The sequence below is a fragment of the Leucopleurus acutus genome, assembly GCF_964270905.1.
Source record: "Leucopleurus acutus genome assembly, chromosome: 5".
In the NCBI taxonomy this organism is placed as follows: Eukaryota; Metazoa; Chordata; class Mammalia; order Artiodactyla; family Delphinidae; genus Leucopleurus; species Leucopleurus acutus.
In genome coordinates, this window is record NC_139147.1 from 82026261 (window position 1) to 82170439 (window position 144179).

Below are 144179 nucleotides of genomic sequence, written 5' to 3' on the forward strand. Positions count from 1 at the left end.
CGCGGGCTTTCTCTAGTTTTGGCGAGCAGGGGCTACTCTTCGCTGGCGGTGCGCGGGCTTCTCACTGCAGTGGCTTCTCTTGTTGCGGAGCATGGGTTCTAGGCGTGTGGGCTTCAGTAGTTGTGGCACGCAGGCTCAGTAGTTGTGGCTTACAGGCTTATTTGCTCCGCGGCATGTGGGATCTTCCCGGACCAGGGCTCGAACCCATGTCCCCTGCATTGGCAGGTGGATTCCTAACTACTGTGCCACCAGGGAAGCCCTGTTGTTCGTATTTATTAAGGAAAGTAATTTATAAGTTACATTTCTAGTTTTCTGTTACTGAATCACTAAAAATGGTTTGGTTGACTTTCACCAAATTTGGGAGGTTTGTTTGGAGTAAGTCTGACTTAAAATATGTGGCAATGCTAAAATTTACTTTGGATGGCCCTAGGGAGAACCTCAAAAAGAGAGACAGGTATCTCTGGGAGCAGCTGAAAGTGAGGTGCAGGCAGAAGAGGAGGAAGCCACCTGGTAAGAAATACTCTCTTAATTTAGACAGCGTGAGCCCCTCAAATGGTTCACAATGGTTCCAAATGGATACCCAAGCCATAAGTCACAAGGATAGACCTTCCAAATGCCAGGAGTAGACTTTTCCATAGAGTTTTGCACAGAGAACTCTGTGTGCATGCTCCAGGGAATAACTGTCCAATGAAGGTGCAGGATTCTCAAGACGAATGCTTGGGAAGCCAGCTAAATAAAAGTAAAAACCAAAAAAAAAAAAAAAAAGTAAAAACCAGACTCTAATATCAGTATTTTAAAAAAACAGTTTAAGGTCCAAGTAAATCTAAAAAACATGGTACCAATGGACTTTAAGTATTGAACATTCCCCTGAAATTTTTGTTGATCTTTTTTTTTTTAATGAAATTTTAGTAAGTAAAAAGCATTTTGCCTCTTTCTTGCCATTGTGCAAGGCCTTGCTAGAGCAGTCTCTCTTTGAAATGTTCTGAGCAGCACTCCAAAAACAAGCGGTTACTGAGAGCAGTGGACTTGCACTGATTTTGTTCAATACATTGTTTGTAAGGAAGTCACGCTTTCTAAAACAAAGTAGCTCTATTCAATGAAAAATACTTCTTAGGCCAGAAAAGTAGTATGTAGACATTTTCTTTCTTTTTTTGTAATGAACTACCAAAAAAATTATTCACATAATAATGTTAGTAAGTTAGCATAAATATATTATTTTATATTTATATTATTTATTACATTTATTATATATGATCATATAATATTTATATTTGTATTATTAAGTAATAGTAATACATTAACATATAAAGAGGTGAACAAGAAAAAAATCTAGTTCCCATTGTCTTGAAGATAAAAAGCCAATATCCTAAGCATGACATAAAGTTCTTCACAACCTGTCTTCAAATTACTTTATCATTTCCTATTCATACACACCGAACTCTCAATCCACACGTCTTTTATGCCTCCAAGTTCATTCCCTCTGCCTGGAATGCCTTGCTTCCTCCTTCTTCACCTCGTAAACTGCTGCCTAGTCTTTGAAACCCAGCTCAATATATACACTACCAAGTGTAAGGTGGATAGCTAGCGGGAAGCAGCCGCATAGCACAGGGAGATCAGCTCGGTGCTTTGTGACCGCCTGGAGGGGTGGGATAGGGAGGGTGGGAGGGAGGGAGACGCAAGAGGGAAGAGATATGGGAACATATGTATATGTATAACTGATTCACTTTGTTATAAAGCAGAAACTAACACACCATTGTAAAGCAATTATACCCCAATAAAGATGTTAAAAAAAAAAAAAAAAGACTCTTCCTGTGTGAAACTTTTCCAATGGCTCCTCCCTGGGATTCCTAGCACCTCACTGCTTTCTCCTCAGTTCCCCTATGGAATGTGTACCCAAATCTCTATATTATATTGCATTGTAGTAGTGGTAGCAGCAGCAGCAGCAGTAGTAGTAATAGCAGTAGAAGTAGTAGTAGTGGTAGTGCTGTGTCTGCCTCCTTGAGGGAAGGAGCCATCTCCCACTTTTTCCTTATTATATTTTTAATGGAAGCTCAAGAAATGTTCAATAAATGAAGGAATGAAGAAATGAAACAGGGACTTCCCTGGTGGTCCAGCGTTTAAGACTCCATGCTCTCAATGCAGGGGGCCCAGGTTTGATCCCTGGTCAGGGAACTAGATCCCACATCCACAACGAAAATCCTGCATGCTGCAACTAAGACTCAGTGCAGCCAAATAAATAAGCAAATAAATATATTTTTTTAATGAAATTAAATACATAGATTTGGAGAAAGTTACCCTGATCTCCTTATAGAATATGACTCAAGGAAACAGACTTATCTTTCCTAACCTGGACCTCAAGTGAGAAACTGCAGGGCCACTGATGCAGCTGAAAAGACAAAAGGACATTATAGTGAGTCATATACCAGCTTGGAGCCCTAGACCAGGGCGGGAGGGGACACAGTTCAACTTTTCTAACTGTTGAAGTCAAGGAGAGTTATAAAACCACCTCCCCTCTGTTCCATTACACTTCCATACCTGTTTTTCCTGTCCCTCCATTTGGAAGCTTACCTGCCTCTTTCTACGGTGCTCTCTGTAGCAAGTGATTTCTAGGTTAAAAAAAAAAAAAGCCAGTACATAATACTAAACTGGAAATGAGGAAAATTCTAATGTTCCTGAGTTGTCATTTATCAGGGTCAGAGTACTGAGAAAACTGACCATTATTCATTCTTATCTAGCTGATGAGAAATGAAGAAATGGTTTTCCTTAGAATACCTTTGAATAAATGTTATCATTCAAATGGTTAGGAGTTGGCAGATCATTTGGAATTTTTTTTTTTTTTTTGGATTTTTTTTTTTTTTTTTTTGGAATTTTTAAAACCTTTTATTTGGAAATAATTATCGGTTCATAGGAAGTTGAAAAATAGTACAGGCATGTCCCTTGTATACTCACCCAGTTTCCCACAATTGTAACATCTTATATAAGAAATTACAAAACCAAAAAATCAAACTATCAAAAAACTATCAGAAATTGCACTATCAAAGCCAGAAAATCGACTTTGATACAATTCATAGACCTTACTTAGATTTTACCGCTTTTATATGCACTCATTTGTGTGTGTGTATTGGGGGGGAGGGGTTCTAAGCAACCTTATCACATGTGTAGATTCCTGTAATCACCACTACAATCAAGGGAAGGAAGTAATCCACCTCTCAAAGACTCCTTGTGCTAACCCTTTATCACCCATTTTCTGTTCAGCCCTTCCTCACTCCTCCCCCAATCCTTCAGAATGTTTTATGTTTTTTTATATTTGATATTTTTCACTACCCAAAAAAGAGGGGATGACTTCTCCCACTGATTCTTGTGCTGTCCTGAATGCTGGAAGTAGAAGGGAGCACACAGCTAGGAAGTTAGGGGACTTTCTGTGCCCCCAGCAGGACAATCATTAATAGTAACACAAAGAGGCCTCCCAACGGAAATGATTCTTATTCCTATAATTGGCTAGTTTCCAGAAAAATGTACATTGGCTCTGTCTAGATAAACATTTGGCATGGTACTAAAACTGATAGGAATTCAACAAATTTTATCAGGCAAGTACACTGAGCCAACAGGGGCAATGCATTCCATAACACGTTCCTAACAGAATGTGAAACAATTCTCCATTTGTTCCAGAGGGCAGCTGTTTTCAAATTAGTAAAGCTTACTGCAAATGGAGAAAAAGAAAAACTAACAGGCCACCTATTTGGTTTTCTTATTTACGTATCCTTAATTTATTTCTCCAAGCAGGAGACAAAATACCAAAACAGACAAGTGGTGGCTAAAATTATTCACCTGAAACATCACTGCTAAAAGGTCCTCTTCATTCCTACATTCCCACAAAGCTTGTCCACCTAATCCTTCTTAGAACTGTGTGGCCTTCTGAGGGGAGGGAAAGGTGACTGTGTGACCAGTTAGGTAATAACAATAGTTACCAAGTGGTGAGTGCACTTACCCTTGGTAGTAGGCACAGTGCCAAGAACTTGACTTACAATATCTCATTTAATCCATAAAACAACCTGGTGAGATGTGTAGTTTTATCATCTTCATTCTACAGTGGAGAAAACGAAGAGTTAGAGAACTTAAATGTTTTGGTTAAGGCCACTCAACTAGTGAGTAGAAGACATGGGCTTTGAACACAGGTCAGTGGACCACTGGTAGGGAGTCTTGGCATTCATTAGGTCTGAGGTGTGACACAGAAATCCATATACAATACTTTTAAAAGTTCCCCCAGTGATTCTGATGTACTGATTACTTGGAGAGCATTGCTAGAATCCACTTCCTGCAAGGAATGGGGTGCAGGCGCAGAGAATTATATGAGTATAATTTCTCATACAATTTCTCAAACTTATATGAGAAAACTGATAAACTTATATGAGAGATGCTGTCACTTCATAAACAATGCTAAATGACTAGTGAATTTTGCCTATGCTTTTTGCCTATGTTTTGCCTATGAAAATGTATTCTTAAGTTGTTTCTGTGTTTATTCATCTATTTTTCAGTTCTTCGGACCACCATCACAAGCCTGAGTTAGTGTTGCAAGTACTTCTACCAGAGAGAGAATTAAATTACCTTGTAGCTATGGAGCACAAATTCATTTACTTCCAAATTTGAGGTGGATGGATTCAGGCCTAGTTCTCTATTTAAAGCTTTTTCATCTATTTTTCCTTGAAGAAGAAGGAGAAGAAGGAGAAGAAGAAGGGGAGGAGGAAGAAGGGAGGGGAGGGGGAGGGGCAGGGGAGGGGAGGGGAAGGAGGGGGAGGGGAGGGGTTGGGGAGGGGAGAAAGGGGAGAGGGAGAAAGGGGAGGGGGAGGAGGAAGAAGAAGGAAGAAGAACTAAGAGAGAGATGGGAAAAAATAAAAATAAAGATATATAGTACCATTTTAAAAGTTGCCTTTAGGGCTTCCCTGGTGGCACAGTGGTTGAGAGTCCGCCTGCCGATGCAGGGAATGAGGGTTCGTGCCCCGGTCCAGGAGAATCCCACATGCCGTGGAGTGGCTGGGCCCGTGAGCCACCGCTGGGTCTGCACGTCCGGAGCCTGTGCTCCGCAGCGCGAGAGGCCACAGCAGTGAGAGGCCCGCGTACCGCAAAAAAAAAAAAAAAAAAAAAGTAAAAAAAAAAAAGTTAGAAAAAAAAGTTGCCTTTAATCTAAAGCATATTTTTACAAATATAGGTACTTGATTAGACTTAAAATGTTCTTAATAAAATCTGAAGACTGCCCTCTGAGAAATAAGTGTGTAAATAAACACAAAAAGAAGTTTTGTATACACAGGTCAACAGAAGACTAACTGGATTTGTTTCATTCACAAAAACAAGAGGGGAAAATGTCTCAAATCACACTTGATTTCAACACACCAAGCCAAATGCCCACAAAGAATGAAACTATTTTGAACTCATCATTCTGCACATACATAATATCAAGATATGCATAAAATTGTGTAAGCAGAAATGTACCTGACCTTTTATTGAAAAGGGGAGGAGTCACATATCCTGAAAGGGTTGGGACCTGCCTGCAGTCTCTTGGGAGCTTCCTGTTGTCACCACACCTCTGGGTTAGTTATCTGAGCTCTCTCTGAGGGGAAAGTCTAAGACTGGGAAGGAAATCATTCTTCTTGCGAATGCGACACACACTGTCTCCAGTTTCCATATGCTGAGATTATACTTCCTCATCAGTTTGATGTGCTTGGTGAGATCAGGTTGGTCATATATTGAATGGTTTTCTTAATTATTTAAAAAATATTTAGTATAACTGTCATTTTATCATCCCAGTTCCTTCACTGGACTTTTTAAGTTTCACACAGTGATTTTTCAGGAAAGAAGATATGGATTAAGTGAAGTTTTGAATTCTGAAAAAACTTTGTTTTTCCTCAGTAGTAAAAGAAACGATTATTCCTTTGAATTAGCTTGTTCTTCTGATGTACAAAACTTAAATATGCTGAAAAATCTAGTATTTTTTCTTTCATAGTTCATTTTTCTGTGCCTTTCCACTTCTATGAAATAAGATCATTTATTTTCTGAGAATTTTAAATTTTATTTTACTATAATATCTAATACAGAGAGGACAGGTTTTTACAGCTTTCATGCATCGTGTTTACTTAAATTATTTTTATTTAAAAAAACATGATTTTATATGTGTAAACCTCTTGGAATGGTGCCTGGCATATTGATTACTTAAAATTGTTAATCATAATGGAGAAATAAAAATTAAAACAGTAATGTACACAGCAAGGTAATAAAAATAAAGTGAAATGCTTTTTTTTTTTTTAAAGAAAAGCTCAACACTTCTCAGCTTTTTAGGAATCCAGTACTTTTTCACATAGTTTATTGTAATGAAGACTGGTACAATTTTTCTGAAGGGAAGTATGTTATATATTAGGACCCATAAAAATGTTCATGCCCTTTGAAACTAGTAAAACCATTGCTGGGAATTTGTTCTAAAGAAATATCTTGTAAAAGAAAAACAAAGAACCTATATACAAAGAATGATTCTAACTCTGTTATTTATAATAAGTTAAAACTAGATACAGCAGAAATGTTCCTACATACAGGAATGGATAAAGTACAGTGTAACAACTTTTAAAAATATGTAGCCATTAAAATAATACTGAAGCTATGCAGAAATGTGCACACATGTTTATAACATAATGCAAAGTCAAAAAAGCAGAACTCAATTTTGTAGATAAACTAAGATTACAACTATGCAAAAATCATATGTGTATGCCTGTAAATAAAGTTTAGAAGGGAAATGGAAAATTAATATAGTTGTATTAGGATTTCAGGCTTATAAATAACTTTTTCTTAATTTGTGCTTTTGAAGTTGATTTAATAGTAAGTTAAAATTAAACTAGTGATGATATTTTAAATTGAGAATTCAACGTTTTAAAGTTTGTGTGTATTATCACTTAAAAAAAAATTTTTTTTGTTCGCAAGGCATGGGGGATCCCCGGCCCCTGAGGGGACCAGGGATAGAACGCTTGTCCCCTGCAGTGGAAGCACGGAGTCTTAACTACTGGACTGCCAGGGAAGTCCCTAAAATTTTAAAAAATAAAATAAATTTAGAGATAGCTTAAGGGGAGTGGGAACTAACCCTAACACAAAAACCTGATGGTAATTTGTGAGTACTTTCTTCCAGTCTCCCATTACATATCTCAGTTTAAAAAGCTGGAAATTAATTTTTTGTGACCCATCTTTTTTAAAAAATGTATTTTTAAATTAATTTTAAAATTTGAAGTATAGTTGATTTACAATGATTCAGGTGTACAGCAAAGTGATTCAGTTCATATATATATATACATATATATATGTATATATATATATTCTTTTTCAGATTCTTTTCTATTGTAGGTTATTACAAGATACTGAATATAGTTCCCTGTGCTATAAAATAGGTCTTTGTTTATCTATTTTATATATAGTAGTGTGTATCAGTTAATCTCAAATTCCCAATTTATCCCTCCCCAACCTTTCCCCTGGTAACCATTGACCTGCCTTTTTACTTAATGTTATCTCACTAGTAAAGTCTTGTTTTAAGTCATTCCATAAGACCCACTGCTGCATGATAGAATCTAAGCAGATAGATATACATCACAGTAAACTTCCATAGCTAGAAAGAAAAAATATAAAAAACATAATTATAGCTGTAAGCTAAATCCGTACTTCTCAGTATCTGCAAAACCGTGAACTGAGAACTTTCTTGGGGGAGGGTGTTGAATAATATGCAGAAAGTATTGATCACAAATACATTGACTTTTTGTTTTTCCCTTCCTTGGCTTGCAGTCCAAAAATTAGCAAGTGATTAAGATGTGACTCTGAAATCCCAAGAATACAGGTCACTTACTTTCAGAGATTTTTATTTTGTTGTTCTAACCTTTGTGAAATCATGATAGGAATGTTTGCCGTACTCTTACTAGCATACAAAGCAATGGCTAGCAAACTCTAGTGTGCACTGGAATCATTTGGGGAATTTGGTAAAAAATGCAGAGACTATCTCCAGAGATCCAAACTCTGGGTCTGGGGTGAGGTCCTGGAATCTGCATTTCAAACAAACTCGCAAGGTTTTTCAGTTTGTAGGTGGTTCAAGGAACACAGGCTGATAAGTATTCTTCTAAATTAAGGCTGCTTGTCATAAGTATTTTACTTATTTATTTAAAATTTATTTATTTAGGGCTGCGTTGGGTCTTCCTTGTTGCGTGCGGGCTTTCTCTAGTTGCAGCAAGCGGGGGCTATTCTTCGTTGCAGTGTGTGGGCTTCTCATTGCGGTGGCTTCTCTTGTTGAGGAGCACGGGCTCTAGGCGTGCGCGGGCTCAGTAGCTGTGGCTTGTGGGCTCTAGAGCGCAGGCTCAATAGTTGTGGTGCACGGCCTTAGTTGCTCTGAGGCTTGAACCGGTGTCCTCTGCATTGGCAGGCGAATTCTTAACCACTGCGTCACCAGAGTAGTCCCTGTCGTAAGAATTTTTAAAAGTTACTCTGCCATCGATATTTTGTCCTGTGGCAACTTGTGTAAAACTAGGTAGATATTTTCCTAGAGAAAATAGCTCAGGGCCAAAATTAGAGAGAGAATTGTTTCCTCGGGTATTGGAAGCTCTCTTCAGATTGATTTATAACTCTGTGTGTGTGTGACTCATCCTTCTCCAACACAGAGGAGACAAAGGTGAGTGAGGGGGTGGAGTGTGAATGTGCATATTTATGCACATGATTAAGAGATGAGAGTGAGGAAATCAGGCATCTCATTTGTTTTCTGGCTTATATCCTAAAGAAATCCAAGCTGGTGGTTAAAAGCAAAGATGTCCTTCCAACCAAGAGGGTATTTGGCCTGTACGCTTCTTGCCTGTCTCTGCCTTGGGTAAAAGAGAAACAAAGATATTCCAGCAGTTTTGGCTCTGGCCAACTGTGAACCCGTCACAATCTGGCTCAGGATGGATTTTTAGTGCCAAATTCAGTGTGGTTCTCTGCATAAAAAAAAATAAACATTTCAGATAAAAAAAAATCAATAGAATTTCATTGTAGGGACATGTCACCTCCCTCTTCTCCTTCTCTCTTCAAAGTAGGAGTCCAGCTCATTTTCTAATCTCTCCAAGTCAAAGTTTCTGGGCTAAAGAGGTGTTTATTTCTGAGACTTTGGGAAGTTCCTGCAGAACAGTGTTTTCAGGCAAGCCTAAGAGTGTGCTCAGACGTGGGTTTCTGGAAAGCTCCTAACTCCATCAGTTAACGTGTGGTGAGCTGTGTGTCCTGGGCAGTGACCGGCATCCACCACCGGCAGGCAAAATACTCAACAGTGTATCCCTTAATCTAGGTCTGAATCTCAGTAAATATTTTCAGGCTGCATGGAGTCAATATACCTGTCTGTGGACCTCTGCTCTAAAGAAGTTTTTCATACACATTTGCGTCATGTTTGGAGGTGGGGAGAATGAGAGCTTGAGCCCACCTCACAGCCCAAAACTTGACATGAAAGAAGTGTGAGTCAGGGCCCTGCCTGTTGTACTTCCTGACTGGATATGAGGCAGCAAGGTGAAATTAGGTGGAATTTCACCGCTGTCACTGGGGGTTGGAGATTAGTAGACTAAACTTCACCAACCATGGGTCTGAGAGAAACTGATACTTTCATGTTTAATAAACTGACTCGGCCATATTGAGAGGTTTTGCACATTGACTCTCATAGAATCTCAAAACCATCTCTCTTTTCACCCACTCACAATTGCTTCATTGGTGGCTTATTCCTATCTACAATTCTATCTTCTCTCTTCACAGACACCTCTTTGGATATGAATGAGGAGTTTCCTCTTTCTGCAGGAGTTTTCCCCCAATCAGAGTTGTGGGAGCTGAAATCAGTTCCTCCAAAGGCAGGTAGAAGCTAAAAAGTCAGAACTGAGCATGACTCTGAGATAGCATGGGCAGCTTCATTTAGCTGCAGGGCAGTGTGTCTTGCGAATACAGAGTCAAAGGATCCCTTGGAAGTTTCATCAGAAAGGAAGCGAGGTTGTCAGTGATCAGTCTGAGGGCATCACACTTTTCTATCCAACTGGGACTCATATAAAATAAGTCAATCTAGAGAAACAAATGTCTCCCTGTTTTCTTGGCTGTAGCCTAAAGAAACATAGCTGGTGGATAAAAGCTAGGGATAATCTTTCCAACCAAGAGGGCATTTTGTCTAACCAATCCAATTTTATGTGGTAAAGGTAAAACAGAATAACAGCTGTATTAATCCCTAAGTCTGAGAATAAGAGTGATTTGTTTTGCACAGGAACAGCTACAATCCCTCCCTCACAGCCAACGGACTGACCAGAGTGGGTGGTGGAGGGGCAGGGGTGCCTTATTTAGCCTGCAGTGGTAGAAAATGAAGGTCTATCAACCTCAGTTTCCAAGGGGAAAGAAAACAAATTGGAAAACTGGGAGCCTGATTTGATTGCGACAGAAAAAGGGAAACTTCTGCCCAGTCACTTCCAAAAGACTTTTCGTCTTTTTTTTTTTCACTCTTTCCATGAAAGCATGAAATTACAGGAGCCATTTTTTAAGAAACAGTTTTATTGAGCTATAAAACACATACCATACAATTCACCCACTTAAAGTGTTTTTTTAAATACTCACATATATGTGCAACTGTCACCAGTCAATTTTAGAACACTTTCATGACTCCAAAAAGGAACCCAGTACCCTTTAACTATGGCACCCCATCTCTCCATCCCCTCCCATCCCCCAGCCCTAAGCAACCACTAATCTACTTTCTGTCTCTAGAGATTTCCCTATTCTGGACATTTCATATGAATAGAGTCATATAATATGTGGTCTTTTGTGACTGGCATCTTTCATTTATTGTATTGTTTTCAAGACTCATCCTTATTGTAGCATGTGGAACTATGTTTGTTAACTAACAGGTATTTAATAGCAAAAACACCCTGCTTGATATAAAGGTGAGAAAACACCTATCTAACCAACATTCTAATTACAAGAGTAAAGTATGGTTATTTTCAGGTCTTTTAATTAAAATTTAAGAAAAAGGAAATTTCTTGATATATTAATTTTTTTAGATTAGGGTTATCTTTTGTTCGTAAGAAAGTCCTGGAAATTTCTTTTCTTAAGTAGATGCAAGAGGCATCCTTTCAAATAAGTTAGTTTGCAGATCTTAGAATTTCATTTCTAAAAGGAATGCTAGAGTTAGCTAAATGGCTAAGGAATGAGGAATCAACACCTCATTTTAATATGAGAAAACTGATGACCCAAATAGGTTGTTTGTTTACCTTGTTAATGACACAGCCAGAAACAAACACAGTTCTTTGGCCAGGGAGAAGCACTGTCACCTGTATACTGGCTAATAAAGCTTCCCTTTTCCAAATCCTTGGTTGGATTAAGGAAACTAAAATGATGGAAGGGGGACTTCCCTGGTGGCACAGCGGTTAAGAATCCACCTGCCAATGCAGGGAACATGGGTTCGGGCCCTGGTCCGGGAAGATCCCACATGCCGCAGAGCAATTAAGCCCGTGTGCCACAACTATTGAGCCTGCGCTCTAGAGCCCATGAGCCACAACTACTGAAGCCCATGCGCCTAGAGCCCATGCTTCGCAACAAGAGAAGCCACCACAATGAGAAGCCCGTGCACCGCAGCAAAGAGTAACCCACTGCTCTCTGCAAATAGAGAAAGCCCGCGCACAGCAACCAAGACCCAGCACAGCCAAAAAAAAAAAAAAATGATGGAAGGAAGGATTATTGAGCACTTATTTTATATCATATCCCACACTGTGATTTACTTATTTTATTTAGTCTTCATAACAACCCTAAAAGATCAATACTATTAACCAAACTTATCATCAACATCATCATCAATTACTAGTTTTTTGGCATCTATTATGTATCATGTAATGCTTTAGATACTTCATAGGCATTTTCTCTCATTCTCACATCAGTCCTGATGGCAGGGCTGGGATTACAGTGAGGCAAGTGAGGCACTCACGAGGTGCAAAATTTAAGGGTGGAAGGGACACCAAAATAGTCATCAAGATCAGTCATATTTATGACTTTTTAGTGCAATAAAAATATTTTATTTTTGTGATATTTTAATGCAACATTTAAGTGATATTTTAATATATATATAAATAACATTTTACTACCATTTAATGTTTAATGCAAACAATAATCTGCATATCATTAATAATGCAGATTATAATGCATAGATGATATTTTAATGCAATATTTTTTAAAGATCAAAAATCATTGCGAATATATGATGAACAAAATGTCAAAAATTTTAATAAGATATACTATTGATTGTTTTACAAGTCTGTGTTATTGTACAACAGGAAAAATCATCTCTACTTGGCTGGAATTCCTGAGTCCATGACAACTCACTTCGTTGCTAGGCGGTTTATAAGGGTTGACAATGGTGTATGAACAGATTAAATAATGAAGGTCTATTTTTCACTTGTTTCAAAATATGGGAGGATATTTTGATAAATATATATTTATATAAATATGTATATTTATATGGTGTGGTTTTTCTTTTGCCTTGGGCTCAATATGGCTCTGCAAAGCACCGCCTGACAGATTGGCACTATTATGATCATTTTATACATGCAAAACTGAGACCTAGAGAAGTTGGGTAATTAATTACCAGAGGTCACATAGCTAGTAGGCAATGGAATTGAACCACAAACCTAGGTTTGTCTCCAAAACCCAAGCTCTTTCCAAAATTGTGTTGTGTTTTTAAGACATTAGACCAGGGTTGGCAAACTTCTTCTGTAGAGAGCCATATAGTAAATATTTTCAGCTTTGTGGGCCAGTGGTCACTGTTAAACTACTCATCTTTGCCTTATAGCAGGAAAACAGCTATAGGCAGTACGCTAATGAGCATGGCTGGATTTGGCCCGTGGGCAGTCATGCACTGGATTATAAGAAAATATCTCAGGCACAAATACGTTATATCTGAAGATGCTATAGCCAGATTTCCCTGACATCCTACTTGAATATGTTTCTTTTAATTTAACAGAGGGAAGACAGTAAATGATAATCAGGCCTGCCCTACATAGGGGTCTGAATTCATCACTGGATGGCAGACATCACCCAGCCAATTGTAATTTTCCAGTTGTCAGCAGGAAACAGCATTTCAGAGGGATTGAATTTCAAAGTAGTCTGAAGAAGAAAGGCAGAGTTTCTCCTGTTTCAAATAGACTCTAGTAGGAGGTTAAGGTTTAGAAACCAGTTTAACACGTTTCTGCAGTTCTTGATTGGGCTGTTAATACTACCTCTAAGCAAACTTGACTTTGTAACAAAACAGCAAAATAACCAACAAGAGGTGTGCTTTCTGAAGGCATACATAGTAGTTAATCATTTTAGTAATACCAACATAAAGTAAAATGTAAAGAACTATATTTATGAGGGTGAATCAATTTAACAAATTTGCTATTCACATATATCTAGTCCTTGCATGTTCTCCAAATTGCCTGAGAATTTCAGGCCCAAAGACAAGTTCCTGAGCTTGGTGCTGGGGACGCAATACTAAACTAAAAACAATACAGTGCCTGCCCTCAGAGGAGCTTAAACTAATTTGTAACATGGTCCAAAATAAGATGTGTAATGTTTTCTTTTTAAAATGTTATTAATTCTGAGAGGAAAAGCGTTAATAACCTGAGGCAATTTTAAACAAAGAACATTGGAAGTGGAGTGTATGACCCATTGTTGTTTGCATATGATTTTCCAGGCCTGTTACCTGCAGATATATTTTTACATAGTTTCAATCATAATGCATGTGCCATTTCATACTTCATTTATTTTATAAACATTACATCATACACTCCTTATAGCATTTATATGGCTCATTCTGAATGGCTGAATAATGTGTTAACAGGTTGATATTCATTTATTCAGGAAACATTTATTGAAGCCAACTCCAAGCCAGGTGCTGTTCTTGGCACTGGGAACATAAGAATGGATAAATGGACAAATAGATCAGTCATCTTGGAGCTTCTGTGCTAGTGGGGGAAGTTATTTCAGAAAAGGAAAGAATGCTTCAAGTTTGTGGTAGGAAAAAGACAAGTAACATTTAAGGGGAAAAGTTCTCTGGAGTGGAATTCAACACAAGAAGGAAGTAGAAAAGCATATTATTTAAAGCCAGGGCATCATTTAGGCCAAGGAATTCATTTACAGATATGAATAAACTTAGGAACTATATTACCCACTAGCCACTTTTTTTTTTAATTGGAAAAAAAAGAGTCAACTTTAACCAAACTGCATCCAGGAATGTCTCCAAACAGTCGAACAAAGCAAAATGATAAAATTGTCCTATTGAAGAAACCAAGAGTTTCTACCAGCCCCAGAGCCTCTGAGGGTTAAGCAAAGAGCAGCTCATTCCTGAGGCTGGTTCTGTCCCCCACTCAAGTTTCTCATCCCATGAGCAGAGTTGGGGATGGGTGAAGGACCATCCACTAGCCCATCTTGAAAAGACAGCAAGAGCCAGTCACCCAGGGGTGAATGGAGAAGGCTAGGAAAAGGACTCACTGTGAGCAATAGTCTCGTATATTATAGAACTAAAACTACATAGCCAGGGAAATATGGTCCCAGAAGATAATTTTTATATACACTTCATCTTTATTCACAGTAGTTCATGTTCTGTAAAGGCACTACAAGCACTGAAGTAGCAGTTACTGAACCACTGCTTTTAGAGGGAATATAAGGTTAGGTTCCTGTGAGCCTCTGCTTATGACATTTTAGTTGACTGATCAATACATAATCTTATTTTATGTGTGTTTCTGTTGAAAGACACCTTATTTAATATATATTGTTTTTTAAATATTTATTTATTTATTTATCTACTTAATTCATTTATTTTGGCTGTTCCGCGTCTTAGTTGCGGCTCACAGGATCTTCGCTGCAGCATGTGGGCCCTTAGTTGTGGCATGCGAACTCTTAGTTGCGGCATGCATGCGGGATCTCGTTCCCCGACCAGGGATCAAACCAGGGCCTCCGGCATTGGGAGTGTGGAGTCTTACCCACTGGACTACCAGGAAAGTCCCAATATATAGTGTTGATTTGCTAACATTGAACTAACTCATGGCCAGCACTATAACTCACACCTGAACAAAGCTTATCTCACACTCACATTTTCTCTGTAAGGTACATCACAGCCTTCATGAGTTTAGAAATGCCAGCCAGCACTTTAGGACTATGTCTGGGGGATTTTAAACAGTGAAATCACCAAGAAAAGGCACAAGAAGCAAAAAACATGGCAGTAAGAGGCCAGGTAAAGGACATTTGCTATGAGAGCTGAAACAAGAAGGCAGAGTGTTGCCGTGTTTGACCTCAGCTGAGAGTGATGTGTGGGGCAACTCAGATTTTTTGCCACTCAGCACCTAGCCGTGAATAACTGGAAAAGCCCCTCAAGTATTGATTTTGGGGGTTACAAATACATTTGGGTTTTATTTTAGTTCTTAGAGTGTTTATTGCTGTGCTTTATCACAGATATTCTGCATTCTTCTTTTAATGTATTAAATATTATATAATTTTTTTATTTATTAAAACTAAGAAAGGTTTGGCCCTCAAGGACTCCCAGTCTGCTGCTGAGGTCTGAGTGGCAATCACACTCCTCTTCCGTCTGGGTTTCAACCAATTGAGAACTTGACCCAGGGCTAAAAGTATCAGCTTTATTGTTGGCATAGCTGGATTTGAGAAAAGTGGAGGTCAAATCGTTTTCTCCTCCTAATGCAAACCAGAGGTCCCCTGCTGACCTCTCCCCAAGTGGCAGGGTGTACCTGCCACCAGAGAGGAAGAGGAGGGAGAGAAACCACTTAAGGGAAAAGGAGAGAGGGGGCAGCCCTCCTTCCTGGGGAGTGGAGTGGGTGTCCCTTGGATGAGGCACACCCAAACTACCGGGATGCCGAGCAGGGGTGACAAATTCTGGTTTTGGGGTGTTACAAATAAATTTCAACACGTAGGTGAATTCACAAGTATGAAATTCACGAATAAAGAGGATTGACTGTATTTTGACAGTGTTTGTGTGAGTGTGTGTGTATGTGTGTGTTCTGGAGAAGAGGTCAAGGAGGTTATACAATACAGGAGGCAATACAAGTGCAGTGACTTTCTTATCTTTCTTGGTAGGGAATGAGGAGCTAGAATAGATACAGTAAATAGAATAGAAGCTCTCTGTGATTGATACACTAGGAAATAGAGGCTTAAATTTTATTTTTAAACTAAAAAAGGAATCACCAGATGAACTAAAAGTAATTTTATAACTAATAAAAATCAGGAGGTAGAGGGGAGAAGTATTGAGTGTGCTAATGCCCTCATCATTTATAACAGAGGGTCATTAGATACTGTCTCGAGTTACTAAAGCAAGGACTAGAGCAGAATAAGGAAAGATAACTGTTCTGACAAAGGTCAGCAGCAGGACACATGGCAGAAGTTAAAAATATGCCCTACAACAGTCTGAAATACAGTTTCCAGGTGCCCAAATCTCCTTGCCAGGAGTTCACGTTGGAGGATAAATAAATCTGAATAAATATTGCTAAGTCTGGAGGAGTTCTGCATGTAGTCTATTTCTGACCTACAGGCTACACATTGACATCCCATGAAATAGAGATTTAAGTGTTTCATATAAAGTTATAAAGGTCAATGCCAGAAAAAATTAAAGCGGGCTATAAACATCCCAGTATGAGAAAGAAAATATAAACGGAATAAAACAAAGAAAAGAGAGACAGGGGAATCCGCATAGCAAAAGCAATGGCCTTTTCCAGAGCACAATGCTGTTGTAAAAATAACTAAGACATTTAAAAATACTTGAAGTCACAGTGGTTCTATCAAATGAAAAATAAAAATCCATTTGTTCTGCCCTTCTTGCTTTTCTGTAACTGTCAGTTTTAAAGGCTTCTAGTAAGGACTCAGCAAGCCAAAAAGATTGGTTGAACCATTCCATAGTCATTAAAGTTGGCAGTTTCTGCTGAAAAATAGCTCTGGCCCCAAACTTCAGGATGCATCTCTGAGCCTTCCAAGTTCTCAGACACACGGTTTATGACACATTGACATAATATCGCTCAATTGGCTCAAAATGAACAAACCCTAGTAATTAAGCAGTCCCCTTCTTTGGAAAGGGATCTCTATCTTTTCCAGTATGACTTCATTCACAATTAATCTCCGCCGCATAAGTTTCTTGGGCAGGTAGGTAGCAAGTGAAAGATGACATAATTTCCCCAGGCCACCTGGTGAGTCAGTCACACAACCAGGAACAAAACCCAGTTTTACTGATGGCTAAGACCTAGAAGCTCAGCCCTACCCTGTGACTCTTCCTGTCCAATAAAATGACCAATTGAACAGTCAATTATTTACTCTGCGACTTGCTCTACAAGCACCAGATAAGTTTCAGTCCGTGTTCACCTGGGGCAAGTGATCTACAGGAAGAGAAAAATGAAAGGGGCCAACAGATGGAGAAAATATTTACATAGCTGAATAAGTCCTGGGCATCTAATGCACAGCATGGTGACTATAGTTAACAATACTGTATTGTATATTTGAAATTTGCTAAGGCAGTAGATCTTAAATGTTCTCCTCTCACACACATAGACACACATACACACACACGCACACACACAAGTTAACTACGTGAGGTGAATGTGTTAACTAACCTTATTGTTGTAATCGTTTCTTAATATATATATTAAATCATCACATTGTACCCCTTAAACTTACACAATTTATTTGTCAATTATATACTCAATAAAGCTGGGGAAAAAAAGACAGTATTTACATTGTGAGCATACTTTACTGCACCATCTACTGGATAGTACAGAGTAAAAGGAGGAATATATGACTTTGGGGCTCAAGTTTTAGCCACATCTTTTCTAGGGTGAGGCATTTCAAAGCCTCCTTAATTTCTAACCTTCTATTTGAGCTTCTTTTGCTCATTCTATTTTGGAAGTTCACTCACCCCTAAGTACCAGAGCCTTTGCAAGAAGTTTCACGTAAAAGTATCCATGAATGGACCCAGGTTGTGAAGGAAAGGTACAGCCCCCAGGATGAAGGCCACTCTGAGGCTCAGAATAAGGGAGGAGCAATTCCTGGGTGTGCAAGTGCAGATTCACTGAGAATAGGGGCCCAGGGCAAATGGTTCCTAAATTCTTATTGGAAGAAGTCAGAACAGATGTTTCCCAAGGCACACTTGTCTTTTTTTGGGTCAGTTGCAAGTCAACTGTCTGCCCAGTCTGTTCCCTCTCCTGAAGAATGGTCATGGTTAGGGTCACAATAATAGTAATAATAATAAATAATAATTATTATTATAATTTAAAAAATAATCCTCTCAATCATCATCATATTATTATTATTTTTTTTTTTGGTACGTGGGCCTCTCACCGTTGCGGCCTCTCCCATTGCAGAGCACAGGCTCCAGACGCGCAGGCCCAGCGGCCATGGCTCACGGGCCCAGCCGCTCCATGCCATGTGGGATCTTCCCGGACCGGGGCACGAACCCGTGTCCCCTGCATCGGCAGGCGGACTCTCAACCACTGCGCCACCAGGGAAGCCCCATCATATTATTGTGTCTGGATACCAATGTCAATCAGAGGTTTACTTTTTTTTTTTTTCCATTTATTTTTAGCTGCATTGGGTCTTCGTTGCTGCATGCAGACTTTCTCTAGTTGTGGTGAGCGGAAGCCATTCTTTGTTGTGGTGCACGGGCTTCTCACTGCAGTGGCTTCTCTTGTTGCGGAGCACGGGCTCTAGGCGTGCGGGCTTCCGTGGTTGCAGCGTGCGGGCTCTAGAGTGCAGGTTCAGTAGTTGTGGCTCGCGGGCTTAGCTGCTCTGCGGCATGTGGGATCTTCCTGGACCAGGGCTCGAACCCGTGTCCCTTGCAGTGGCAGGCGGATTCTTAACCACTGCACCACCAAGGAAGCCTTAGTCTCCTTTAATGTAGAACGTTTCCTGTCTTTCTTTGTCATTTATGACATTGACTTTTTTTTAAGAATACAGGTTCTTTTTTAAAAAAATAGAATATTCCTCATTTTATGTTTGTCTGATTTTTCCCTCATGGTTAGATTCCAGCTATGCATTCCCTACTAGAACACTTCACAGGTGAAGCTGTGTCCTTCCCAGTGCATTACAGTTATAGGCACATGATATCCATCTGCTCCTCATTGGTGATGTCAAGTTTGATAACCTCGTCAAGGTATTGTTCACTTTCTCAATCTTACAGTTAATGTTTCTTCCCTAATCTCTAATGAGCAATCTGTGGGAGACACTTTATTTTTTTTTTAATATTTATTTATTTTGGTCTTGCTGGGTCTTAGTTGCAGCATGTGGGATCTTTAGTTGTGGCGTGTGGACTTCCTAGTTGTGGTATGCACGTGGGATCTAGTTCCCCAACAAGGGACTGAACCTGGGCCCCCTGCATTGGGAGCACGGAGTCTTACCCACTGGACCACCAGGGAAGTCCCTGTGGGAGACACTGTAAAACCGTACAAATATCATGTTTCTCCTCAAGATCTACATCCCCACCCCAACCTCAGTTTAGCATCCATTGATGATTCTTGCCTAACCAATCTTTGTTATGATGGTTGCAAAATGATGAATTTCAACTCCAGCATGCATTCCACATTTATCAGTTTGCGTTCAGCATTATATTGTAAGAGTCCTCCTCTCTTCTCCATGTAGGTATTGTTTCTTTGTTTATTTATGTATTTATTTGCTATGGAATCATGGATTCCTGGTTTTCAAAGGCCTATCATTTATTACTCTCCTTAATTACTTTGTCCTCAAGTTATCCCAGATCTGGCCAGCAGAAGCCTCTTCAAGCTGGTTCCTGTGTCCCTATAACATGTTTTTAAGCACTCTCTTACTTTCTGCCATAAAACATTCTCTTACTTACAGCTCATCTTAAGCTGTTCCCATTACATCCCCAGCCTTTCCATTCTTAGAGCCTGGTCAGCAGGACATATGCTTAAAGGTGGTGCTTGAGCAAAGAAGGAGAGAGAGAGCCCAAGAAAGGCCACCATGGTTAGCAGTTTCAGATGCTTCTGAAAGGTGCAGGGCAAGGCACATCATGTTCTCTACCACTGTCCCAGGTGGGTGCTATAGACAAGGAAAGAGATGCTTGGACTCCACAGATTCTGTTATTGAGTCCTCTACCACGTGCTGGGCACTGTGAGGGATACACAAGATTACAAGACACCATTTCAAGGAGACTGGTCTAGTGGGATAGACACATATGTACAGAAATACCCATAATACATCCCTGAAAATGTCTTCATTGTGCGGTCAAGGTGGCACATAGAGGGGTTTGGGGAGTTCTGGGTTGAAGGACAGACAGTAATTATGGCTGGGAGAGTCGGAGAAGGCTTCGTTGAGGTGACTTTTGGGTTAGACCTTGAAAGAGGGAAGGATTTGGAAAAATGGTTTTATCAGTGAAAAAGAAGTTACTACTTATTTACTCCGAATCAGGTCTGACTTTGCAACTTCATTCAACTAGATCCAGCCTCTTGCTAGGTGCCGTGAGGCACATAGAAAGAACTCCAAAGGGTGTAGGACGGCACTTTTGCTTGATGCCCAACTAAGGAAAGAACCGTCACAATGCCATATAATTTTTATTTTCAGACACAGATGAAACATGTCCTTCATTTACCAAACTGAGCTTTCACAGTGCAGTGGTTGGAACGGGACTAAATGTGAAGTTGATGCTCTACACAAGGAGAAACCCGACCTGTGCACAAGCCATCAACTCCACAGTTTTGGGGAACTTGAACGTGACCAAGAAAACCATCTTCACTGTCCATGGATTCAGACCGACAGGCTCTCCTCCAGTTTGGATGGAGGACTTAGTAGAGGGTTTACTCTCTGTAGATGACATGAACGTGGTTGTTGTTGATTGGAATCAAGGAGCTACAACTGTAATATACAACCATGCCTCTGGAAAGACCAGAAAAGTAGCAATAGTCTTGAAGGAATTTATCGACCAAATGCTGGTAAGCGAGAATTCTCTTAGATGATTCAGGGTCAAGTTGAAACTGGCTCAATATCTGGATATTTAAAGCCAAGAGATAACTACAGTGACCAGAAGGACTATTTTTGCAATGTTTTGCAAATCTGAATAAGCCCCAGGGAAGGTGAAGGGAAGGGCCCGAGGCAACGCCCATGCGTATGGTTGTGCAGGTTTTGCACTGCACAGGGCACCCATCTAAGACAGCACCATTGTCATTGTAGACATTGTAGATTTATATGTCTATTATGATAATTTTCTAGTGAGTGACAGCAAAGTGTCCTGAGGAAGGGGCAGCTTTTTCTAACTCACATAAAGGTGTCTAATGGGTATGAGAGGTTCTGTCTAGGGGTTTCCTGGCTTCAATGCCTAGAGTTTCCTCAACTTCTATAGCTCTTCCTTTTCTTAGAAATGCCAAAAGTTTAGTGACCAGATTATCTAAAACCAAAACTGATACACATGGTTGATGAACGATTTGTGTGTATGATTTATGTTTTCAGAAGACTTACAAAGATGAAATAAATCTTTAATTTAATTTAATTTAATCTATCTCATGAACTGTCCTTTTTATGAAAAAAAAGAAGTGACTTGACACCAGGACTACTTCAGAGAGTCACACCTGGTGGCCACTGTGGCCAGGGTGACATAAATTTTACATGAACTTCCTACTTAAGCCACAGACTTCAGGAAAGTGAATATTAAAATGACTCATGAATGGCCGGCCCAGGACTATGGTCAGTGTACCCCGCCCCTTTCTTTCCTTCCTTCCCTCTCCATGGTGACTTCATTAACTGAGCCAGCATGGACATAAAGGAGTTCATTAAATGTTTGGTTGCCCTTCTCAGTTGGGAAGGTTTTAAGGATGTCTCAGCTTGGCTTCTAGCAGAAGCATGAATGGAGACACCACGGCATAAAGGTGAAGGCATAAGTGTGGAGTTGGACAGACGGGTTTGAATTCTGCCCTGTGCCCTCCCTGCCTGACCTTGGACAGATGACTTCAACCCTGGGCTCAGTCTCCTCATCTTTATAATCAAAGGAATAGCATTTAGTTTGTCGGGGTGTTGTGACATTTCAATAAGATAATGGATATAAGGTGCCTAGAAATGTTTCTCCAAAGTCAACAGTTAGGAAATTTCTCCAGATGTTGTCAACTCCTTGGCCCCTCACAATTTATAATGATGGACCTCTTGAAATTGCAGGCAGAAGGAGCTTCTCTGGATGACATTTACATGATTGGAGTAAGTCTAGGAGCCCACGTAGCTGGGTTTGTTGGAAAGATGTACAATGGCCAGCTGGGAAGAATTACAGGTAAGGCTTCCTGTGAATGGGCACAGGGTAACCAGACTGCCCAGGGTGTTCCCTGGGGGAGCATGATGCAGGCAATCCTAGTCCTTGGGTTCAAAGCCAGCTCTTCCAATTACTTAACCTCTGAGCAAATGTCTTCTGTGCAAAGGGAAGACCATAGTAGTAATTGATCTTAGCAATATTAAATTTATTATTTAATAAAATAGGTGCAAAGCACTTTGTAAATTGTATATGCCATAGAAAAGATTGGTGGTGACTTTATTTCTCTTATGGCTAGAAAAACAGCTAGATCCCATGGGGATTTTGCCCCAAGCAGATAGCCTTCTTCCTTTCATTTAATTCAAGATAGTTTGAACTATATACCTAATATATCCCCAGGCATAGCTGGAGCCTCATGATAGGAAAATGAGATGGGAATTATGTTGTCTGGAGCTTACTCTGTGAATATCGGTTTTCAGGCCAAAGCTGAATAAAAACCCTCAGAAACAACAGCAGGTGAAACTCCAAAGATTCCCTTGCTGGGTTCATTTGCCTAGTGTTTTGTAACTTTCCATAGCTACAGATGAAGGTCTGAGGGAGGCTTTCTCTTTCAGAGACTCAAGCCTTCCATACCTTTCCCAGAATCGATGCTTACATTGAGATAGCCATTCCAAATCTAGGAAATCTGGAAGGTAGATGTGAACAGAGGGAGAGAGGGGAGAGGTAAATGATTCAAACCAACGACATTGGGAGGTAACCTTTTAGAGCCACAGGTCTGAATGTGCTACTTAATTTGACATGTGGCCCTGGGCATGTCCCCACCACCACCCCCTGCCCTAAATCTCTCTGTCCCTCTCACATACACACACACACCCGCACATTGGCCGGTGTCTCTTCTAACTCTGGTACTTGAGGTCACATTCTTTTTCCTGGCTATTTTTTTCTCACTTTCACCCCAAAGGCCAAGGTTGCCCTTATCTTCTTTACTTGCTTTCCTAGGGAAGCAAAGCTCTTTTTCAATTTTTTAAAATTATTACTATAATGTTTTAGAAAGCAGTATGTCTTTACTTTTTAAAAATTCATTTTCCCTTATGGGTACAAAGGACAGATGGCTCAAATGTGCTTGTTTTCCTTGTCTATTGGGAGCCTCTCCTCTGGGAGCTGGGACTTTTCCCAGTGGTGTGTTTAGGAGCTGATCAGCTCTCAAAAAAAAAAAAAAGAAAGAAAAAAAAGATTTATAGCATTTGCTGATTTCCATGATGTAAATACTCCCACTGTGGCTGGTTTCAAGCTACTGACCTGACATCACTGACCACACAGTTTGGGAAGAGATAAGCAAACTGCTCTCCAGTGCTGGTGCTGGGGGGCTCTAGCCCACCACTGTCTTATTCTATCTACCCCCTAATTTTGCTCCTCAGCCGCCCAGTGAACCTGTTCCCACGACTACTTTGGATGGGAATGCAGTGTAACCTGGCCTCTGACCATGGAAATTCCCTGAGCCAACCTCCCTTCCACCGTGGGCCCACGTGGTCCTGCTCTGTGACCTGGACTCAGTCAATGGTCTGCAGCTCAATTTTCTGTCTCCTCTGAGGGACCCATGTTCTCCCAACTCCTCATCCTCTCTGACCCCCAAGGTCAATCTCACCTGTTACTAGAGCTATTTCAGGGGAAAAGCATTTCCCTTCTCCACTCACCTTCCACTGCCCTGCCAGAATGGGATCACTGGACTGAGGGGCGGGAATTTAGCCTGTTACCCAAGGCCATAATTCACTCCCAACTCCCAAGAACTGGGTGATTCTGCTTGTTAATTATCTAGACCAGAATGGCTGCTTCATCTCTTCCATTTCCCTTTTTTTCTTTGCTCTTGCTTCTCCTTTTGCTCTCCAGGCACATCTCCTGGTATTACTTTTCATTAATTTCTTCAACAGAAGATGGAAGAAATGAATGGATTTAAAAACATTTCAAGTACCTACATCACTTGATAATACACTAAATTTGATTCTTGCAAAAATCACCTTGGGGTGCTGGATACAATGCCGACTTGCTGAATTGGTATCTCTGGGTTTGGGGTCCAGGAGTCTGTACTTCCTTCATTTTTATTTTTTTTTGGCCATGCTGCGAGGCATGTGGGATCTTAGTTCCCCCACCAGGGATCAAACCCATGCCCCCTGCAGTAGAAGCGTGGAGTCCTAACCACTGGACCACCAGGGAATTCCCGGTGGTCTGTACTTTTAACCAGAAGATGCAGGTGGTCTGAACACCATACTTTAAGAAATGACCACAAAGCTGTGTTGTCCAATATAGGAGCCACAAGCCACAGGTGCCACTGAGCACCTGAAATGTTAATGCAAATCGAGACGTGCGGTAAATGCAAAACACACACTGGAATTTGAAGACTACGTACAAAAGAAGGGTATTAAAAAATTTCAAATTTTTTATATTGACTACATGTCGAAATAATTTTCTGCTATACTGGGTTAAATAAAATGTATTATTAAAGTCAATTTTCCTTGTTTCTTTTTACCTTTTTAAAGTGGTTGCTAGAAAATTTTAAATTATATATGTGGCTCACATTATATTTCTATTGGACAGCACTGCCTTGGAGAGTTAGTTCATGGTGACCTTGGGGATAAGAGGCCCCTGAAAACGCATGCAAAATGTTTGACGTCTGTCCTGGGGAGAGGTCCAGAGCTTTTATCAAATTCTCAGACTGGTTAATCTTGTAATCAAAGCCAGGGACTAGCTAGACACTTTTCTGGCGATCACAGAGCAACAAGAAAGAGCTCCATTTTGTCATTTTTGTTTCTATTCTATAATAATTTCAATATTCTGGATTCAGATCCCAGAGTGCTTTGGTAGGTCTTCTGAAGTAGCAATTAATTCTACCTCTATTTTGCAGATAAGGAAACTGAGGTTCAGAGAAGTAAAGTAACCTGCTTAAGATCACACAGCTGGTTAATGCTAGGTTTTGGGTTCCACGTCACATCCATCTGACTCCAATGGTCTCTGCTCACACAAAATATGCAGCTTTTTTTAGGGCAGTTTGTGATTTTTGGCTGACAGTGTAAGCTGATCATTTGCTATGACTTATCTCTAAGGACATCATATGTCCAAGTTTACTGTGACAGTCCTCATTTGTGTCTTCTGTCCTGGCATAATTATTATTATTATTATTATTTTTAAAGATTCCTGTTTTTATTTTATTTTATTTTATTTGCGGTACGCAGGCCTCTCACTGTTGTGGCCTCCCCCGTTGCGGAGCACAGGCTCTGGACACGCAGGCTCAGCGGCCATGGCTCACGGGCCCAGCCGCTCTGCGGCACGTGGGATCCTCCCAGACCAGGGCACGAACCCGTGTCCCCTGCATCGGCAGGCGGACTCTCAACCACTGCGCCACCAGGGAAGCCCTGGCATAATTATTAATAGCAGCCTTATCACTTTAAAAATTGCCCTGGTTTGGATTTTATATGGTAAGCCAATATATCTGCTGTGGATCTGGAGGTTGCTATAAACTGAGGCTCTCACTGTTCATTTTCTCAGACTGGAAATGGTGCTGTTTCATGTGAGGAGGGGGAGGCTTCCCCAGCAAGGTCTTTCCAAGGTTATGAGTTTCTCATTCTGTGCAGAGAATATCCTGTGGACTTGGGTACCTGGGTGTTGATCCTCCTCCTCCCCACATCAGTTTCAGTTGGGAGCAGACGGAAGGGGAAGAAAAGCTGGGGGGTAGGGGAGTGGGGGAAACAGGGAGATAAAATAAGGGGGCAGATAAAGACATGCCTCAAGGAAGCAAGGGTGTTGGCCAGGGAGAAATGGAGAGATTGGGGCTAGAACCAGAACTGCTGAGGCAAAGATGCTATCTCTTGGATTTTATACCATGGGGGTGGGGGCGGGGGATAGGGGATGTCATTTAAAGTGACCTTCATAGATTAAAAACTCGGAAACATCCCTTGAAACCTTTTTCACTCCAGGTAAGTTTCTAGTTAGCAAGGTCTTTGGGATCCTCTGGTGTTTTGTTTTTAGTTTGTGGTTACGTCATCATAGGAGCTGCTCTCTTGTTTTTACAGATGTTTCATAATAATGGTGAGGAATGTCCAGCTAACATTGACCACGAGCAAGAAATCAGTTCAGGCCTTTATGGGGTGGGTTAATTCTGCAGGAACTGGCACCCACCTAATTTCCCTCTTCCATATCTAGTCTAATACCTGGCCTGACCAGTGAGTCTCACACTTTCCCACTCAGTTTGCCAAACCCAGTTCAATGAAACCAAAAGCTCAACAGAGAGAGGTGGTTGCATTGTGAGGCTGTGGTTGCCTTGTGAGGCTGTGGCCCTGGCTAAGACACTTGACCTCCCTGAACCTCAGTTCATTCACCTGTAAAATGGGAATGACAATAGCTACCTTTCCTCCTTCGTGATGTGGACCAGGTGAGCCGGTAAATGTGAATAAAAATGGAAACAATAAAGGAGCTTTTTTAATAACAAGAAAGAAAAGTTGAGTGAAGTTTCTGGATTATTTAAAATGAGATAAAGATAAGTACAGTGTCTGCTTTTCATATGCACTCTTAGATGCTTTTTTCCTGAGGAACCAGTTTATTCCAGTCCCTGGTCCCCATATGTCTGTGCACTCCCTGCCGTGGAGCCCTGCACAAGGTATAGTACACCTCCAGATGGAGTCCGGATGAGTTCTCAGGGGGCACTGTGAGGGTAACCACCTTTAGTGTGGGAAAAGGCTATACAGGGCTGTGGAAAGGAGCCTGACACAGCAGGAGGGGAATGTGAGTGCTTGCCCACCCAAGGATTCCCCGAAGCCTGTGAGCCATCTTCGTGGGGAGGGATCCAAAGCCTGGCTGCAGGTGACTCACGGCGTGGGGCTGCCAAGCTGACTTTGTTTTCCTTCCAGGTCTGGACCCTGCAGGCCCTTTATTCAATGGGAGACCTCCAGAGGACAGATTAGATCCCGGTGATGCACAGTTCGTTGACGTCATCCATTCTGACATTGATGGTAACATTCCTTGTGGGTCAGTGACCACCCACACCCTCACCCCCAGACTCCCAAAGAGTCTCCCGCTAGGGGGCTTGTCATGCAGGGGTGGATCAGGTTCCTCTAGATTCCCTCTTTTCCTACCGGGCAAGTTTCCAAATCCACAAGGATACTGAAGGGAAGCTGCTTTAATGCAGGCACCCAGGATCTCCTGATGGAGTAGAGGTGCATTTCCCATTGTCTCCTGTTATTTTTAAAGTGATCATCTTGACCAGTCAAGGACAGGCTGATTTGCATACCATGTGGACAAATGTTTCCATAAGTACAACTGGGTTTGGATGCATGATTCCCTGTTTTTGTTGGTTCTTTGTCATTATTTCCTTAAGCTGAAAGATATGTTTAAGTGTTGTGTCTCTCCACACAGAGCATTTCTGAACCACCTATAGGTCTCTAGCTCTCTGTGGATCTTCCTGGCTATTTCTATCTTTTATGGCGTTGATTTCATTTCTGGGATTGGGTACATGGCTTGGGGGTTGGGCGGATGTTACAGATGGGTCTTTATACCCAGATGTTTGGGAGAAGAGCTGGGGAAGGAACTTGGGGGAGGGCTGAGGGGACAGACCATAGTGGACATTTAATAGTACATCTCCTTTGTGATACAACCACCTGAAACACCCTTGACTGCCTATCGTGGGCACTCTGGTGTGGTATTCAGCAATTGTTTGCCTTAGAAGAAGTGTCTCTGTGAAATAGCTGTGTTCTTACTATGCAGTTTGCAAAGTATTACCTTACTTAGGTGCAGTACCTCAATGTTATTTTAATGCTTGACGGCATAGAGTAATTTATTTTTTGTTCTTGGAGAGGGCAAATTTTGAAGGAAAAATGTAAGCTTTGCAGTCAAGGCAGGGGTGGACTCAAATCCCAGGTTTGGTTCTTTCTGGTGGTATCATGTTTGGTCCTAAGTCCTCCAAGCCCCAGAATCTTCATCTGTAACTTACTTCATCTGAATTTACCAATGGCTACTTTTCAGACATTGTGAAAATTAGAAGAAATCTGTGTAAAACCCCTAGTGTCACACCCACAGACACATGTAGTTTCCTGAACATATAATAGCTATTATCATTATTGCAATGATACACTATATATGTGTTTATACATATATATACATACATACATATGTATAATCTATTTTTTTTTTTTTTTTTGGCCACACTACACGGCATGTGGGATCTTAGTTCCCTGACCAGGGATTGAACCAATGCCCCCTGCAGTGGAAGCGTGGAGTCTTAACCACTGGACCACCAGGGAAGTCCCTGCATAATTTTTTTTTTTTTTTTGTGGTACGCGGGTCTTTTACTGTTGTGGCCTCTCCCATTGCGGAGCACAGGCTCCGGAAGCGCAGGCTCAGCGGCCATGGCTCACGGGCCCAGCCGCTCCGTGGCATGGGGGATCTTCCCAGACCGGGGCTCGAACCCGCGTCCCCTGCATCAGCAGGCGGACCCTCAACCACTGCGCCACCAGGGAAGCCCCCCTGTATAAACTTTTAATCAAGCATTTTACTGATTACTTTCGAGTTACAAGGTTAAAGAGAATAAGCAATTATTAAATCTATAATTTTCTAGGTCCCCATTTTCTAGAAGAGTTTCCAATCTTTTAACCATCCTAGATCCCCAAATTTTAAAGGTTTCTCCTACTAAGTAAAGGTTCATTTTTTCCTGTTTCTTATTCATTAAAGACTTACACACATGTAATTAGAGGCTCAGGAAGCACCTAGCAATGAGTGTTCCAGCCAAATATAAACATGAAACATATCATTTTATCAGCCATGTAGTGAATGAGTGACCAAACTCTCTTACATTTTCAGAAATATGGGAAGTAAATTCTGTTACCAGCTTCATAGTCTCCTACTTGGAAATCACTGCTTTCTAACTATCTGGCTAACTTTGGACAAAATATTTAAATAGGTTTAATGACAACAACAGCAGCAAAGACAAGAATGAGACAATCTCTGCCTATATCCTAAACAGGCAAATGAGCTGTGAGATGGGAAAAGTTCAAAGCAGTATAAAAGCCTAGTATATTGCCTTTTAGCACTGGGCTACAGGGAACCATTAGGAAACATAGACTTCTACCCAAACGGAGGATTGGATCAACCTGGTTGCCCCAAAACAATATTTGGAGGTAAGTGCAGATACTTTATATTTTGTAAAATAGTGGTTTAAAAAAGGCGTATTTTAAAAATCTGATATTATCCTATGTGAAATCGTTTTTAATCAAAAACAAATTTCCTGAGAAGATAGAGGTGGTATAAATATAAATTATAAATTAAACATTATTACTCAAATATACTACTTAAAAAAATAACCATATGATTAAAAGCGATTTTGAATTATCTCTCTCTCTTGAAAAGGTTGTGTCTTTGACCTAGAAATTACACATTTGGAAATCTCTCCTAGAGAAATAATGGAAAATGTAGACAAAAATCAGAGTGAAGATATTCAATATGGCATTGTTTATAATAGTTAAGGTTTTAGAAATAATCTAAATGTCCAACATAGGAGAATTATTAAATAGTATGGTGCATCCTACACAAAGGAATGTAATTCTTAAAAACCATATTGTCAGATTAATGAAAATGCTTACAATATGATGTTAAGTGAAAAATACACAAATTATACAGTATAATCCCAATTTGTTTTTTAAATGTATATTTGTACATGTGTAAGTGCAGAGAAAAACACTAAACATAAGTGCTCCAAATAATTATTAGTGGTGATCTCTGGATGTTGGATTTCTAGGTAATTTTTGCATCATAATTTGCTATTATTTTTTATTTTCTAAATGAGCATGTATTAGTTTTATAACGAGAAAAAACTCACAAAACAAAAATGGGTAGTTGGAGGGCAACATTAAAGTGTGGTGGGGGACAGAATTAAAAAAACCCACCCTGGGCTTCCCTGGTGGCACAGTGGTTAAGAATCTGCCTGCCAATGCAGGGGACACGGGTTTGAGCCCTGGTCCAGGAAGATCCCACATGCTGCGGAGCAACTAAGCCCGTGAGCCACAACTACTGAGCCCGTGTGTCATAACTACTGAGTTCGCGTGCCAAAACTGCTTAAGTCCATGCGCCTAGAGCCCGGGCTCTGCAACACGAGAAGCCACTGCAATGAGAAGCCTGCGCACCGCAACAAAGAGTAGCCCCCGCTCGCCGCAACTTGAGAAAGCCCGTGCACAGCAACAAAAACCCAACGCAGCCAAAAATTAACAAAAAACAACCCCCCCGCCAAGTGCTCTGAATCTGTATTTCACCATTGTTAGAGACAATTAAGCAATCATGGAAATAATTCTAGAAAAAGATGATCGTGTTCCAAAATGGTAGCTGTATATGGCTCCATGGGAATGATGTAGTGTTTGAAAATGATCCAGATGAAATGACATAAGTAGGGCCAATCACATTGTACCATAAATGGTGTGTATTCAAATCCTGTCCTGTGTGCTGTAATGTAACTACATCCATGAGCAGCCAAAGATAATGTGCTTTGCTTACAAAGGACATCCTCTGTAGCATTATTAACTTCATTGTTTCTGCAAGTGGAAGTTCCAGGAACAATAATTAAATGTCGACTTGTCAGATTTTACTCCAGTCCAGCTTGGCCCCATGCTTCTCCTCTGTCACCCAGTTTATTTCTTTATGTCCTCCACTGATCTCTTCTATGGGGATATGTGGACTCCGGAGAAAGAAGAAACATTGATCTGACTCCAGCTCCCAGTGCCTCTCCAAACTACTAGCTCACAATCACAACTCCTCTTTCCATGGGGTTCACTGTCTGCTATTGAGATCCTTACCTCCTTTGATTACCCATCTTTGGGACCCAGTTCCTGTTTCTGAATGACTTCATCGTCTGACCCATCAACCTTCTGATGAACCTCTCTGATGTTTTGTACTGAAGTCCTTCATCAGCTCCAACTCTTCTGATGGCCACCTCTGTGCCTCATCCGCTTCCTCTCTCACCATCACATCACATGGCACCCACCAAGAATTAACTTGAGGCTTGTGTCTCACCTCTTCTTGACCACTTACAGCTTCCAGTGCCACCTCCTATTGTTCAGCTCCTCTCACTTCACCCTTCACCTTTGGAGCAGAAATAGAGCCCCTGCCACTTGTCTGCTCTCATGAATGCCCTGTGCACTCCCAGGCCCTTAGGTCTCTGCCATGTCAGCCCCCATCTTTGCTTGGGCACATTCTGGAGAAGTCATGGAGTCTTGTTGATCAAGTACAAGGTCCAGGCAAACTTGTTAACTTCTCCATGGCCCCCAATAATGCCAGAAAAGCCTCATACGCATCTCTTGCGGACTCCCTATGGTCACTCCTCATGCTTCTATTCCAAATACCGCCCCAGCTATAAACCCTCACCTCTTAGAGCTGAGCTAGATTTGACTTTTGTACCTAGATCAAGGTCCCACCCGAAGGAGCCATTTTATCTATCCTAACCTTAGATCACAAAGTTGGTCTTTACATTCATTTCCCCATCTGACCCAAGGTAGAAGCATCGCCCCATCCTTTTTCACAACTATCTCCTCTCCTTGCCCTCATTGGGGATCTTCCTCTACAAACTGCTCCCCAATGCTGTCTTTCTCTCATGTATTTACTGGTTTAAATGTGCTTGCCTTCTGCTGAAAACCTCTGGTGGATCTCTGACTACCACTGACATTTCCTCTTCCTTTCACTGACAAAGGAAGGACAAGGTCAAGTCCTTTAACCTCTCTGAGTCTCAATGTCCTGCTAGGTAAAATGGGGGTAATCATGCCTATCTTCTTGTCTCCTGCCATTTGTCAGCATGAATCCTGATCTATTGGTTTTATAAGGATTAAATGGAATCAAGTACATTGAAGCTGTTAGCACAGTGCCTGATGTAGGGGACATGATAAATTATGTGTATAAACAATATGCGAGGCACTATTTATTACTAAATGCTACAACTGCTCTACTCTTTGATCATTCCTTTTACAACCCAGGAATGCAGTATTTTAAGTGTGACCACCAGAGGTCCGTGTACCTGTACCTTTCTTCGCTGAGAGAGAACTGCACCATCACCACGTATCCCTGTGACTCCTACCGGGATTATAGGAACGGCAAGTGTGTCAACTGTGGCATATCACAGACGGAGTCCTGCCCACTTCTGGGTAAGTCCAGCAAGCAGTTTCCCACTCTGATGAACAAAGAGCTAATTTCTGGTAGAATCCTAGCACCATTTTACCATCTAAAAATGGGCCTGAAAATCCTGTGTTTTTAAAAAACTTACTTAGTTTTTTCTAGCCAATTTGTTCTGTGAAGTACTCTGGGGTCTCCTAATAATAAAGAATGTTAGAAAGGCAATCTATATAGGATTTCATACAGAAGGTAGTGCCACCTCCCTGTATACTTTATTCTAGCAAGAAAAAGAAGGTTCCAGAAGACTTTCCAAGCTCACCCAGGCACAGTCACCTTACGTAGTCTGCTCCTGTGGGGACAGGAGCACTCTCTCCAGGCACACAACCTCTCTGCTGGGGGAGGGTTTGGCAAAGCGACTCCTCTAACAAATCGTGTCTGTAAATGCCCTCATGCCACACTCTGGTGCTGTGTGCATGGACACATACAGGGGTGGGCTGGGGTAATAGACACCGTGGAGACTGCTTGGATATTTGCTAAGCATTAGTGGAAATATTCTGGGTGGTGGAGACTTTGCAACTGGATGGTCATGAGAATTCTCTAATTGTACCCAAAGGAAAGACTCAAGTTAACATCAGGGCATGCTATAGACAAGGGGTTCTCAGACTTGACTGTGCATTTGAATCATCTACGGAGCTTTTAAAAAATACTGATGCCTGGGTTCCACTCCAGATCAGTTAAGTCAGAATGTGGAGGCCACTCCCTAGCAGTGGGGACAGAGGAGAGAGAGAGGCCCCAGGGATGGCCCTCAGCCTCATTCCTGTAGGCACGTGATGAAGGAGGACATTTCCCTGCCTGTTGACAGAGTAACACAGCAATTCCAAGTTCTCTGCACTTCAGGGGCCCAATCACAGTTCTTCAAGGAAGCACATCGCTTTCCAAAAGTGATGCTGTTCTAGGTATAAACCTGAATCTGTTTTAAATAATCTAGAAAATGAACTGCTGGAATATATCAGTGCTATTTTTAGTCTACCCAGTGTGTGTCACTCCCCACAATCCCACCCCTGCTACTGAGGACCAGGGCTGGTGATGTAATGTCAATAGATAGGGGGAAAAGCCACTGGAGGGTCCTCTGGCAAGTGGGTACGTGGGGGATTGTCTCGATGGTGGTGGCAGTCAAACCCGCTGTTCTCACTACCTCCTCCATTGCTTTTCCATTTATATAATACATGTTAATGTTACACTTTTCTGACTTATTTTATAGGCTACTATGCTGATAATTGGAAAGACTATTTAAGGGAGCGGGATCCTCCTATGACTAAAGCGTTCTTTGACACAGCTGAGGAGAAACCCTTCTGCAGTGAGTGGTGAATGTGCTTGCTTGCTGTTGCCCAACTCTTCTATTTTGGGAATGGCTGAGTCTCAGCTTCCTGGCTACTTCTTGGCAAATGAAGGCCATGGTGAAGCATGGACTTTGGAGTTGGAAGGACCTAGGTTGAACCCTGACTCTCCTACATAATAGCTGTGTGACCAAGACATTTAACTTCTCTGAGTCTCAATGTCCTGCTTGGTAAAAGGGGGATAATCATGCCTATCTTCTGAGTTATAAGGATTAAAAGCTCAACGAATCATAGTTGTTAGCTTTACTGGATGGCCATTCTAATCACTAAGATCTTCCAGAAAATTTGCTTGAGCCCCAAGAGACGTGAAATTGTGGTTAGGAAAAATCAGGTGTCAGCCACATCTATGGGCCAGTTCCAGCTCCAAAACTAAAACAATGACCTTCTAAAGACATTGAGAGTTTGGGTATTCAAGATGGGGGCTAAATGGGGCAGCAGATGATCAGATGCCCCGGGAAGCAAGTAGGAATTTTCCTGGGCAGATGTACATCTTACAATCTTATCCCCCTTTTCACTTTTCTTGGGAGCAACCCTTATAAAAGAGGTTGCACATCACCAGGTTTCCCTCCTTCTTTGGAATCATGAGTGGCAGCCCAGGGTTTGGTGTCTGCCCAATCCAAATGGGGCAAGCCCCTGAGTAATAATGGGCCATGAAATGGCAACCCCATGGCTGACCTTATTCCCTACTGGGACGGTCATTTCCCTGAGCCTCTTTCCCCTTCTCTGCAAGTCTGACCAAGAGATAGCAAATCTGACTATCATGGTGGGATCCCTGTCTTCCCAGAGCATCCTTGACCTTGGGGAGCAGAGAGTAGGGAGGAAGAATAGTTCTCTGGATACGTTACGTGCTCTCGTTTATTCAGTAGGAATTAATGGATATCCATAGGTATTACTGCTGGGATTACAAAGAGGAATAACCATCCCTTCCTAGTTACCGTTGTAGTATATTTTAGCTTTTTTAAAAACCCCATAAGACATTATACAGGCAATATTTGTACAGATGTACACATATGTTTACCACTTTTTGGTTATCATTTTTCTTACATTTTGTAAATAAAGTGTGTTAACTAATGATGAGAGAATACCAGAGCATGATAAGAGCTCTGAGAGAGACCTGACTTAGTCTGAGGGTCAGTGAAGGCCTTCCGGAGGGAGTGCATTCAGCTGGAACCTGAAGGATGAATTGGCAAAGGGGGCAAAGTAAGAGTGTCCAAGGTGGGGAAAGGCCCAGAAGCAAGAGAGAGCATGGCAGTGCAGGTGGTGTGGCATGACTGGGGAGGAGATGAGGGAGGCTGGGTAGGCTGGTGGACATGGCCCAGATTGAGGAAGACCTTGACAGCTGTGGAGGGTCTCTACATGGCCCCCTATTTGGTTTATTCTAAAATGGGCAGGGATTGAAGTGAACCATCATACTTGGCAGTAGGCCATGGGATTTCAGTCGATAAGGTGGAAACACTGATCCAAGAGTGATGCCTACACATGGCAACTGCATACCACTGAGTCCTGCCATCACTCAGGCCATCTTTACCAAAGAGAATAGAAAAAAATATTAGAAAATTCTGCCCTGGATCTTTGCAGAAAAACTAGAGGAAGAGAAAAGGAGACTCAGTTATTAGGGAGGTTGGGTTTTTACGAATTGAACCTTCAGGAAAGCAGTTGGTAATATTCTTCTCTTACCATGTTCTCTCCCTGTTTTGTAGTATATCATTACTTTGTGGATATTATAACTTGGAACAAGAACATAAGAAGAGGATCCATTACAATCAAATTGAGAGACAAAGCTGGAAACACCACAGAATCCAAAATCAATCAGTAAGTTGGGCTGGGATTCTTTGCAGCTTGCTATTTCCTTTTATGCTCAGAGAAATTAAATCCCAAACATATCTACTTTTTAATTATAGGTCTGTATGCGTCTTTGGGGATATATTGCTAAGTTACTTCTTTTTTTTTTTTGCTTAGTTACTTCTTGTGGCTCTTGATCTTTCAGGCTCTTTACAAATGGACTTGGTACAGGAATTTTTTTCCTTCTTTCTTTCCTTCCCTCCCTCCCTTCCTCCTTTCCTCCTTTCCTTCCTTCCTTCTTTCCTTCCTTCCTTCCTTCTTTCTCCCTCCCCCTCTCCCTCCTTTCTTCTCTCCTCCTTCCTTCCTTTGCATAAACATTTAATTTCAAAAGTCATCCCTGCTAGCTATAAATGATTTAAACAGTAAAGAAGTATGTAACATAAAAGCACAAACCTTGCCCCATCCCAACAATCCCATGCCCAAAGGCACCCACTCACATATACACGTTTCTATTCTTTTCTGAGCTCATAATATACATATATACATAAATATATTTCTGACACTCAGAAAATCTAATTTGCAATAGAAAATTGGAAACACCCTAAAAATCCAATGATGGGGAAATTGTTAGTTCCCATATAATAAAATAGTATTCAAACACTGAAGTTATTTATAAAACATTAAATGAAATGCTTATAATGTACTAAGTGAAAAAATGCAGGATATAAAATTATATAAAGTATAAAATTAGCTCAACACTCTAAAAATAATGAAAAAGAAACATGACAAAACATGTTAGATTGCCCCTTGGGTGGTAGGAATGTGAGTGCTTTTTAAAGTTTCTCTTTACTTTTCAATTTGCTGTGCTGTTGTATATATATAGTTTTAAAAAAATGATTAATTTTTTTCATGTTACATTTATAATCAGGAAAAAGGGAAAAAAACCCCAAACCCTTTAGTGTAAGCAAAGGAATTTGAGGCTCCTTTCATTCATTTACTTAGGAGATGTTTCCTGGGTCCTATTATCTACTAGACACTTGGGTTGTCTCTTGGCCTCATCCATAGAGTACCATGTAGATGGTCATCTGAAACTGGCAATCACCTTCTGGGCTCACTGTGTAGATAAATAGGAAGGTGTGGGTGCGGGGTTTGGAAGTGACTTTTTTTTGGCTGCACCGCATGGCTTGTGGGATCTTAGTTCACTGACCAGGGATTGATCCTGGGCCCTCAGCAGTGAAAGCGCAGAGTCCTAACCACTGGACCGCCAGGGAATTCCCTGGAAGTGACTTTTTTAAATGCATCCTTGGATCATAATAATAACAGCCTTTGTTTACTGACCCAAGCACATTACAGACATTGGTTAATGTAATTCTCACTAAAACCCTGTGAAGTGGTATTACTATCCCTATTTTTTTAAATTAATTTATTTTATTTATTTTTATTTGTGGCTGTGTTGTGTCTTCGTTGCGGTGCGTGGGCTTCTCATTGCGGTGGCTTCTCTTGTTGTGGAGCACGGGCTCTAGGCGCGTGGGCTCAGTAGTTGTGGCTCGCAGGCTTCAGTAGTTGTGGCTCTCAGCCACTAGAGCGCGGGCTCAGTAGTTGTGGTGCATGGGCTTAGTTGGTCCGCGGCACGTGGGATCTTCCTAGACTAGGGCTCGAACCCATGTCCCCTGCATTGGCAGGCGGATTCTTATCCACTGTTCTACCAGGGAAGCCCCTATCATCCCTATTTTATAAATGAGGAAACTGAGGCTCACAGAGGGCAAGCAGTTTGGCCGATATCACACTCCCTTCAGCACCGATGTCCCCAAACCCATAGTGGGGCAGCATTTTCAGGGAGGGAACCACTAAGGGGCCGCATCTTTAGAAACCAGCCTCAGGTAGTTTATAGCATCAATGAGGAAGGTGGGCAGAGACCTCATATGGAGAGTCTAAGAAACAGCAGGGGAGATTGTGCAGTTATATGAGGAACACTCACTCAGCAAAATTTGGGTATTCGTGCCAATAATTGGTTACATATTTGCTTTGCATATGTCTTAGAAATTTGAATTTCATATAGCGAATTTCTCCCAAGTAGGAATTCCTAAAGTTGGAGGCTTGTTTCTTGATTAAGATAGAGACCTTAACATCTTTATTTTAGTCATGTTTAGTCATTCCTATTTTAGTCATGTTTGTGAAAAAGTCATCACTGATCAGAGAATATATGGGAGAAAAGGAAATAGTTGTTCTATTTCATGGTAAGATTATGGATACTTTTCTCTTTTTTGCCAGGTAAACTTGAACATTTTAGTGTTTAGTATTTTTATGATTTAAGAAAATGGAAATAATAATATTAGAATATGTACCCTGAGCTTATTCAGTCTTACCAGTCTATGGGTTACAAATGAAGTCACATTCAAGGATATTATCTGCCTGTTGACTCTCCCTGTATATGTGTTTTAGATATATTTCTTTTTTTTTAACCTTAAAAAAATTGAGATAGGGCTTCCCTGATGGCGCAGTGGTTGAGAGTCCGCCTGCCAATGCAGGGGACACGGGTTCGTGCCCCGGTCTGGGAAGATCCCACATGCCGCGGAGCGGCTGGGCCCGTGAGCCATGGCCGCAGAGCCTGCGCGTCTGGAGCCTGTGCTCCACAACGGGAAAGGCCACAACAGTGAGAGGCCCGCGTAATGCAAAAAAAAAAAAAAAAAAAAAAAAATTGAGATATAATTCAACCATAAAATTCACCTTTTTAAAGTTTATAATTCAGGGGGTTTTAGTATATTTACAAAATGTGAAACCATCAGTACTATCTAATTTCAGAACATTTTCGTCATCTCAAAAAGAAACCCCATACTTGTTAGTAGTAATTCCCCATTCCTCCCTCCTGTCCAGCCCCTGCCAACCACTAATTTGCTGTCTCTATAGATGTACCTATTCTGGGCATGTCATATAAATGGAATCATACAATATGTGGTCTTTTGTGTCTGGCTTTCTTTAAAATTTTTATTTATTTTTGGCTGTGTTGGGTCTTCGTTGTTGTACGTGGGCTTTCTCTGGTTGCAGCAAGCGGGGGCTACTCTTCATTGAGATGCGCGGGCTTCTCATTGTCGTGGCTTCTCTTGTTGTGGAGCACAGGCTCTAGGCACATGGGCTTCAGTAGTTGTGGCATGTGGGCTCAGTAGTTGTGGCTCACGGGCTCTAGAGCCCAGGCTCAGTAGTTGTGGCACACAGGCTTAGTTAATCTGCGGCATGTGGGATATTCCTGGACCAGGGATCAAACCCATGTCCCCTGCATTGGCAGGTGGATTCTTAACCACTGCACCACCAGGGAAGCCCTTGTGTCTGGCTTTTTTTTGGATTTGCATGTTTTCAAGATTCATCCATGTGTAGCATTCATCAGGACTTCGTTCCTTTTTATGGCTGAACAATATTCCATCGTATGAATAGTCTACATTGTATTTTGATCCACTGACCTCTGGCCCAGATGCACCACTGTGCTCACACATACCACATTTTAAATATCCATTCACCAGTTGATGGATATTTGGGTTTTTTCCACTTTTGGCTATTATAAATAATGCTACTATAAACATATATGTACACGTTTTTGTGTGGACATATGCTTTCATTTCTCTTGGGTATATACCTAGGAATGGAATTTCTGGATCATAGAGGACTTTGTGTTTAACCTTTTTAAGGAACTCCCTGCCAAGTTGTTTTCCAAAAGGACTGCACCATTTTACATTCCCTCCAGCGATGTATGAGAGTTCCAGTTTCTTCACATCCTTGCCAACACTGTTATTGTCAGTCTTTAAAGGTTGTTTTTTCTTTTTAATCATGATAAAGAAGCATACGATAAAAAACCCCATAAAGTGTACCAACTTAATCATGTTTAAGTGTAAGTTCATTCGTAAGTATATTCACATTGTTGTGAAACAGCTCTCCAGAACCTTTTCATCTTGCAAAATCTGAAACTCTATATCTATTAAATAACAATTCCCATTTCCCCCACCCCCATCCCCTAGCAACGACTATTCTACTGTTTTTATGAATTTGACTACTTTAGATACATCATATGAGTAGAATCATACAGTATTTGTCTTTTTGTGATTGACTTATTTCACCTAGCATAATGTCCTCAAGTTTTGTCCATGTTATAGCATGTAACAGGATTTCTTTCCTTTTTAAGATTGAATAATATTCCATTGTATGTATATATCACATTTTGATTATCCATTCATACATGTCTGTCTTTTGTTACAGCCATTCTTGTGGGCATTACATGATATCTCACTGTGGTTTTGATTTGTAATTTCCTAATGATTAATGATGCTGAGTATCTTTCATATGCTTGTAGACCATTTGTAGAGCTTTTTGGAGAAATGTCTATTCAGATCCCTTAGCCATTTCTTTTCCTTTTAAACAGACTTTATTTTTTAGAGCAGTTTTAAGTTCACAGCAAAATTGAGCAGAAAGTACACAACTTTCCCACATACTCCCTGCCCCACATAGGCACAGCCTCCCTCAGTACCAAAATCTGGTACCAGAGTAGTACATTAGTTACAACTGAAGAATCTACATTGATATGTCATTATTACCCTAAGTCCATAGTTTACATTAGGGTTCACTGTTGGTGTTGTGCATTTTCTGAGTTTTGTCAAATGTATAATGACATACGTCTACCATTATAGGATCACAGAATAGTTTCACTGCCCTAAAAATCTGTGCTCTCTCCCTATTCAAATCTATTCATCCCTCCCTCCCGCCAACCTCTGGCAACCACTGATTTTTTTTTTTACTGTTTTCATAGTTTTGCCTTTTCCAGAAGGTCATGTAATTGGAATCATACAGTATGTAATCTTTTCAGATCGGCTTCTTTCACTTAGTGATATAAGCATTTACAGTTCCTCCTTTTCTTTTCTTTTTTTTTTTTTAATGGCTTGACAGCTCATTTCCTTTTGGCACTAAATTATGTTCCATTGTCTGATGTATCACAGTTTATCCATTCACCTACAAAAGACATCTTGGTTGCTTCCAAGTCTTGGCAGTTTTGAATAAAGCTGTTATAGACATCTGGGTGCAGGTTTTTGTGTGCCTTACCCATTTTTAAACTAAGCTAACTATCTTTTTATTGTCGAGCTGCCAGAGTTCTGTGTATATTCTGGATACAACTCCTTTATAGTTTTAGGTCTCACATTTAGGTCTTTCATCCATTTGGAGTTAATTTTTGCATGTGATGTGAGGTAAGGGGCTTCTACTTCATTCCTTTGCCTGTGAACAGCCAGTTGTCACAGCATCATTTATTGAAAAAATTCTTCTTTCTCCATGAATTGTCTTGAGACCCTTGTCTAAATCAATTGACTGGGAACGCCCAGGTGGTCCAGTGGTTAGGACTCTGTGCTCTCACTGCCGAGGGCCCAGGTTCAATCCCTGGTCGGGAACTAAGATCCCACAAACTGCACAGCATGGTCAAAAAAAAAATTCCATCCACCATAAATGTAAGAGGTTACTTCTGGACTCTCAATCCATTCCGGTGATTGATATATCTTATCTTTATGCAAGTACCACATTGTCTTATAGCTTACTGTAGCATTACTGTAGCTTTATAACAAAATTTGAAATCAGGAAGTATAAATCTCCCAACTTTGGTATTCTTCAGAACTGTTTTGTTATTCTGGGTCTCTTGAATTTCCATATAGATTTGAGGATCAGTTTGTCAATTTCTGTGAAAAAACAAAAGAGGCAGCTGGGACTTTGAGAGGGGTTGTCTTGAATCTGCAAATCAATTTGGGGAGTACTGCTGTATTAACAATAGTAAGTCTTCCAATCCATGAACATGGTATCTTTCATTTATTTAGGTCTTACTTAACTTCTTTCAGTGATGTTTTATAGTTTTCAGTGTACAAGTCTTGCACTTTTGTTAAATTTAATCCAAGTATTTTACTCTTTTTTATGTTACTGTAAATTGAATTCTTTCCATAATTTCATTTTAGATTATTCATTGATAGTGTACAGAATTACAACTGACTGATCTTGTATCCTGCAACCTTGCTAACTCATTAGAGGACTCAGTAAGATGTTCTATGTACAAGATCAGGTCATCTGCAAATAGAGATAGTTTTACTACTTTCTTTCCAATCTGAATGTCTTTTTTTCCCCTGCCTTTTCTTGTCTAACTGAACTGGCTAGAACTTCTTTCTAAGCTGAATAGAAGTGGCAAGAGACAGCCTTGTCTTGTTCCTCATCTTTGGGAGAAAACATTCAGTCTTTTAATATTAAGTACATATTAACTTTTTTTTTTTGTAGATGCCTTTTATCAGGTTAGGGAATTTCCTTCAATTCCTAGTTTCTTGAGTATTTTTATATTGAAGGGATATTGGATTTTCTCAAATGCTTTCTCTGCATGTATTGAGATAACCATTTGTTTTTGTCCTTAATTCTATTGATATGGTGTATTAAAATAATTGATTTTTTTGCATGTTAAATTCACTTTGCATTCTGGGATAAATCCCACTTGGTTAAGGTATATAATCATTTTTATATTTTGCTGGATTTGGTTTGCTAGTTTTATTTGACTTTTTTGAATTTATATTCATAAGACATATTGATCTTTAGTTTTCTTTTTGTGTGTGATGTCTGGTTTTGATATCAGGATAATACTGGTGTCACAGAATGAGTTGAGAAGTGTTTCCTCCTCTTCTATTTTTTTTTTTTTTGGAGGAGTTTGTGAAGAATTTGGTGTTAATTCTTCTTTAAATATTTGGTAGAGGGGCTTCCCTGGTGGCGCAGTGGTTAAGAATCCACCTGCCAATGCAAGGGACATGGGTTTGAGCCCTGGCCCCAGAAGATCCCACATGCCGCGGAGCAACTAAGCCCCTGTGCCACAACTACTGAGCCTGAGCTCTAGAGCCGGCGAGCCACAAGTACTGAGCCCATGGGCCACAACTACTGAAGCCTACGTGCCTAGAGCCCATGCTCCGCAACAAGAGAAGCCACGACAATAAGAAGCCCGCGCACCGCAAGGAAGTCCCAACACAGCCAAAAATAAATAAATAAATAAATTAAAAAGTGTTAAAAAAAATTTGGTAGAGGGGTTTCCCTGGTGGCACAGTGGTTAACAATTCGCCTGCCAATGCCGGGGACACAGGTTCGAGCCCTGGTCTGGGAAGATCCCACATGCCGCAGAGCAACTAAGCCCGCGTGCTACAACTACTGAGCCTGTACTATAGAGTTCACAAGCTACAACTACTGAAGCCCGAGTGCCTAGAGCCTGTGCTCTGCCACAAGAGAAGCCACCACAGTGAGAAGCCCGCGCACCCCAATGAAGAGTAGCCCACGCTTGTTGCAACTAGAGAAAGCCCGCGTGCAGCAACAAAGACCCAACGCAGCCAAAAATAAATAAATAAATAAATAAACAAATAAATAAATAAATAAAAATTTAAAAATATATATATTTGGTAGAATTCACCTATGAAGCCATCTTGGCCTGGGCTTTTCTTTGTAGGTTTGCTTTTTGTTTTTAATTGCTAATTCAATCTCTTTATTATAGGTCTGTTCAGATTTTCTTTTCTATTTCTTCTTTTTTAAATTTATTTATTTTATTTTTGGCTGCATTGGGTCTTCATTGCTGTGCCCGGGCTTTCCCTAGTTGTGGTGAGCAGGGGCTACTCTTTGCTGTGGTGCACGGGCTTCTCATTGCGGGGGCTTCTCTTGCTGCGGAGCATGGGCTCTAGGCGCGTGGGCTTCAGTAGTTATGGCTTGCGGGCTCTAGAGCAGAGGCTCAGTAGTTGTGGCGCATGGGCTTCGTTACTCTGCGGCATGTGGGATCTTCTCGGACCAGGTATCGAACCCATGTCCCCTGAACTGGCAGGCGGATTCTTAACCACTGCTCCACCAGGGAAGTCCCTGTCGTGTCTCTTTTTTTTTTTTTGCGGTACACGGGCCTCTCACTGTTGTGGCCTCTCCCGTTGCGGAGCACAAGCTCCGGACGCGCAGGCTCAGCAGCCATGGCTCACGGGCCCAGCCGCTCCGCGGCATGTGGGATCTTCCTGGACCGGGGCACGAACCGTGTCCCCTGCATTGGCAGGCGGAGTCTCAACCACTGCGCCACCAGGGAAGCCCTGTCGTGTTTCTTTTAAAAATCCCTTTCTTGAGAGATTTTGTTCCTGTAGTTTTTACTGGTTGTTATTCAGACAGCTGAACACAAGCCTTCAGTTTGAGAGGTCCCCTCAAGCACCAGAATGGACTTTTCCTCCTCATGACAATTTTCAATTTGAAACAGCAAAACACTCTTGGGCTGCAGCATCAGGGTGATATTCTGGCTCTTCCTGAGGACACTATGGGAAGTCAGGCTCTTCTGGCCACATGTCCCCCTTCCCTAGAACAGAAGTACTCAGTGGTGGACTTCCTTTTGTTCTCTTTCCTTTTATGGGCCATTATTTTTGGGGTTGGTGCCTTAATCTTTTCTCACACCCCTAGGCAGTTTGAAATTCCACAGTGAAACCTGAGAGTGACAGTCACCGGCAAGTGCTTGCCAGGTTGCTTGAGTGTGGTAGTCCGCGCATCACATTTTTTACATGTAAGCACACGTTTGTATGCTCTTTGAGAATTCTGAGGAGTCTTTGGTAGGTTTTAATCGTTCCAGTCTTTTGCATTTTTCCAGTTCTTTTTGCCGTTAGCAGTCTGGGTCCCATCAGGGTCTGGTGCAGCGGGGAGGCGGCTGCTTGCTCCCTGCCTGCAGAGCAGGGGTGCCCCGGGCACGCGGCTCCGCTGGGAAGGTCGTTTTGGTGGTCCCATGTCCCAGCACTCAGTCCTGCCGGCCTCCTCACTCGCACCCAGCCCGGGCAGGAGGTGCCCCTTCCCTGCAGCTGCGGCGCAGGCGCTGTGTGGAGCCGGCAGCTGCACTGCCCCACCCGCCAGGATCCGTCCTCCCGCCCGCAGCTGGCGGCCATAAAGCCTGCACCCCGCAGCTTCCCCCCACCCCCCTTACAAATGCCTTTATTATTATTATAATTATTTCACTATGTGCGGGAATTCTTTGAGGCTCTGAGGAGTAGATTTCTCCAGAAAGATTTTGCGTTTGCCTGTCAAGTTCCTGGAGATACCATCCATCTGAGACCACTTTAATTTTTAAACTTGAAGTTTCTCAGACCACAAGTAGTTTGAATTTAGCTGCTGACCCATGTGAAGGGCACTCAGCCCCCTAGCTCCTCATAGCGCTGAGATTCGAGGTGGGGACTTCCTGTCATCTGAGGTGGTGGAAGGTTGTTTACTTCAATTCATGTTTAGTTCACTCTTCCCCCAGAATTCTCCTATTCAACTCCCGACCTTGAGGGGTCCATAGACTTTGTTTCATGTCCTACTGCACTGCAAGGCCATGAAAATTGAAGCTCAAGGTTACAAAGTTTCAAAAAAGACCAACAAAAGGTGATTTCAGGATTCCTATCTATTTGGATTTCTGCTTTCACATATTTTGAGGGTTTCTCAGTATTCTTTCCTTTCTTCTTAGTTCAGTGCAATTTAAAAGGTTTTTTGTTTTGTTTTTTGTTGTTTGTATCCACTATTATGAATGCTTTCAGGGTATTTAGTGCACCATACTGCCAGAACTCACAGTTCACTGTCTCTCACTCTATTTACTCTTGTATGAACCCAACGCTTGGTTAGTGCCTCCCCATGTATTTCCAGACATCCTTCTAGGAGGAAGAGAGCATCTTACCTCTACTCATGGACAACCCTGATCAGCTCCCGATCTCCTTTTTCTTCTCCTGCCTTCCTAGTACCCCCACTGGGTTCTGCCATCTGCAGGTGGCATCACCTTCTCCTGGAGTCCCTGCCCTTTCCTGATTCCATAGCTGCCCTTGGAGAAGTGGGAAGGGATCCCTTTTTCTCTTGCTACACTCTGATCAAGAGAGGACCAGAGTGGTGCTGCTTATAAGCCTCTTTGGTTAAACCACTCCTTTCCTATTAGCTTTTTTTTTTTCCTCTTTATTGTGGAAAATTAAAGTTTACAGAAAAATTACAGTAGTACTAAGAGCCTTTTCTTTTTCTGAACCATTCTACAGTAATTTCCAACATGCTGCCTCATCAACCCTAAGTATTTTAATGTGTATTTTCTACAAACAAGGATATTCTCCTACATAACTACAATTGACCATCAAAATAAGAGAAATAATATTGATACATTACTACCGTCTGATCCTGAGACCCCATTCTAGTTTTACTGATTGTCCTGATAATGTCCTTTGTAGCAAAGGGATTCAATTCAGGATCACTGGCTGCATTTGGTTTTCCTGCTTCTTTAGTATTCACTTTGGAACAGTTCTTCCGCCTTTCCTCGACTCTTTTTTTTTTTTTTTTTTTTTTTTTGCGGTACACGCGGGCCTCTCACTGCTGTGGCCTCTCCGTTGCGGAGCACAGGCTCCGGACGCGCAGGCTCAGCGGCCATGGCTCACGGGCCCAGCCACTCCGCGGCATGTGGGATCCTCCCGGACTGGGGCACGAACCCGCGTCCCCTGCATCGGCAGGCGGACTCTCAACCACTGCGCCACCAGGGAAGCCCTCCTCGACTCTTTTGACTTTGACACTTTTTTTTTTTTTTTGACTTTGACACTTTTGAAGATTACAGGTCAATTATTTTTAGCATGTCTTCAGTTTGGGTTTGCCTGATGTTTCCTCACGATTAGGTTCAGATCATGCATCTTTGGCAAAGACACCACAAAGGTGATGTAATGTTTGTCTCAGTGCATCCTATTAGGAGGCTCACAATTTCGATTGTTTCATTAATGTGGATCAAGCAATTAAAGTGATTTCTGCCAAGTTTCTCCACTTTAAGGTTACTATTTTTCCCTTTGTAATTAGTATTTTGTGGGTAGGTACTTTGAGACCATGTAAATGGTCCATTACTCCTCAAACTTTTACCCACTGGTTTTAATGTTTTGTGGTTGAATTATTACTCTGATGGCTGCCATATGGTGATTTTTCTAATTCAACATTTAGGAAAGGCATTTTTTCTCATTTATTTATTCATTTATTTGTTTCATGTCCAAATATATCAATACAGACTCCCAGATTTTTTTTTCAGACTCCCAGACTTTTATATTTTATCAATGGGGAATTATAATCAGTTACTATCATTATTTATTTTGATATTCAAATTGTCCCAAATCTGGCCAGTGCCTTTTTTTAATGCATTTTTAATTGTGGTAATAAAAACATAAGATTTACCATTTTAATCATTTTCAAGTGTACAATTCAGTAGCGTTAAGTGTATTCACATTTTTGTGAAACAGATCTCCAGAACTTTAAAAAAAAAATTATATATTTATTTGGCTGTGCCAGGTCTTAGTTGCGGCACACGGGATCTTCTCTGTGGCATGTGGGATCTAGTTCCCTGACCAGGGATCGAACCCAGTCCCCCTGCATTGGGAGTGTGGAGTCTTAACCACTGGACCACCAGGGAAGTCCCTCCAGAACTTTTTCATCTTGCAAAACTGAAACTCTATACCCATTAAGTAACAACATACATTTCTCCCTTCCCCCACTCCCTGGCAACCACCATTCTACTTTCTATTTCTATGAATTTGACTACTTTAGCTATGTCATATAAGTGGAATCAAACAATATTTATCTTTTTGTGACTGGTTTATTTCATTTAGCATAATGTCCTCAAGGCTCATCCATGTTGTAGCACGTGATAGGATTTCCTTTCTTTTTAAGGCTGAATAATATTCCATTGTAGGTACAAATCACATTTGTTTAATCCGTTCATCCATTGATGGACATTTGGGTTGCTTTTACCTTTTGCCTATTGTAATAATGCTGCTATAAACATGGGTGTGCAAACATCTTTTGGAGACCTTGCTTTCAATTCTTTTGAGTATATACCTAGAAGTAGAATTGCTGGATTATGTGGTTCTATTTTAAATTTTCTGAGGAGCCTTCATACTGTTTACCATAGTGGCGGTACCATTTTACATTCCCACCAACAGTGTACAAGGGTTCCAATTTTTCAATATCCTTGTCAACACTTGTTTTCTGTTTTTGTTTTTTTCACAGTAGCCACCCTAATGGGTGTGATTCTATATTCTTTTGAACATCTCCATCACTCTTTGAGTGTTTCCTTACTTTTGGCACACATGTTGTTCCAGGATCACTTTGTACTTTCCCTGCCCTAGCCCTGGAATCAACCATTTCTCCAGGGAGTCCTAGTTCCATTTTGTGGAGATCGTATTTAGAAACCAAAATCTGGGCAACCTTTTGGATTAGTTTTACTTGTGGCACTTCTGCTCTGCGCAGTGAGGCTGGGGTGACAGGCACCTCCTCACCCCATCCCGACCTCCAAACTAAGGATTCATTCCTAGAGCAATCATTTCTCCACAGCCTATTCTTGCAGCTCCCCAGAGGGACAGTACCCAGGTGAATCTCCCTAGTGGATACACCTTAGGCTTAATTTGGGATTCCAATTGTAGGAAACGTCTCCACACACTTGGAAAAAAAAGTATTGGAACCTGGGTTGTAGCTGTTTTAAGGTTTCTCTTGAGGGCAGAACTGAAAAAATATATGCTTTAGCACAACTTCTAAATTAGTATCTAGGGACTTCCCTCGTGGTCCAGTGGTTAAGACTCCACGCTCCCAATGCAGGGGGCCCAGGTTCGAACCCTGGTCAGGGAACTAGATCCCACATGCTGCAACTAAGAGCCCGCATGCAGCAATGAAGATCCTGCGTGCCGCAAGTAAGATCCAGCACAGCCAAATAAGTCAATAAATATTTAAAAATAAATAAAAAAAGAACTTATAGGGCTGCTTGCATTAAAAAAAAATAAGTTAGTCTAGTCTGGCTTAAAAATATACCTGTGCATCTAGCAATGCAGTTTAATGGAAAGACCATAAATTTGAACTCAGCCAGAACTGGGTTTTAATCACTGCACTACTACAGAGAAGCCCTGTGACCTGGGTGAGCTTCAGCTTTGAAAGCATCTGTTTCCTTGTTTGTAAAATGAAGACAATAATACCTGGCAGAATTTTTCAGGGGATTGGAGAAATGTGTCAAGAGATGAGGATGCTGTCTGGCCTATAGTAGGCAGCGCATACCTTTCCAATGTCACAGCATCTCATCAGTCCTGGGGTCAGCAGCTTCACTTACGCAGTCCCTTGGAATCCAACGGACTTTGCCCATGAAAGTTGGCTAGTGCAGGCTATGGGGTCAAATGGCTACTTGCTGATGAGTGATTTTGTAGGCTTCAAAACTGTTTTCTTTCATTGGTAATTCATATCCACTTAAAAATATATTATTTCTTCCTTCCAGTGAACCCACAACATTTCAGAAATACCACCAAGTGAGTCTGCTTGCAAGATTCAATCAAGATCTGGATAAAGTGGCAGCCATTTCCTTGGTGTTCTCTACAGGATCTGTAACAGGCCCAAGGTACAAGCTCAGGATTCTCCGAATGAAGTTAAGGTCACTTGCCCATCCAGAGAGGTGAGCTGAGGCAACGTCTGACAAACCCCTGTTTTCCAAAGATGTTATTGGTTCCTGTCCAATCTGCTTGGTCTTAACGTTTTAATAGGACTTCATCAATCACAATGAAAGAAGTGAGGGGTTTTCCAAAACTAGACTTGATAAAAATAAGTTGCCCAGTAATCCAAGAAAAATTTACTGGTATGCACTTAAAGACAAACGGTCCAATAATCCAAAGAAACAATGTTGTTATATGCTTAGAGTTACACGATTCCTCCCTAATCACTCTACCCATGCTGCTTGCAAGCTGATAATTTGTTGTAGAAAAGAAACCCTCATATAATTTGGCAAACTGATAAAACACAGCCTAGCATTAAAAAAGGTACAGAAAATTTGGAATGTTTTATTCCATTGATACAGGATACAACTACTATATCAATGTTAAATTTGATAACCGCACTGAGAATGTGCTTGTTCTTAGGAAATACACACTGAAGTATTAAGGGGTAAACAACCTATCCTCAGTTGGTTCAGAAAAAATAAACTGCATGTGTGTGTGTAGAAAGAGAGAGAGAGGCAGAGACAAAGAGGGGGAGAAAGAACAAAGCTGTGATGGTATGTGTGTTTTGTGAGTAATGCCACTCCTACATATATTCCTAGTGTTCAATCTGTGGACAGAGACAGGAAATGATGTGAGCAGTTACTACTTTATGTTTATAAATTCCTTTTTCCTGAAGGTTTAGGATACCTCAAAACATTTAATAATACAAGTTTTTTTTTTCCTAAGAGGATAGTCATTACATCTTTTTTCTTTTTAATTAATTAATTTATTTATTTTTGGCTGCATTGGGTCTTTTTTTTGTGTGTGTGTGATATGATACGAGGGCCTCTCACTGTTGTGGCCTCTCCTGTTGCGGAGCACAGCCTCCGTACGCGCAGGCTCAGCGGCCGCCGCGGCATGTGGGATCTTCCCGGACCAGGGCATGAACCCGTGTCCCCTGCATCGGCAGGCGGACTCTCAACCACTGCGCCACCAGGGAAGCCCAGTTATTACATCTTAAAACTGGGACTTTTTAATACTTCTTTCCCTGATTATCAAAGGAACACATATTCATTTTATAAAATCTGGAAAGTACAGAAAGTGTTAGGAGGAAGAAGAAGAATACCACGGATAATGTCATTATTCAGAGGCAACCACTGTTAAAATTTTTGGTTATTTCTTTCTAATCTTCTACTTTTTTTTAATCATTTATTTATTTATGGCTGCATTGGGTCTTCGTTGCTGCACGCAGGCCTTGTCTAGTTGCCGTGAGCGGGGGCTACTCTTTGTTGTGGTGCACAGGCTTCTCATTGTGGTGGCTTCTCTTGTGGAGCATGGGTTCTAGGTGCACGGGCTCAGTAGTTGTGGCTTGCGGGCTCTAGAGTTCAGGCTCAGTAGTGGCGCACAGGCTTAGTTACTCTGCGGCATGTGGGATCTTCCCGGACCAGGGCTTGAACCCATGTCCCCTGCACTGGCAGGTGGATTCTTAACCACTGTGCCACCAGAGAAGTCCCTTTCTATTTGCTTTTAAACCTAGTTGAAATTACATGGTAAATAAAATTTTACACCCTGATTTTTTTGCTGTTGTTGATGTGGCTTTGCTTATTTAGCACAAGCATTTCCCTAGAACATTAAAAATAATTGCTAAATAATTTTATATCTGAAAGAGATGATATAATTTACTCTACTAGAATGGGGTATTTTTATTATTGTATTGACAAGCATATTTCATCTTATTTTCACAGGCCCCAGTTGTGTCGCTATGATCTTGTACTGATGGAAAATGTTGAAACAGTCTTCCAACCTATTCTTTGCCCAGAGTTGCAAATGTAACTGTTGTCAGGACACCCGGGTACCAGTAACATCAAGAATGCTACAACTACAGGATTTTTAAAGCTTCACCTCGCCTTCTCCTCAAGGCATAAAAAGTACGGAATAACCAGGGTTTTTGTTTTGTTTTTTTACAATCATGTCCTGCGGATGTCATATTGCAAAATATCAAGTGATCCTGGATTATGAAACAGTCCTGGGAAGGGAGCCCCTAAATAGGGCAAGTCAGAAATAGCCAGGCTCCTGACGGCGCAGCGCCTTGTTAGGCTGCGTCCTGGGGCCTCATTTGTTCCGAACTGTTGGTTCTGCTGCCTGTCACTTGGGCATTTCTGCCAATCACAGTGGCCAGGCAAGCATCTTAAGGGAAGGACTCGCTGGAGACATCACTTTGGACTCGACCCCATGTTCTCTGTGCCAGATCCCTCCGGGCTCTGCACAGAGGGGGAATGGCTTCCTGTCTTGTTTAAAGTGGGGCTAGTGCAGGAGGAGGTGGGGACAGACCAACAACCAAGAAGGCAGCTGCTGGGACTAGTGGATGAGGGAAGAAGAGCAGATGAAGCAGTGGGGCAGCCTTGCTCACAGGGACAAGGGATAGAGTGAGAGGCAGGAGAGAAAAAGCAGAGCTTGTTTTTCACTTAAGGTGAAGAAGCATCACTTTACATGCAACCCTCATCTGAAGCAATACTTAAGAAATGTTTTGTTTTGCTTTATCACCAATGTAATCTGTACTTGTTGAAGGAAATTTCAAAAATGCACAGATGCAAAATGAAAATATGCTATCCATAATCCCATCTGTTAGAGGTAATTAATGTTAACCTTTTGGAGCGATGCTAAATAACTTGTTTTGCCAACATGTGAATTCAAAGCACTAACCGGTCTGCTCTTGGCGCACCCGAAGCTCCCAGTTTGAGGAATTCTCAGGCTTCCCTAGGAAGAGGTGCGATCCATGAATCTGAAATGACAACAGCAGCCAAGTCAAGAGGCCCTCCCAAGGGCCAAGGTCAGAGAGGTCAGAACCACTTGAGGTCAGATGCCCAGGGTGGAGACAGAGCCAAAGGGGTGGACACCACCCATCCCCCAGCCGTGGCCACTGCAGGAAGGTTCCTGGGATTCCCGAGTCATAGGTTCACTAACCTCCTCCCCGTCCAAGTGACTGCTCTCCTACTGCTTTCTGTGTGGAGAGCCGTATTTTAAAGAAACAGACTCTCTGTTTCAAAAATGATGGAACTCTGTGAATGTAATCCAGCGTGGCACACTTGATTTATACCTATATAGCAAATCCAGAGTCTATTCCACTTAAGTGAGGGATGCCTGCAGCGAATGTCTGAACTCTGAAAGGTGTAAGGCTCAGCGAGGCTCCTGCCCACTTGCACATCTTTTCAGCCTTCCTCCTTCCCACGTTTCCTCAGCAGTGGTGGATACAGAGATCCCGGTGCTGATAGGTCCTGATTTCTTTTTTAGAGTTTTATTGGTCCTGTATTTTGATTAGCACAGTCACTTCTTTGTGCTCTTTGCCTTCCTTGGTAAGCAGGGGATCAAAACAACATCAAGAAAATGCCAGGAATAGCATTTCTATCAATGTATAAGCTCCTCAGGCCAGTGGGTGTCTCTGAGCTTCTCCTGCTGGCGTCTCCTAGCATGGTGCCCGGCTCTCTGGGGAGTGGGTGGGTGGGTGGGTGAACAGATAGATAAATGAAGGAGTAAAGGAAGGAAGTTTGTTGCCTGGAGTGGAGGTGAATTCAATGTGTTTCATGTAACAGTGATCAGGTGAAATGAAGGCAGTTACAGGTGTGGCCACTCTCTTCTCACAATCTTTCTCCCAAGGCCCCTGGAACTTTCCTCTCTGTCTCTTGTTACCCTTGCCTCTCTTCCCTTCCTTTTGTCAGTGTATTTGTCTAAATAACCAACCCAAGATGCAATGAAACTGCAGCCTACCCTGTTCCCTCCTGTCTTCACCAATATCTCCCACTCCATGTTTGGACCTTAGCTGGATGGTCCAGGGGAGTCTTCCTGGCCCTCATTTCTCCACAGAGCCCACTGGACCTGTCCTTCCGTAGCACTGTTCACTGTTTAAGCTGCATTTATTTACATTTATGTGTATGATTATTTGATTACTGTCTGTCTGTCTTCTCCTCTAGGCTGCTCTGCCAGGCAGAGGCCGTGTGCCTAGTGTGGCGCCTACAGTGCAGTCTGTGCTCAGGAAATACTGATTAAATGAACGCTCCCCATTATCTTGTGAGCCTTATGGAGCCATGTTCGGTTGTGAGGAAAGACCAGGACTCCACCCCCAGCCACAGCCCATTTCCCTAGAGGTGCCCACCCTTCGCTGCCTTAGACCTCTCTCCCAGGCACCTCTGTTACTCTTGTCTCTGTTATCTCTGGAGGCCCACTGCCCACTTCCCAGGCTCCCTGGGAAAAAGAGAGTTTGGCTTTTGCTTTCACTCCTCTTCACAACTTCCAGGTGGTCCCAATACCATCCTTTAGCAAGCCCACCTGTCCCGAAGCCTAGGAGATTTTGCTCTCCCCAGCTCCCATTTTTGCACCTCAGCTAAAACCCTCCAGGACCCTCAGGCATCCCTGGGTGACTCCAAGCCGGGCTTGCTCTTCCACGACTCCCTTCCACCACCCACTTTGTATGTGCTACCATCGCTGCTTGTATTAAGCCATATTGTAATAGGTTTCCACGTCTGTATCTCCTCTAAGACTGTGAGCAGCACAAGAGCAGCTGCTGCTTATTTGTCTTTGCTGCCCTGGCACCTAACACAATGCCCAGCACAAAGCAGGTGCTCAACAGATGTCTGTTGAACAGAACGGAGTGGATTTGTCCTTAGGGACTCAAGGGAGCCACCTGCATTCTGTTTTAGACATCAACACACTCATTCCCAAAACCTAAACTTAGAACCTCCCACCCTCAGGCCCCTGCCCCATGTTCTCATTCCTGACCTGGGATGCCAGCAACAGAAATCCACTCATATTTACCCGGACTTTATCAGAGAGAGGAGACTTGTGGAACCCCAGGGAGAGCTGAGCCATCAGACCTCAGGAAGGGCAGGGACGGGGATGCCCTGGACTTTCAGCAACGAGAGTCCATAGGCCTTTACTAACCCTCGTGCTCTGCCATGTAGCTCCCTGACTCAGCTCCACTCCCTCCACAGGGCAGCTGTGGACCATTGGGTCCTTGGCCACTCGCTTACTATATGGCCCAATCCCAAAGCTCAGGGAGAGGATCCAGCCCTCAGATCCTCCTCCTGGGGCAGGTGTCCATGCTGTTCCCATTGGTTGTGGTTGGAGCGGGGATGGGGAAACAAAGCCATGTGGTCTGATCAGAGCTACTCCTTTCAATTGCTCCATGTAGATCCAATTAAGCCAGGAAACGTGGTTGAGCCCCATGATAGAGACCCATGGGGAGTGGCTGGCTAATTTGCTCTCACTAGAGCCTCCTGGCTTTTCTTCCCTCCCACTCCCCTGCACCACTAGCCCCTACCTGTTCCCCAGTCCAGCATGTGTCCCTGGTGAGGGTTGCCGCTGCCCTTTACAGGCTGCCTGGTATGTGCTGCAAGTGAGTGGCCTCAGGGGAGGCTGTACAGCCTGCAGGCGGTACACCGGCTGGTTAGAGCTGGCTCTGCAGGTGCTGGGTTGGGGGTCAGGAGGGTTGGGGAGAGGCGGGCTGAGAGTGGGGAGCAGGGCCCCTTCCCCGAAACAGACAGGTTGAGCAGGAGGAATCAGAACAGGAGGCAAGGTGGGTAAGTCAGGGGCAGCAAGCAGGGGCTTGGGCAGTGAGCCTGTAGGCGATCAGGTTTGCATCTCCCAGAAGAGCTCTGTCAAAGGTCCCTTGTCACCTGGTGTTGGCCGAGTCCCACAGCCCCTCAGGTCTCCTTGTTGGATTTTCCCACGGACTCTGACACTGTGCACTGGTTCCTTTCTAACAGTCTTTCTTGGGCCCCCAGTGCACTCTTCCCCCACCACCCTATCTCTCATCCAACATCCCTGAATGAAACCTTGTTCTCTTTCACCAGTTCCACTATTTTCTTACCAGGCTTCTGATCTCCGTCTTCTCTCCGAAAAAGGCAGGTAGGATAAGTGGTTAGGCTCTGCTGTTTGCTGGGGTGTGACCTCTGTCGACTGACTTCACTCTGCCGAAGTTTCCATTCTCTGGACTGTAAAGTGGGGGCTGTTAGGAGCCCCTGCCTCATGAAGGTTGTTATATAATAAATGCATTCATGCGTGTAAAAGTCTTCCTGTGGGGTGAGCGTGCCTAGACTCAGTGAATGTCAGCTGCTGTTACGTTCCCTCTCATGGTCTCCCTAAGAGCCCTTCCCTCCTCCTATTTCAACTGTCTCCTCTAGACAGATGACCTCTAAATCTGAATGTTCAACCCGAGCTCTGGATCTTCACCTGCTTGTTGAGAGGCAGTGTGGGGCAGAGCAAAGAGCATGGGCTCGGGAGGGGCTGATGAGGGCTCAGTCCTGCTCAGCACTCACAGCTGTGGGCTTCATCAGCCCTCACCGTGACTCCATCTGAACACCTGCTCAGCCACTCATCCATAAGAGGGATGATGACACTTGCTCCTCTGGAAGCTTGGCCACGTCTGTTTCCTCTGCGGCACCAGCGTGCTCTATAATTATAACTCTCTCCATCCTCTCCCCCAACCAAAGGCAAAGTGAAGTCCTTGAGGGCAGGGGCTTTTCTTCTTGTTCTCTGCTCTGCACACTTCTAGCACAAGCTCAATATTGTTATTCATTCACTTTCTCTCCCCTGTACTCCTCTGACTTCTCAAAATCAGCACGTTCCACACCAAACAACCAACCATTTCCTCTGTAGACCCGGTCCATTAATTTTTTTTTTTTTTTTTGTGGTACGCGGGCCTCTCACTGTTGTGGCCTCTCCCGTTGCAGACCACAGGCTCCGGACGCGCAGGCTCAGCGGCCATGGCTCACGGGCCTAGCAACTCCGCGGCATGTGGGATCCTCCCGGACCGGGGCACGAACCCCTGCCCCCTGCATCGGCAGGCGGACTCTCAACCACCGCACCACCAGGGAAGCCCCCCGGTCCATTAATTTAACAAACTATTATTAAGTGCCAATAATAAGGCAAGCACAGGGCTAAGGGTTTGCATAGACATAGGATGGTGAGACCTTGTCTCATTTACAGAAGTGTTCACTGTCTCCTGAGGAGATGGATGATGACACTGGAGCACAGTATTTGCTATCACAGGAATATAGACACTCCACAGGCAGCCCCGAGCACAGAGAAGGCACAACCTTTCTGACTGTAGGAGCTGGAGAAGCCTTCTCAGAGGAGGTGACAACTGCTCCGGGTGTTGCTGAAAGAGTAGGGATTTTCAGGCAGAGAAGTTTTCCAGGGAAGAGTGTTGTCAGAGGCACAAACGAACACGGTGCATACACGGTGCATGTTTAGCTGGAATGGGAGACTTGAAGGGAGAAAATGAGACTGGAAGGCTGAGAACATTTCCCCGCATTGTAAAATGGAAAATTTTACACATACACAGAAATAGGGGAAATGGTATAAAATCCACCTCCATGTGCTTATCATCCAGCTTCAGCAATTATCACTTTAATGGCCAATCCTGTTTTATTTATATCCCTACTCACTACACTCCCATCCCATTATTTTAATGCAAATCTCAGACATTGAGTCATTTCATTCATAAATACTTCAGTATTTTGAAAAGGATATCTTTTTTCTTCTTCTTACAAATGAGTCATACTATAGTCTAACACTGCAACTTGTTTGATTTTTTTTAAAATTAATTTATTTTATTTATTTTTGGCTGCGTTGGGTCTTCACTGCTGCGCACGGGCTTTCTCTAGTTGCAGTGAGCGGGGGCTACTCTTCTTTGCGGTGTGCAGGCCACTCATTGTGGTGGCTTCTCTTGTTGCGGAGCACTGGGCTCTAGGTGTGCGGGCTTCAGTAGTTGTGGCAGGTGGGCTCAGTAGTTGTGGCTCACGGGCTCTAGAGCGCAGGCTCAATAGTTGTGGCGCACGGGCTTAGTTGCTCCACGGCATGTGGGACCTTCCGGGACCAGGGCTCGAACCCGTGTCCCCTGCATTGGCAGGCGGATTCTCAACCACTGTGCCATCAGGGAAGCCCCCAACTTGTTTGATTTTTATCCTAGCCATCTATCTGGCTACTGTACTGTATCAGGATACATAACGTTGTCTCCCTCTTTCAGGAAGCTACTTAGGGTTCCATTTGTGAATATACAATAATTAACCTCGATAGTCCCCAAATGATGGGCATTTAGGCTGTTCCCAATATCCTCACATCAAAACAAAGTTGAGAGAATACCCTTGAACATACATCTTTGTCTACCTACAGGCATATCTATGGGTTAAATTCCTGGACGTGGAATTGCTAGGACTTTGTGCACTTTGACTTCTGACAGGTGCTCTTTATTTGGCCCAGGAGGGGCTTCGAATGATACAACAAGGACGGTTTCTGTTTTCCAGGCTTGTGACATTTTGGAATCCTCTCTGTCATTCTCCATTTAATCAGCCATGTCCTACGAACTCAACTCCTCCGAGTCTGTCCACCTTCCTCCCCACTGCTGTGGTCCTGGCTCAGGCCTGATCGCTTTCTCACCAAGACAGTTGCTGCTACAAACTCAGAATGTAGTCTAATCATCTGCCAGGGCAACACATCCTAAAACGGGAACTACATCATTCTCTTGCTTAAACGCCTCTATTGGTGTCTCCCCACGTACAATATTTAAAAAAAAGAATCCAACTCCTTAGCTGCCTTTCCATGCTTTCCAGTTTGTTCCCACCTTCTCACTCATTTCTCACACACCTTTAGGCTTCAAGGAAACTGGAAGCTAGTGTCTTACTGAGGCCCCCAGCTCACCTTCTCCCTCCTGTCTCTGTTGTGGAAATCTTGCTCATCCTTTATGGTAAACTCAAACCCCACCTCTTCCATGAATCCACTCAGTGCAAGACCACTAGTTTTGAACCCAGGGTGACTTGGATTCTAATCGTGACTCTCTTGGGGAATGTCACTTAATCTTTCTGAGACTTGGATTTTTCATCTGTTAAATAAAGACAAAAATACCAACCTTGCAGAATTGTTGTGAGGATTAAGGATAATGGGCACATAGTAGGCGTTCAATAAAAGGAAATTCTCCGTATTTCCGTGGTCGCTTTGACTATCCTACCGCACTGGATTGGAGCCTCTGGTTCTACGCGGGCTGCATTTGCTTTGTGTTACACCTGGTGGTCGACAAGGCCGTCTTGACCACTAGACTGCAAGCTCGCTGTGGGCAGGGCTGGTGATTCACCCCGGACCACCTACCGCCTGGCAGAGAGCCTGCAAATAAGTGGAGAACGGGACAGATATAAACGTAGGAAAAAGATATACAGGCGGAAGGAGGGCAGACGCAAGCGCGGAGGGGCTGCAAGACAGCTTTCTGCTGGACTCTGGAGCCAACTGCAAGCGGAATCCGGGCCGGGGGTGGGGCCAGGATATGGGGGCGGGGCCTGGAGCGGACCCCCGCCCCTGTCCGTCCACTAACGCGCTCCGCTGTAGCAGTCCGCTAGCAGCGAGGTTCCTGGCGCTGCTTCCAGGCTCCTCCGCGGCGGGGTGGGTCCGGGTGCTGCTGGCGCCGAGATGCGCCCCGTGCTCGGCCTCCTCCTGGTCTTTGCCGGCTGCACCTTCGCCCTGTACTTGCTGTCGACGCGACTGCCCCGCGGGTCGACACTGGGCACAGCTAAGGAGGCTGGAGACAGGTGCGTGGCGGCGGTGACGGGGGCCGGGGTTCGGGCCAGAGGAAGGGAGCCAGGTCCGAGGATGGGGTCTGGGAATCGGATTTTCGGGTTCCTGGATCGGAGGCATCGGGGGCTGGGATTTGGGGTTCAGTTCTGGGACTGGAGATTGGGCCGCGTCTACACGGTCTTGGGCAGACCGGGTGGACGAGAGCGGGGCCTGGCCCTGTCTGGGACCTGCGTGCTGCCGGCTGCGCGGGAGTGCTGTCTGGTGCCTTTGGGGTGCTGGTTTGCGGAGGGAAACGCGGCGCCCTACCTTGGGTGGATCCTGCTGGAGCACCTCCGTTCCCGCCATTGGATCGCCTCTTCAGCGGTGTTCCCGTCGCCTTCCCAGGCCCAGCCCTGATCCCCATTTGCATCCGACCTTCGCCTCTATGTGGACCTGCAGCCCCCTTTTTTTTTAACATCTTTATTGGGGTATAATTGCTTTACAATGGTGTGTTAGTTTCTGCTTTATAACAAAGTGAATCAGTTATACATATACATATGTTCCCATATCTCTTCCCTCTTGCGTCTCCCTCCCTCCCTCCCACCCTCCCTATCCCACCCCTCCAGGTGGTCACAAAGCACCGAGCTGATCTCCCTGTGCTATGCGGCCCGCAGCCCCTTCTTAACGACTGCTCTCAGCCTCACTCCATCCACCTCCCCACTTCACTTCGCTACACTTCTGTCAGGTCTGCCCTTGGGGCTTTAAGGCATCCGGTCTTCAGGAGAAACGTTGATGGACAACTTTAAATTATTCACTAATTAATTATCTGCTGTCTTTTCTTGGCTGTCTCTGCTCTTTTCCTTTTACTCCCTGACAGGTTGAGGCAGGAGGCAGTAGAAATACCTACCGGGCTGATTTGTCGTGATAAACCATTATACTGTTTATAAAATGGAAGTGTGTCAAGGATGTTACTGATGTTTGAATATTAGGACAGCTGTTTTCAGTGACTGTATTCTTTTACTCTAGCTGGGAAGACTCTGCTGTGGGTGTCAGACATACTAAGAGAAACATTCTGATGAGAAACAGGAGGGTTTGCTTATAATTGATCATTGATGGATTCAAGAGTTGTTCAGCTGGCAGAGGCAAGGTAGCCTTTACACTGTAACCCTTGTACAGGGTTCAGAGTGCACTGAGGATCATATAGAGAGGCAGGGTGAAAAGCAGGCTCTTTGAAAGGGTTGGTTCCAAGCCTGACATATTATCAAGAAGATTATGTTTATGGTATGGACAAATATACTTTCCCAGGGAAGCTTTAATTGGCTCTTTTGTGACTGATAAAGCAGTCGTTTTACCTAGTAACTTTGGAGCACTGTGAAGTTTGAATTGTCCTTGGCCTAAAGCTTAGGGAGAGGGGGTAACTCCTAGAAAGAAAGGCAGTTTAGGACGTTTAGTACTTGCCTAGAAATTAATCCATTTGCCTCTTAAGAATAGTTCATAAAACCTGAGAGCTAAGAGGGAACTTAGTGATTATCCACCTTCAACACCTCATTTTTCCGATAAGGAAACTGAGGCTCAGGGACTAGCCTGAGATCACACAACTGGACAGTAGCAGAGTTGAGATGCTATGCCAGGTCCCTTGCTTCCAAACCAAGGCTCTTCTCCTTGCCTCTGCTGTGTTATATCAGGTCATCCATTATTCTGGCCTCCCATTAAGTGTGTGTTCCCAGCAGACCAGATGATGGTCACATTTATAAACCTACTTTGGAAAGAAGACACAACAAGTGACTTTATTAGGTATTAGGCTGATCTGGACTCTTGTTTCCATCTGCTTTTCCAAATCTCAGGTCACTGTGGTTCCCCTCGGACCTGGCCGAGCTGCGGGAACTCTCCGAGGTCCTTCAAGAGTACCGGAAGGAGCATCAGGCCTACGTGTTCCTGCTTTTCTGCAGTGCCTACCTCTACAAACAGGGCTTTGCCATCCCTGGCTCCAGCTTCCTGGTCAGTATCCTGCCCTCCTCCTGTGCCTGCCTCCCGGGAAGCCACCTTCTGTCTTTGTAGAGGGGCCCTTAGGCTGCAGATCCTACGGTCCAGAGGACAGACTACTGTGGCTATCATTTGTTGATGGCTTTCCCTGTGTCAGGCACTGTCCTAGTTGCTTTACCTGTACGACCTTATTTAATTCTCCTAAGAGCCAACAATGGGCACTTTTATCCACATTTTACAGATAAGGAAATGAATGGTGAGAAGTTAAGTAACTGTCCCAGGTGACAAGGCGAGGAGGGGGTTGGGCTGAGGTCTGAACCCACATCCGCCCAGCTCCAGAGCCTGCCTTTCCTCTCAGGTATGCTGCTTTTGTTTCTAAGGATTGGATAGGTGTGGAGCACTGTCCTTGAGACCTCTCCCCCTCCGCATGTTGGTGTTTCTTTTTTTTTTTAAATTTTTTAAATTTTTTTTTATTTTTTGTGGTACGCGGGCCTCTCACTGTTGTGGCCTCTCCCGTTGCAGAGCACAGGCTCCGGACGCGCAGGCTCAGCGGCCATGGCTCATGGGCCCAGCCGCTCCGCGGCATGTGGGATCCTCCCGGACCGGGGCACGAACCCGTGTCCCCTGCATCGGCAGGCGGACTCTGAACCACCGCGCCATCAGGGAAGCCCCTGGTGATTCTTTTAAAATCTTTTTTCTCCACTAGTCTGTGAGTTCCTTGAGGTCAGGACCTGTTCCTTATTCTCAGTCTATGTGCTTCTTTGCCTGGCCCAGGGAAGTGCCTTTATAAATGTTTGACGAACAGATGCAGGTTGTTCATGGTGATGTTAGGCTGTAGAGGATTGGGAAGTCTCCCTGTGTGGAGAGGACGAGTCATTCTGGTTGTCCGGGCGGCCCCCTGGCTCTCGGGAGCCACAGTGTTAGACCTGGGCTTGTGCTGGGGCTCTCGGATGCTTCTCATCAGTTGCCATCTCAGATGATACAGCAGAATCTGTGCTGTCCTCCCAGCAGCATTTTACGCTGGTTGGTATAAATGTATATATCTGTTATGGCTTTGGGTTTGAATCCCAGCTGTGTAACCCTGAGCAAGTCATTTAACTTCTCTAACGCTGTTTCCTCATCTGTAGAACCGGCATTCTCCTATGTAACCCCCTAGGATTGTTACATGGGAGGATTAAATGACACAGTGGGTGCAGAGGGGCTGGCACGGTGATGGTGTGCTGCCTGGCACACAGCAGCCCTCAGCACTTGTTGAATGATTGGGTGACTGAGCAGGAAGACCTGAAAGCTTCCTTCTGCCCTGCTTCTCCCTCCGGCCCCAACATTCAGCTCAGGCTGGATCCACCTAAGCAGTTTGTTAGAAACTGGAAGAAAAGCAAACACATTCTGCCAAGAGAGATGGGGGTGTGTATGGTGCTTGAGGCCAGGGACTGACTCCTGGGGCTTCCCCTGTACCTCTTTCTCTCTTGAGCTGATCCCTCTTCAGGGCGAAGAGCCAGCTGCTACCTGGAGGTGAATCCTGTCTCTGCCTCGTGTGACTCTGGGCACGATACTTAATCTTGCACCTATAGAAGGGGTGAGGATGGTATACTAAACAGGGTCGTAGTGGGGATTAAATCAGACCTGTAGTCAAGCACGTAGTAGGGGCTGAGGAGATCCCTACCTTCTCACTTCCAGGTTCCCCTTTTACTTTCTCTTTTGGATCCCATGTTTGGCAGGATGATGTCTACCAGCCAAACTGCACTTAGGAAGTATTAGTTCACTTTTCCATTTTTGTCAATCTAAGGCTTTTTTGAGTGTCAGCTAGAACTCTGGTCAACGTGGAACCCCCAGTGTTAGCATTATAGAGAAGTAATTCCTACAGGAAGGAAAGACATGAGACATTTTCTAAAGCTTATGAGGTCTTACTGAGGGAAAATTCATGGTTTGTGTTTATTTAAAGTAGCAGAAATAACTTGTGAGCTTCATTGCTGCCTCTTCCTAGGGCACCAGGGCTGGCGGGGCCTTGCACAGTCCAAGTGGCAGGCTGGGGGCTGTATACACAGATTTCCCCATTTAATTGTCTCGCCCGCTGAGGTTTTAATCTTCTTCCCAGTTTCAAAGGTGAGGAGACCGAGGCCGGGGCTGTAGTTCCCAGCTCCTTCATCACTTTTTTTCTTTTCTTTAAAAAATTTATTTATTTTTGGTTGTGTTGGGTCTTCATTGCTGCACCTGGGCTTTCTCTAGTTGCGGCGAGCGGGGGCTACTCTTCATTGCGGTGCGCGGGCTTCTCATTGTGGTGGCTTCTCTTGTTGCAGAGCACAGGCTCTAGGCGCGCAGGCTTCGGTAGTTGTGGCGCGCAGGCTTCGGTAGTTGTGGCACGCGGGTTTCAGTAGTTGTGGCTCATGGGCTCTAGAGCGCCCATGTGGGATCTTCTGGACCAGGGCTTGAACCCATGTCCCCTGCATTGGCAGGCGGATTCTTAACCACTGTGCCACCAGGGAAGCCGCTTCATCACTTTTCATTCATCTCTTTAGAGTGGGAGTTAGGTTTTCTCCAGGAAAATCACTGAAGGAGGAGGGAACCTAGGACTCTTGGGCTCCAGGACAAGATGGCTGGTAGCTGCCAGATGTTCTCATGGCAGAGGATTTGTTTTCTTTGCAGAATGTTTTAGCCGGTGCTTTGTTTGGGCCATGGCTGGGGCTTCTGCTGTGCTGTGCGCTGACCTCGGTGGGTGCCACATGCTGCTACCTGCTCTCCAGTGTTTTTGGCAAACAGCTGGTGGTCTCCTATTTTCCTGACAGAGTGGCCCTGCTGCAGAGGAAGGTAAGGCGAGGGGGTACATCTAAGTGCCGGGCCCCCAGAAAGTTACCACGTGGCCCTGAGGGGAGTAGGGGCAGAGATCTCCCACAGTGGTCCTCTGTCCTGCCTCAGGATGTCCCAGGGGTCCTGTTGATGTCTCCAGGAGACGCAGATCTGAGCTCAAATCCCAGCTCCATCACTACCAGCTCTGTGTCTTTGGGCAGGTTCCTGACTTTTCTGAGCCTGTGTCTTTGGGCAGGTTCCTGACTTTTCTGAGCCTCAGGTACCTCCACTTTAAAAATGAGGAAAAGAATCTCTGCCCTGGAATTTATAGAATATGTAAAATAAAGTATGTAGAACAGTGCCTGGCACTAACAGATTTTCAATACCTGGAGACTCTTTCTGCTTCTTAATGGCCTTGTCTTCTTTGGCTACAGGTGGAGGAGAACAGAAACAGCTTGTTTTTTTTCTTACTGTTTTTGAGACTTTTCCCCATGACGCCAAACTGGTTCTTGAACCTCTCGGCCCCAATTCTGAACATCCCCATCGTGCAGTTTTTCTTCTCTGTTCTTATCGGTAAGACGTGGTGTGTAAATTTGAGTCTCACAGTTGTCCTGGGCATGTGCCTGCCTCTGCGAGCACAGGCTCATGAAGAGCATCGAAAGGCCTTATCTAAAGTAATTGTTCCTGACTGCAGACCTACTCGGGCTTGAACATGAAAACCCATAAAAATACTTCTGGAAAAAATAGGGATTGTTCATTCTGTAACTGTATTTAATGCCTATTGTGTGCCAAGCACTGTGCCAGGCCCTGGGATTAGAAGAGTAATCTGTGTAACACACACATCTTGGCCCATAGTAAGGGCTCAGTAAAAGCAGAGTTGGAGTGAGGGGACGTGGGCAGAAGGCAAGTGGAGGCAGGGGAAGGGTCAGAGCAAGGGGCTTCCTGTTTGGCTTTGGCCCGTTTTGATTAAGATCTGCCTTAGGAAGAGCTGGTACTAGTGCGGTTCCTTCTTGCCTTTTGACAATTGTATGACCTTCAACAAGCTCCTTACCCTCATGGGCCACTTGGCCAAATGAGGGGCTAGGACTAGAGCCGTGTTTCTCTAAGTATGAGCTTTGAACCACTTCCATCTGCATGGTAAAATTGTTAACAGCCTGTAAAATCACTGACTTATTTTCTCCACACTGGAAGCAAACCACCCTCTCTAAACCTAAGGCAAGGATCTCCTCTCTTAGCCCTTCTTTAGAACATGGGAGGGAAGGCTACTCAGGGCTCTGGGTCAGACATGACAAATCTGTGGTTGAGCAGCTGCTATTAATAGGGAATTCCTGAGAGAAGTTGAGATCTTAAATTGAAGCAGAATCTACCATGGCTAATTCTGTCAGGCAGCCTTTTAGACAGCATGCCTCAGCACCTCTGTTAGCAGCCTGTAATCACCCAGGTGGCACGAGACTTGGAAAGACTCCAGGGACTGAGATTCTAGTTACCCTTCTGACAAGCTGTGTGACCTTCATGAGTCTATGATCTTGAGGCATCATCTACTAGAGGAGTGGATCAGATCATCAGGGAGTCCCAAACCAATCAGAATCTTGGGAGTGGGGGTCAGGAGAGGCTGTTAGAATGCAGGTTCCTGGGTTCTACCTCAGACCCAGGTAACCAGAATCCCTGGGGTGTTACCCGAGGATGTGGTTTTTTTTTTTTTTTTTGCGGTACGCGGGCCTCTCACTGCTGTGGCCTCTCCCGTCGCGGAGCACAGGCCCCAGACACGCAGGCTCAGCGGCCATGGCTCACGGGCCCAGCCGCTCCATGGCACGTGGGATCCTCCCGGACCGGGGCACGAACCCGCGTCTCCTGCATCGGCAGGCAGACTCTCAACCACTGCGCCACCAGGGAAGCCCTGAGGATGTGTTTTTAACAACTTCACCAGGGGTTTGTTATACAACCAGCCTCTCTAGCCACCAGTCAGACTTGTGGGATCCAGTGGATTTGATGACCTCTTACAGACAGTACAGAACATGAGTAGTACTACTGCTTCTAAGAAACCTGTTTTTATCACAGGCGTACTGTAAACCTCATAATGCTGGTGCTTCTCTTTACTTTGGCTGTTGGGCGCTCAGAACCAAATTTGGGGTCACCTCTAGCAAATGAGTGAACTTTATGCATTTTTGCTTAAGTACTAACTGTACTTTGTTTATTCTTCTCTCATTTTGTTTTATTCTCCATTCATTTTGTTTTTTCCTATTTAAAAAAATGTCTAATCTTACTGTAGTATATATATTTTGTGAACCATCTCAAGTCCTTTTGCTGAATGAGACAAATGTATGTGGGAAGTGAGGAAAGGAGGGGCAAGAGTGGAAAAGAAGGGAAAGACGTAATATGTTTAGAGGTCAGGAATTGGGCAAAAACACTACAAAACTGGAGTCACTGTTGTGAATTCCTGGTGACATTTCTGAAGGACTATTGTTCTTCATTTTCCTGCTCCCCAGTAACAGGCTCTTTCCCTTTTCTTCTTCAAGGTTTGATTCCATATAATTTCATCTGTGTGCAGACGGGCTCCATCCTGTCAACCCTGACTTCTCTGGATGCTCTTTTCTCCTGGGAAACTGCCTTTAAGCTGTTGGCCATTGCCCTGGTGGCCTTAGTTCCTGGAACCCTCATTAAAAAATTTAGTCAGAAGGACCTACATTTGAATGAAACGAGCAACGCTCATCATCTAAACAGTAGAAAGTACACCTGATCTGGATCCTTTGGTTGCCTCGTCCCTGGACTCTACTGTTTATTTATTTGTGTAATGGGCGTGGTCCTCTGAAGCCCCTCATTGTTTTTAAATTATTCTCAACAGGTGATTTAGACACTATTCTTCTGTGTGCACTGTCTTGTCATGAAGGACACTCTGTGCTCTAGAAGGTGAATTATATCAGGTTCTCAAGGCAGCCCTGATTTAGCAGGACACTCTGCAAAATGGATGGCCTCCTAGCAAATCCTGTTTGTATTTTACTGAATAACAAGGAACTCAGGCCAAGCCCTGAGCTGCTTCGGGAGAGGCTGCCGATTGCCCTTGTCCAGGGCGCCTCGTCTGCACAGTGATCAGCTGTTGTGACAGGTGTTATCCTTTTACGTCCCTCATGGACATGATTAGTGTAGATAATGACATGTGAACCCACATCACTGACACCACTCTTCATCTTGTTAGTCTCCTGAAGAGTGATCCTTCTGCACTGTTTTGCTGATGACCTACCTCTTCCATAAATCAGAGGAAACAAGCTGACAAACTGCATGGGATTTCCATGTACAGCTCAAAACCACAGTGATTGCTGTGATGCTCTTTGTGTTCAGACGCACTGATGTTACCACATATGTCACATCTCCTCTTGTTTGCATGTCCTGACAATTCAGCTGATTGCAAACAGACTATTGAATATCAGTGGAGCAAACTCTGTATGTTATGAATACTCTGGAGAAGTTCCTACCCATCTGGATGGGCAGAACCCTTGACTCACTTGAACCAAATGACTGTGAGTACATTTTCTAGTCTGTCCTTTCTGTGTGGAAATCCCTCCTCTGTCTTGCTGGGACAATGGATTCAGTACACTCCAATATCACCCAGTATACCCTCTGAATGCTTTTTTTCATTTTGTCATTTCCTGAGAATAACTGAGGGAATAATTCTATTTTATCTTTTAATTCAGGTGAATTAAGGGGAGAATTTGGTTTTGGATTAATTTGTTGTGTTGTATTTTAATGATCTGTAGCTGTCATGGCTTCCTATGGCTGCAGGATTGAATTGGCACAGACCTGTTCATGCTTCCAAGGACAGAAGGGCCTTGGCACCTAAAATGACCAGCTCTGGGATCCTGTACCCTACAGGAGTAACTCATCATTTCTTAGCAGAACTGTTGTCCCTGGGCACCATCTGCTGGGTTTTTGATTTGGCTTGGCCAAGAATCTTGCCAAGGCTTTAATGTAGACCAGTTGTTCTACATGAATTCTTGGGAATTCATGACAGAGAATGAATTTCCAAGCAGTGTTTTTTGGACATGGTATAATCCAAAAAACACAACAAGGACTTCATTTTTAAGGATGTGTTGCTTTAAAAGAAGCTTGATAACAAGAGTGGAAGTGAGGAGGAGGCCAACTGGACTTGGAGATCCGTGGCTCTTTGTGTTGTGAAGTAGGAGGAGGGAAGGGGAGACACAAGGAAGCTCTCTACACTATTGAAAGTATGGCCCTTTGCCCTTTATCCAGATCCTTGGATTGGTCTCTCTCCCATCTCCCCCGTGATTTTGCAACAATGTGCCTTATCAGTTGTGAGTTTACAGGCAAAGCAATTTCCCAAATAAATGGATATAAATATTCTGTGTGGTGTGTGTTTATACATGTTGCTAACTTTCAATTCCCATTGCCAGTGGGAATCAGGATTGGCTGAAAATCAGACAATCCAAAGTGGTGTCTTAGCTTTCTACTTTCAAGCTTCTTACCAGTTGTACACACTGGAAGCCAGATTTTCACTTTTGCCTTTTCCCTCGTATGCATACTTTATAGTAGGGTACTAATACCACAGAAGTAGCTGTAAGATGGGCAGCAGGAAAGTCGTAGGGAAGAAGAAGAGTGCCTGTCTAGGATACGACAGAATAATCACCAAGAGACGATAACCAAAGAAAATCATGGTCATCTCTTCCTTCTGTGGATGTGTCTGACGCAAGAGCCCCAGAAACCAGCTTTTCCCATCACCTATTTTTCCTGGCTGCGGGAGACCCAGTCATGTAAAGTCTTCCTTTCCCGTAAGTTCTGACAAATACTGAGACTTGTGAAGGCAGCTCTCAAACAGTACCTATAAGGAAAAGACAGGACAGAAAACAGTGAAGTACACTTTTTGTTTAATTCCATGCATTTGTTTGCTTTGATAGTCGCTCTTGTTCCCATCGCTGTACAATTGTTCAATACAAAGAGGGAGCCGGCATCAGAACCCACACAGGGAGCAGGGGAACTAACAGTACCGGAGACCTCAGAGGACACAGATGAGGGAGATCATTCTGAGACTTGACTACAAAAAAAGTTAATTTGCTCCAAATTGAAAGGAACTCAAATTATTGCAATCAAGAATCAAAGTGGGTCGTCCCACTTCCAGACTCCGAGAAGTGGTCGCTCGAGGTAGTGAGCTACCCGGGCGATGCGGTCAATAAGGGACATCTTCCTATTAGCCTGCGCCTTCTGGTGGGGTTCCCTCTGGTCTGCAACCACGGGAGGACCCTGTGTGTCTGGTCACTGGGCAGCAGCCTGGGGCCAGGAGCCAGCGTGCCCCTGAGTGCTGTGAAGTGGCTCTAGCGAGTAGGCCTGGGATTTGGCCGGACGTTTTCTTACAGTGGCCTTACCGTCTGCTTGGGGGCTTGGCCCTGTGTGAAATCCTGCCAGCATGCTCCGGTTACGTGACAGTTAACAAAAGCCTTAACCTAACCCTTTGGGGGTTACCCTATTTCTCAGAACAGTGATTTCAGAGCTCCCCTCTTCTGCCACCTGTCCCTGAGAAGTGTTCCAGGTTCCACAGGGGTCCTCCATTTGGCAGTCTAGTTCCTTCCAGTTTGAATAGGTGCTTGCAGTATTGGCTGTAACATGCAAACAGGCAGACTAATGTGATTCTTATGTGCTAGTCTGTGAGGCTGCTAACATTGGCGATGTGAGTATATTAGGACATTTATTCTATGAAATCAGCAATGAAGAAAAATCTTGCTGCCTAGAAAGGCACTAAATTCATACTGACAGTACAAGTTAGTCTTGAAAAGAATGTCACGTTTTGGTACATCAGTCTCATAGAGTCTAAGGAAGAAGCAAGTAACTGGGACTTGTACTAACTTTCTGTTTATAGAAGGTGGTGGAGGAACATGCTCATTTAACAATGAAATGATGTAAATGAAGAGACATTTTGGAATTCAATATACAATTGGAATCGTACTCCAAAAGGGCAGTGGGTGGAGGCACATGGCCTTTTTGCTGTCATTGGTGCTGCTCCCTGATAGCTGTAGGGTGGGATCTATAAGGAGTACACAGGTATATCCTGTCATTCTCCCATCAGGGCTAACTCGAGATCTCAAACCACCTTAGGAAATTAATTATGAGGTTAGAGCTGGGACAGCAAACAGATCTCCCCTTGCACACCAATTCCAATCAAGTGCCAATTATGGCTCCAAATGCTGTGTTGTGAGAGGTTCTGAGGCCATGTCCAGGCTCAGTAGGAAAGAATATGGTGATCAATAAATACCACAGTCTTGGGTATTGAGGGTGGAGATGGCAGATGGTGGTATGAGGTGGTATTTTGGTTTCTGGCTTGGTAGAAAAACAAAATACAACATAGGGCACTATACTACAGAGCAGGGCAGGAATTCCTTGGAATTTGTAGAATTCAGTCACAGGAAGTTCAAGTAGAAACATTTTAAGGAAGGGGGGCGGATTGAGACAAAAGGGCATGGAAAAAAAGGGTAAATCTTTTGATCGATAAGAATGCATTCGCACTGGAAAAACGTCAATGCTCCACAGTGGGAGAGGGCATTGAAAATTGGGTTGGTACCAGGAAAACCCCAAATCATCAAATCTATTATTACTTAGGGTAAGAGGAAAATTTAGTACAATGAGGCCCTTAAGTGGAAGTCCAGTGTACTTATTAAATCCTACTAAAATATCCTTAATTCTAGAAGGATGGATTTGTTGATACTAAAGTTTTAAAATATGTGAACTTAAAGCTGGTCATACCGAACCATCATACAACACAGTTAACACCTTCACCTCCCTGGGTAGGTGCTCCCCACAATCACCAACAGGTCCAAACTTTAGTGGTGGTAAGGTCTATTATAACTTCAAAGGAGGATGCAGGCTTCTCAGTCCCTCTGCCAAGCAATTTTAAGAGGAATTGTTATTCAGAGGACATGATCTAGAAATAGATAGGAATCAGAACCAAATGCCCATCTGCAAAACAAATAAAAACACACTATCTTGCAGTCAGTCAAAACCAGATGCTAAATGAATGTGGAATTCCCTTCAAGGGGGTTAAACTTTTGATCAACAATGAAGCTTGAAATCATAGTCCTGTGATTCCTTAAAGCACTGCCACCCAGTTGTCAGACTGAAGAATTAGCTCGTAAATTCCCTGAGCTCTTCGTTCCACTCTTCAGATGACTGTGGAGTTGTTCTCAAAGAAACACACACTAATTCAAAATTGTGCTGGTTATTTCAAGGCAGGCAGTGAAGGGTAGCCTGGGATAGAGAAGGCATTTCTCTTTTAACCTAGACTAAAGACACTGTTCTCTGAAGCCTCTAGTCACTTCTACTAAAAAATAAGTAAAATGTTCAACGTGGAACTTTATTCAACTTTTTTTTTTAAAATAAATTTATTTATTTATTTTTGGCTGCGTTGGGTCTTTGTTGCTGCGTGTGGGCTTTCTCAAGTTGCGGCGAGCAGGGGCTACTCTTCGTTGTGGTGTGCAGGCTTCTCATTGCGGTGGCTTCTCTTGTTGTGGAGCTCAGGCTCTAGGCATGCGGGCTTCAGTAGTTGCGGCTCATGGGCTCAGTAGTTGTGGCTCGCGGGCTCTAGAGCACAGGCTCAGTAGTTGTGGAACATGGGCTTAGCTGCTCCACGACATGTGGGATCTTCCCGGACCAGGGCTCGAACCTGTGTCCCCTGCGTTGGCAGGCAGACTCTCAACCACTGCGCCACCAGGGAAGCCCTATTCAACTCTTGACAATAGAGTGAATGACTTGAATATTCAATACTGTCTGCTATGCTAACTTGCTCATAACAGTCAATCCAGACAGGTATATGGCATTACCATGACAGACAGTCAAGATGGGAATTCAAAAAAGTTATCAAAATTATGAGGTATTGGGGTGGGTTTTCCAGGAAGACCATCACTGAAAGGGGTAAGACACGTTAACCTTCATGTTCCTCTTTGGCCACGACAGGTGGGCAAGACCTGGACACGCTGAAGGGTCAGTGTTGTATGTTGGACAGAAAGAGGACACAGAGGGACTTCCCTGGTGGTCCAGTGGTTAAGACTTCACCTTCCAATGCAGGGGATGCGGGTTTGATCCCTGGTTGGGGACCTAAGATCCCACATGCTTCGCGGCCAAAAAAACAAGACATAGAACAGAAGCAATATTGTAACAAATTCAATAAAGACTTTATAAATGGTCCACATCAAAAAAAAAATAAATAAATAAAGAGGACACAGAGTTGTAGCCTCTCTGTTCTCAGAAGTAATGAACCAGAGAGATTCACAGTATGGTGTGGTCTGAAGTCAGAGGATGAAAAATATGGGCTTTCAAGGTACTTTTCCAGCTCTGACTAAGAGACTAAGCCTCATTCTAGAATTTCTCTTGTCTTGCTATGGGATGACATCACAGTTAGGCATTTTTTTGGTCATGCCATCTCTTTATTTCCTTTTTATAGTCTCCCAACTAGGAGAAAAATGTTGGTTTTATGGGATTTAGTAGGAAGGAGATTACAAACTATGCTGCCAGTTCTGGAAACTATCTACCCCACAGGCCCCATGCAGATTCCCTGTAGGCCTGTTCCTCTCAGGGCATTAAATAATTCTGTTTGTGCTTCTAATGTAGTCCCATGATTTTATTTCTTAAGAAACTCGAGAAAATGTACAGCTTTTGAACTCTTTGTCCACCACTCAGTCATCTGATGCCCACCTAGGAGCTTTTGCGATCAAGTCAAAATCACAACGTATCCACTGGACCTCAGGGCGGTACACGCATCCTCAGATGATTGTTGTTGTACACAGAAAATGAGGGAATACAGCTAAGACAAATACCAGGGAGCTCCCAAATGGCAGTTCCATTTTCATTCCTTCATAAAAATCCATAATAATTCATGGTTAGCAATAAACACAATCATTGTGCTACACCATAAACCACACTTTCTGATCAACAGAAAATGAGAAAGATAATTATAAAATAAAATAACAATGATAATAATACCATAACTTAAGATCTTTCATGTAGTCCAGCTACAGAATTTATACAAAATGGAATAATTTAATGAAACAATACTGCTCTCTGTATAAGTTAAATATTTTCCTTCAGCCTACCTAAGAGCTATAAATTACAGACACTAAATTTTAAATCAATGTCTCAACATAAAGTGTAAACAAATGGAGGGATCAAAACAAGCAAAAGGAACTGCTCTATATTCCCTCCTGCTTTTCCTTTTTGGCCGATGCAATCAGTGACACCCAGAGGAGGGTGATGTTTTCATCTGTACTGGAAATGGTTTAATACCTGTGTATGTAAGTCTTTCCTGAAGTCCAGTCCGATGCAATATCAGAGCGTCTAGCCACCCTCTCCAGGTCTTGAGCTTCGAGGTTGTTTGGCTTTAACTGATTTTGGAGACAGAGACAGGAACTAGGCCAACATCTGTTTTTATATAAAATTCTAGATAAAAATTTCCTTAAAGCCAAGGCACCATGAGGTACCTTGGGATGTTTCTCAGAGCCCATGACCCTAGAGACAGGAAGGACCTCATGCCTTGGACAATATTTTTCCAATCTCTGCTTAGCATCAGTTGTTCTTTCTATGAAGTTCCAAATCCAATTATTCAAAACTACATTGATCCAAATACATGTTACAAGTAGCATTTAACAAAAATGCTATCGTGATAGGGGAGGGGTTGCCCTTTGCAAGTTGCTTATTTTGCCTTTATTCTGATAGTGGTAGCCAGTCACTACAGCTTCTGGGATAGAATGAGTTAACAAATAAAAACATGGGGGATGGTTTGGGATTGGACATCGGGCAGACTGACACACCTCCTAGCTGTCTTCAAGGACTGTTCTGTTTAAATCAATAAAACTCTAGTAGACAAGCAACCTGGTTCCAGGGTGGGGTGATCCCATCTTCTGCACGTAGTTGAACTGAGACATTCTGAGAATGTCCTTTTACAAATTCCACATTTGCTCTTCCAACACTGTTGGACATTCTCTTTTTGTCTTCTTCTCTCCTCCTCAGGCTCTCCCTCCCCTGCCCCCTTTTTCTCTAAAAGAAGCGGCCAACAGGTGGAAAGGAAATAGGCTACAGGAAACTGGCACTTGAGTCTGAAAAATCAACACATTGGTCAAGGTAATGCATTTGCCAAGGTAGTGACATTGACAGCATAAAAAGCAGAAAATTTGTCAAGGACAAGGTTGGACACTGTCTGTAAGTTTCACTACCAACGCTGCTCAGCGTTTTAAAAATGAGATCAGCTTTGACACACACAGTTTTCTTTTTCCTCCTAGAGGAAGCACATGCCCTCAAAGGCCTTGGGTGCAAGTCTCTGGTCTCCAAAATTATCTAGGTCTTTCCATCACCCATCTGGACAAGCTGGGTGAATTTAATGTGGTCTGTTCACAGATTACCTGGAATTGCTTTTCTTTTGCTGTTTTTGTTTTCTAAAATGTTCAGTATGTCTTGCTCTGGCTCTTCTTCAGTCACTTATGGCCAGAGGAACTGGTCCCCTGTTCAAGCAGCAGTAATACCTCCTGGCTCCACAGATTCCCAAGGATGTTGCTCCTGAATTCCACTTCTGTTCTTTCCTCCTTTCTTTCTTTCTCTCTCTCTTTTTTTTTGCAAGAAATTATTGTCTTTCTCTCTATCATATATAGTTCACTCTTTACAGTACAAAGTGTTAAAATGTCAAACAAAAATAAATATCAGTGTTACAGTAGCTAGAATATTCAATAAAATAGATCCCTGCCATTCTTGATTGAAATGTTCAGTGAGACTTAATTTCATTTGGATATTTTTTTCCAGAGATTTGTGAAGTCTCATGTTCCTGTTATTGCAGCTCACGTCTAGGGGTAAGAAAGATGGGGCAGCTCTCTTCCCAGACAAAAAAGCAGGGAGAGAGTGGGAAGAGTCTGGGTGTGGGATGGATGTGAAATGCCAGTACAGTCATGAGATCTTCAGGGTAGGTATTCTTTCATTACCAAGTAGCAGAGCTGTAGTGTTTATTGGTCCTAACTGTGGCATCAGAACGCTCCCCATCTGAAGAGTCACAGTCCGATTCTTCAAACTGCATAGGATTCTGCAAAGTCAAGACAACATAAGACCTTAATTCCTTTCTGCAATCACTCAGTAAACATATTTTGAGCACCTCTCATGTGACAGGCGCTGTGCTGGGTTGCTCGCTAAGATAAAGGAGATCAGGTCCTGTCCTTGTGGGGTTTACGGAGAAAGAAGACATATAAAGATGATGATGGCAATTATGACGAAGGTGATGACAGTGATAACAGTGCCCCCAAAGCCCTACATATATTGTTTACTATGTCCCAGGCACTGCTGTAAGTGCTTTAACATCTATTAATCCACTCAATCCTCACAACCACCCTATGAAATAGAGGCTGTTATCATACCCATTTTACAGATAAGGGAACTGACCTACAGCGAGGTTAAGTGGCTTACCCAATGTCACCCAGTGAGTTAGTGGAAAGGCTGAGATTTGCATCTAGGCAGTCAGATTTCAGGGTCTACACTTCCAACCACTATGCTATCGTGCCTCTCAGAAGGCAGTACCGTCTGTGAACTAAAGTGTTACATGTGCTCTGATAGCATGTAGGGGCTGGTGGGGACACAGAGGAGGGAAGCTCACACCCTTAACCAGGTTGGGAGATGGGGTCGGAAGTGATGCTTGAGTGAAATCTTGGAATGAAGGGTTCCTGAGCAGTTCCGTGTTTGTGCTTCCTTTGGGAGAACTGCCCCCATTCTGGGGGGGGGCTTTGTTATCTCTGTACTTCTACTGACTTCATGGAGGCAGTTGTTTTATCTTATATACTAGATGATGATTGTAAAGGCCCTAAGGACTTGAGCATGTTCTAACCCAAAGAGCTCCAGGAAGGGAAGAGTGATGAGAGGAGAAGGGAGGAGAACCCCCCACCTCATAGCCACGGTCCTCCGCACACAGCTTGCCCAGAGACATCTGCGTCTTCACACGGCGCACAGCACACTCCTTGTCAGACAGCCCGTCTGAATGCGAGGATATCTCAATGGGGATCTCCGGCGTCTGGGACAGCAGGTCATCTAGCTTCTCTGCCAGGCGGTCTTCGAGTTTATCCACTAACTCCTCAGGGCTGTTTGAGTGGTCACTGGTATTTCCTTCCTCTCCGTCAGACACAGAGAAATTCTCAGAGCTAAAGGTTGAATATGACTGGCAGCTGCTGATACAGCGATGGGGCCTAGAACCACAAAGAACCAGAGGAACTTAGTCCCAGGAACGGCTACTTTCCTTTTTTTTTTGGCATGCCCCGGGATCTTAGTTCCCTGACCAGGGATCGGACCCACGCCCCCTGCAGTGGAAGCGTTGAATCTTAACCACTGGATCGCCAGGGAAGTCCTTACTTTCCTTTCCTTGTCTGTCAGTCGCAGCCTTGGTGGGAGGTGATCTAGTTCTTTTTTCCTGCCCCTGAGGGAGAGTCAAATCCCAAAAGGTAGAAACTGTTTCAAGCAACAGAGAGAGAAATCTGAGCTTTGTTTGCTTTATATGTTTATGTGGCTCCACACAACGCTCCAAAACTGATGGCTACCGCTGGTCTTTGAGAAAATCAGCTGGTCTAATGACACTGTGTACACCGCTGTGGTATGGAAACGTTCACATTGAGAGTATGCTTCTTATACACAGAGAATCAACCACCTAGGTTCTCAAGGGTGAAAGAGACTTTGGAGAGTCTCTGGTCTGACTCCTCTCCCAGAGGAGAAAACTGGAGGCAGAGAAGGGAAGTGACGTGTTCAAGGCCACACAGCAGAGCTGGGCTCGGGCCAGGTCTACTCACGTGCCACCATGTCCTTCCCTACCTGCCTGGGCATGGTGGGGCGTTTCTCATGGGGCAGAGCGGCCCAGAAGGCCGACCCCCAACAGAAATGTGCTTGGAAGGAACATTCACTCTGCAGCTGTGGGCGCTGCCCAGCCAGTTGCTGGCTCATTCCAGGTAACATCTGGGTTTAGCTCTGATGAGGCAAAGCTCCTGGGGTAGGGGGAGGGGATTTACGAAAGTTCCTCATTTCTTTTCCATTGTTTGCAAGAAGCCTAGTAAATAAGAATACTGTTAGCTTACACTGACTTAACAAACAAAACAAATAAGAAAAAAGAAGACTGCCCTTTCCCTCTGTCATTGTCTGATCTTTCTGTATTTCTTAGTACAAAGCGATTTTGATGGCATATGATCTGAGTTTGGGTGATGGGCAGGCCAGGTGATGGGCTGGGGGCGGGGGTGGCATCAAGGACACATGAAAAGAGGCCAGATGGAGGAAGCCCATGTGGGGAACGGAAGTTAAAGTAGGACTCACACCTTCTCAAGGCTGGTAATCCAGGGGCTTCCCTGGTGGCACAGTGGTTGAGAATCCGCCTGCCAATGCAGGGGACACGGGTTTGAGCCCTGGTCCGGGAAGATCCCACATGTCGCGGAGCAACTAAGCCCCTGCACCACAACTACTGAGCCTGCGCGCCTAGAGCCTGTGTTCCGCGACAAGCCACTGCAATGAGAAGCCTGCGCACCGCAACTAGAGAAAGCCCACGTGCAGCAATGAAGATCCAACAAAGAAAGAGAGAAAGAAAGAAAGAAAGTCTGGTAATGCAGAAGGGAGACAGAGAGAAGAATGTTATAATATTAAAAGCAAAACTGTGAGGTAAAACCAAAATTTTGCATCATAGCAAGAAAGAAAGGTGGGAAGCCATCAGGTGGGCTGAGTTAATGGTGGTCATAAGAACAAAAGCTGGAAGTAACATAATTGTGATGCCTGTAGAATGAGGTCAGAGGATGAAAAGACATTTTATTCGGGCTCAATGTCCCTGCATAGGAGAAAACACAGCGTCCAAGGAAACAACAAGACAGCAATGGCAATGTGGTAGGAATAGCTCAGGGGATGAGGACAGATTTCAATTTTGTGTACAGCATAGGGACCTGGAGTACAATTTACCAAAGTACTAGAAGTCCCTTGGTTTTAGGAAATTCCTGGTTCTGCGTAGGTACACAAACCTTCCTGGGGGATTCTTAAAGGCTTCCTCTTCAAAAACAGATGCCTAGTAGCAGAAAAGCCTCCTGGGAGGAAAACTACCTTCCATACTTCTACAAAAGGGCAGCTCTTAATTCTAGAAATGAGGGGTGTGGTCCTTCTTTAGTCCTATAAGCAAAGTTATTATTGCTGGCTAGGCAGGAAGCTATTTCTAAGGATGGGTGGAAGGAGGACTCGACTCATTTAATTATACTTAATTTGAGGTATAAAACCCAAGGCATGGAGAGTGCTATGGATTTAATTGCATCCTCCCCAAATTCATATGTTGAAGCCTTACCTACAATGTGACTGAATCTGGAGAGAGGGTCTTTAAGAGGTAATTAAGGTTAAATGAGGTCATATGGGTGGGGACCTAATCTGACAGGTCTGTGGCCTTATAAGATGAAGCTCTCTCTCTCTCTCCCCCACCATGTGAGGACAAAGCAAGAAGGCTGCTGTCTGCAAGCCAGGAAGAGAGTTCTCACCAGGAACCTTGAACTTGGACTTCCCAGCCTCCAGAAGTGGGATAAATAAATTTCCATTGTTTAAGTCACCCAGTCTGTGGTATTTTGTTATGGCAGCCTGAGCTGACTAATATAGGGAGGCACACTAGAAATCAGTAAAATTACCCATAAAACAGCACAGCCATCTCTCATAAACTGCCCACTATGTTGTCAATTATAACCTTGAATCCATATTTATTTTCCCCATCTTGCAGTTCCTAGCTAGTGAATTTGGATAAACTAGAATCTGCTGTGCATAGCCAGCTGCCAAAATGGGCAATGGTAGGTTCCAACTTCCCTACAAGCTGGCTAGAAAGCAGCCTATGATCGAACCGGAGGGCAAACTCAGGATTTTCCCTGATTACACTGAAGGCAATCACATGTGTTTATTGGTTTTACCTCTGTCTTCGTGGAAATTCAACTTCACTATCTACTTCCCCTTCTTCCTCTTCAGAGGAGTCATCTCCACTCTGAGGAGAACAAGGAGGGAAGAGTCTTATTTCTCTTTCTCTCTCTCTCTTACACACACACACACGCACACAGTCCCTGTAAAAGATTTAATTTTCATCAAAGACATTGAGTGGTAGCTTGCTGTTATTTTTAAACATATATCTCTTCATTCATTTAGCAACTTTCCCTGGGTGTCCATGATGAAAGGCCCTGAACTTGAAGAGGGGAAACTGGAGAAGAGGTCTTGGATTTTGGGGTGGTGTCTTGTAACCATTGTCACTTGTGGTTCTAGGCTCTGATATAGAGACTCCAATAAGAGGTGATCTTTTAGTTCTTCAAAGCCCAACAACTACTTTTTCCCCTTTTATGTACCAATCACCTTTTCACTAATATTATAGTTATTATGCTTACATCATCTCTATAACTAAGACATACATTATTTAGGGTCAGACCCCATCTTGTTGTACTGTATTCCTCCTCCACCATTAATACAACACTGCATACAAGGCAGGTGCTTAGCACATGACTGAGTCAGCATGTGGGCACAGACAAGAGAACTCTGGTTGGGACATCTGAGGCCTCATCATTGCTGGGGCTCTGTGGTTGATCTGGAAGGGTGGGTAAGTGTCCCATCTGAGAACATGATCTTCCCTGTGAGGGAAGATTCCATTTCCCTTCCAGGGCATAGGAACAGCCCCACTTCAGATCAACTGTCATTAATGCACGGGATTACTACAATCCCTTGTGAGGTGGGTAAGTGGGTCCAAATAACTGTACCAAAAATTGAGGATAATTTACCTTTAAAGTCATTTCTGACAATCCATCACTTTTACCCATTTGTATTCTGATGGGCTTTTTTGCGTAGGAAAGACAGGGATGGAGTTATCCTGACTGTGGAGATGAGCACTTCCCCCTAGAAGACCCGTGGGAGTGTATCTCAGCAGAGAGAAGTTAAGCTGCTCTGTGGGAGTGTGGTTTTAGTGAGGCCAAAAGTAGAAGGGGTGTGTTCCGTGGCCTGCAGACCCACGGATGCCTCAAAATGGCATCAGGATGGTTCAAAGATACATGTTACTTGGGAGGGGACGGGGGAATGGGGTGATTGCTAAAGGGTGCAGGGTTTCTTTTTGGGGTGATGGAAATATTCTAAAATTAGTTGTGGTGATGGCTGCACAACTCGAGAGAAAGAACTGAGTTATACACTTTAAATGGGAGAACTGTGTGGTATGTGAATTGTATCTCAATAAAGTTGTTATGAAAAAATTATGTTATTGGCTTTAGGGGTCAGAGGAGCAGAGACTGACTTAGCCCAAATCCACTGCACTACCTGAAACACAATTTATTTCTGGGAAAGCTCAGTCAATAGCAGCACTGTATGCGGAGGAAGAAATACAGTTCTGAGACAGTGGCCTTCAGCTTCAACTTCTTTTCTAGTAAATGTCTAGCTGACCAAAACATCCTCATTTACATTTTAGACATTTTCATTCCTTCAACTGAACTTCTGATGAACGATGATATGAAACAGTAGTTAGAATTGAGTGGGTGTTTTCTCTGTGCTAAATACTTTTCATACCTAGTGTTATTTTTAACACATTAGCAAGATGAGCTCACATTTTTGGAAGGTTGCTACGTGCCAGGTCCTGTTCTGAATGCTTTATATGTATTAACTCATTTAATCTTCACATCGACCAATGAGACAGGGTCCACTATTAGCCCCATTTCATAGATTAGAAACCGATGTTCATAAAGGTAATAAGTGGAAGAGCCTGGCTTTGAACTCAGGTCTGACTCCCAAGTTTGGGCTCTTACCCACAAGGGAGGAGAGGTAGCCTGCCTCCCAGCTAATAAACCACAGGCAGCCAGTGGGCGAGGAACAGGTTTCAGTGACTGAGAACCAGCTGGATCATGACGGTTATTAATTAAGGTGATACTGTGAAGAAAGCTAGTTCCATGGGGGATTAATAGATGTTATTTTAAAAAGGCAATACGGTCACATAGGTGAGGGAAGTGCTGGATTAAACAAGGTTATTGCATGATTTCTCAAAGCCTAGGATTTGTTAATGTGAGCTTAGGAAGCTCCAAGAGGGGACAGAGAATACTGTTTCCCAAACATGTTTTATAACGGGAGCCTTCCTTCTTGCTACATCCCTTAGGACTAGGCTAGAGTAGCGGATTCCAAACTATTTTGATGACATGTTGCTAACATATGGCTATTTTTCATTGATAGATTATCTACATTTGAATCAGTCCCCTGATTCAGGAGTTTCCAAAGTGTACTCCTTAGTCCATCACTTAAGCAGTGTGGAAAGTATTAAAAGTAAATTGCTATTTATGCTTTTGTTATCTCATCCTTTTACAAAATGCATATTTTTTATGTACGTTTTATACTGCATAGAATATGACAGGCTCTGACATTCCTTGAAGGCAGTGACACACACCGCGGCTGTCATCACACCTTACCTTCTGAAGGGGCCTTGTTTTTCGAGGTAGCGCTGGGGGGGTGATGTGATGAGAGGTGTTGAGGGATGATGCAGACCCACAGCCGCTGAATTCCTTTTCTTCCATTTTCTCAGAACCTTGGGCATTTTCCGAGAGAGGATTGTGTGCTGGTGGCTTGAAAAGGTTGGGGTTCCTCCCCACGGGCTTGGCAGAGGGGACGTCTACGGACCCATGCTGTTCTGGCCTGCGCTGGAGGCAGGGGTCATAGGGGTCAGCCTGACAACAGCCCCAGGGGCCAGCCTGGCCCTTGTCGGGCTCAGAACTTTTCCAGCAATCTGCTGCCACGGCCGTGGAGATGAGGTCAGGGCTGGAGCCAGGCATCTGTCTTTGAGCATGGCTGCTGAGTGGGCTCCGTAGGGCTGCCGCGGGGCCAAAATACCTCAGGTTGTTGGCGCAGGTTGCAACGTCCTGTCCGTGCATATCGAGTCTGGGACGGTGACTCTGAGACGTGGCAGGAGGGGGTTGCTGGTGTTGCTGCTGCAGAGGACTACGGTGATGGGGAGAAGGGTATTCGGACTGAGCCTGGTGCAGGTAAGTGGGATGGGGTGAATTTTCCCGGGCTGGCTGGCTTTTTAAGATCGCCGCAAAGTCACTATGGCTGCCTCGGCTACTCCCGCGGCGGTGGCGTGGTTTGCTCCGATATCGGCTCTTGCTGCTGGAGGTGGACATTTTGGGACTTCCAGACAAAGGGGATGCAGTGGGAGCCACTTCCACACTGGGGATACCTTCAGATCTCAACAGATCTGGCCTGGGAGAAAAGAACAGGTTTGGTTTTAAACACATGAAGACACATTCAAGTTTGGGGAAATGTATCCCAGGCCTTAAAGTACACATAATCTTTGAATCAGCAGTTACATACACAGGGATTTATCCAGTGGAGATAACGGATGTGCACAAAGATGTATGTTGGAAGATGTTATGTTAAAGCATTGTTTAAAATAGCAGAAAGCTAGAAACAACCTAATGTCCACTTACAGAGGATTCCCTTTATTCCTTCTGGATTTTATTCTGTGCTTCACTAGCTGAGTACTCAAACCCCTTTAAATTCTAATTTTACCCTACAGGCTTCTTGACCTCTTCCTCATAGTATCAGCTCTCAGCTTGGTGCCAATATGCCAAGGCACAGGCATGGGTGTTTGCTCACGATCAGAACTCTGTCTGGTGATGGATCCCATGCGGGATCACAAAGGACAGAGGTCTGGGACCAGAGAAGGAAACTGCAGTTAATTAGACAAGAGGCTAAATTCAGGGAGTTTCGTCTAGACATGGTCCCCTTGAGGGCTGCTACTAAGTCATATCCACCTTTGCATGTGGAGGACACTAGCAAGGAGTCTTGCTCACAGTAGGTACTCAATAACTGTTTCAGGAAGGGGCCGAAGGGGGTGGCAGTAGAGGAGGGGGAATTAATAGAGAGCCCAGGAGGTTGCGTAGAGCCAGTAAGAGAAGGGCTCATGTGGAACGACCTGGTATTCTACCGTGTTCCTAAAGGGAGGAGGGCCTCTCTCAGCCCACTGAGCTAGTCACGTGGCTCACGTGCAGGAGGAACCCAGAGCCTGCAGGTAAACCTTACACACACCAACACCAAGGCACACAGGCAACCAATAAATGATTTCTAAACTGAAGAACTGATTCAGGGCAGAGACTCTAGGATGCCAGGTAGTATCGCTACCTCCTTCCTCCCAAAGAGTAGCCCCACCCTTCTTTCGGACCAGACAGACACAAATCAGCTGGAGATTTCAGAGCTGGAGGGCCCAAACTCTTTTTTTTTTTTTTTTGAAAAAAAACAACAGAATCCTTTACTCAGATGAATTATGAGAAACCCAATATATAAAATAGATACAGTAAGAGAACAGATTGGTGGCTGCCAGAGGTGGGGGTGGGAATAGGGGGTGGGCGATATGGGTGAAGGGGGTCAAAGGTACAAACTTCCAATTATGATATAAATAAGTCATGGGATGTAGTGTACAGTATGGTAACTATAGTTAATAATACTGTATTGGATATTTGAAATTTGCTAAGAGAGTACATCTTAAAAGTTCTCGTCACAAGGAAAAAAAATTTGTAACTGTGTGTGGTGATAGATGTTAACCAAACTTATTTTGGTGATCGTTTTGTAATATACACATATGTTGAATCATTATGTTGTACACCTGAAATTAATATAATGTTATATGTCAATTATATCTTAAAAAACCCAAACCCAGATATAGTAGAACAGCTGAAGAGAGGAGGGAGAGCAGAAGCCCCTCCCATGGGGCTCCCCCTCCTTGTCCTCTCTACCCCTGCAGTGGCCTCAGAGACACCTCTGTTCAGGCCCTAGGGGGTCCCAGACCTTGTAAGGAAACCACAGATGCAGTCCTGCCTTCATCCTATGTGATGAAGAACCCAAACCCCAGCCAAAGTGGCTCCTGGTCTCACAGCTCATTACTATTAGAATCCAGACAAGCAGTCTCTCCTACTTGATAGTCTGGCTTGTTGGACGTCAGAATACAGCTTGAAGGTGCGTACAAATCACTTGGGAGCTTGTTGAAATGACTGCACGGGTCTGGGATGGGGCCTAAGAGCCTGCGTTTAGCAGCCGCGCTCTCAGATGATGCTGAACTAAGGACTACAGTTTGAAGAGGCTCACGGGAAATCAGTAGGCATCCGGCAATAGGAGATGGGTTTTTCTTCTCTTTCAGGAGAAGTTCAGTTAAAGGCTTGTCTTAGCACAGAAGTTCCAGGTATAATTGGTTTATGATGAGGCGGGTAGGGTACTGTGCTACTGTCAGCATCTTCCTGTCTCAGATTCACAGCTTTGTGGTCAGCTGGCCAACTTGTGGCACAGAAGGCATCTGGATCGAGGAGGTCCTGGGGCTTTTTATTGAGGAAAGAGAGCCCTCCAAGGCCCAGTTAGGGCATCTATCAATACTTACACAGTAACTGGCTATGGCGGGATCTAAAAGAAAGCTAAGGTGAGAGTGCCATTAAGTCAGGTAAAGGCTGTGTTTATTGAACCTGGCAGTGCAAAACTCAAAGAATAACGCTGAGACAGCGCTTCACAGTTGACAAAGCAATTTACAATATATAAAACACAAGTTTCCTACCATTACAATATCCATGTTACAGATGAGGGCACTGAGGGATCAGAGGGTAACTTAGCTGGCTTGTGTCTCTCACAAAGCTAGTAAATGGTAAAACTCACAACTTGAAGCCAAGTTTTTGAACACCGAGAAATAGTTCTTCCTCCATTCCAAGCTTCTCCATATTATGAAGTATTTAGATTATCTTATTAGACTATACTCACTCATGATGGGCTTGGTGGATCCATCACTGAACTCCGACTCTCTTTTCAGTCCCTAACTAAACACAAACTGAAACCAAGGCTAAAGGATAGTGGATGGTTTCTCCTCTCTGATCACCTCAGTGGGCATTGGCCTTCTGACTCCATAATCACTGGACTGTCCAAGTAATCTGAAACATAAATCTTTCCAGGGGCAATCAACTGAAAGCATAACTCTCTGCAACTCTAATACCTACTCCGGGTTACCTTTCCAGACAAGTTCAGCTCACTGACTAAGCATCTACTGGTGCTATCAAACTCTTGCAAATGCATTTCTCACAGGCAAAATAAAAGTAAACACAAGCTCACACTGTGAAGAATTAAACAGTACTATTTTCTCCCAAAGTGCTCTTTGTTTTAACTGTCGGCAGACCGCAGGGAGGAGCCAGCAGGTGAAGTCTGTGCCTCGTTTGTACACCAAAAGAAGAGAGGTGCTGGGATTCCTGGAAGGTTTTGCCGGGTGCCAACTGAAAACAATTTCTCAGAGCTTGACCAGAAGATGGTCAGTAAAAGCAAAACTGGAATGAATCCATGTAGTTATCCCTCAGTAGTTTAGATTTATGTTAGTCATGCTGTGCTGGAATGGTCACTGTTCTGAAAGCCTTAAAATACACGCTTGGTTTGCATTTTCTCACTGTCTTTATTCTTCCTGCATTTAGCTCAAGTCTCACTGCTGGGTCTACAACCCAGGTTAAGGGATATTTCCTTCTTTTGCTTTAATTTAGGATAGGGTCAACTCTCTATTCCTTGGGAGGAATGAGGCTCTAGCAGAGTCTGGTAATAAAAACTGACTGGAAGAGCATTCTAAAATTAAACTAATATAAGGAAAATGTGTTATAATTAGGGGAAAGGGCATCTTTTAAAACAATTAAAAACCCATTTTTTTTTTTGAGCAACTATGATTTCCTAGGTGATTTCACACGTTGTCTTATTTAAACCTCATGAAAGTTCCACACAGGAGTGGGATGAGGGGAACTATATGGTTAGACACAGGTAATTATCAAAGTGCCTGCTTTTGTTTTTGGTGGTGGATTTACAGGCACTTATTACATTATTAAAAAGAACTAACTAAATGAATAAATAAAAGTGGGACATGCACGGACCAATGTTGCATAAATCAAGAATTATGGTGAACTCAATTCTGTGCACTAGGGGTCAAAAAAAGAAAAAGAAATCTCACGTGCTATAGTTACACCGTTTTACCCATGGGGTTGAGAGTGGTCAAGTGACATGATCCAAATCACACAGCTTCTAATAGGCAGAGCCAGGATTTGAATCCAGGTCTGTTTGGCCCCCAGTTCATTTCTCTTTTCATTATTCCATGCTAAGGTAATAAACATCAAAGCCTCAGACAGTAAAAACTAGATTCCTGGAGTCCATGACACACTCTCTCCCACCTGCCTAGGCCATATCTAGAGGCAAGTGCGCTGACGACGTGGTACCGTGTGGCCACACCCACCATCATCTGATCATGTATTTTAGGGGCATGTTTCCCCATTCATCTGAATATCAGGTCAGTACAGGTGCTCACCGCTTGGCCTGCATCCCAGGTCTGTGAGGCACACCTTTCTTCTTCATGAGTTTCTCCATGGCATTAGGGTGGATTATTGGACGGACAGGATGTCGTTTGTAGGTCCCAGGATACTTCTTCTCCACTGCTTGCTCACGCCTGAAGAATGAAAGAAAAAGCTATGTCTCATTCACCGCAGACAGAAAAGTTGGGCAGAATGTTTTCACAGGTTAACTCCACCCAGAGATTCTGGCCACACTTAACAGATACAGGCTATCGGAAGAATAGCAAGGCGGCTCTTCAGGTTAAAAAGGAAAAAAAAAAAAAAAAATTCAAACTAACCTGACTTCATTTTTTTCTTCAGGTCGCAGATGGACTTGGAGGCCAACCCTCCTGTCCCCAACATGCCTCATGAGACACACAGCAGTGGCTGAAGTCCTACTTATTTTCAGCAGCTGCTGTTTTAGTCAGGACCCCAGGGTTTCTCACCATTCTCAGGAATACCCTGAACCACTTGCAGCAGCTGCCTTACTTCCCCAGGGGGCAGTAAGCTCCCATGCATCCACACCAGGCTCTTCTTGAAATGAGGACCCCTTTCCTGAGCCATTCGGCAGGTTGAAGTGGCAAAGGCTTGTCAAGCGCATAGTCCCCTAGAACCAGCTCTGTGGCAGCTCCACTCAGCTGTAAGCCTCACCGGGGCGGGGTCCTGTGCCTGGCACATGCCCTAAGGAATGCTGGGTGGACGAATAAAATAGCTGCCAGTTCTGAGTAGCAGCAACCTGGACGAGTAGTACATTTCAGCCAATGGATAGACCCAAATCAGTCAGGACACAGTGGTCTGGATACATACTTGATTAGCTCCTTCTCCCGCATTTCTAGCTGCAGCATGATGGCACTCAATTCCATGTATAAATTATTAGCCCGCTCAAGTTTCCTCTCATAGTGCTCACGAATATCCAAAGCATGCCTATCAAAGAAAACACGGAAGCAGTGAAGCTGATGAATGTGAGGGAGAACTAAGGTCAGCTCTGATGAAACAAGAACAGGGTGGTTTATCTCAAAAGCACTTGCCCAAGGGCCCTCTAAATTTAAGACTCCCTTGTCCGATGCAAAGACTCAGACAAGAGTGAGTGGGAGATGGGAAATCCAAGTTTTCCACTTAGTTGATTGTTAAGGGTCATATCCAGCCATATAGGATAGCCAGGAGGGCTACAGATAAAACTGAATGCAATTTATGTATAATGTACAGCCTTTGTCTGTGCAGTATTGGCAATATCTTAATAAGAATACAGTATAATATATGTTAAGGGAAATATGCAGTTAAAGCACGGTCACTCATCACTCATTTATACTTATCCACACTACAGATCCTGTCTAATCTAGTGGTTATCTGAGAACATGTGTTCTATCCCTTGACAGATTATGAGCCTCTTGAGGCCAGGGACTACATCTTATAAACTTCTGACCTTTCATGTTACCTAGGACAGCGGCTGAATAAACAAATAGCATTGCTCCAGGAATCTTGTTGCAGAGATATAATAAAGGAGGATAACAGAGGTGGGGGGGGGGGAGACGGTAAAAAAGTGATATAAGGGAGGACCAACTTTTAAAGAGAATAACAATAACCAGCAGAAGTGCAAGGTGTGTAGAAAATGAAATGATTCACAGCAAGGGTTCCTGCTAATATCTGAAGACCTGGGAATGAGAAGAGGTGAAGTAGGAGACATCAGCTGACCTGAGCTCTTCTCTGCGCCTTCGAATCAGTTCTTCATCTAATCGGTGGATACAAGTTCCTTCACTTTTGATCTTCTCAAAGTGTTTTTTTACTTCTTCTCTCCATTCAGCCTAGGCAAGGACAAATTAGATTTTGTTAATAGTCCAGGAGTTTTAATCCCTGATATAACCATAGGATCATGTACAAGATTTTCCCCCCTGTATGCTTCTACTAAAGAGCCTTATAGAATAGATGTTCAATAAATGTTATTTGATAGCAAAATATCTCATGCTAGTGTATCTGCACACCCCACCCCACTCCTCACCCTGTTTTCTGTATTTAGTCCAGTACTCAGTGCTGTCTTTTCTAATTTTCTTTCAGTACTAACCGAAAGAAACATCACAGCTGGCATGCTAGCCATCATCTCTGGAACAAAAGAGCTCAATTTTAAGTCAGGATGGTGGCTGAGAGAGCCTGGCTAGAAAGAACAGCTCTGATAACCATATGGTACAAGCATGTGTCAGTGACAATATGATCGTCTTTACATTTGGACCAGAATTCCTCCTAGGCTTTGTTTATGAAAATATCTTGAGAAAATATTTGGAATAGAAGATCCAAGGGGCAAGAACAGCGGAGATGGGGATAAAAATATGGGGAATTATACGGGAATTTGGAGGTGGGGGAAAGAAAAGAAAAGAGAGAAGGGGAAGGAGGAGAAAGAGCACGGCCAAACATTTTAGTAGTTTGACAAAAATTTTAGGAGAGGGATGGATATCTAATGTGTGATTTAAGTTGTTCACAATGTAAGCCTCTTCCAATTTCCTAAACCTTTAGTAAAGCCTCTGACATTCACCTTGACTTTGGATGAGTGTTTTTATTTGTTTTGTTTTTTTAAATCAAGGAAAGGTGCTGAACTTCATGCTTAGGTCAAAGACAGGAAAAAGATAAAGGAACAACCAAAAGATGGCAGGAATGGGGGCCCAAGTAAACAGAGTCAAAGTGTCCATGAAATTATAAATCTCCCAGGAATTCACAGAAGTATTAAAAAGGACATTGGACTTTCCATAGGGCATTGAATTTCAGACCAATTTATCTAAATTTTAGGAGGTAGGAACATCTCTGCAGGAATATAGTCTACAGACCATTTCTAGAAAAGCAGCTAAAGGAGACGCTTCCTCAAATTATGTACACACTACTATCCCAAGAAGCTAATGAGATTATCTAAAATAATTTCTAGTGAAGGCTAGATATGTAACCAAATGTTTCTAATTGTATCATCTTCTTCTAGAGCTATTCTATTACTTTCAGATTCATGTTAAAAATGATCTCTGTAGATCATGGAAGAAATTATGCTTAAGTAGTTGTGAAGTTACAGAAGTTTCTCCCCAAATTTGCTGTTTCTCGTTTTTTAAAAAAGTCTTGATTGAATTTGCTACAATATTGCTTCTGTTTTACATTTTGGTTTTTTGGCTGCGAGGCATGTGGGATCTTACTCCCCAACCAGGGATCGAACCCACACCCCCTGCACTGGAAGGCAAAGTCTCAACCACTGGACCGCTGGGGAAGTCCTTCATTTATTTTTATAGAGGAAATTATATTGCAATTATTTAGAAAGTGGTCATCCTACTTATCTGTTTATAATACATTAGATCTTCACATATATATATGTTGACTGACCATTGGGGGGAGAGATTTCTGTTAGTTGACTTTCGGGCATCAAACCTGACAGCCGATGTCATCAAAGAGCGGAGCTCTAGAATGCACTGTCCATTGTTTGGTAACAGTCTTTGACTGTATCTAAGCAGTAAATGCAGGTTTGGCTGAGCCCCAGGTAATGCTGTTCTCTCAGGCATCAGATCAAAGTCATGAAGTAGGAAGAGCATTTGAGCTTTAAGAGGCCAAAGATGAAAATCAAGAGTTGTTGGACCTAAGAAGGATAAGGGAGAGGGCCAAATGTGGGCCTTAAAGCATCCTCTTTTGTGAAAAACATGTCAGTAGATTCTACTCCAGCACTTAAAGAAGGGACCAGGAAAAGGAATACCTCCCTCTGGCAGTGAGGAATCAGATATCACAGATCGGATTTTTTAAATTCTAGAGGAAATAAACCTCCTGACATCTAGCTTACGGGAATGTGAAACTTAAAGAAAACCTTCTCAAGATTGAAACTTATTAAGAAAGTAGATTTCCCAAAAGAAGTTCCCTCTGTGGGAAAACACCAGGTACTGATTAATAATGTTTTCCCCAAAGGTACTGTGTTACAGGTAGATGTTAATTTTGGAGTTCCATCACTATACTTAGAATCTTTATGTAATAGGAGTTCCAATTTGCACTTAATCTGCAATTTAGACATTTCTGGGCATAACTAAGAAATGGAGGTGGGCAGGCTGAAGCCAATTTGCACAGAGATTAAGGAGTCTATGAAAGAAAATATGAGGGAAGAAGGAATCCTGTGTGATCTTGACCTATAACAAAGCCATCAACATAGGAGTGGAGAGGCATTTCCCATTTGTTCCACTAATATCTGTAAAATTTTGGGCCATAATCAGCACTATTCTGCGACCTTTAACAAAATGTAACTCAACAGGGAAAGGAACAATTCATTGCATAAACAGAACAATGTGCAACTTTGGAATATGGAGAAGTCCAGAGCTTCTCCATAAAATAGCAGCTCCTGGTGGGTGATGGCAGTGCCTTAAGGATACGGCAGTGTCCACTGGATGCCAGCTGGGGACTACAGCCTTTCAGCAGAAAACAGTACTAACCAATAAAGTAATACCCAGCAGATGCTTGGTGGAAGAGTGCTGTTCCAGCTAGAGTCACTGGAAAGTAGGGCAGACATTAATATGAGGCTGTTTGAGATCCCCCCGACTCGTTACTGGGGATTCCCCCAAACTGCATGTAAGGTGGAGGGAGGGAGTACGGAGTGCTTCACAAGGTACTTAAGTCCTGTGTAAGCAGGTAAGGGAAAAATACAGTGACAGTTGGGTTACTGTCATGAATGGAATCCTCTTTATAACCCACATAAGGCCTGGGAAAGGCTGTAACATCTAGAAGGTTTTTGTCTTCTCCAGTCTTTCAGTTATTCAATCAGTAGACTGAAGCTCTTGTACCCAAACCTTGCTTCTCTTCTCTCTCATAATATGTGTCAAAATGAAGCTGAACTAATATATCAATGGATAAATAAAATAGGGTATATCCATACAGTAGAATATTATTTAGTCATAAAAAGGAATGAAGTTGTGACATATGCTACAAAATAGATAAACCTTGAAAACATGCTAAATGAAACCAACCTGACACAAAAAGACAACTACTGCATGATTCTACTTCCATGAAATATCTAGAATAGGCAAATTCAAAGAGATAGAAAGTAGAACAGAGATTACCAGGGGCTGTGGGGGAAGACAGAATGGGAAGTTATTGCTTAATGAGGTAGTGAGAAATTTTGAAAATAGATAATGGTGACAGTTTTATAACATTGTGAATGTAATTTATGCCACTGAACTGTATATTTAAAAATGGTTAAAATGGCAAATTATATATATATTTTACCACAATTTTTATAAAGTAAAAAAAGAAGTTGAGCCAGCTCCAGCCTAGCTTGAGGAATAGAGAAGCAGGATGTTGAGGGGCTAAATAGTGGGAAAACATAGATTCTGAGTCAGAAAGGTCTTAGAGGTTGTCAAGTCCAAATCTTGATTGGCATGAGTCCTCTTTACTGTCTCCCCACGTAAGTGCCCAGCTTGTGCCTAAGTGCCTACTTGCTCATGATGAAATTACTCTTCTTTAAAATTTATTTATTTTTATTTTTGGCTGTGTTGGGTCTTCGTTTCTGTGAGAGGGCTTTCTCTAGCTGCGGCGAGTGGGGGCCACTCTTCATCGCGGTGCGTGGGCCTCTCACTATCGTGGCCTCTCTTTTTGCGGAGCACAGGCTCCAGACACGCAGGCTCAGTAGTTGTGGCTCACGAGCCTAGTTGCTCCGCGGCATGTGGAATCTTCCCAGACCAGGGCTCAAACCCGTGTTCCCTGCATTGGCAGGCAGATTCTCAACCACTGCGCCACCAGGGAAGCCCCCAATGAAATTACTCTTAAGGTAGAAGAGTCTGTCCCTATAATGAGCTATCTGTCTGCAACTCCCAGCCCCTGAATTTCTGGGTGGTCATGGTGGCACTCAAAAGGAAACTAGAAAGGTGCAAAGACAGAGGGTTGTGAAAGAGCTCGGAAGCAGGGCACGTGACGTACCTAGCAGCTGGGATCTGGGACCAGGCTAAAATGTTTTCTAAAAACTCATACCAAATGTAATTGAATACCAGGAGCAATAATTGCCTACTTGGAGAAATGGGTTATTGTCTAGGAATGAAGCAATAGCTTTGGCAGAATCTAATATTGTACTGAAATTGGTTGCTTTGTTCATCTGTTCTATATATGCTGTTTCCTTATACATGTGCTCTTGATGAGAAACAGATGAAGCATTTTCTCTCAGGAAGGCGTCAGCTGGGCTCTTGTCAGCACTCTTGACTGACAGTTCTGGGGGAAGGTGGCGACCAGCAGCTAATAACCATTGATGGATGACTGATGAGGATGACTGATGACTGATGAGGTCAGCAGGCAGAAGGCAAGGCCGCAGGTATAAAAGTGTTATCGAAAAGCAAAACTATGTGCTAAAAAACTAGTTCTTGCCCATTGAGGGAGGATAAAGTCAAAAGACAATTAATTCCTATTTAATTGTGGAATTAAATAGGAATTTAATTTAAATAGGAATTTAATTGTGGATGGAGCTCCCTAGCTGCCATCTTATCCATCTCAGGAGTTCATCAGAAAAAGTACCCAGAATCTCTACCGTGGCATATACTCAGCAATAAAAGGAATGAACTATTGACATGTACCACAACATGGACAAATCTCAAATGCATTATGCTAAGTGAACGAAGACAGGCACAAAAGCCTACATATCATATTATTCCATTTATATGACATTCTGGAAAATACAAAACCATAGGAATGGAAGACAGATATCTTTTTAGCAAGGACTGGGGCTGGGAGGAAGGGACTGGATACAAAAGGATGTGGAGAAAATTGGAATGATGAAAATATTCTGTATCTTGTTTGTGGTGTATATATTTGCCAAAACACATCAAATTGTACAAGTAAAAAGGATGTATTTTATGTCTGTAGATTATACAGAATAACGTGACTTAAAAAAACTCTCAATCTTAAATTCCCAATTAGAGTTTGAGATGTCCTAGGTAATTTTATTTCTAGCTTCCTATGTAACTTTTTCCTTTCTATAGTAGCAGCAAATACCAAGGACTTTAGTTATTAGATTTTTATAAACATGTCTGAGATATATGGCAGACATTGTTACATCTATTTTATATGTGGGAAAATAGAGGCCCAGTGGCATCCAATTACTCATCCACATTAATGGTGTAATGGTGACCAGAATCCAGGTCCCCAGACTCAAAGACCAGTGCTTCTCACATATATTAAATACCCATTCCTCAAATAGCAACCCATCTTCTTTATAATTAGCAACCAGTAAATAACCATTTTCCCATTTCTAATAATAAAAACAAGGATAAATGGGTCTTAAAAAAAGAAAGAAAAAGTATCCAGAATGTAACACCTCCAAGGAGGCTTAATTTTTGTAGCTTTGTGGGAGGTGAATAATAATCTCTTAACAATCAAACAGTTCTTTACAGTTTATAATGCACTTGCATGTTTATTATCTTATTTGATCCTCACCAAAACTCCACAAGGAAGGGAAGATATGGTTATCCTCATTGTTTAGATGAGTAAGCTGAGGTTTAGGGAAATTTAGTGACTTATCCAAGGTCACAGGACAGGGGTTTAGGCTCAAAATCTGTTACTTTTCCCAGTACCTCCCTCGTTAGTCCATACATATTGGGTTGGCCAAAGATTTCGTTTGGGTTTTTCCGTAAGATGGGTTTTCATTCGGGAAAAACCCAAACGAACTTTTTGGCCAGCCCAATACTTTATTATCATTAGCCAGAGATAGTCTGAATTTCAGACCCAGAAACAAATCAGCTTGTAAATACCCGAAAGATTTTAGGAACTAGCAAGGGTATTTTGAACTATTTAAGGAGAGGTAAAATTTTATGCTGGGAGAAAAATGTGGTAGAATGTATGAATATTAAAAGATGTCCAATGCACTGTTTTTCCTTTCTATTCCTTTTCCTCCCCTTCCTCTCCTTTTCATACTCTTGCTCTCACAGAACCTTCTCTGAGTTTAATCTTAATGCTGCATAGATTAATAAAAGTGAATTTACACAAGTAAGGATACTAACTGCGGGGACTTAGTAAGGATACTAACTGCGGGGACAGTGTTTTATATATATGGTGGGTATTCAGAAAGTGTGGTGCTGGCTTCAGAAGTGATATTCTGGGAGCACACAAGTAGCATCTGTTTAGAATTTGATGTCTTCCAAGTATGTACAGTTATACTCTCAATGGCTTGTGGCTTAGTATTCTCACCAAAAATTGCTTTTCAAAATTGTGGTACGTATAGTTTTCTTGTAAAGGAAGCAACGCTGTGATTGTAACCATATCTTAAAGTCTGAAAAAGTTCTTGGAGAGTACTCACTATTATTCTCTTTCATTTCACAAGAGGACTTAAGTCTTCTTCTTAACAAAAGAAAATATATGAAAGATTTCTAATCCAGTAACCAATACCTACATGTATTTTTATAGATAGGCAATAGTTTTAATAGTTCTAAGGGAATTGACCTGAATGCATATCAAAGAACATAGGAAATGTCATGAAGTTATCCTCTTATTTTCTCTAAAATCAAACACTTTACTTACATAAGAATCCCCCAGAAACACTAAAAAACTATAGGGGCAAGCCAGACTATTCAAAGACAGTGTGGGGAGAGCTAAGTTTGTGGGTCATAGCATGTTAGAACTTCAGGCAATAGAGGAAAGGTCTCTGATTTATTATTCCTTAGAAACTGCAAAGACCTTGTTCCTTAATTAAGATATTCCCCAATATCTGATGGGCGGAATATCTCTCTGTTTATCAGACACCAGAGAAGCAAGTACTCCAAGCCTCTGGTTGGGCCAGGTAATAAAGCATATTGGAGGACTTGTTTAACTCCCAGGGATGATGCCCCTCCCAGTCCAGTTGGCTTTCAATGCATACTTTCCTGGTAGGTAAACTCATCACCCATTGGAGTTGGGGGCTATTAGGAGTAGACTGAGACACTAATTAGTAATAATATTTCTTCTCTGAGAAGAAATTCTCTGAAAATGAATCTCTGAAATCATACTGGAAGTCAATGCAGAGATGGAATTCATCTTGCAAAAATTCATTTTGGAAAGTGAGAAGAAATTTCTTCTGTATGAGAAGAAATTAGGTAATACTATATTTAAAATTCTATAAGCATAAAGCTATAATTTAAGATCATCACAATTATTTCAAAAGCCATAGTTTCATCCCATTTTACTCCTTTTGCTATTGCCTGGGTCTGGTAGGGGTAAGTAAGGACCTCATGTATACTGATCCCTCACGACTCCCTATCCATCTTGACAGTGGTTAGACCACTGATCCTTATGCCATTTACAGCATTTTTATTTAATGGTCACAAATTTATCAGTAATGCACCCATGCCTTACAACATGTGATGACAGATTCTCTTGTCGAGAGGTGAAATCTATTTCTCAATCTGGGTTAGCCCGTGACTTGCATTGGCCAATGAGACATTAGCAGCCACAACGCACACACAGGCTGGAAAGTCACGTGTGTGCTGGGGCTTGCTCTCTTGCTGCATTTGGTACCCTGAGCAGACCATGTGAACCAGCCCAAGTTAGCCTGCTGAAGGATAAGAAGCCACGTGGAGGAGAACAGAGGTGTTCTAGCTAATAGCCAGCTAATCGCTGGACTTGTGAATGAGACCATCTGGAATCAGCCAGCCTCCCAGTCAACCTGGCAACTGACTGCAGACACGTGAGTGATCCCAAGTCAAAGCCAAATGAAGAACCGCCCAGCATAGATTACAAACCCACAGAATCATGAGCTAAACAACAGCTTATTGTTTTAAGCCATAAGTTTTGGGACTTATGCCAAAAGTAATGGAGCCATAAGTAATGGAGTAAAGGCTAACAGATACATTAAATTATATTTTATTTGGTGCTACTAGGTGACACACTTAAAGTTAGTGAAAAGCCTAATTTAATCAACGGGCTCTCTCTGGGATTTAATTTTCCTCCTCTGTACTTTAGCTTTTCTAACTTTAAGGAAAGCAATATTTTCATGAAGGTCAGCAGTAATTCTAATTCAAATGTATGTACATACAGTTTTCATATCCTCTTTTCCTCTTTTCTCTCCAACAACTTCACCAGAACGCACTAGGAAGATGACATTTTAATACATGCTATCTTCAAATAAGGGAATAATATATGTTAAGGGCTTAAAAAACTCCAAAAATGCCATACGTGTGAGGTATCATTATTGTTTCACAATGAATAGAGTTATATAATTGCTATCAGAATCAGAATACCCTTACTCCTTCTCACTGAGAGTTTCCTGTCTGTTTAGCAGCACCTGGAATAGTTTCCAGACTTACCTGAGACTTGAAGTAAGTTTCTTGTGGGGTGGCAAGTACATCCGCAGATGCGATGTCTAAATGCATGAGTGTCTGCCGAAAAGAAGGTCGATTGCGAGGTTTACTCTGCCTAAAAGTTAAAAAAAAAAAAATAGCTTGTGCATTTGAGAAGTTGTGTCCAGGAGGATAAAGATTTTACTCTACTGTATAAAAAACATTTTTGACTCCATGTGTGGCTACGTCTCAGGCTGTTTTGATGTACTGAAGAGCAAAAGGAAAATGTAATTATGAGATACCTCTAATGATGAACTGGAAATCTCTAGGATCTGTTTTATAATAATTATCCCTTAGGACTGGTAAAGTAATGATAGCTATCATTTACTAAGGCCTACTATTTTAAGATATCACACCAAATTCTTTATTTATAACTTTTAATTAATCATAACACAACAACTCTATGAGTAGGTGTTACCCCCATTTTACAGATGAGAAAACTGATACTTGGATGACATACCCAAAATTACACAGATAAAAAAGGGCAGAGCAAGTATTTGAACCCAAAGTTCTCAAATTGCAAGTCTCCTAGACTTTACACAAAGTAAGGTTATTCACTCCAAATACACGTTAGAGACTTCCTTGCAGTTTTAAATATAGTTTAGAGAGTTTTAAATATGGTTTTGAGGAAGAAGGTAAAAGAGAATATTGGGAAAAACATATTTCTTACCATGTCTGCTTCATAAGGATTTTGAATCCATCAGGGCAAGTGGAAGGAACTGGAAGGTGTAGGCTATTGCTTCCAACACCCCAAATAATGGCTGAAGAGTCTACATCTTTGTATGGGATCTCTCCTGTCAGCAGCTCCCAAAGCACCACTCCAAAAGACCTACAGTAGCACCGGGAAAAGTATAAAAGACATTTCAGAAAGACTGACTTGTATTTTAGTTATTCATTTATTAATATTCAATCGAATATATACCCAGTTTTAAAATTCTAATATTGTTACAGGAAAAATAGAAACAGCCAGGAAAACTCTGAAAAAGAAAATTAGTGAGGGGGTAACCAACACTATCAGATATTAAGACATACTATAAGGCTTCAATAATTAACACTGGTGATCAATAGTCAGCCAGAATATTGGAATGGAATAGAAATCCAGAAATAGACCCAAAGCATATAGGAATTGAGTATATGAGAGAAGTGACATCTCACACCAGTGGGGAAAACTGATTATTCAATAAATGCTGTTGGGAGAATTGGGGAAACAAATTTACACTTCATCTTACATCAAGGTAAATTCTAAATGTATCAAAGATTTAAATGTGAGAAACGAAATCATAAAAATCATCAAAGAACATATGGAAATTAAAAAAAAAGAATCTTAGAATGTTGAAGTCTTTTCTAGTTAAGAAATCCAGAAGCCATAACAGGAGAGATTGATAAATCAAACTGCTTAAAAGAAAATCTTGCTGTGGAAAAAAACTTCCACCATAAGAAAAACAACAAAAGTGAAAAGTACCTATAATTTATATACACAAAAGGATAATCTCCTTAATATATAAAATACTCCTGTAAATTGATAAGAATAAAAGATCAGAAAGCTTAGTAAAGGATTAGAGTAGTTCACAAATAAGAAATTACAAATGGTTCATAAATATATGAAAAAATGTACAACCTTATTTATAATATTAGAAGAGGAATGCAAATTAAAACTGCACATATGACACTGTTTGTTTACCTATATGGTTGGCAAAAAAAATCCCAAAGTTTAACACATTTTATTGCTGAGACTGTAAAAACACTCTTACACATTTCTTTTGGGAACATAAATTGGTATAATCCCTAATGAGGACACTTTGGTAATAATTACCCAAATTACAAATGATCCCACATTTCTACTTTATCTTATTTACTCTAAAATTACATGCAATTTTAACATATGCTATTTTTTTGGTTTTAAGTCTAAAAGTTACTAGTAGCCAATATTAAGAATGGAAGAAAAACAACTATAGGGAAATATACCGGGTTTTTTGTTTTTCGTTTTTTTTTGTTTTTTTTTTCTGCCAGGCTACGCAGCATGCAGGATCTTAGTTCCCTGACCAGGGATTGAACCCGTGACCCCCATAGTGGAAGCGTGGAGTCCTAACCACTGGACCGCCAGGGAAGTCCCAAGGGAAATATACTGTTAATAGCAGAGATTTGTAACCTCAGAGGAAAAGTTAATAAAGATTAACTCCCCCTCCAAAAAAATAAAGCCCATCAGGGCTGTTTAATAAAAGGGCAAACAGCCCCATACACCTCAAATAGGTCTAAATCATATAACTGTATCACAGCAAAGTAAATCACTGATATACCCAATGATGGTCTGAGTCACCAAGAATAGGTAAACTTTGTTCAACGTATTTTATTCAAGAAGGTGAAAATTATGTAGTATATTTCAGAAAGACTTTTATACTAAATGGCTATATAAAGTGAACTTTTAGTTTTCCAGAAAGTTCAGCATATTCTCTGGGAGTCCCCCAAACTGATGACTTACTGAATGGATATTCACCCTAATTCCTTCTCCCCCAGTCCTTCTTACCAGGTGTGATGATCATGCTGGGTAGTACCTCAGATTATATGAGACTGAAATCAACCAGAAGTGAGTAATACTAAAGAATATTTTGGGAAAGTAGACGTGTTGAAAGAGGAAAGCGCTAACAGGGTGAAAGTGGGAACAGGCTTTCTGGTTGGCACAGATTGCACCACTCACCATATATCGACTTTTTCAGAGACAGGTTCATTCCGTATCACCTCTGGCGCCATCCATGCTACTGTGCCAGCGAAGGACATCTTGGTACTTTTATCACTAAGTTCCTTAGATGTACCAAAATCTGAAATTTTTACTGCATCTGTGTGAGTCACTAAAACACTTTAAAAAGAAATAAAGAAAACATCCAGATCGTTAGTATTAATGAAAATCACGACTAACTGGCAACTGAAGATTTTGTTTGCTGCCTCCTACCTTGCAGAATTCAGCTCTCGAGTTCCAGTACTACTGGGGCATTAGCTACACACCACAAACAGCATCATTCATACTTGTGAGGTAGCATAGCATAGTGGGCTTTCTACATCTGGTTTTATCCTGCCTCCACCACTGCTAACTGTGTGACCTTTGCCAATTACTTAATTCTTCTAAGACAGTTTTCTCATCTGTAAGATGGAGACAATTCAAGTCACGGTATCTTATCCACAATTCAAAAATCTTCAAAAATTCTTTATAAATATTTTTTCATATATATAAAGCAAACTCAACTTATCCCACTTTGTGCGACTGTCAAAGGTTTTGCTGCAGATTTATGAATGTGGCTGATCATAGGATGTGGCCCCAGACTTTGCTGGGGGTGGAAGGTAATGCCCTATGTTACATTTCTGAAATCATCTGACTCCAAGAGCTGTGGATGAGGGATTATGGGTCTGTAATAATGGTCTCATAGGATTTTCATTTGAACTAAATGAGGTAATATATGTAAAGCACCCATCTCCATAAACATTGGTTTTCATCCTTGCTGGTCTCAGACAACTCAACAGGAAAAACACTTCTTTTAAAACACTGTTTAAATGATGGCCAACTAAATCATGCATGGCACCATGACACAAGGGATTCATTATTATAAAGGCTAATAAGTATGCTGGGATTCCATCAATGTTGATAAGGAAAAGCAGGAATAAATTTAAGCTTAGGTAGATTCCACACAAGTCATGTTATACTTGTTACAGTGATCTGGGTTGTGACTTGGGGCAAACTTCTTTTGCTAGCCTTAAAGTGAATAAAATCTAGTACCAGTCAAATCCAGAGAATTAGCATCCACACACACTAGACCGAATTCACTTGAAATAACCTGTTTAGAACTTTAAAATGTAATGAGTTAGGGTTTCAGAGGCTTAATGATATACAGACTTAATTTTAACAAGAAGTCTTAATACTCAAATAGTATCAGAATCGAGGTGGCTAGAAAACAGAAAACTTCTCAATCTATCTCCTTCCTCCTCTATGTGAACCAGGAACTTGACATTTGCCCCCCTCCCCGCCAATGTCAGATGGCTCTCTACCAAACAGTTCATTGCTTATGATTGCTTTAGAATACCTTCATCCATATCTTAACCCTGGTTTTGTACGTGACATATAAAATTTACATAATTTAGGAATTTTGATTTAATCATGTTAGTCTTGGTGAAAATGCGTAAGGATTAAAATATCATGGGATATGTGAGATAACTGGAGAATTGCTGGTATCATATACGCTGAAAGTAAAAAAAGGTGATAAGCTCCTAGTAAGAAAAACACTAGAAGCTTCCTCTTCTGCCTCTTTTGTTCTGCTCATTATGGGACCTGTTAGTATGACAAGAGGGAAGAGCCATGGGAGGAGACTAGAAAAGATACAACTTTGGGACTTTCGTGAAGGCTTCTGAGACAAAGTTGGGGTCATACAGCCTAAGGATTTAACGCAGGTAATGAAATCTCTCTTTACAGCAGATTGACCTTTGTCTTCTCAGTGTCAGCTTGGAACCCAGAGGCCAAGGCTGCTGGAGGTTCGGTATGGTACTGATAGCAGAGGGAAAGTCTTACTAGATAACAAACTTATTGCTCTAATTTTTATTTTTTAAAAAGATTTATTTTATTTATTTATTTTAGGCTGCATCAGGTCTTAGTTGCAGCACTTGGATCTTCATTGAGGCATGTGGGATCTTTTGTTGCGGCACGTGGGTATCTCTCTAGTTGTGGAGTCTGGGTTTTCTCCCTCTAGCTGTGGCGCGCAGGCTCCAGGGCACGTGGGCTCTAGTTTGCGGCACGCAGGCTCTCTAGTTAAGGTGCACGAGCTCAGTAGTTGTGGCGCGCGGGCTTAGTTGCCCTGCGGTGTGTGGGTTCTTAGTTCCCTGACCAAGGATCGAACCCGCGTCCCTTGCATTGTAAGGCGGATTCTTTACCACTGGACCACCAAGGAAGTGCCTGCTCTAATTTTCAAATGACAAGAGTTAAAGAGAGTAGCATGTGATTTACATATCCTAAAATTTCCTGAATTCTTCCTCTAAAATTAATTCTTCTTCTTCTTCTTTTTTTTTTTTGGCCGCTCTGCCTGGCTTGCAGGATCTTAGCTCCCTGACCAGGGAGTGAACCGGGGCAGTCACTGGACTGCCAGGGAATTTCCTAAAATTAATTCTTAAAGAGAACAAGGTGGTTAAGAAGGAGGCCATTCAAAGAGGTCTTTGGGGGCTTCCCTGGGCTTCCCTGGTGGCGCAGTGGTTGAGAGTCCGCCTGCGGATGGAGGCGACACGGGTTCGTGCCCTGCTCTGGGAAGATCCCACATGCCGCGGAGCGGCTGGGCCCGTGAGCCATGGCCGCTGAGCCTGCGCGTCCGGAGCCTGTGCTCTGCAACGGGAGAGGCCACAACAGTGAGAGGCCCGCGTACCGAAAAGAGGTCTTCGGCAAGTATTTTGTGTACTTCATGTGTATGCAGTGGATGACAAAAGCAACAGATTGTGTGAAAAATGTGAACAGAAGGAATGAACACTGTAATAAAGTTTATGTGCAAGTAAAGCAAGGAGAAGGTTGTTCAGTGAGCTAACGACTATAATAAACATTGTTGAGAACTATGGTGATAAATAAGAGCTGCTTTGAATTGATAATCAAGGACAGATTTGTATCTTCCATGGAGAAGAGGCAGGATTAATTGTGAATCCCTCATCTTCACATGATGAGGGAGAATGCAGTGGTCTGTGAGCTAAGTTCTGGGTTCAAGTCCTAGCTCCATGACTTTGGGCTCTGAGTTCTAGATTTTCTTGTATAAAATGATAAAATGATATTTGTTACATCTATTCCATACATTTTTGCTAAGATCAAAGCAGATGTGATCATGGATATTTTAAAATGTTGTAAACCATGAAAGCACTATGCAAATATGTTTTTGGATAAAGATTAATTCTTCTCTGCTTCTCTAAACAAAAATGTGGTGGCAAATAATGAAAATAATGTTTAAAAATAGGAGCTACACTGAAATATACCATTTAATCAATTCCTTTCCTTCCTTCATGCATTTTGGGGAACTGAATAAACATTCCTTTTGAAGTGGTTATTGGTAGCCAAAGAATCACTTCGAAAACAGGTTACTAAAAACAGCTCTGCTTCTCTTTTCTTTTCTTTCTTTTTTTTTAAAGGTTTTTTTTCTATTATGTGTAACACAAAGTTATTTAAGTCAATACATTTTTAAGGAATTTCACACATTCTGATTCTTTCCACTGCCAATCACCTTAGTTCCTCCAAACTCATAATCTTCAAGATAAAATAGCCCTTTCAAAAAGAAGTTATCATGTGAGTCAGCCCACAATTCTTTTAGTTAGGCTTCTTTGATCTCCAATGAAATATGGACACACTTCAAAATTCCCCACCTGTAATCTTTGGGATCCAATTTCCTCAAGCGATTTACTTTAGGACCATGTTTAGGGTCAGGAGATGGATCTGCCTGGTTCTGAATTTGACACCCTCTAAAAATGTATTAGGTTCAAATCATATTCACTCCTAAGCCATCACACCCTAGAACAATACAGATCATTGGGATATGCCAATCTGCTTCTCTTAAATAACCAATTTATATTATTTAATGGGCACTGTGAACCTCGTTACCTTGTTTCCTTCTTTGCTTAGACTCTAGGAAGCTCAAAGCCAAATTCATAAGCCACCTCTAACAACTGTACAGAATCTTATGGCATACATTTTGTGAACAAGCTTTAGTTAATGTTTTTATTTTCTCTTTGCCTCTGTTTCTTATCCATTTTTATCCTGTTGTATATATTTCTGAAACTCAGTTTTTAAAAAATTGGTTTTCTGGGGGGAACACACTGGGAAAACAACAAGTCAAGCCTTCCAATGGGAAAGTCTGGCATTAATTATCTGAGATGATGGAAAGTGAATACTTTAGTTAATATATTTTGTTTCATAGTTGTACAATTAAAAGGCAACAAAAAGGGAAAACTACTGTCAGGTGCCTGGACATATCTGCCATATAGGTAAGTAGGTTAACAATGATCCCCCAAACATGCAAATAGAGTTAGCCACTGTGCTAATTTAAACTGAACTGAAAATATGATGTCCAAAAGCTTCAACTATGGTTGATAAAATTCCATATTTCAAAACAATAAAACAAAATGGCTGAAAAATTAGCTCCAGAACTCACTTAGGTGATTTGAGATCACGATGAATAATTTTATGGAGGTGTAAATAATTCATTCCACTTGCAATTCCTGTGGACCAATCTACTAGCAATCGAGGTGTGATCTTCCTGCCAGCTCGCAAAACCTCATAAAGTTGTCCATGGGCACAGTATTCCATGATGATACAGTAGCATGGGGCCTGAGTACAAACACCCCTTTCAAGAAAACACAGACATGTACATGAGTACACACATCCATATAAACATATATGTATACATATTTATATTTTAAGAATATTTAATAAATTTAATAATTAAGACCAGTTCTCTGTCCACATTATTTTAAAAATGCATATAATCTTTCCTGATCCTTAAATTACCATTTAAGTCCCTCTAGTCTACATGTTTCTTTGTTATGCACATAGACAATTTTAGTTTGTTTTGTTCACTTTAGATATCTATATGCTATGCTATATCGGTGCTTTTTCCGGGGGACCATTCCATTCTAGGACAAAGAGCACCTTTCTCTGAGACTTGTGTAGGCTGGATATTTTAGATTGTTAAGAATAATTTAAATATCTTCCTTTAAAAATTAAATGGAAAGTTTTATATATAGTGTACAGAGAGAATTCAAATAAAATATTGCTATTTTTACTATTCGTTGAATTTCAAATTACTCAAATTTAAGATAACTAGACTGAGGACCAAAAGAATCAATTTTCTATGTTATAGAGTAGCTGAAAAACATTTCTGTTTAGAACAAAAATAATGTTACACAATGTATTATACACCTATGCAGCCTCTATTTTCATCAATTCCTACATCTTCTATGAAGCCTTTCCTGATTATTCCAGTCTAAAAAAAAATCTTTCTCTTCTCTAATTTCCTATGCTACATATTTGTTTTTTATATGCAATTTTTCTCTCCCTTTCTACCACATAGCTTAGAAGTTCACAGCAAGTCCTTGACAAATATTGTTTAACTTCACCTGAACGTTCTTTGCTGATAAAGCCTTTGCACAAACAAGTACAGAGGCAAGGGGTAGGAGGAAGGGTACTAACACGAAAGAACATCCTCTATTTGTCAGGCATGTTTACATGTTAGTTAGTTGCCTTATTTAATCTGCCTCAAACCATTGTACGATAGATATTATCTTTTCCATTTCTACAGGTAAAGCTCAGCGAGGAAAACTGACTTGTCCTAGGATCATACAACTAATACATGACAGAGCTGGGATTCGAATCCAGTCTGTCTACTTCAAAGCCCATGCTTTTTCCACTTACTACGCTACACTGCCTCCCTTCCAGCTTTTAAAAGTTTGTATAGACAAGCATATTGGGGATTCCTATATTAATACTGTTATCCTAAAAAGTGGGAAAATCATATTAGCTCTACTTCACAGTTTTGTTCTGAGAATCAGAAAAGAGAAGAAAAATTACCATGAGCAATTCTCTGTGTCTTATTTCTTAATGATACGTATGCCTTCCTCCAAAGGAATATCGTTATTCTACCTACAAGACTCCCAACTAAAGTCCTCAGCCAGCTACCAATTCATGTTCTATCTCTTAGGCTGCCATAAGTGCTGAAAGAATTTAGAGGTTGTGACTTGTGATCATGTGAAAGTCTTATAACAATGGCAGATTATGAATAAGCATAATTTGTTTTTATTTTCCCTGCTTTGATGTGCCTGTCAAATGCCGCAAAGCTATTTCTATTACTCTCCTATCATTTTCTAAGCTCCCCAGAATTCTCATCTTGATTTTTAAAGAAAAAATTTTTTAAGTTTCTGTTACTTGACTTTCAGGAAACCTCAGTGGAGCACAAGTATACAGCAACAGACAATTTAATTTTTACTACAGAGAAATAATGAATAAAGGCAGAAATAGTGTAATGTGCTTAAGAATATCAAAACAAATATTTGTTTGAAACTACTCAGCATCTTACTCAAGTATGTTTTAACTTGTCAGACAAATATTGACATAAAGAGCCTAACAGCGATATGTTATACACTTTTCGTCTTTCTTGACTGACAAATGAGAAGCAATCATTCCATCAGCCCTGTACTATGACAAGGCTTCTTAGTAGCTATAAATAACAGCTCTATAATCACTTCTAATTGCTACCTTTTCTTCCCTTTGGCACTCAATTCCATTAGGAACAGGCAGGTTGGGTTTTCTTAAAAGATTGCTTAAAAATTGGAAGAAAAAGAGAATACAGTATTCCTTTCTTGCACTTCCCTTCTGTACATGGTTCTTACTAACTTCAAAAGAAGCTGAAAGCACAGAAATCAGTATCCAGAGAGATGTACTAAAATCTAATCATGCCTTCATATCTTCCAGACGGTTCTGAATGATTCATTGGCTAAGCAACACATGGCACAGATGGCTGCAAACATAACACTGCACAATGCCTCAAGAGCATGGTGTAATGGGCCAGGGACACAGTCTCACTATTGTTTTCCATGTAGAGGTAAAGACAATTCAAGCATCTTCAGCCTAAAGAGTTGGACACCAACAGAGCAATACTTATCCATAATGCTGAAAACTGTATATGCAGGTAGGAGGGTCAGAGGGTAAAGCGGGGAAAAGACTCAGAGGAAAAAGGAAGAAACAAAAGAAAGGAAGGAAAAATCAAGCTTCTCGCACTCATCCTCTGAGGACACATTTCTACCTTCAGTAACCCACGACCTCTTGCTAGAAAGCCCTCTTACCTGAGACTCATAGCCTAGTTCACTTTGGGAGGCCAAAAAGTCATGCTCATCTGTAGAACATTCAGCGTCTCAAACCTAGCATACCAGTGATTTAAGCTTAAAGTTTAGTTGAATAAAAGGCTCTTCCTTCCATTTACGAGGGTAACCACACTGCAATGATGATCCTCTCAGTGAAGTAAAATGAATGAAAGTGAGCCTCTGACAGACTTGTCTGCTTAAAAATAATCCTCCTATTGTCTTGAGAAACTTATCATCTTGGGAAGGATTATAATTGGTCTCGATAGCATTTTGTTTCAGTTTCACATCCTCCTGGCCCTCCTAGGGCAACCAATAATAGAATCACTACAGCAACTGAAATTCTCTCCCATGTCCTCTGCAGGGATGTTCCTTCCACAAGGAAATGAATCCAAGGACTTCATTTAGTATCCCAGTTGAATGCTTCTCTTCTTTTCACACTTCTTTCCCTTTCCAAAGTAAGGGGTCTTGTTTGGGAATCAAAACTCAACCTCAATACACATTTAAACCCATTCTACAAAACTTGTACCCATGATTTCTATTCCTTACTTTGGGGATATATTTCCAATTAGAAATTATTGCATGACATGTTTAGCTTTATAATGAGAGTTTTATTGAGGAAAGGATTCCTCTTGGGGGCTGGAGGAAGTCCCTCCTGGGTTAGGAAAGGGGAATTTGTAAGTTATTCTACTTTTAGCTATAGGCTTATTGGTCATACTATTGTCCAGAATTGAAACATATATAAATTCAATATATATTATATAAAAATATACCAAGAAGCTCTAATTTCTAATCTCTCTTCCTTCCTAAAGGCTTTCTTTCCCGTTCTTCACCTTTCTTCCTCTTAAGCCACTCATTATTCATTTGTTCAAGCCTAGGGCAAAATTTCAAGGCTGGTAAGAGAAGGAACTCAAGGGAAGAGTACAGGGAGAAGAGATTATACATATTCAGAGCTCAGCACTGCCAAGTTTGGTGCCTTCTACAAATTTACCTCTGAATCTTTCTATTTTGCTAGGGATCCCTGTCAATATTATGAAAATAAGGGACTAAACTAGAAAGATATATTCACATACTCTTGAAAACAACCACTTTGTGAAATAAATATAGCATTTAACTTACTATCATCACTAATTCTACTATTATTAGATTTAGAAAGCTGAGTGTTTGGCATTCCTTGAAAATGGATCTGGCAAAACCTGAGGCAGGGAGAAACACTCTGAAGGTACCTGTTATTACAAGTTAATATTTAAGAACGGACACTAATAGAAACTAGTAAGAAAATACATCTCTATTTACAAGGAACTAATTGTTCTCTGATCACTTCACATGTTAGCTTTGTTTTCTTAACTGAATTTTAGGATGTTCAGGTTATCTTGAAGTAGCCTCTGTTGTCCTACTGATAATGACATTGATTCAGCAGATCTGACTGCTTGGCAGGAATCTACCTTCTCCCTCTGTCCCACATACATCCCTTCCAAGAAGTGTGTGCTCTGGCAAAAAGAACTATTAGACTATAAAATCCTTAAAGACATGATTCTAATATAATAGTTCTTTGGTACCCTCCCAAAGCACCTAGCACAGTGCTAAGTCTGTAGAGTGTTCTTAACATGTCTTTCAAAGCAGGAACTTAAATGTATATACTGGGGGAAAGAAAATCTCTCTATTTCTTTAAAAAAAAAAAAAAAGCCTTGACCTACTTGAAAGCGATGATGTTAGGATGCTTCAACTTCCTCAAATGCTTGATATCCGTCTCATTCTGCTCTCTCACTTTCTTGATGGCCACCTCCTCCGCTCGGAACTTGCCCAAGAAGACAGCTCCCTGGGCTCCACTACCCAGCCACTGCAGCTCTGAGATCTCCTCAAATGGCACTTCCCAAGTATCTAGGCACACAAGTGAGAAACAAGCTTAAAGAGATCTCAATGCCCCCTTGTAGAATGCTCAGGGGCCATTCTACAAGGCCATTCTGAAGGGACCAACTTCACCATCACCCAAAATGACCTCTATCCTTTGTCTCTCACCCGGTAACTCTCCAAAAGATATAACCTTTCTATGGGTCTTGATACCATAGATAAGATATTCACATGTATTAGTTTGTACCAATTTTTAACCAGTGAAATTCAGCAGATCAGAGATCTCCAATATAATCACCTCTGAACAAAACACATCCTGACACTCCCACAGCCCCACCTCCTCACTTGAAGCTTGCATGTTCAGTCAATTCACCTATCTGTCTCTACATCACCATCCCTACCCCATCACCCATTATGTGTTGCTTTATTCCTCTTTGAATTTCTAGTGCAGGTTCTCAATTAATACTTGCTGAATGAATTTTCAGTGATACTCTCCTAAAGATCTAATGATGTATAATAATTAAATTAGTATATACCTTTTGTTTAGCACTTACTATACGCCAGACACTAGCATAATGCTTTAGATCTGTCATGTGTTTAATTCTTACAACAATCCTATAAGTCTGGCCTTATTACGTTTATTTAAAAATGAGAAAACTAAGCCATAGGGTAACCATGCCTTAAGTAACTTAATCAAGGTCACATAATTGGTAAGTGGCAAAACAGGGCCCAGGACTCCAGAACTGGCTTGAATCCAGGGACAGTGTTTTCTCTACTATACCACATTATCTCTCATTAAGTATTTGAGAGAGAGGGTCATTAGTCATAATATATTTACTCATATAGATGCAGTATTTTCAAGTTTCTGTTTTTCTTAAAGTTTAATTTCTTTTTGCACCAAAAATGTAACAGGGGTCATTTCTAAGTGGTGGCATTATTGATGATTCATGTTATGTTGTTTATCCTTTTCTGTATTAAAAATTTTAAAACATAAGCCTATATTACTTCTATTTTTAATTGAAGTATAGTTGATTTACAATATTGTGTTAGTTTCAGCCTATATTACATTTAAAATGAATACAATGCTATTTAAAATAGATCAAAAATTCAATCAATATGTGCTTTAATCTCATGCAACTTAAAAAGATGACTATAATCCATTGATTATCCTTTTGCCAGTGCATTATCACTGCACTGGTCAGAAATGAACATCAAAGAGCTAAGAGCCCCACAGAGTGAGGAGAAGATGATGACAATGCTAAAGGTTATGAGAGATTCTTGTCAGATCACCAATCACTTAAAGGCCACTGTTTGCAGAACACTGAACAAAGTAGTGTTGAATCAGCTTTGAAGATATTCTGGTCTTGAAAGCAAATCAACTCACTACTACGTCAATGAAGCAAGCGCAGAAAGAGTAGAAGGGAACTACATTTCCCTCTTTTCTAATTTTCTCTAACAGAAAAGAAATTCTGTAGATGCTTAATAAAATGTGGTTTCTCATTACAAAGGTTAAAACATGACCTTTAAAATATAAATACATAGAGCAGAAAAAATTATAGTGAGGGTGATTAAAAGCATGGGCACTTGTCCCATTCTTCTGGTATGAGCAGTATTAAAGGTTTCTGCTCTACTGAAATTGAATAGATGCTATACAAAAACAATCTCTCTACAATACAAATAGCTCACAAATATGAAATCACCAAAGAAACAAGTTTGGGTGGAAACAATAAGTTACAGACGACTGCTTTTAGTATCTTTACAGCGTCTAATGACTTTCATCCCTATAGGCTTTTCATGTGGCACACATAGGACACAGGTATTGATGGCACACTTAGTTTTATTCATTAGGGGTCTAGTGAAGAACTAAACACAGTGTCATTTTGACCATTCTGGGGGCTGAATAAAGTATAGCAGTGGATTCTGAGCAAGAACATAACTGGGCAATATTTCTCCAAATAACTCTATAAAAGCCCAAGTTACCCTAATTTTTAATACATAATTACTAAAATTAGACAGTCTTTCGCTGTCTTTTTTCCTATTTATGCAATCTTTATTTACTGTTAAGTACTAGAAAACATTAGAAACTACTAGAAAAAGCAGAAAATCACATATTTTATCTGAAATCCCAGCACATATTGTTTTCATCTTCTTTTAGTCTTTGTTTATATGTATACAGCTATGTCAGAGTTGTATGTGATGTATAATTTTTTCTACTTTTTTCATATATTATGTATTCCCCATGTACTTACAGTTTTTATTATAAGCTTAATAGTTTCTTACTGTACCCTCTTACCTTTTTTTGTACTTGTTTCCACTTTTTTGTTTGCTAAGTTAAATTTGATACTTTTTTCTTTCTTTATATTACTTCCTCACGTTCAATCCTGAGATTAAAGAGTATAGTTTCCTGGTTCTTGGTATACATTCCAAGTTGCTATCCAAAAGGATTTTTCTAGTTTTTGCTGACAGTAGCAAAGTATGAGCAAGTCTCTTTTACTACAACTTTGCCAGCAATGAATGTTGCCGATTATTTTTTGGTGCTAATTTAGTTAGGTATAAAATAGTGTTTTATAAGTTCGCACTATTTTAATTGCCAGTGATATAGGATATTTTCTCAACATTTGTTTAATACATCTTCTTTGTATGAATTATCAAATTTATCCCTTGTCCATTTATTTATTAGGGTCTTGCAGTTCTCATAAGCTCAAAGGAGCTTTCTATTTCTTTGATACATACGAAGAGGCTTTTTACAAAAGCATTTTTCTTTTAATTTTATTATGTTTTGAACAAAATATTTTTATAGCTGCTTGTCATTTGCTTTGCAGTTTCTTCTACTGCCTAATCTATCTTCTAAGAGTGATCTATAGTTGATTTTTAAAAAGTTGAACCTTTACATCTGAAGTTTATTTTGTTGTATGGTATGAGAACTGATGCAAATTAATTTTTTTCATAGTGTTATTTAGTGATTCAAAAAACAATTTGTTAAATAATCCTTTCTTTTTACTTTTTTTTTTTTTCGGTACCAGGGCCTCTCACTGTTGTGGCCTCTCCCGTTGCGGAGCACAGGCTCCGGACGCGCAGGCTCAGCGGCCATGGCTCACGGGCCCAGTCACTCCGCGGCATGTGGGATCCTCCCCGACCAGGGCACAAACCCGCGTCCCCTGCATCGGCAGGCAGACTCTCAACCACTGCACCACCAGGGAATCCCTTTACATAATTTTATAATGTTTATATTGTAATTTACTATATATTTTATAAATAATTCCTATTTAGTATTTTTATAAAATGAGAAATAAATGAAGTATTAAAATACAAATGATAGGAGGGAGGGACAAGATAGGGGTAGGGGATTAAGAGGCACAAACTCTATGTATAAAATAAATAAGCTACCAGGATATATTGTACGGCACAAGGAATGTAGCCAATATTATATAATAACATTTTTTTATTCTTTTTTTAAATATTTTTTTTTTGATGTGGACCGTTTTTAAAGTCTTTATGGAATTTGTTACAATATTGCTTCTGTTTTATGTTTTGTTTTTTTGGCCGCGAGGCATGTGGGATCTTAGTTCTCCGACCAGGGTTTGAACCCGCACCCCCTGCATTGGAAGGCGAAGTCTTAACCACTGGACCGCCAGGGAAGTCCCTATAATAACTTTAAATGGAGTATAATCTATAAAAATATTAAATCACTATGTTGTACACCTGAAATTAATATAATATTGTAAATCAACTATACTTCAATTAAAAAATAAATAAAATAGGGCTTCCCTGGTGGCACAGCGGTTGAGAGTCCGCCTGCCGATGCAGGGGACACGGGTTCGTGCCCCAGTCCGGGAAGATCTCACGTGCCGCGGAGCAACTAAGCCCGTGAGCCATGGCCGCTGAGCCTGTGCATCCGGAGCCTGTGCTCTGCAATGGGAGAGGCCACAACAGTGAGAGGCCCGTGTACCTCAAAATAATAATAATAATAAAAATATAAATAAATAAAATAAAATACAAATGATAAATATATTTGGCACTCAAATACCAAAGGTTGATATTATAATAAATAACAAAAATTTCCTTGACCAACAGTAGCTCACGCCTGTGTTAATTTATCTATGTTCAACCAAACCTTAATTGTCCATGGAAAAATAAAGGGGCCGGCATTGGTAATTCAAGAACACAGAGTGTAAAGTAATACTTCAACCACCTTTCCATCAATTTTTTTTACTAGAACTGACTACCAGAAATAAAATTGATTCATGTGATTTAGTCCTCTCTGTCCAGTTCCAATATCCTGATCGATATCTAGTAGGGAGTCAAGGAACAAGAAAATGGCAGCAAAAAGAACGTTAGCAACAAGGCTATACAAATTGGGGGCCTAGATCACTGAGGAACAAGATAACAAACCTTATAATGATGGAAACTGGCTGTGCTCCCTCCAGGGTTAGTCCCAGACTTTCTGCTGCTTTTACAGCTGTCCCATTGGTACTCTTCCCCAGCTTTTATCTTCTCTCTGATTCATCACTATGACTACTATCTTAATTCCAATATCCACCATGATCCCTAGGACTGAGAAAAAGCCACATGCCCACTCACTTTAACACATAAGTTCTCCTTTGTTTATTCAGACAAGTCTATGACAATACTTGCTTTGAGACTGGGAACTATTTGGCAATAAAAGATTTCACATATTACCTTACGCTTCACTACCAACATACTAAATGGGAGATGAAGATATCATTAAAAAAATTTAATCAAGTGAAATTTCCTCATAATACCAAATGCAGGGACACATCTGTTATATGTACTATCCTTTGGTTGACTGTAATCCAGGATTAAAGATTAGCTCCATGATCCCAGAGCTGACAAGAAAAAAACTACACTTAGTTTCAGGCTAGTGAATCTCTTCTACAGCCCACAGCAACACCTGCTCACGGTAGGATATCCTGTCATTTGCTGAAGAGCTGGGCAGCTGCCGTACCCTTGTAAGCTTAAACTGACCAAGGATGTGTCTTACTTGCTCCTGAAATAAGCCTTTCTGAAGGTCACATAATCAATCGGAACACAAATTAAATACAAGGTTACAGAACAATAAAGAATTTTAAAGGCTTCTTTTAACAGACATAGGATGTGTCTGTTAGTCTTCTTTATGAGTCTGAACCTCAATGCTGCGTTTGGATCCTGAGACCTCCAAATTGCCACCAAAATAATTATTAGACTGGACAAGTTAAGACCCCCAAAACCAAATGAATTTATCACATAAGCAGATATTAGTAAGTTTTGTGTCTAAGCAGAGAAGAAGGAACTTCTAAAAAATAATAAATTAAGGGTGGGTGGTTACGGGATGACAAGTGATTTTTATTTTCCTCTTTGGATTTGTCTTTATTCCCAATTTTTAAAATAATAAAACTGTTTAACATAGGAGTCCCCAACCGCTGTGTGACAAGGAACAACTCTTTAATTTCCCTGAAACCTTAAGATCATAGAGGGAAAAAGAGGGTAGAATGTGCAGGGTATGGAGAGAAAACAGACAGACAAAACCTAGGGATTGAGAAAGAATGCTGTGGTTGACAAATCCTGGAAAGTATACCTGGAATGGACAGATTTACAGGTAAATCCCAATATACTTATGGAGAAGGGGTATAGATGGGGAGTCTGGTATTGGTTTAAGAGAAAGTATTTCAGAGTCAATTAAAAAAAATTGAAGTATAGCTGATTTACAATGTTGTGTTGATTTCTGCTGTACAGCAAAGTGATTCAGTTATACATATATATATATACAATCTTTTTCATATTCTTTTCCATTATGGTTTATCCCAGGATATTGAATATAATTCCCTCTGCTATATAGTAGGACGGTATTGTTTATCCATTCTATATGTCATAGTTTGCATCTACTAACCCCTAACTCCTAGTCCATCCCTCCCCCGCACCCCTTCCCCCCTGGCAACCACAAGTCTGTTCTCTATGTCTGTGAGTCTGTTTTTGTCTCGTAAATAGGTTCATTTGTGCCATAGTTTAGGTTCCACATAAAGGTGATATCATATGGTATTTGTCGTTCTCTTTTTTACCTTTTTTTTTTTTTTTTTTTTTTGCGGCACACGGGCCTCTCACTGCTGCGGCCTCCCCCGTTGCCGAGCACAGGCTCCGGACACGCAGGCCCAGCGGCCATTGCTCACGGGCCCAGCCGCTCAGCGGCATGTGCGATCATCCCGGACCGGGGCACGAACCCGCGTCCTCTGCATCGGCAGGCAGACTCTCAACCACTGTACCACCAGGGAAGCCCCTGTCTTTCTCTTTTTGACTTACTTCACTTAGTATGATAATTTCTAGTTGCATCCATGTTGCTGCAAATGGCATTATTTCATTCTGTTTTATGGCTGAGTAGTATTCCATTATATATGTACCACATCTTCTTTATCCATTCTTCTGTTAGTGGACACCTAGGTTGTTTCCATGTCTTGGCTACTGTGAATAGTACCGCTATGAACATAGGGGTGCATGTATCTTTTTGAATTATAGTTTTGTCTGCATATATACCCAGGAGTAGGATTGCTGGGTCATATGGTAATTCTATTTTTAGTTTTTTGAGGAACCTCCATACTGTTTTCCACAGTGGTTGCACCAACTTACATTCCCACCAACAGTGCAGGAGGGTTCCCTTTTCTCCACACCCTCCCTAGCATTTGTTATTGGTAGACTTTTTGATGATAGCCATTCTGACTGGTGTGAGGTGGTACCTCACTGTAGTTCTGATTTGCATTTCTAAAAGAAAGTATTTCACATCAATAGATGAGTGGAGAAAGACAATGTGGTATGTATATATCTACACACACACACACACACACACACACACTGGAATACTACTCAGCCATAAAAGAGAATGAAATTTTGCCATCTGCAGCAACATGGATGGACTTGGAGGGCATTATGCTAAGTGAAATAAGTCAGACAGAGAAAGACAAATACTGTATGATGTCACTTATATGTGGAATCTAAAAAATACAACAAACTAGTGAATATTAAAAAAAGAGAAGCAGACTCACAGATAAGAATAAACTAGTGGTTACTAGTGGGGAGAGGGGGAAGGGGCAATGTAGGGGTGGGGGAGTGGGAGGTAGAAACTACTGGCTGTAAGACAGGCCACAAGGATGTATTGTACAACACGGGGAAGATAGCTAACATTTTGTAATAACTGTAAATGGAGTGTAACCTTTAAAAATTGTGTTAAAAAATAAAATAAAATAATACCTTAAAATAAAATATCAAAAAAAGAAAAAGTATTTCAGAAATAGAAAAAATTGAATGCATGGAAAAAGTGGCTAATGGCGACTAATGTCACCTGGTAGTTGTGGAAAAGCTGTCAACAGTCTTGACTAAAATATATGAATACATTTTTAAGGGAGGGCTACAGAATCCAATATTCAGTTATAAAATAAATAAAACAGAATATCATTTCTGGTCCATATTATTCCTTTATAAAATTTCTTGATGAAAGAACTCATAACAACTGATCATTTACATAAGGCTGCAAAGATATGTATCAAACGCTTTAAAGCAAAAAATCCTTTGAACCCAGCATTCCTCTTCTAATAATTTATCCTAAGGAGTAATCAAGATATGTGCAAAAATTAAGGAATGGACACGTTCACTGCAGTGTGGCTTATAATCACTGAAAATAGTAAACAAATTGTTAAGCAATAGAAGATTGCACTAGAAGTTATAAATGAATTTGGTAAAGTTGCAGGATACAAAATTAATATACAGAAATATGTTAATTTCTATACACTAACAACTAACAATCAGAAAAGGAAATTAAGAAAATAATCCCATTTATAATTGTGTCAAAATGAATAAAATAGTAGGAATAAATCTAAGGAGGTAAAGGACCTGTACTCTGAAAACTATAAGACACTGATGAAAGAAATTGAGGACAACACAAACAGATGGAAAGATATACTGTGTTCATGGACTGGAAGAATAAATACTGTTAAAATGACCATACTACCCAAGGCAATCTAGGAATTCAATGCAATCCCTGTCAAAATACCCATGGTATTCTTCATAAAAGTAGAACAAATAATTCTAAAATTTGTATGGAAACACAAAATACCCCAAATAGCCAAAACTATCTTGAGAAAGAAGAACAAAGCTGGAGGTATTATGCTCCCTGATTTCAAACTATACTGCAAAGCTACAGTAATCAAAGCAGTATGGTTCTGGCACATAGATCAATGGAACAGAATAGCGAGCCCAGAAATGAAACCATAATTACATGGGCAATTAATCTATGACAAAGGAGGCAAGAATATACAATGGGCAAAAGACAGCCTCTTCAATGAATGGTGTTGGGAAAACTGGACAGCTACATGCAAAAGAATCAAACTGGACTACACCATATACAAAAATAAATTCAAAATGGATTAAAGTCTTAAATGTAAGACCTGAAACCATAAAACTTCTGGAAGAAAAAATAGGCAGTATGGTCTTTGACATCAGTCTTAGCAATATTTTTTGGATATGTCTCCTCAGGCAAGGACAACAAAAGCAAAAATAAACAAATGGGACTACATCAAACTAAAAAGCTTTTGCACAGTGAAGGAAACTATCAATGAAATGAAACGGCAGCTTACTGAATGGGAGATGATATTTATAAATGCTATATCTGATAAGGGGTTAATATCCAAAATATACAAATAACTCATATAGCTCAACATCAAACAAACAACCTGATTAAAAAATGGGTAGGGCTTCCCTGGTGGCACAGTGGTTGACAGTCCGCCTGCCGATGCAGGGGACATGGGTTCGTGCCCCGGTCCGGGAAGATCCCACATGCCTCAGAGCGGCTGCGCCCATGAGCCATGGCCACTGAGCCTGCATGTCTGGAGCCTGTGCTCTGCAATGGGAGAGGCCACAACAGTGAGAGGCCTGCATACAGCAAAAAAAAAAAAAAAAAAAGGGTAGAGGATCTGAACAGACATTTATCTAAAGAAGACATACAAATGGCTCTCAGGCACATGAAAAGATGCTCCATATCACTAATTATTAGGAAAATGCAAATGAAAACCACAGTGAGATATCACTTCACACCTGCTAGAATGGCTATTATCAAAAAAACAACAAATAACAAGTGTTGGCCAGGATGTAGGGAAACGGGAACCCTTGGGTACTGGTGATGGGAACCCAAATTGGTGCAGCCGCTATGGAAAACAGTATGGAGATACCTCAAAAAACTAAAAATAGACCTCTATATAGGACTACCACATGACCCAGCAACTCCAGTCCTGGGTATTTATCTAAAGAAAACAAAAACACCCTTTAGAGACCTAAATGTAAGCCCAGATACTATGAAACTCCTAGAGGAAAATATGCAGAACACTCTTTGACATAAACTGCAGCAATATTTTTTTTGGATCTGTCTCCTAAAGGAAAGGAAATGAAAACAAAAATAAACAAGTGGGACCTAATTAAACTTAAAAGATTTCACACAGCAAAGGAAATCACTGACAAGACAAAAAGATAACCCACTGAATGGGAGAAAATATTTGCAAATGATATGGCTGATAAGGGATTAATATCCAACATATATAAAGAGCTCATACAACACAACATCAAAAAAACAAACCAGATTAAAAAATGGGGAGAAGAACTAAACAGACATTTTTCCAAAGAGGAAAAGAAAATGGCCAACAGGCATATGAAAAGATGCTCAACATCAGTAATCATCAGGGAAATGAAAATCAAAGCCACAATGAGATATCACCTCACACCTGTCAGAAGGAATGGCTATCATCAAAAAGAACACAACAAATGTCGGCGAGGATGTGAAAAAAGGGAACCCTTGTTCACTGTTAGTGGGAATGTAAACTGGTGCAGCCACTGTGGAAAACAGTATGGAGGTGTCTCAAAAAACTAAAAATAGAACTACCATATGACTCAGCAATTCCACTCCTGTGTATATATCAGAAAAAACCAAAAACACTAATTTGAAAAGATACATGCACCCCAATGTTCATAGCAGCATTATTTACAATTGCCAAGATATGGAAACAACCTAAGTGTCCATCGACAGATGAGTGGACAAGATTGGATACACAGACACAAAGACACACACACACACACACACACACACACACACACACACACACACACAATGGAATACTACTCAGCCATAAAAAAGAACGAAATTTTGCCATTTGCGGCAAATGGATGGATATGGAGGGCATTATGCTAGTGATAAGTTAGAGAAAGACAAATACTGTAGAATATCACTTATATGTGGAATCTAAAAAATATAACAAACTAGTGAATATAACAAAAAAGCAGACTCACAGATATAGAGAACAAACCAGTGATTACCAGTGGGGAGGGAGGGAGGGGTGGGAGAATGGGAGGTACAAACTACTCAGTGTAAGATAGGCTCAAGGATGTAATGTACAACATGGGGAATACGACCAAAATTCTCTAATAACTGTAAATGGAAAGCAATCTTTAAAAATTGTATAAAAGATAAAAAATTAAAAAAAACCAAAAAAACCCCCACTCTTTAGAAAAGATATCTGCATGCTTACATTAACTGCAGCATTATTTACAATAGCCAAGATATGGAAGCAATCTAAGTACCCATCGGTAGATGAATGGACAAAAAAGGTGTGGTGTACACACACACACACACACACACACACACACACACACACACACACACACACTGGAATATTACTCAGCCATAAAAAAGAATGAAATCTTGCCATTTGTGACAGCATGGACAGACCTAGAGGACACTAAGCTAAGTGAAATAAGTCAGATGGAGAAAGACAAATACTATATGATTTCACTTAAATGTGTAATCTAAAAAACAAAACAAATGAACAAACACCATAAAACAGAAACAGAGTCATAGATACAGAGAACAGACAGGTGGTTGTCAGAGGGAAGGAGGGAGGGGGGAGGGGAGAAGTAGGTGAGGGAGATTAAGAGGTACAAACTTTTAGTACAAAATAAATGAGTCAAGGGTATGAAATGTACAGTGTGGGGAATGTAGTCAATAATTATGTAACATCTTTGTATGGTGACAGACAGTAACTAATCATGGTGATGATTTTGAAATGTACAGAAATGTCAAATCACTATGTTGTGTACCAGGAACTAATATAGTGTTGTAGGTCAATTATACTTCAAAAATAAACTCACAAAAAAAGAGATCAGATTTGTGGTTACCAGAGGTGGCGAGTAGGGGAGGGGGAATTGGATGAAGGCAGTCAGAAGGTACAAACTTCCAGTTATAAGATAAGTAAGTACTAGGGATGTGGTGTACAACTTGATAAATATAATGAACACTGTTTATGTTAATGCATGAAAGTTTTTAAGACAGTAAACCCTAAGAGTTCTCATTACAAGGAAAAAAACAGGATTACTTAATTACAATTACTTAAACTGTGTATGTTAACACAATTTAATATTATGCAGCGATTAAGAATGATGCTGAAAAAGTATATTTCATGATACAGGAAATGTTCACAGTATGAAGTAAAAAAGTGTTACAGAACAGCATGACTTTTTTAAGCACACATACACACATGTATAGACTAACATATACCAAAAACACTAATGGTGGTTATTGTCAGGAGATGGGAGAATCATAGATTATTTTAATTTTTGGGGGGGAACTTACTTGTATGTTCCAAAATTTCTATATATATTACTTTTGTTCTCAGGAAAAAATTGTTTCAACAATATAAATGAAGTTATAAAGGACACTAGTGCCATGTGTTCTCTTTACTTCAAAAGCATAAGGCTTGAATTGGAGTATATGAATATACATACTACACAATGATGGGAGTTAAATTTTTACTTTTTAAAAAGCTGTGGGATCTCGAAATAATAATGTTTCTCAAGAATGGTTAGATATTTTGTTCCTTCCTCAAAATGTGAGCTTTCTGTGCCTGACTGTAAGATAAAAAAATTCCTTTTTACTACTACCTAAGGCAGGCCTGCAATCTTCAGGGGCAGTACCATGTGGCTTCCATCTGGTTTTGAATTAGTCCAGTGACCATCAGACTTTTTGACTGTAAAAACTGTCAATAAAATTTTTGAATATGCACTCACTATGTAATTTATTTATAAATTATATATCTGTAAAACTTTATTAAAATACCAAATATATATGAAAACATGCATGAAAATAGAAATTTAAAATGATGAGATAAAAGGAACAGAAGCTCTAACATCTTCTTCTTCACAATGTCATGGATTGTCTTATATGTACTCTACTCTGGACACCACTGGACTGTACAACCACAAAAGGTGGGCTTCGACCAAAAAAACCAACCATATGTCAATCTGTTCCATTCAGAAGGTCTATAGGAAATTGATATGGGGTATTCTTCTGGCACTAGGTCTTTAATTTATCAAAGGTTATGCAGTTAATGGTGGTAGTGCGTTTACACAGGAAATATCTTCCAGGTCCATACTCTAGCTTACCTTGCTGCTGCAATTTGTAATCAGTGGAATATGCCTTCCCAATGATATTCCATACAGGTCTTAAGCATCCAAATAGTCCTTCAAGAAACCCACCACTGCCGCTGCCCGACCTGCTGAACTGAATCTTGATGTCTTCAGTTCCACTCGTGCCCTCTCCATCCACAGTGTTGCTGTTCCCGTGAGACATGGCCATCTCTGATTCATCTTGTTCCCTTAGCTGAAGAACGCTGTTCTCAAACTGGTCCCTGGAATCCTCGCTTACGCTTGTCAACACTGTTGTGGTGATGGGGCTGTTCATGCCCTCATTTAGCTCTGTTTGCACCACCCCCTTTTCCTGCTGGTCCTTAAGAAGCTTGGGTGAAGGGTGGCTTCGCATAGGTGCGATGTCATCTTGTAGTCCATTGAAGGTTTTGTTTTCACTCAAAGGCAAGTGTGGGGAAGGGGAGCAGCTCAGGTGCTCCTGAGGGTTGGCCATCGTGCCATGAGTGTGCCCAGGGTCCTGAGATGACACTCAGAGGATCATTAGAAAAGAGTTCTGATGTAAGAGGGGGCTTCAGAACCTGGGGAAAACAGGAGGAGGTCGTGAGATCACCCTTTCTTTAGTCATCCACACCACTACGCTTCCGTTTATAATAATAAAAACATTGAAACAAGGGGATTGATTATAAACAGTGGTGTTCATCCATATGAAGGAATACTGTGCAGCAGTTAAAAATCATGTTGTAGCAGAGTATTTACTAACATGAGAAAATGTTCATGACATTAATATAAAAAATAGGTTAGAAAAATATATACAAGGTAAGTCATTAAAAATTTTTATTATTTAAAAGGATACACAAACACATATACAAGAAAAAAAGACTGGAAGGATACATCCAAAGAATTAACAACAGTTAATTCTAGGTGGTTAGATTTGGGAGGGATTTATGTTGTGTTTTTCGAGATATTCTAAGTATTTTGCATTAATATGTTTCTATAGACTGAATGGTTGTGTCCCCCCAAAATTTACATGTTGAAACTCATTTGTGATGCTGTTTGGAGGTGGGGGCCTTTGGGATGTGATTAGGTCATGATGGTGGAGCCTTCATGAATGGGATTAGTGCCTTATCAAAAAGACCCCGGAGAACTCCCTTCCCTCTTCTTCCATGTGAGGACACAGTGAGAAGATGGCTGTCTATGAACCAGGAAGCAGGCCCTCACCAGATTATCAAATCTGTGAGTGCTTTGATCTTGGATATCTCAGCTCAGCCTCCAAAAAACTGTCAGAAGTAAAAATGCTTGTTGTCTGAGCCATCTAGTCTGTGGTATTTTTGTTATAGCAGCCTGAACAGACTAAGAAATATATATTATAATCAGAAAAAAATTGTTTCCCTTCCCAAAGGTATAAATATATTTTTGTTAGAAACTACATTCTGAGTTATTATAAGTTACTGCTGACATCTTCTGTTTGCTTTAGTGTCTTGTCCACTGGCACCTTGCTTTACTTTCTAAGGCATTCATTAAGGCATGTAGATAAATGTCTTGTGTATGTGACAGATAAATTCCTAAGATGTAAATTTTGTTTTACTGTACTGCACCAAATCTGGAGCAATGTGACCAAGCCGCAGCTCTTTAAACTTATTCTTTGCTTCTGATCTGTCCATTAGCACCAATTTCTCAGAGCCACCTACCCCCTGAAAATAAAGACATAGAATTGTTCTAGATTCACCAGATCATGCAAAATCAATCTTAAACTTATTCAATGTATGTCTCTTATCAGAAATTTACTTTCTTTGCAAATCCCTATATAATAGCCCTTCCTTCTTTCACTCTGTATTAAGCATCAAGGATGTGCTAGAGGCCACGGGATAAAGATGATCTCGCAGAGGGGGCAAAAGACAGACCAACAAAGATTGACTGTACACTGCTTAACCAAGTGCTCTGGGAGCACAGAAGAGGGAGGGATAGTTTCAGGGATAGCTGCCCAAAGGTGGTAACTATTGATCTGTTTGAAGGAAGTGTAGAAATTCATCGGGCAGGCAGGAAAGGAGTGAGTGAAAGAAGAGGAAGAGGGTACTACAGGTTTGGAGAAAGTGTGAACGAGGGCATGGAGGGATGAAAATATGGAACAGGTGAGATATCTTAGTGGCTGGAATGTAGGTTATATGTATATATACAGAGAAAGATATGAATTGGAGAGAGTCAGGGGCTAGATTGTAAGTATGCTAGGCTAAGAGATTTGGATTTTATTCTGAAGGTGATGGGGAGCCACAGTATCCTATATTGGGGGTTACAAATAAAAATAGACCATTCTTATGTTATTAATTTCTCATCTTCATTACTGAGACCAGGGATTGCTAGGGAAGTGAGACTAGGCGTTCCAGGTAGTAATGGGGAGCAGTAGGAGATAACTCTTGTAAAAGGTGGGCCAAGGTCAGAATATGGTGGACCTGTATGGCAAGCTAAAGCTTTTAGATTTTATCCTCAAGACAACAGAGAGTCATTAAGGAATTTTAAGCAAGGGAGTGATTTGGTCAGATTTGTAATTTAAAATCATACCCATAGCAATAGAGGTTGGATTGAAGGAGAATGACTGAAGGTCAAGATATCAGTTAGGAGGAAGAGATCAAGTGAGAAATGATGAGGACACCAAGGCAGGAGCAATGGCAATGAATGAAGAGGAGGGGACAGGTTTTAAGAGGTAAAACTGGTAAGATCTAGTGATAGATAAAACATGGGGGTGGGTGAGGAAAAGGACAGGAGAGGAATACGTTCAGATAACTAACTTGGGATAATGGATAGATGGACAATGTCATTAACTGAGATATGAAATATCAGAAGAGATGAAGTTTTAGAATGAAGATAATTAGCTCATAAATGTAGACGGTTTAACGCCTACTGTGTGTTTCATGCACTGAACCAGATTTTTATTTATGTTATCTGATTTTAAAAAGACACTTTAGGGACTTCCCTGGCGGTCCAGTGGTTAAGACTCTGCACTTCCACTGCAGGGGGAACGGGTTCCACCCCTAGTCTGGGAACTAAGATCCTATATGCCGTGGGCGGTGTGGCCAAAAAGGAAAAACAAAAAAAATAAAAAGACACTTTATAGAGAGGAATTTAAAGAGAGGTAAACATGGGAGCTTCTTTAGCTCAGGGACAGAAGTATCAAAATAATACAAAGGTGAACCCAAGTTAAATTAAAAACGTTTTTATTAAATGCATGCTAGGAGCAGTACCAAGTTAAATTAAAAATGTTTTTATTAAATAAATGCTAGAACCACGCACTAGGCTAGGTTCTATGGGTACAGGACATTACTATTACCATTACTACTTTTTTTTTTTTTTTTTTACGGTACGCGGGCCTCTCACTGCCGTGGCCTCTCCCGTTGCGGGGCACAGGCTCCGGACGCACAGGCTCAGCAGCCATGGCTCACGGGCCCAGCCGCTCCGCGGCATGTGGGATATTCCCAGACCGGGGCACGAACCCGCGTCCCCTGCATCGGCAGGCGGACTCCCTACCACTGCGCCACGAGGGAAGCCCACCATTGCTTCTTTTAATGGTAAGGAAGGCAAAGGGCTTTACAATTTACAGAGCCCCGTTTACATAATCACCGATGTGTTTACTCTCCAGAATAAAAAATCCCAACAATCCGATTTGTAGTGTTTGTCCATTTTCCTGGTGTAAATACTCCCACCAAGGCAGATTTCAAGCTAATAACAACAGCTTAACAACCTGCTTGCAAAGTTACTAAATATTTGACAGCTGGCTCTTAGAAATTGGCATATAAACCAGCATCAACACCATAATCTTTGTGATAGTGTCATTTTCATTTGAGAGAAGTAAGAAACTTCTAAGGCCACATATTGAGTAAGCGGTAGAGCAGGAATTAAAATCTAACTCAGAATTCAGATTCTCAAATTCCCTTGCCTTTTTTTTACGACAAGGCACCTCTTATGATAACCCTTCACTTTCTTAGAGTACTTTTCCTGTGACCTTGACCTAAACACCTGATTGCCTGTTTAAGGAAGCCAGAGCATGGAATGGTTATCCCTGTTTTTCCCAGAAGGACACGGAGGCCTAGAGAGAGGTATATGCCAAAGGTCACAGAGCCAGGACTGAATACCATTTTTTTTTTTTTCCTAATTCCAAACTCTCTCCTATACCATGTGGTCTCTGTAAGACATAGTTTCTTCTTTTCAAAGCTTATACACTACTTAAAGAGTTAATAATTACACCGAGGGAATTACCTCCTGCCCACTCCCACCCCCATGACATACTAGCCATATTCTGTTCTACAGGCTGTGGGAGAAGGGGAACAAGAATGGGGCAGGAGAAGGTAGATTGGGCTGACTGGACTTGAGGTGAACCTTTGCAAGGAAGATGTGTTTGAAACTGACAGAGGAAAGGAAGTCAGGAAAGAACAAGAGCATTAGCAGAGGCAGGGAAAAAACGACCAGGGCATGTGTGGGAGGGCTGATCACCCGGAAATAAGGAAAGAGCCAGCTAAGGTTGGAGAGTAGTATGCAATAAAGGTAGCTCCTTCACATACGGGCTCTGAAAGCTCATGAAATAATGCAGATAATTCTTCCCTTTAAACAAATCAGAAAACTTTAACTGCTTGAGGTTAGGTTAAGAGGGACAAATTCTAGGGCATGGAGAAATTTAGGGGCTGGGAAGCTGCCTGGGACTATAATGTTGGGGAAAAGAAAGAAAGAAAGAAAAAGAAAAGCTGGAACCCTTCGCTACAGCAACAGCTGTTTGCTGAATTGACTGCCATTCCCCACCCCAATCCTCTCCACTTCCTTCTTTTTTACTCATCTCTAAGCTCTGACATTACTGATCCCCTCATTTTGCTTTCTTGCTGACCTCCTGCCACAACCTTGAGCTGTCTCTTGCCTTTGGTCTCTCTGACCTTGCTCTGCCTGATCTCTTTCAAGACTGCTGACTTCATATTTTCAGACTTGGTCACTGCCTTAGTAAAGTTGCTTCCAGTCTGTCTTTGCCGTTGGGATCCTTTACAGCACAGGGCATATATTATGCTGTTGGCTCACATCAGACTTGATAATGCAAATACCCAAATGTATATGTGAATGTCAGCCAAACACCTATTTGTGCAATTTGTTCTTTGAACCCAACTACAGGATTTTATATTAATTCCTGGTAAATTTGCATTTTGTCCATTTTTATTCTGAGTTTCTTCTCCCTGATGACCTCATATTGAAATGAGCTCATATACAAAAAGTTAGAAAAACATGTGTTTGTTTTGTAATCTCTTCCCATTTCTTTTTTTTTTTTTTTTGGCCACGCCTCCGATCTCATTTCCCTAGCCAGGGGTTGAACCCGGGCCATGAAAGTGAAAGCGCAGAATCCTAACCACTAGACCACTAGGGAACTCCCATCTCTTCACATTTCTAAGAGGTTAATGGTATACATGAAGTGGACCTGTTCACACAGGCACTGGGAATGAGTCTAAAGAAGAGAACGTCAGCATGGTCATCACATTCAGTTTGATATTTAAGACATCAAGGAATAACAGGACCTTCAAGGAATATAGTCCAACCCACTTGTTTTACATATGAGAATCAAATCCCAGAGAGATTGCTGACTCCTTCAATACAACTAATTAGTGTCAGAGATAGAATGAGTCCTCTTTCTTCAACCTATGATCTTCCCCTAGTCTGATTGTTTATTCAAACAAACAGAAATAAATAGCCATGATAGCATGACCATTGATGACAAAAACGATAATAATTCACTGTGTTATTCTAGGTGCACTAAAGCTACACCCAAAGAAGCACAAGCACCCATTTAGAGGGGTGGCCATGCACCTGTTAACAGAGGAGTGAAGGGCACCCAGCTATTGGTGATTCAGTGGCTCTGACAGTGGGCAGAAGTGATGGAAACCTCAAGGTGTGTATAAAGATATGTAGTCAGAGAGGTTTTCCTCTGCTCACCAAGAATATCAAGACCAATCGCAACCAACAAATGCACAGAAATGGAGAAGCACAAGAACAAAGGGAAAGAAATCATCACCATGGCTATATTCAAATATGATCAGAGCTGACTCTACATGTAAGAGTGTAGGAGGATAAAAATATCTAAATTTTACCTGTGTTTGTACGTACACCCACACACTGCCACACTGCACAGTGAAGGAGCCGGTAAGTGGAACCTAAGTGAACACAAGCAGCCCCACCATCTCTGCCTCTGTCTTTGTCCTCTCAGTTCCTCCCTCTCTGTCCAGATTTGGCTCAGGTACCCTTTTGGGAACTGACTGTTTGGATATTTTAATTCATGAGAAGTCAAAGCTAGAATTCATTAGAAGGGGATAGAAAGGAAATGAGGCAAGAATTTTAAACACTGAGAGTCAAATGGAAAAAGAGAAGGAAGAGCAGAGGGGCAAAGGGGCAAGGTTGGCGTGTCACCCTTATCAGTAGGAAGCTCTATGGGCAAGGCTGCAGGTGAGGTGATGCTGCTGCTTCCCTTACAAGGGCTCCTGAATCTGCCAGGAGCACAAGGTGGTGCTTCCGTCTCTGCCCTTTGGGCACACTTCCCTTGCCCTCAAAAGGAGGAAGTGGTTTGTGCAAAATTAGTAGGCAAGGGTTGGAGACAGCAGCAGATGTGCATTTGGCAGCGCACTGCCAATTTCTGGAAATTACCTTGGCTTCATGCCAAGATGGGTTCGGCACAGAGAAAAAGACGAGTGGAAGCGGTCATGTGGCCAAATGGCCCTTGAGTTCTTGTGTTTTTATTATATAATACAATTTCCCCATGTTGCTAATAGAGGATAATTTTATAATAGATCAGATTTTGAGTTTTACATCATAAATATGAATAAATCAAAGATTTTGGGAAATTTTGCCTCACAAAGTTTTTAGTAGGACTAAAATTGAATAAAACTAGAACGTAAGCCTCATTGCTGAGATTTCTTGATTGATGCTCACCTCTTCTCAAGCTGTCTTATCATTACTTGGCATTTTCTTGCCTTAAAATGAACACAATGCTGCTATCCTAACTTTCTGGTTATTTCTCTAAAATTCACATAGCAGTATTTAGAGCACAAGTGAGATTTCTGCTGTTAGGGCATCATTCCCATTTTAAAACTGGGATTAAGTTACTTGTTAATAGCAATCACATAAAAAATGATCTTTCTAGGATAGAGGTCTATCATGGAGATCTTGATTTGAACTTTAAAAAAATTAGATTGCTTTTTCTAATGGAATTGCAAAATTAATCAGATCAGAATAGTGGCCTACAATTGCGCCTTTACCCCTAACTTGCTCTCCTAACTGTGAACCCTCTACTGAAATCCCTATTTGAAAGGACAATAATAACCTCACATCAACCAAATCCACCGACCTACCTTGTCCCATCTTTATAACATTTCATCCAATAATCATGCATTCAGAAATATTGATTCAGTGTCTACCATATATCTATATTTTTGGTTAAGATTATGAATGTTTCATAATATTAAAGTATGCTGGAGCCAGCAAAAAATAAAAATTACGAACAGGCAACCTCCATGTTGACAGATTACTTAATGAATATTACTACCTATAAATACAACTATGACTAAAGTTAAAATAACTTTATAATGTAGGTTTTAAAGCAACTGACAAAGGATTAATCTCCAAAATTTACAAGCAGCTCATGCAGCTCAATAACAAAAGAACAAACAACCCAATCCAAAAATGGGCAGAAGACCTAAATAGACATTCCTCCAAAGAAGATATACAGATTGCCAACAAACACATGAAAGAATGCTCAACATCGCTAATCATTAGAGAAATGCAAATTAAAACTACAACGAGGTATCACCTCACACCAGTCAGAATGGCCATCATCAAAAAATCTAGAAGCAATAAATGCTGTAGAGGGTGTGGAGGAAAGGGAACACTCTTGCACTGTTGGTGGGAATGTAAATTGATACAGCCACTATGGAGAACAGTATAGAGGTTCCTTAAAAAACTACAAATAGAACTACCGTATGACCCAGCAATCCCACTACTGGGCATATACCCTGAGAAAACCATAATTCAAAAAGAGTCATGTACCAAAATGTTCATTGCAGCTCTATTTACAATAGCCAGGACACGGAAGCAACCTAAGTGTCCATCAACAGATGAATGGATAAAGAAGATGTGGCACATATATACAATGGAATATTACTCAGCCAAAAAAGAAACGAAATTGAGTTATTTGTAGTGAGGTGGATGGACCTAGAGTCTGTCATACAGAATGAAGTCAGAAAGAGAAAAACAAATACTGTATGCTAACACATATATATGGAATCTAAGGAAAAAAAAAAAAAAGGTCGTGAAGAACCTAGGGGTAAGACGGGAATAAAGACACAGACCTACTAGAGCATGGACTTGAGGATATGGGGAGGGGGAAGGGTAAGCTGTGACAAAGTGAGAGAGAGGCATGGACATATATACGCTACCAAACATAAAATAGCTAGCTAGTGGGAAGTAGCCACATAGCACAGGGAGATCAGCTAGGTGGTTTGTGACCACCTAGAGGGGTGGATAGGGAGGGTGGGAGGGAGGGAGACGCAAGAGGGAAGAGATATGGGAACATATGTATGTGTATAACTAATTCACTTTGTTATAAAGCAGAAACTAACACACCATTGTAAAGCAATTATACTCCAATAAAGATGTTAAAAAATTAAATAAAAAAAATAAAATGAATAAAGAGGTTTCATTTTCAGAGTTACAGACTATAATCTTATCAAAAAATAGCAACTTGTGAGGCTTCAAATATACCTTCAGTCAAAGGCCAAACAAATTTCTTGACCAAAGGAATGGTTTCTCTATAACCTCCATAAATCTATGATAAATAATATATACTAAGTGTTAATATTCCAGAATAGAATCAACATTTTCTGACTTAAATCTGACTTGCTATATGAGGAAGAAAATTAGTAACTAAATAAATCTACTTAAAATGTCTTAAAAAATAAGATACAGACATATATGCCCTTAAATATTTAATATGAATGAGTATAAAAATAATTATAGAAGCATTTCGAGAAAACAGGAAAATAGGTTTAAAAGGTCAACAGCGGTTATCACTGTTGTTTTTTAAAATTTTCTATATTTTCCTAAATTTCTAGTCTTAGCATCCATCACTTGTTTAATCAGAAGTTTTCAATCCAAATCTTTGTTGCTTTAAACACATAGATGAACGAGCCATCTTTACTACATTTGCATATTTGAAAAATGGTATGTGATGTTAAGGACATGGTCAGGAAAACTAATCGTCAATGTGTGCTGAGGCTTGCGAATAGGCATAAGAATCATTTATAAATTCAAAACAAAAAGAAAAATGAATAAAAAACAGATGACTCCTATTTTGTTTTTACCTTTTCTACTAGTAAGAATCATATTCAAAAGGCAGAATAATCTAGATAAGAGAACTGAAACTTAAGACAGATGAAGAGACAAAGGCATATCTAATTATATCTTGATTATTTCCAAGTTCTAAGGTCAGATGAATCACACACTAATGCACTGAAACTCTTGCATTTAGGATCACAAAAACAACCTTTCGTAAAGAATTATCTTTAGGAACTGTGAGCAAGATATTCATGGAAAAGTAGGAGATAGAGAAATACCCTAATTTTTTTTAATAAAGGAGGATTATAGAATACATAGAACTGTGAACTTGAGCTGGTCCCTGATAACAGCACCAAGTATACAGTAAGCACTCAATAAAAGCTAGTCCCTTTTCTTTTTTCCTTTCCTGTTATTTTGTGCCTTTCCCCTCTTTTGTTGGGAAATCTAAGACTCTCCTTAAGATAAATAGTTCAGGAGAACAGTTGAAATGACCATTGGAATTATTTTAAAATTACTATTTAAAATTTAAGTTATGTTTTACAATTTGGGCTATAATGCACACTTTCATATTGTTTCCCAACCAATTCAGAACCTTCTATGCACTTCATCATATAGAGAGCAACACTGTGAGGGGCTAAGAGGGGAGACACTGGATGAAGATAGACCTGGATTCAAATACTAATCATTAACTTGATCTTACTCTCTCTCTAAGCCTCAATTTCGTTATCTATAAGTGGTGATAACAACAGAATCCAAGTCATAGAAGAGATTAGATGATTATATGAGATAATGCATATATAATGCACTTATCTAGCACACAGCAAATCCTCAAGACTTGTTAGCTATCCAAATCTTTAACTAGAAAAACTAGAATGAAAAGATATATGTCAATATGCTCAATATATATGTGAGATCAAGGGGCATGAAAGGAAGGGCAAAAGGAAGACAAGTGAGCTTTCTTAAAGAAAGTGGGGAAAAAAAAAAGAAAGTGGAAAAATGACAAAAGTGGGATAAGAGAGAGATAGATCAATATACATAGAAACTGAGGCACATTTAGCTTGTAACGTTCATTTGAAATTATAAATGAAAGCACAAAGAATCAATAAACAGAGAGATACTGGGTCAAAAGGGCAAACGGAAGATGGAAAACAAGAGAGGAAAATCCCAAACATATGCAACTTCTTTTTCGTATTTAATTTCCTTTGTCTTTGATTTAATTCCAGCAGTTATTTTTACATTCCAGGTTTCAATTAAATTGAAAGAAAAAAGGAAGGCTCTATGTAACTATAATATTTGGGAGAATATTAATACTATGTAGTTCTAATATTTGGGAGAAAAAAGTATGTAATTCCCATGGTTTTAACATTGCTATATTAAATTAGGAGATAATTTTATTGATTCAAGAAAATATCTCCAGGAAAAGACTGCTTATGTTTTAAACAGAAGAGCAATTAGAACACAGGAGAACCACTGCAGAACTGTGTTCCCAAAGGAGAGTATGGAATTTTCTTGCCTAGAGATCGACATGTTTCTACATCACGTTATGTACACATGAAGACATTCTGTCTTTCAGGAACTCCTTAATTCTACTCTTGTCTCACCCACCTTCCTGGAAACATTATAGTTTTCAGGTAGCTTGCCTTCACTTTCTTTATGAAGACCTCATCCCTAGGGCAAAGTCTAAAAAGTTTGTTGTGGCTCTAGGCCTAGAGAACTTTGTACGATAGCAACTTCCCACAAGCTTAGAAAAATCATAAAAAATAGTCCTTAAGTGATAAATTGAACATTGTAGTAAAATGTGTGCTCTAGATTCAAACCCTCTGGTTTGAATACTGATTCTGTCCATGGGGAAGTTCCTTCTCTTTGGGTGTCTCAGTTTTTGCAGTCAAAAACTTGGATAATAAGTGTATCTACCTCATAGGGTTGTAATGAGGACTAAATAAGATAATACTTGCAGAGTGCTTAACATATATCCTGGTACAAAGTAAGCACTTAATAAGGTTTTGCTATTTATACTTTAAATTAATAAACATTTTATTCTAAAATAAGAGTATATTCTTTATTAATAATAATATCCATATTGTTAAAGGAGTAAGATCAAATGAGTACATATAGTTTACAACAGTTTTGTCCTTGGTCATTCCAGGGATATAACCATAGAAAAAGGGAAACTTAAATTTGTCCCAGAGGATGGCTATTTTCATTTTATAATGAAAAGACCATTTATTTCCAAGGAGTTAAGGCAGAACAGCTTAGCCCAGAAATAAGAAATGGCCCCAGCCTGCGGGATTTGACACCACTATTCATTGATCCCAGGCCCTAAGACCACTTTGACCCACTCTCATAAGTCGCCATGCTTTGTCTAGTTTGCAAAAAAAAAAGTTTTTTGGGATGTAATTTGAAGAATTATAGATGTTGAGAGGTTAATAAACCCCTAACTAGGAGAGAGTACAAGTAGCATGAGTAATTAACTTGATGTTGAGAATAAAAACATACTTAATAATTACTTCTTAATAACATTGTGATGTCAACACATTAATAAATTAATAAATATTAATGTTAACATTTGTTTATTATGTCATATGTATCTTCCTTTGTAGACTGGGCATGATTCTAAAGAAAAAATAAGCAGAATCTAATTAGAGGTTAATTCATATTCCAAAGGTACTACGGGTTGAACTGAAGGAAGCTTTTTTAGGCTGTAATAATCATTTTTCTGAATTAAGGTTTTCTGAAGTCTGTATGATGAGCGAGCAGCAGAAGCAGGCACTAACACTGAAGTTGGTGCAGGACCCTGTATTAGCCCAGACCCTGGCAAGAAAGAGATGCCACACTCAAATGGGGCAAATGACAAGAATGTATGAGACTACTTACAAAGGTGGGGGCAGGAAAAGCAACAGGGATGGTGCCATTCCCCAAAGCTAGTAACAGTCAAAAGGCTGTTAACTGAGCAGGGGAAAAAATTATTGCCAGAACCTGGAGAGCGTAACTATAGACGAAAGTCATCCAACAAGAGCTGTGGCTTTGGGAGAGGGATGCAACCAAAGTTTAATGACCTGATAGGGAGGGAGCCAGGGGAATTAATATTGAACCCCAACCTCACGCTCCTCTTGCTCTCTGAGACCCTGCAGGTGCTTCCCATTGGTTGAACCCAATAGAAAACAAGAAGGCAAGGAAGTCCATTAATGCAGCCTTCAGAGGCACAGAGCAGAGTGCTCTGAGAAGGACTGAAAATGGATCTGATTCTAAGCGCCAGACCAGTGCAGATCCTCCTGCTAAAGGCAGAGACATGATGGCCAAACCTGGAAATGCAATGAGCAGAGAGTTAAGCCCCTGCTAGTAAGAGGTCTCCCTCTGGCTCCTGGATCTTTCAGTTTGGTGGGAAAACTTGAACTTCGGTGTCAGTTATGGGCTCTATAGCAGTTGGGTACCACTGGACAATCTGTTCTTTCTGCCTGGGCTGAAGTATGGGGAATATTTTCCCCTCTAAATATATAAAATACTATTTATTATATTCAGGTCATCTACGAGTCTTACTACCATGTACTATGTTCCAAAAAACGCATTTCATCAAAGAAAACTAAATGATATCCACATTGTGATTAACTACTTAGAGTGGAGGCAGCTTGCTACACAGGGGTTCTGAAAAAATGGGCTTCCTCATGTGGTTTATGTGAGTATTAAATGAGGTAATGTACATGAAAGTGCTTTTCAAGCTATGAAGTAGTATCTTGATGCTGTCACTATTAAAATATATGGCAGCCATAGGGAAATGATGGATAGTGTACAGCTTAGTAAGAATTGTTGTCAGAAGCTACTGCTCAGGGCTCTAAGCAGGTGAGAGTGGAAGGAAAATCTTTTTGATTTTATATTTTGAAATTATATTATGAAAGTTCTCTTTTCCCATTAAATTTACTGTTAGTGTTTGGACTGTTTAGTTGGACAGTGAAATATAACTGAAGTAGAGCTATGAATATAACACATTACACACTTGTTTTATACTATATAACATGAAAATGAAATAATTCATTGCCAGCTTAGTATAATAGAGTTATTGAAAAGCATCAGTAACAGACTTCCAATGATATATGTGGAATTTCCCACAAAGCTGCAGATCCTACAAACTGTTCCTGGGCAAGTCCTGCTTGTTCCTGGCAGGCAAGACAAGTTGTCAAGGGTCCTTCTGCCACCTTTGCATTGCTTTTTCAGGTCTTGCTTAGGAATGATAGAAACAGAGATTGTTAGAATTGGAGGGAGCCGTGAGTGGGTGATACTTCTATTTTTAAAGAGAAACAACTCATCCTAATTAGTTTGTAAATTTGCTAGGGGTAGAATTCAAATATTATTTGTACCTTGTCCCTCTTCTTTTCCTCCCTACCTAGCCTCAGCACCTAGTACAGGACCTGTGTAAGGTGATGCAGTTTACTTTTTGGATGAGGGAACTTCACACACACACACACACACACACACACACACACACACACACACACACACACAGAGCAATCCAATAAATAATACATTAATAACAATAGCTAAAATTTGCTGAGATTATTGCCAAACACTGCTCAAAACACTTTCCCTATATTAACTTCTCTAATCCTCACAACAACCCTTTGAGAAAAGTACTACTATTACTCCTGTAGTTGTCAAGGCAGTTGGGGCATAGAGTGTTTAAATAACTCATCAACAGCTACTAAGTGGTAAAGACAGGGGTTGAACCCAGTTCCACTCCAATTCCAGAGCCTGAGCCCGAGTTGAGTCCAAGCCCATGATGTTAGTCACAACGTCCTACTGTCAATATTATAATGGGCTTCTATTTAATTAAGAAAGGTCTAAGAAAAAGATGGACTAGACTCACATCTTACCTCGAGGTTAAGTTCTATATTTAGGATAAAAGGTAAAAATTCCTAGCAACGAATAAAGACAAGTGGAAAATTCTAAAATATGCCCACTTTCTACAGGGTTTACTCCATTCTGTTTTAATATTAAACCCCCATACTTGCACTGTCCAATATGGTAGCTTCTAGGCATATGAGGATATTTAACCTAAAATTAATTAAAAATTAAATGAAATAAAAATTCAGTTCCTCAGGTGCAGTAGTCCATTTCAAGTGCTTAGTAGCCACATGTGAGTAATGGCAACCATACTGGCTAATACAAAATAGAACATTTCCATCATCACAGAAGGTTCAGTTGGACAGCAGTTCTCCATATGACTCATTCATATTAACAGATTTATTTGTTATGAGAATTAATAAAGATTACTGCTTCCCTTTGTACATGGGAATTTGATAAATGCGTAGAACTCCATTAGCACCTTTAAAATAACAGGTTTGCTACCAAATTCTAGTAATGTCTGTGAATAAGATGATTTAAGTACAGTTCATTCTAATGATGGTTCATCAGGATCAAATTAAAGCAGAGATTTTTTAAAAGGATTTTCCAAGGGACCATAGTCAGTTGTCTAAAATCATTAGAAGAGCCAAAGGATTCATTTTCAAATACCTAAGTAGTTTCAACAGTCATTTGTGGAGAATTTTAAAACTGAAATTGGATTGCTATTTTTCTCATAATTACCATTCCTTAAAGTTCCTAATCATAGGACTAGTGTAGGTGAAAGGCAGAAAACTAGGGGAGGGCTAATGGAGGGAAGGCTGAACAGGACCAGAAGTTTCTACCAAATCACCAACAGCTCTTGTCACTTCTCAGAGAAAACTGTACAGATAAACAGGATAAAGACTCCAGCGGGGCCTTCCCTGGTGGCGCAGTGGTTGGGAGTCTGCCTGCCGATGCGGGAGACGCCGGTTCATGCCCCGGTCTGGGAGGATCCCACATGCCGCGGAGCGGCTGGGCCTGTGACCCATGGCCGCTGAGCCTGCGCGTCTGGAGCCTGTGCTCTGCAATGGGAGAGGCCCGCGGAAAAAAAAAAAAAAAAGACTCCAGGGGGGAGCAAGGAACTCTAGACTCTGGGTCCAATATCCAATTTTAAGAGAGAAGTAATTAAAACCATATTAGTAAAAGATCCTATATTGCTTTAGACTTTTACATTTCTCCTTAATATTGTTTTTGCTCACAGAAGCACAGCAGTTTTAATTTTTTAAAGTAATGGTTCAATCAAGATGATATTCTAGAAAGTGTATGATAGGACATTTTGAGCTTTACCAAGAATAGAAGTTTGACACTGGCAAAAATCAATCATTTTTCACCTGTCTCCTGTCACTATTTTGGAATGTGATTTTGACTTCGTGCTAGAGAGTAATCTAAACCCATCATTTAATTATTCATTGGTGTAGTTTCCATTTCTACTCCAAATATATAGCTAAAATTTGCAAACTACTAAAGGGTCCTTGATGAGGATAAATATCAATAAATATTAAATATTTTTCCTAAGTGTTAAAAAATGTACAAGACAGTTCTAATGGAAAGAAAAATAAATGCAGAATAATCAACCATTTGTGAGAGTAAACAGTCAGTATGTAGTGCCTCAATACAAACATTAATATTACAGAGGATAGAATTTAGACATATTTAGCTGCTTCCCTTCAGAAATTAAAATTTGAACTCATTACAAGTGTACGTTTGCAATCACGTGTTCCTAAAAAGTTTTCTATGAGTCCATTTATATGAAATACATTTATAGAAAAGACATAACCATACAGAAAACAGAAAAGTGGTTAACAGGGAAAGGGTTGAGGGAGAGGGGACCTCTCCCTTTTCTTTTCTTCCCTTTAATTCCAATACTGAGATTTGCAAAAGGCATTCTGAAGGCAAAGTCCCCAAGCTGTCCTGAGCAATGGCAGAATCACCAGAATACATCAATAGCCTTCTGACAGGCTCCTTAGAAACTATCGGTGTTCTAAGGACACAGATACTTTCCCTGACACTTTTACTAGGATGCCTCGGACAAAGTCCAGTTAGTTGTGTAAGTTGTGGTAAGCTTTGTTAAAATGCAACCACATTGCTTTAGATTTATAAATTTCCATTCATGCGTATATTAGAATTAATTTTATATTTAGAATCCTTTAACATCCTTTGTGATAGATGTACCTCTGGGTGTTTCTAAATGAAAGTTAATAAACATGAGTCTACAGAATAAAATGAGCAAGAGTTTAGCACAGTCAAGGTTACTTGTCCTTAGAATCTAAAAGCCATTCCTGGAGTTTCCTACGCCAGAATCAGTGTTGACTGAAGGTTGAGGTAAAGATCTAGGCTGAGGTGACAGAAAATGGTTAAGGAAGGAGACGTTAGTTATAGCCTGAGGGTTCACAGACAAACACATAATCACCTCCTGTATCCTTTCCCTCACTTACTAAGGCAAATCAAAGTGTCCTTCTGATCAAATCTTCAGGGTTTCTAACGTCCTTTCGTGATTTTCTTCCCTTTCTAGGCATGCTTTCGATATTAATTTTTAAACTTTATTTTAGTGGATAAAAATTTTGTGGGAATATACCCCACATCTCCTCTGGGATGATCCCACTCCACTGTATAGTTTATGACTTTCAGTTGAAGAATTTTCCCACAGAGCCCATAAAAACAAGCAGTTTCATTAGAAGAATGGATTTTGCAATGGGGCATCAATTCAACCTCACTAGACTGAAATAAATTGAGCACGAAAATTTAAAATATGAAAATAAATAAATACCTATGAGGAATTACAGAGTCCTTATACCTAGTCAACTAAATGGCCTTCTTCTCATAATCACTGAAATGACAATAGGGTGAGGATGGTCCACCAATTATACCAGTACCTTGGAAATTAACCCATTTACAACGCCTTGGACAATTCAGGTTTTGGGATTAGTGATATATTCTATTAGCCTACCCATGGAACAAAAGTAAAGACATGATTGGCTGTGGTCACAGAGAAACTCAAAGAAGAGTCTGATTATTATTTTTTATTTTTATTTTTTTGCCATATGCGGGCCTCTCACTGTTGTGGCCTCTCCCGTTGCGGAGCACAGGCTCGGGACGTGCAGGCTCAGAGGCCATGGCCCACGGGCCCAGCTGCTCCGCGGCATGTGGGATCTTCCTGGATGGGGGCACGAACCTGTGTCCCCTACATCGGCAGGCGGACTCTCAAACACTGCGCCACCAGGGAAGCCCCTGATTATTTTTTAACCCCAGTAGATTCAGGTTCTGATTCTGACTTATTCTCTTTTTCTCTCTCTCTCCTTACTTACAACTAGGCAGGATCAAGAGAAAAGACTCAAATTTCACAATAGCTAGGATTTAGTTTAAGAGTCAAAGTGGTAGAATAAAAACGTATTTTGGGAGGAGGAAGGAAAAATTAGGAGTATGGGATTAACAGATACATACCAACATATACGAAATAGATAAACAATAAGGATTTACTATATAGCACAGGGACTATACTCAGTATTTTATAATAATCTATAATGGAAAAGAATCTGAAAAATATATATATATTTTGAAACATATATATATATTTTTGAATCACTTTGCTGTATACCTGAAACTAACACAATGTTGTAAATCAACTCTACTTCAATAAAAAGTAAATGAAAAAAGAATATATCCTTAAAATCACCCTATATCAGCTCAAAGAGATTGTCTTTATTCTCTTGTACATGTTTCAATCGAATTAAATACGACCACTGCTTTACCTGGGCTTAAAAAAATGTATGTAGCGTACTCCTAAATAGGCCTGCCATTATACTGGCTTTATTTCAAGTCTTTTCTTGACATGGCAGTATAATTTAATTAAGGGAAGGCACTACAAAAAGAAAAGTTGAGAACTAAATTGCAGGCTAGGAATGGCTAAACTGAGAGTCAAGTGGTACCCTAGGCTTCCTGTTTTTCTGACTTCAAAACGTTTTAGGTAATTTTTCCTGACTACTCTGGGGCCCTCTAGTCTTTTTAACTTTTCCACTACTGGACTCTCACTACTTTTTCACCTAGGGTCACTACATTATACAATTCTAAGGGACTTCATGCCCAATGACAGCCCTATTTTTATTATTTCTCTCTTCCCACAAATGTTTCTTAAAGTAGAAACTATTTCTAATAAGAGCAACTGATTATTTCACTTTAGGGAATTACAACCAAGTGCTTTTTTTTTTTTTTGGCCATGCCACGCAGCATGCAGGATCTTCCCCGATCAAGGATCGAACCCGTGCCCCCTGCACCGGACCACCAATGCACTTAATCACTGGACCACCAGGGAAGTCCCAACTAAGTGCTTTGGGACAACAACACACAAGAAAATACTGTAAGGGAACTTGAGTTATCTTTCTAATTCACTCACTGCTATGACCTGACTATGTCCCTCCAAAATTCATATGCTGAAATCCTAACCCCCAAACATTATGGTATTAGTAGGTGGAGCCTCTGGAAGGTACTCAGGTCATGAGGGTGGAGTCCTCATGAATGAGATTAGTGTCCTTATAAAAGATGCTCCAGAGAGCTCCCTAGCCCCTTCCACCATGTGAGAATAAAATGAGAAGTCTGCCACCCAGAAGAGGGCCCTCATCCAACAATGCTGGCACCTGATCTCAGACTTCTAGCCTCCAGAATTGTGAAAAATGAATTTCTGTTGTTAAAAGGTACCCAGTCTGTAGTATTTTGCTATAGCAGCTGGTACAGATTAAGACACTCACTCAGTAAACACATTGTCTGAGCATGTGCCAGACAATGTGTTACCATGCCATGGATGATGGAATAAAGACAGTTTAGAAAGTCCTGCCCTCAAGGAATATACAACCTATTGTGTCAGATAGGCAAGTAAACAAGTAACTAGAAAGCAAGGCGGAATTAAGAAAGGCTTCAAGAGCTGTATGTGCCATGACACGGCAGTGGGTGCGATGACTAACTCTGACTGAGAATATCACAGGAAAGCTTCATAAGGAAGAGACACTCATCTAACAAAGTGGGACCCTAAAGGAAGAGTAAGAGTCATACCAGTGGGAAAAGGGTGAGGGATGGGGGAGGCAGAAGTGCTACTTGGAAGAGGGCATACATTCTTATCAAAGAGAATTTCATGAAGAAAAGAATGGAAGGCAAGAAAATAAATGGCATTTTCCAAGGAATAGCAAGCAGTTTGGAATAGTTGGAGCAACAGGTACATGGAGGGCAGTGATCAGCACAGCTATAACTATAGAGTGGTGTCACATCATGAAAGATTTTTTTTTTTTTTCATGAAAGATTTTGAAGGCTGGGCTGACAAGTGTTTTTTCTCTCATCAGAATAATTCGGCTTCTTAAAAGCCACTACTCATTACTTGTGTAATGATCAGAAAACTTCCTATGCAAAAACCACAGGAATTAAAATCAGGAAAATATATAGTTTTTGAAATCATGCTATCACATTAAATAATGTGTATATACCTTATTAGCTTAAAAGCATTGTTTGGGGGCATAAAATTGAGGCAGAGTTTTCCTTAAGTCACTCTGGCACAAACACATTTTTCAGAGCCACTTCTAGAAATCTGATAGTAGACAGGAAGGAATAAAAGTGCTGACCTTTGAGCAAAAATGGGCATGTCACAGGAAATCAATGTACTGAGATGCACTGAGATCATCATCTAAGGGCTTCTGACAATTTTATACATGCTAATAGAACTGGCTACAAAATTTTCAGAGCTAGAGCAAAACGGAAAAGCAAGACCCCCTGTTCAAGAACTAGTAAGAATTTCAATCTAGAGACAGCAGAGCATTAAACCAAGAGCAGGGCCCTATGCAAGCCCCCATTACACACCCGTGAAGCAGGCCTGACTTCCAACTCTAACTTTTAATGATAATCCAGTTAGTTTCCACAGCCTGATATGTGTATAACAGCTCTCATATTCAAGTGTGAATTTCTGACACCAATTTACCCCCCCAGAATTTATCCCATCCCCACCAACGTGCTTTCCTCTCCACCTTCCCTGGCAGTGGTGACTACAAGAAAGCCCTTCTTAGAGATGTGCTAACTCCTTCACTTGATCTTATAATGCCGTTCTTCTGCTCACTGAAAACTCAGGCTTTCTGTTCTTAATCATTTGTGTTGAAAATTTCCCTTCTTCATAAAGTCTTCACTAATAGGAGGTAAGGTAATAAGTTCTCAACCACATCCAGTATTTAATCTTAATTGATGCACTGTTTAGGCTACTATTTGTGCAGAGTTTAAGTATAGCTGCCACTGCTGCTGCTAATACTGATGATGTGGTTGAGTGCCTAGGTACGGTGCTGGGCACTTCACTGTCCTGAAAATTGATCAGTGGATGATCCTGTTGCTATCTGATTTCCTTGTTCTTTATATTTTAGTCCTATTCCTCAGCATATTAACACTTTCCCCAAAGAAAAAACAGAGGAAGGAGAGGGAAAAAAATCACTTGGGTCAGACAATTTTGCTACTTGTTAATAGGGTTGGTAAGAAAAAACTGTTAATGACTCAAAAAAAGATTTGAAACAACTTAATTACAGCTCCTATATTATCCGTGCGTTTCGTTTATTCTTTCTGACATTCAGTGGATAAGCTGACCGTTAGGTTTATCTATAATCAATAAGTTGGCTATCTTAGGCAATAAAATCAGAGAAGACACCATGTTTTTTTCAATTGCATTCGTACAATACACATAGCCTTAGCTGTCAATAGAAAAAATTGAAACAGATCGTTTACTGTAGCTGTGAATTCTACTCAACCAGTTGATATGTATATTATGCTGAGCCGTGTGCTTCGTGCTACATTAAAACAGTGCATGTTTTCATGTTATGAGTGTACTATTATCATTGAAGAACTTCAGACAAGACCCTCCTGTGGCTTGAACCTGAATTTGGTTCAGTGCTGTCTGAGTGGGGTTAATTTGTTTAAACTTCGCCAATTTTAGAACAGAAGCAAATCTAAAGTCAGAGGCTCTCAACTGATTCGAATTAAACTCTTTGGATTAGATTACTCCTATTTGCTTTCGCTAGATTGGAATGATTTCAGTCTACTAATAATTTCCAAAACCCTGGATATGTAGCTGAAGTTTGGCATACAGTTTACCTTTTTCTCCATTTTTGTCTTTTTATCTTTGGTTTGAGAAGACCGTATACCCCCATCCCGTGACTATGAGAAGGAGGGAGGTTTTTCTTCTTCCGTGCAGAAGGTCTACTTAGTACCTCAGGACACTGTGCCTCCTGAGCCACAGCTTAACAGCATTAGCAAATGCAGCTCAGCCAGAGGGGAACTGAACAGCAGCTGAGTCAGTCTAATAATTTACACTGGGGAAAGCCCTTGGAATTCAGAGGCACATTGCCCAGCTGGAGAGACAAACCTAATCTTTGCTAATGATGTTCCTCCCTCTCTTTCCTATCAGGGCTGGACTTTTTACACATGCGCACATAATTATATATGCACACTCGGAGTCTAGTGAAGCCAAACAACACAGCACCCAGGATTAAATTACACAGTAAGACTATCAGGCGTCATCTGGCCTCTACATCCTGTCTGATAAATGCTGTCCATGGTTCACATTGTGGAGCTGTTAAAGATCGTAAGAGTTCAAAAACATATACAGCTACATCCTAAAATTCAAAAGTGAAAATATTTTGGTGATATTAAAAGTGATAATATATTACAATATTATTTGAGACTGAATATAGTAAGCTTGACTTCTTAAATTGACTTAAACAAATACATATCAGAAAACAGACACATGGACTTTGTTCTAAAAGGACTTGAGGCTACTGACAAAAATGCACACAGTGCAATAGGTAAACAGGTGAAGGGAAAACGAGAATAAAATGTAAAAAAAAAAAAAGAAAAAACCACCAAGAAAAAAAACAGTAGGCAAAAATAATTTGTATGCTAGCAACTGTAAAGATGGTTCACAAATTTGGACCAGAGCTTTCTGTGGATCAAAGTAAGGAGAAAGACACAATTGTTCAAGTAAGAGAAAACCATACCAATTGTCCAAGAGCAGTTTTTACAATACTAAGGCCCAAGAGGCTTTTCTTCTACTGATCCGTACAAAATGATAAAACAGCCTCAACAATACCCTCATAGCAAATACAGCAGCATTTCTTGGACAGTTTTTAGAGCACCTCTCCATTCAAGGTAAGTTTCCCTAGTATTCCAGAAAAGCAATACTTACAGTAACAGAGTCCAAGGAAATAGCTGAAATTCTGATTTAATGCAGAAAGGGATGGACTGCATCTCCTTCAGGAAATCTTTCCCTGATCATTATTGATCACACTCAAGCTTTCCAAAAAATTGAGTAGCAAGAATTGCAGGTTCTATTCTCTGGCAAGAACCTGGAACTCAAACATTCTGGGTTTTCATGTAAGGGGTAGACCCATAAGCTTTAAGAATCAACCAAGAAGGAGAAAAAGCTGATACCTTCCTATGAAAATTCAGGAATATGACCAGAATTTATGCCTCAAAACCTCATTTCCACCTGGAGGTGGGCCCCCCAAAAAATAAACCTGACCGTGCAGTGGTTTATTTTTTTATTATAATGTTCTTCCCATTCTGATGAAACTGTACTTTTTTCAATATTTTTATAACTATTTTTTTACAGAACCCTCTGCAAATAGCATCAACTATTTTAAAAAGAGGGAAGCAATTTAATAGTTAATACCTCTTCTGACGGTTGTGAGTCACCATCTGGGGCTATAAATTATAATCGTGCTACACGGTAACAGGCAGAGGGCTGATCCATGAAGCTCCCCCAGGAGAAGCCGTCTATCAGCGCAGCCATCTAGACAAGGGACTCAGGGACAGGGCAGCTCCGAGGCCAGACAAGGGCTACAGCGGAAGGATACAGCGCAGTCAGATTTTCAAAAGCACCTCTCAGACACCCCCAGCCCCAATGCCATACCATATTTCTGAAATAAGACAATTATAGAGAAAATTCTCACACTTTAAATACTGGCAACTAGAGGGGAATTTAGGATTCAAGAAGCTCTGGCCAAAAAAAGTCCTCAAGTGAGAGAGAACAAACAAGAGGTTCAGAGCTGCTTCATCTATTTTTAATGAACTTACAAATGTTTTGAAAAGAAAAAGGTGACACTATTTACCACAGAATGAGAACTGAGACATTAACCTAGCAAGAAGAAGCTATGAGATTGTGCACACATGTGCTTGTATAAACTCACACAGCCCCCAAACCTGGCGCCCTGGAGGCTGACCAGTGTCTTCTGCCTCTTACTGCAAACTAAGGGCTTAGCTGCTTTGGACTATTTACTCCTAATACAATAATTTCAAAGATGGAATAAGCAGGTGAAAAGAAGACAGAAGACAGGAATAATCCTAATAAGAAGGAAAACAGTGCAGAAAGTCAAGTTTATAAAAATAATCAGAAAATTACAAGTCGAAAGAAAAATGTACAGTTAGGATATTTTCTGAGGCCTTACATTAAGCCTTAAAGGGCACCTGAAATCATTCTTAGAAAGAGAATACAAGTTAGAAGTGCTAAACCAACTGGGTTTTTTGGTATGCTGCTTAAACACCTAAAGCTTTGACCTATCACGTCTTCCAAGATATTCAAGGTCTTTTATAAACATTCTCACATCAGTTCTTGCAACAAGGATCTGAGAAAGGCACTCATTAGATTTGCAAAACCACAAACCTACACCTAAAAACTCCCATTTTTGTGAGGAAGGTGGTCACTTAGATATTTTCTACTCAGCTCATTCACTGAATCAACAAATACTTTGTTAATCACTCAGGGTGCTGCATCTGTGTTAAGCAGTAAAGACAACGCAAAGATGAACTAGACAGTG

At 41.3% G+C, this 144179-nt stretch overlaps 3 protein-coding genes across 4 annotated transcripts; 2 read left to right on the forward strand and 1 right to left on the reverse strand.

Annotated features, from left to right (window-relative positions):
• The first annotated feature begins 5622 nt into the window (after window positions 1–5622).
• Window positions 5623–51761, forward strand: LIPH (lipase H). Of its 2 annotated transcripts, none has more exons than XM_082839120.1 (10): window positions 5623–5729; window positions 20593–20960; window positions 22174–22282; window positions 27157–27258; window positions 29329–29418; window positions 32254–32421; window positions 33651–33746; window positions 35487–35598; window positions 48854–49027; window positions 50792–51761. In XM_082839120.1, exons 1-10 carry the CDS (start codon window positions 5681–5683, stop codon window positions 50877–50879), a joined length of 1356 nt encoding a protein of 451 aa, XP_082695246.1. In that variant the 5' UTR covers window positions 5623–5680; the 3' UTR covers window positions 50880–51761. The 2 variants fall into 2 exon arrangements, with proteins under 2 accessions (XP_082695246.1, XP_082695247.1); XM_082839121.1 differs by lacking the exon at window positions 5623–5729 and adding an exon at window positions 19081–19168.
• A 6735-nt stretch (window positions 51762–58496) lies between these two features.
• TMEM41A (transmembrane protein 41A) lies at window positions 58497–67689 on the forward strand. The gene is made up of 5 exons (XM_082839656.1): window positions 58497–58618; window positions 60428–60581; window positions 63210–63371; window positions 63785–63923; window positions 65867–67689. The coding sequence occupies exons 1-5, from the start codon at window positions 58500–58502 to the stop codon at window positions 66085–66087; spliced, it is 795 nt and encodes a 264-aa protein (XP_082695782.1). The 5' UTR covers window positions 58497–58499; the 3' UTR covers window positions 66088–67689.
• A 6520-nt stretch (window positions 67690–74209) lies between these two features.
• Window positions 74210–120701, reverse strand: MAP3K13 (mitogen-activated protein kinase kinase kinase 13). Its single transcript, XM_082840465.1, has 13 exons — window positions 120151–120701; window positions 107532–107715; window positions 103134–103325; window positions 98675–98833; window positions 96650–96808; window positions 95947–96055; window positions 87383–87492; window positions 86498–86614; window positions 85669–85806; window positions 80777–81563; window positions 78269–78339; window positions 75256–75553; window positions 74210–74406 (listed from the first exon to the last, which is right to left on the reverse strand). Exons 1-13 carry the CDS (start codon window positions 120623–120625, stop codon window positions 74305–74307), a joined length of 2901 nt encoding a protein of 966 aa, XP_082696591.1. The 5' UTR covers window positions 120626–120701; the 3' UTR covers window positions 74210–74304.
• Window positions 120702–144179: the final 23478 nt, after the last annotated feature.

What these genes read in the sequence shown, in the direction of transcription:
- LIPH (XM_082839120.1), top strand. Translation starts at nt 5,681, where the DNA reads ATGCTGAGATTATACTTCCTCATCAGTTTGATGTGCTTGGTGAGATCA. An exon ending in GATGTGCTTGGTGAGATCAG is followed by an intron (nt 5,730 to 20,592) that starts GTTGGTCATATA and finishes TTTTATTTTCAG; the next exon opens with ACACAGATGAAACATGTCCT. An exon ending in CCAGCTGGGAAGAATTACAG is followed by an intron (nt 22,283 to 27,156) that starts GTAAGGCTTCCT and finishes TTTTCCTTCCAG; the next exon opens with GTCTGGACCCTGCAGGCCCT.
- TMEM41A (XM_082839656.1), top strand. Translation starts at nt 58,500, where the DNA reads ATGCGCCCCGTGCTCGGCCTCCTCCTGGTCTTTGCCGGCTGCACCTTC. An exon ending in GCTAAGGAGGCTGGAGACAG is followed by an intron (nt 58,619 to 60,427) that starts GTGCGTGGCGGC and finishes TCCAAATCTCAG; the next exon opens with GTCACTGTGGTTCCCCTCGG. An exon ending in TTTCTTCTCTGTTCTTATCG is followed by an intron (nt 63,924 to 65,866) that starts GTAAGACGTGGT and finishes TTCTTCTTCAAG; the next exon opens with GTTTGATTCCATATAATTTC.
- MAP3K13 (XM_082840465.1), bottom strand. Translation starts at nt 120,625, where the DNA reads ATGGCCAACCCTCAGGAGCACCTGAGCTGCTCCCCTTCCCCACACTTG. An exon ending in TCTGAAAAAGTCGATATATG is followed by an intron (nt 96,809 to 98,674) that starts GTGAGTGGTGCA and finishes GTGCTACTGTAG; the next exon opens with GTCTTTTGGAGTGGTGCTTT. An exon ending in CGGGAGAAGGAGCTAATCAA is followed by an intron (nt 85,807 to 86,497) that starts GTATGTATCCAG and finishes TTCATTCTTCAG; the next exon opens with GCGTGAGCAAGCAGTGGAGA.